Consider the following 121,896-nt stretch of genomic DNA (forward strand, 5'->3'; position numbering starts at 1 on the left):
CAAGCCAGAGAGCCAAGTATCACACACCAGTGCTGAATAGGTCCTCCACTAATTACTGAATTCATTTTGCGCGGATTTGTGTGTGGATGTGCATGCGGGTCTGTTTCTACGCACACTTGTGCGAATGTGTTGGAGGCAAGTGAAGTGTATTGATTATTTTAATCTGCCTATTTGTGAGTCTGTGATCTTCGTGGCTCTGCATTCGACAGGGGAATCACTAATGGGCCTCAGCACAGGCCGCCTCAGACCTCTCCCCGTCCAATTAACTTTCAACTGGAATCTGGCAGGAGAGCGCGAGGAGGCTGGCCACGGACATGCTGAGATCCCCCACATATTCCCACAGGCTACAGACTCACCAAAGCCTTAAGGCCGGAATGTCATTACCTCTCCCTTTTAATTAAAGGTTTTTCCCCTCGTTTTAGCCCTGACATGCCCAGGTAGAATCCAAGCATCGTTCATGTCGTTGTTCTTGTTTAGCTTGTTTCTCTTTTTCCTTTTTTCCCCTCCAAATGACTGAATTTCCATTCTCTGGTAAACATGTCTATGATTCAGACTTTTATTTTCTCCAGATGTTTATAGTAGAGAACTATTTTGCACGACAGAAATATGTTTGCCATATTTGTATAAAACATTATCTTAGAATTCACTTAACATAGTCATTAAGAATAGTCAGTTGCACAAATGTTACATAAAAATGAGGCAGAGATATTTGTATATGATTTATTATAGAATTGTTTGTGAATAGGGAATGTTTTTGACGTTTTGACATTTTATCTGTATATTTGTATCAGTGTATTTGCACATGGCTTGACTATCAACAACTACTTCATGCTGCATTTCTTACAAAGATTAAGTAATACAAGCTATAGAGCTGCTAAAATTTCAACAAAATGTTGTTGCATTTAAATAGTTTGAGGACACATCATTGTCAGAATTATCTTTCAAACATTTCAAACTTTTGGCCTCGTTTCTCATAATATAGCAACCGGCATGATTATCACAGAAAAATATATAGATATAAGCTTGATTTATAAATGTATAACTTCTATAAAACATATTATAAAACAATACATACAAACTTAGTGATCACTGTGAAAGTGTATTGACCTCTTAAATGCAATGCAGTAGCTACATCAAAAAATGAAATCATTTCTTAGACTTTTTATAGTACTCAAAAAATCTATAATCTCTATATAAATAATTCTATAACATAATGCTGATAAGATATAAAAGAATAATTCATTGTCAAGAATGGAATATTTAGTTTTACATTGTATTATATTTTATTAGACTTACACAGATGAGTACAACATCATCCCCTTTAAAATGTATTAAATAATCATATTAATTTACATGATTAAAACATATTGTACTCGCACATATTGGTTTAAATTTGAATATTGAAGAGTCTAATGTCTAAATCGATATATTAATATTAGAGCGAGTGAAAATCCATACTGTTATGAGCCATATTTCCAATTCAGACAGCCAAAACAGTCAAATGAATTGAACAAGAGGACTTAGATTAATCACTAGCCCTGCTCTGTGTGTGTACGCATATATACGTGCCTGTAATGAGCTACGGCTGCATCTATTGAGTGAAACGTATATACGCACTGATTTTGTTTCAAGTCTAGCCATGTGTAAATGCAGCTCAGCTCAACATAAAGCATGTCGACTATAGAGAGTGACTTTGAATCTCAAGGTTTTGATTGACACACAAAATGGAGACAAGTACACCAACAAGTACACACATTAAAATATGAGTGTGTCACTGTCAAGGATAGATATAAACATATATTTATGCATTTTAATTTACGTTTGGGAGTAGTGTATAATGTAAGTTATAATTTACACACATACAAGCAGCATGTTGGAAATCTGCTTTATGTAAGGAATTGGTTGCCATCATCTGTGAGGCCCTTCGACTCAGTATAAACCATGTCCATTTCTTTCAAGCCTGTTCAGTGTGTGAAGGTAACTGTATGAGTGAGTGTGTGTGTGTTTGTACACAGTATATCTGAGTGTGTTGAGCAGCATCACGAGCAGGTCAGTCAGCATAGATGAGGAAGCCAGAGAAAGTGCTGTATTTGTTGGTGTTTCCTCCGTGGACTTTCCCTCCGTCCAGCTGCACACAGACCTCATCTCCCACGTCTAAATGCAGGATCACACTGTTGGAGGCGTAGTCATAATTCTGATCAGCATCCTGGGCGATAGCGCTGGCCCTCACCTGTCACGCACAGGACAAATGAAGCCACGGTTAGAGGAAGGACACGGAGCAGATCGCAACAATTTACAGATTAGATTCCCAAGTATACTTGAATGCTACTGAGATGTAGATGAACCACTAAAAGTATCTATGATAATTTAGTGATATTCATTAGACCAAACCACAAAACATGTTTAAAGCACAACAACATGAAGTTTGACATTTGAAGCTTTTAAAATGATTTTAAACAGGTGGGATTGGGACCTTCCATTGCAATTCAATACGTCACAAACACATCAACTACCTATTGTGCTTCAGACACTCAGAAAAATTGTCACTTAAAAACAGAGATACATATTCAACAAGTGAGATCTGAGCATTGAATTATTGTTAAAATGAACACGGTAAAACAGTGTTTTTGATATATGTAACAAATTCAGATAGTGAAATAAGCAGACTGAATTCAGTGGCGTTTTCATTATCATATATGAAAGAAGAAAATAATAAGTCCGATTTTTTATATAAATGCTAAGCGTGGAAAGATTTTGATTTGTTAAACCTATAGAATTTTTTTAATAAAAAATAATATTTTAACATGAATAATTTAAAAAGATTGTACAGATTAAAAAATAATAATAATAAAAATAAAAATAATGCTAAAAAATTTATCAATAGACAAAAATGCTGAATTGATTTCCTTTTGTAGGGAAAGAAAAATTGTTTGTAATATGTGCGAGTTTTGTACATTTTATAAACAATTATTATATTAAACTAAATAATTAATATGAATGATATATTATTCATATTAAAGAAACGCTGTATAATGCGATTTAAAACACATGTGGATGAAGCGGTGCTGATGAGGCTGTGGAGGTACATAAGACAAAAAAAAATGTACAAAATATGGCAGATATCTCTACATATAGATGCTCTCTTGACACGAAAGAGGCCTTGTTTTATCATCTCTATGGCAATGGAATGGAGTGATTATTAAATGATACTCTAAAAAGGGCTGGTCGGGTTAAATGGATTGAGCTGCAGATAACCTGCTGACCTCTACCTCAATTGAGAAAGCAGTCATACTCTCTCCTATTTATTTACTGTAGGATCATCTAGCTATACCTAGTTGGATGCTAAAACTGTACCATATCCCTTCCTCGTATTGACCTGTTGAATTTAATCGCAAGCGCACGCATCGCGATGAGACTGTTTACTGGAGACATGGACTCATTTAAATTCTGCTTGAGGGATCAGCCGTATTGACTCCCAGCAGTGGATCTGAAACTTGTTTGTTAACATTTTAAATTGAGATTAGTCATGTGTTCAGAAAGATGCACATTCCTGCAGATGCAATAAAAGGGGCCACGTATTTTAATAGAAAAAAAATTCATACCCTTGCAATATGACTTAGACATTTCTCCCTTTTTTTATATTTATCGTCGTTTTTTTACTATCTGATCTATGCTCAAGTATTCTAAATGGAGAAGATGCGTAAGCTCCTAGCAGACAGGTGTCAGGTGACAGACAGTGATTGTCAGGCATTTTGCTCAGCCGTGTTATAGCCACTCAATCTTTGTCAGGTTTCCTAAACATACAGATCGAGTCTATCCTAGGGAAAAAAAATGACAAAGATATGCACGGTGTCAGTAAACATCCTCATACAACATGCCATCACTCACTCAAATGCCTCTTGTTTTATTGGCCGTGTTATTCCCTTGAGAAACACCCACAACCGCAGGCCACATAAAACACACTGACCCCAGACAAAGATAAACTCCCTCCCATATCCATAATCTAATAACCCCACTTCATTACCATCAAGATACTGTCAACATCCGCACAACGTCCTGAGTGGAGACTTCCGCCATTTAGACTGAAATGCCAATCTGTATAATGATGTTAGGGATTTTACAATGCAGCACTGCAGGACAAATACATCAGCTTTAAATTGATTTTGGATAGCAGTGATAGATAGTTGTCATTTGTAATTTGAAAAATACCCTTCCAAGTATCAAACAATATTGCATTTACATCCGTTATTTTAAGTGTTCAATAATTGATAGGCAGAACTGATTTTTAAAGGTCCCATGACATGGGGTTATTTTATTATTTTATAATGTTTCCTGGGTTGCCCTTATAATGTTAGTATGTTTTTTAGATCAAAAATAGTCATAATTTAGAAATAAAAGCCATTTTTCCTAGCCTGCTTGAAGGGGCGTGTCTGCTGTGGGATTCAGTGGAACCGGCCATTGCTGTGATTGGCTGACATGTATGCATATGAAATAGCTACGTATTACATGTGAAACTCTCTCGAATACTTTTACTACAGCTATTATAAGTTTTTACTATTACAGCTATCGAGATTCAACGAATCGTGGAAGTTTTTAAAGTATTTAGACCTATTCCCATCACATACAATGTTGCCGTGATGAGCACTGAGCAAGCAGGTGACAGTCTGTTGATCGCGAGAATGAACATCTCATCATTGCAATGCAGTTTATGCACTCTCTCTAATGCTTTCCCCAATGCAAACACAGTAAGAGCTTCGTTTAACGTGCGTCATTGATTTCATAACGAGATGTCCAGATAAACTTGCACTGTGTGGAAAGATTGTTCTTTGGTCGTTTTTTGTATAATTTGTTCACAATTTAAATAAGACTATCTTCATCCTACTAAAAGAAACGATGTGAAGTTGATATTTTAGTCACTGGCTTGACTTACTGATGCATAAACAGTAATGAACGATTTTGAGAGAAAGATTACCTGTCTGAACTTTAACAATTAGGCTACACATCAGAAATTGTTGCTTGGTAAAGGTCAAGGCCAGCTCTGTATTGGCCCAAGTTGAGGAAACAGTCGTCGGTGAAATGTTTGGACCATACAAAACTTTGGGAAGTTGTGTCGGCGCATTTCCCTTTCTTTTACGGTCTATGGCATTTCCAGAGAAAATAAAATTAACCCATTGTTTCTTCAGAGGCTCGGATGAAGGAACTAAAAAATACTATTGTGTTCATTTGTACACTGATCAACTGCCATGCTTCGGTCATTTGCAAGCCATGATATCTCTCTCGAGAGAAAATCTCAAATCGCGCTTGCGCGTTCGTACCATAGACAGTAGGGTTCGTACTAGTCTCGCGTAGCCAGACCTTCAGACTGACGGCTGAAGGTCTGGAATTCATAGCAGCTTTCTTTGGGCAAGGCCCGCCCATAAGGCCGTTTGACCGACATGTCAAACAACCAATTACAGTTCGTTTCGTTCAGCGTCACGTTTCGGGGCGTGGAAATGTCCCCACAACAACAGACCGGCGTGCAACCGCGTGCAACAAGTCAGTCAGCATAGAAAATCAAAGAAGGAGAAGAAAACTTCAAGAGTCTATGCCGTGAACCTCGCATACTTTTGAGAATCCTACGTTTAGCTGATCTTGATAAATGCTCGTTGTCACTCATGTAAACACAACAGTTTTTCTTCCGCAATCACACGTCTGCGCTTTGTTTCCCGGCGGACCGAAAATAAACCCGACACTCGCGCCCCCCGGAAATCCGATAAAATTCAACCAATCAGATGACGACTTCGACATTCCTGAAGTGTTTCCAGTAGGCTTTATGCACAGCTTCACTACTTCCTGAACTTCAGCCAGCCCTTTGTTTCCTGTCTGTCATTATTGGACAAACTGATTAGTCCAGGTGTGCCTGATTATTGTTACTGAGGCCAGGCACACCTGAATTAATCAGTTTGTCCAATAATGACAGACAGGAAACAAAGGGCTGGCTGAAGTTCAGGAAGTAGTGAAGCTGTGCATAAAGCCAGTTAAGTGTACCATATGCATCAGACGTTTAGCCAACGTTCCGTGGGCGTGACGTCTGAGGCTGAGACTAGGTTCGTACTAGCTCATTTTCACATGGGCGAGCCAAATTCTCTGGGCGGGCAAAGCAGAGAAAGGGGAGGTTACCTTTACTCCGTATGACGTCATACGGAGGAGATTCAAGATCAGCTCGTCTGAGCTTTCATTTTCTCAAAGGCAGAGAAAGATAGCCAAAGCTCGGTTTACACCGATTGAAATTTCTAGCCACTGGGGGACCATATACAGGCTAGTGGAGCTCATATTAATGTTAAAAAACCTCCGAAAGTGAAAATTTCATGTCAGGGGGCCTTTAATTGTTTTATTTTGCCTTACAACAATGCAAAGCATTCCATTCACTATGAATATTTAATAATAATAATAATGAATATTCAATTAATTATATTAAAATATTCATAATGGCTATGTTCTAATAATAATAGTAATTCTTATTAATGTAGATTTTATTGTAATTAAGTCTATTAATTAATGATTGTTAAAATAATAAAAAAAATTATAAACTTTTTGCTAATTAAATGGTCACAAATATATTTTCTTTTTTAATAGTAATTTTTTTTTTTTTTTACATAAATTACCCAACCTCTGAGTACTGTTGTTGGGTGTCAACACATGGTGCCAATTATCTGTACATAATATAGATTGGTAACACTTTACAATACGTTTTTATTTCTTAACATTAGTTAATATTAACTAACATGAACTAACCAAGCAATACTGTATTTGTAAATCTTTGTTAACGTTAGTTTATAAAAATACAGCTATTCATTGTTTGTTCATGTTAGTCCACAGTGCATTTACTAATGTTAACAAATACAACCTTTGATTTTAATAATGTATTAGTAAATGTTGAAAATAACATTAAGAAAGATTAATAAATGCTGTAGAAGTGCAGTTCATTATTAGTTCATGTTAACTAATGTTAACTAATGAAACCTTATTGTAAACTGTTACCGACTGTAAACTCTAATGTTGTCTTTACTTAAACAATCAAGTGTACTTGACTAAAAATTACTTTAAATTGAGCATTTTGGCCCTGTCACTCAAAAATATAAGTTCAAATAACTTATTTACCTTCAAAATACATAAACTTTAGATTTCAAGTGCTGTGAGCTCAAAATCATGATTAATCCTTACGAAAGGTCATTTTCACAAATGTTGTTTTCTTGACTGTGAAATTAATACATTCATACATGCTTTCTTCAAGTGCAAGGTGTCATTCTTATTTTACCAGAAAACAAATGGCTTTCATTATATTACAATTATTGATCGTAATGGAAATAAACTGTTTTTTTTTTTTAAACCTGATACTTTAAACTTGATAAATAAACTTTAATACCCGTATACAAGTGTTTTCAACACTAAGTTAAGTGAACTTTATTGTTTAAGTACATTAAATAATCGTCAAGTTTGGTGAACTAAACAATTTAAGTCAAGTCTACATAAGCACCAAGTTAAGTAAACTTAAATATGCACGGTTTGGGAGACCCCATTACTCAATTAAATTGAGGGAACGAGTTTACTCAAATCAATTGAGTTCAATCAACTTATTAGGGTTTTCAGTGTAGTTATACTAAACATCCAAAAGCAAGTTTAAAAAAGTGTTAATATCATTAACTATATACACTCACCTAAAGGATTATTAGGAACACCATACTAATACTGTGTTTGACCCCCTTTCACCTTCAGACCTGCCTTAATTCTACGTGGCATTGATTCAACAAGGTGCTGAAAGCATTCTTTAGAAATGTTGACCCATATTGATAGGATAGCATCTTGCAGTTGATGGAGATTTTTGGGATGCACATCCAGGGCACGAAGCTCCCGTTCCACCACATTCCAAATATGCTCTATTGGGTTGAGATCTGGTGACTGTGGGGGCCATTTTAGTACAGTGAAGTCATTGTCATGTTCAAGAAACCAATTTGAAATGATTCGAGCTTTGTGACATGGTGCATTATCCTGCTGGAAGTAGCCATCAGAGGATGGGTACATGGTGGCAATAAAGGGATGGACATGGTCAGAAACAATGCTCAGGTAGGCCGTGGCATTTAAACGATGCCCAATTGGCACTAAGGGGCCTAAAGTGTGCCAAGAAAACATCCCGCACACCATTACACCACCACCACCAGCCTGCACAGTGGTAACAAGGCATGATGGATCCATGTTCTCATTCTGTTTACGCCAAATTCTGACTCTACCATCTGAATGTCTCAACAGAAATCGAGACTCATCAGACCAGGCAACATTTTTCCAGTCTTCAACTGTCCAATTTTGGTGAGCTCTTGCAAATTGTAGCCTCTTTTTCCTATTTGTAGTGGAGATGAGTGGTACCCGGTGGGGTCTTCTGCTGTTGTAGCCCATCCGCCTCAAGGTTGTGGCTTCACAAATGCTTTGCTGCATACCTCGGTTGTAACGAGTGGTTATTTCAGTCAAAGTTGCTCTTCTATCAGCTTGAATCAGTCGGCCCATTCTCCTCTGACCTCTAGCATCAACAAGGCATTTTCGCCCACAGGACTGCCGCATACTGGATGTTTTTCCCTTTTCACACCATTCTTTGTAAACCCTAGAAATGGTTGTGCGTGAAAATCCCAGTAACTGAGCAGATTGTGAAATACTCAGACCGGCCCGTCTGGCACCAACAACCATGCCACGCTCAAAATTGCTTAAATCACCTTTCTTTCCCATTCTGACATTCAGTTTGGAGTTCAGGAGATTGTCTTGACCAGGTCCACACCCCTAAATGCATTGAAGCAACTGCCATGTGATTGGTTGATTAGATAATTGCATTAATGAGAAATTGAACAGGTGTTCCTAATAATCCTTTAGGTGAGTGTATATCAGTCATGACAAACTTTAATATGACAATGTTTAGATGTGTAAAAATCTGAATTATTTCCCCAGAAGATATTAGTTGTGTTGAGGTGCGATGTGAGAAGCCTTTTAGCTCGTCCATGCAGCCTGAATCACAGTTATGTTGGGTTGCCAGTCCCTTGAGAAAACCCTTTTTCAACTATATCTCACATAAAAACTGACTCCTGAAACAGCTACACAATCTTTCACATCCAGATCTAACAGCCACACTCTATGATACAGTCATCTGCACATTGGGCTAGTCAATAACCTACTGTATATATTGAATGCTGTAATTGGTACGTGTTACTGAATTCAAATCAGTGCAACAGTGATGTTTTCTTTACATGGGTTAGGGTATGACCAAAAATATATCAAATCTGAATTATCTTCACTGCAATGACACAATGCCTTATAAAAATCTCATCGAGATCAAAAAAGGCCATAATATTGACGTGGTCAATTTGGCATGTGCATCATTCCACATCTGACAGTGACGACCCGGCCTCCTCTCCCTATCGACGCAGAGCGTATGCCATTCTCCTCATTATTTTGGCGAAGTGGGCAAAGGGGCAGTCTCTCCCTCCGGCATTCCCCCATGTTCAATACGACACCGCAAGCGGTCACTTTAATTATCAGACATCCGGCGAAGACCATTTAAGACATTTCTTCGCTTCCATTGATTCACATCTTGTATTTTTGGGATCAGTTACACCGTATCTGAGCACCCGGGGTTTAGATATCTGCCGCAAAGTGCGCTTGTTAGATGCTTCCTGGCATTTATCAAATATAAGTGATATGAAAGCCTGTCTTGGAGGGAGAGGGAGAGAGGCATTTTAGGATTACCGTTGACTGCACTGGAGATGGATATTGACATGGGAGCCGACTATACTTGTGAAACGCCACGCTGACTTGATCTCAGCGCCGGCTGCGAGCAGGGACCCTCGGGCCTGCTGGGGGCTTGTTCTGCCAGGCCTTTTCATTACAAGGAGGGAAAGGCATTTTATACATAAGCAGAGGCGAGCGCTAGCAGAGAGACAAGGTTTGAAGGAGAAAACAGGAGGCGGGGAGGAGGGGGTGGGGGGGTGGGGGTAGGATAACAGTCTGATCAAGCAAGGCTATTTTGTTAGAGCAGCGAGATGCAAGGGTATATGAAGTCTTGTTTTTTTATCAGTGGTGCCGTGCTCCAGCGGTAATAAAACTGACAGGATTCATTCTCGGTGATATACAGACCTCTTAGAGCGGAGACAATGGAAAACTAGCTCTTAAACTTACCTAAGGGACCGAGCACATGGGAGGGGAGGGAAAGACTAAAGCAAAAAAATGTGAACATTTATTGAATGTTTTGCCTCAAAGGGAGAGTAAAATTTGTTTCGCTTCTTCCAAGAGGTAGGCTATGCTTAATTGGCGTACTGTACGAGTGTGGCATAGCATATTAATGGTTCAAGTGCACACTTTAACACCCGTTACAAGCTCTATGACCATGGGTTCAATCACTGTATGAATATAGTCAACTGATTAAAGGGTTAGTTCTCCTAAAATGTCAAATCTGTCATCATTTACTCATCCTCACCTCATTCCAAACCAGTATAACCCAAGAGAAGATATGTTAATACTTTAGTTAAGGTCCCATTAGTTAATGCATTAATAACATTTACTAAAAAATTAGCAATACATTAGTTACAGTATTTATTCATCATTGTAAACGTTAGTTACAACCGTTAGTGTTAGTCATGTTAGCATAGGTCCATTAAATAATATTAACATATACAACTTTTAATTTTAATAAATGTTGAAATGAACATTAAATAAGCATAATAAATGTTTTAGAAGTATTGAAATAATGAACTAATGTTAATGAATGGAACCTTATTGGAAAGTGTTATCAAAGCTATTTTTGAAGAAAGCTGGGGTTCAAAACAAAATTGGACCCCATTGATGGGATAAACAAAAATAAAATATCTTCTGTGTTTTGGAAGAAAGCAGCTCAGATTTGTAAATAAATGTAAATTAATTATTTATACATTTTGCTGTGAACTATGCTTTAACAAGTGACCCAAGGTGGGATTTAATGAGTATGTCACATATGCAGTCTACTACAAATTTTGAATCAGTTAAAAAGATTTCCCTTGAAACTATTTGGCAATTAGAAGCCCTGCAATTAGGGATTACTACAATTAGAGACTACCAAAGACACTCATTATATTTCTACCGGACTATGTACATGTCACTGCACCGGGAGACATTTATTAGAGCAAGTACTGGTCATTAACAGACAGGCGATGGCATTTTTAACACTAGCGTGTGAAAGAGCTCGACCTTTCAGAGGTCTATTAAAAGAGCGTGTGACAGGTGAAAAAGGGGGAAAAAGAATGGTGGAACGATTAAGCAACAGAGAGGACGGAGTGTAGATTAGTCCACTTTGAACAGAGGTTCAGTCTAAGGTTTCGGGAATGTACATCGAAGCTGAGGGACTATAAATTAAAAGATTAACAGCATGTTAATGATGAGGAAGAAGACATGTAGCTGCTAAATCAGAGATGACGTACGACCCTGGTGGCATATTTTGACTCACATTAGCATTAAGGCAAACAACCCATTATTCAACAAGCACAATAAAAGCGCCACCAATAACGCTAGCAGCATCACATCCTTTTAACAAATCTCTTCATGTTTACAGGCCTTTATGCAGGTATTCCATCAGAAAGCAGACTTATACAGCATAATAATTAGAAGTTATTATTAAATGATGTGCAATTGTTGACCCTAACGACCCCGGGACTTTTGAGGGTGGGATCTGACAGGTCACATTTTTCCCCCTCGTATGAATTCCCTTCGGTTGTAGCAGGTGCTGTGATACAATGACTTAATGCACAGTGACGAAATTTCAGCGTGAATCTCCTTCAGTGGGCAATATACCAAATGAATTACAAGACAAATGAAAATGACCTCATTAAATATTGAAGAGGGCACTATTACGATCACATCACTAATCCTTTCCATCTGTTACTGACCAAATGAAATATTGTAACATTCCTCAAAATTCCATCGTCATACACTGGTGCCCTATTCAAATACAAATAAACAAAAAATGTACTGATCCTACACTAAAAGACAAATTGAAATATGGATGACTGTTTAAATGCACATTTAAAAAAAAAAAAAACTACATCCATGTTAAATATTTATCACATATTTTAGAATAAACAACCACTAAAACTTCAGCTTGGATTAACGGTGTGGGAAAAAATCCTGCTGACCAGTGACTTTTCCATGATTATCCACCCACATCATTTCCATTTCAGGCAGTTCTAAAGTGCAGGCAGTCCGACAATGAGAAGACCATCACAACTGCACCAGCCGGTATCAAGAGACCAGCTTTCACTAGCTGTCAAAACCACCACACAGACAACGATCAGCCAGATGGTCACACGGGCCTGCAACCAGGTACGGCAACATGCATGCCACTCTCTAGAGCATACCTGAGATACTGTTTTTCTCTTAATTAGCACCCGAACATTCACAGACAGTCATTATTAGCAAACAAATGCTTATGTCAGGATCTGATCTTTTTATCATCAAGACAGCTTGTTAAACTGTCAAGCCATGACATGTTTGGCACTTCTCCATCTGTCTATGGCTCTGTATTCATTTTGGTCCATGCGTATAAGCCTCCCAGAAGTCTCGTCTTTCTGCCCACTGTCTGCAGCTTTGTATTAAGTCATCTATCTTCCTTTCCTCCCCTGATCTTTCTGTCAACCAGCCTGGGTGATTCTGCCATACTCTTAACTGTCATGGCTACCCTTGCGTCCTTCTCTAGTCTGTCTCACAATTCACTTGTGCACTTGAGCTTGTGGGCCGCCCACTGGGGTGCCATATTGAACATGGCCTCCACAATGAAGATGCGAGATGACTGTGTCAAAACTTATTTTCAAGATGAAGGATAAAAACAATGATATTTTTCACTGCTTATTATTTTGGTTTTGTTCCTTTACAGTTTTTCTCCTGTAAAAGTACATATTTGTGAGTGTTTCTTCAACTATAGTCACTTTTAATGCTGTTGTAATGCTACTTTTTAAAAAAAATTAAAATCATTTTAGGATGGATTTAAAACATCTGGATCTGGACCAAGAGTAAAGTAATAAAATATATACATAATGGCATTTAATAAAAGCTTTTTTTTTTTTTGTTGTTGCATTTAAAAAATGTATATTTCAGTGATTTCTGATTTGCAAAACCTGAACATTTGGCTTTTGTAATTTACTGCTGGTTCTGACAACATTTTATTAGCTTGGCTCTATTTAAAAGAACACAACAAACAAAACGTAATAAACAAGAAGTGTATGTGAATCAAAATATGCAAATAGCCTATAAATTAAGTTTTCCGTTTACACCCTTTTTGAGATAGTATGCCAGACCATTGAAACATTAATAATGGAACTTTTTATGCAAGAGCTTTTAAATAGGCCTGCAAATATTTATTCATTTGAATGAATTAACTTTCAAACTCAATCCTCAAGAAAGTTACTTGTTTTGTTTCTGAATGAACCAGCAATTTTGAACAAATCTGTTCAAATGAGTGATTCAATGAGTCACTCATTATGACAGTCACCATGATGTACAATGATGTTGAAAAGACAACGTCTGTGTTGAAAGATAACCTAAGTTGTTTCATATACACACAACAACTCTCTGGGTCGGCAGCAGCGTGAACGCAGATTTGATTAGTTCATCAGTGTGATCTCATTTGTCAAAGGGTTATAGACAGCTGAATTTTGAGTGGAATTTTGAATTTAAATTGTGATCTTTTAACGGTTAATCGTGCAGCTCTACTACATACATATAAAAAAAAGAAAAAAGTTTTAATAAAAATCAGCCTCTGGTTGGAGTACCTTTAGTTGAATAAACAACCTTATATGTTTGTATAGAGTAGCATACATCTAGTTTTGAGTAAAATAACACAATGGTGATTCTCCACTTCAAAACCTTTTAATTGAACTCTGTGTTTGGGGAAACTGGCCTATAATATTCAATAGACATGGCTGTTTGAACATCATTTTGTCAGCATTCAAAAGTAACCTTTTACAAATTAACATAAACCTCATAATCCCGACGGACCATTGTCTGCTTTCAGATGACACTTCAGAGAATTCCAGTCTCTCAGCATCTGTCAAAATATCTAGCATCCTTTTTTACTTTTACATGCTGTGTACTTTCCATTATAGCTGCGCAAATCCTCATCCTATGAGCTCTTTAAAATCTTATAGGCTACAGCAATCGTGATTTGTGTCGCAAATGGACTGTTGACTGTATTTCAGGTGCTTGGGGAAGTATCTGATGATTCCATCTGCGGTTTATTTGGTGTAGTGAGCAGTTAACCCACACATTTCTCTATTACATTTTAGGCCCTACAGAAGAGTGAAGCAGGGCCACCTGATGTGCTCGAAATGGACGTAATTGAGTGGACTGAAAAGATAATTAATGAGCAATCAATGAACATGCAATAGAAGGGGGGCACGTACAGCGTGCAGAGGATTCAATCTAAGAGTTATGAATGATTTAACAGAGGAAGCAGACTTGCATGACAATACAAAACTGTACAGGTCAGACCAATTTAATCTACTATCACTAATCACTTTTACAGGGGGTCCACTGTATTAAGCCAGACGTTGTTGTTGTTGTTGTTGTTGTTTTTTTTACAACAAAACACTTGGCTTTCATTGCACAGTGTAATACAAATAAACATTTTATAGTGTGCTTGGGTAAAACTGTTCATAAAAGAATATGTTACGATTGCCTGTCAAATAAAAAGCTGCAAGAGTGGGTCTTGATCCACAAAGGTCATACAATCACTTAAAACCACTACAGATAAACCTTTTCTTGTCCTGCTCATTTCCTGCCCTCAGTTTTTAATTAATGTCTAGGGAATGAATGACTGAGTGTGGAAACTGTCAAATTTTCATGCATTCATTATTTATCTGATGTGCAAACTGGCACTAGACCACACCACGACAGCTCTGGCATGCTGAGTCGTATGACACATTTTTAGGTGATGAGTGAAATGTAAATATATGATGTTTATTTTAGTTATTAAATTTCAAAACATATGGAAATGCAGCTGAGATTGTCTGGACACACACATTTTTATGTCACGGTTTTCCCTTTCAGTAGCCTTTTCTGTCAGCCTTGAAAAACAGTACAACAGCGTCCAATTTGCACCCATGTTGTTTAGTGGGATGGTAATCAATTGTATAATAGGAATTTTAATAGGAAAAAGCTCATAATCTTAACTATTCTGACTCCTCTAGATGAAAATGACCTTAGTGGTGAAACCCAATATGATGAATTGAGACTAAGAGAAACTACTTTCTACATTTGACTGCACACATAATGTCCATAATAAAGGAAAAAGATAGTTGAAGAAATTATTCACCAATTTCTTTTTTTAAATTGTGTCATCCTTCACACATCCTCATGTCGTTCCAAACCATCCATGTTTTGCTTGACAAAGAAGATGTTTTGAAAAATATCTCAGTTTTTTTTGTCTTGTTCAGTGCTGTTTTGGACCCCACTGACTACCATTGTATGGACAAATACAGTAAAAATAATTCTTCAAAATAACTTCATTTTGTGTTTGCAGAGGAAGGAAAGTCATACAGGCTTGGAAGGACATGAAGGTGAGTAAATAATGAAAGCATTTATAATTTTTGGGTGCACTATATTTTAAAGCAATTGAGCTGAAGATTTCATTTCCACCACAAACAATTTTTATAAATAGGGATAAATTCTTACCTGTCCGTTCTTCTTGAGGTCTGCCCACATACTGGTCCCATCTCCTCCTCTCATCAGGACATGGTAAGTGAAGAAGTAGATACCAGGCAGAGGGCATGTGAACTTTCCAGTGCTGGGCTCATAGTAGTTGCCAACATTGGTCACCACATCATCAAATTTCAGCACATCAGTGCCTTCATGTTGCTTGCGCAGGCCTGCGTAAAATGCAATCTTAGGGCTGTAGAACGACGGCACATAACCGCCAGGCCCAGGACCCGGGGGCCCTTGCGGACCTGGCTTTCCAGGTTCTCCAGGTGGACCAGGCGGTCCCGGGATCCCCGGAGGTCCCCGATAGCCAGATTTCCCTCTCCGGTTTGGAAAATCAGCAGGTGCGGGTGATACAGCCGTTAGCTCCTGGCCATGAGGAGTGGTGTAGGGGTCACAAACCATCCGACAACTTCCTAGCATTTCATAATGACTTCCCGCACTGCCAGCTCCTCCTCCTTTAGTGTTGTGGACCAGTAAAGGAATGGTGACCAGGAGAATCAGAACCATGGCCACACCCACGGCCGCTCCTATGACACGCTTGCGGCGGCTGAGCCGGGAGGCAGCAAGCGTTAGAAAGTCCTCCTCTCCTTTAGATGGAATGGTGCCCGCCAGCGTGAACAGTGGAGTTTGAGAAAAACTCACTAACAAAGAAAAACAGCCACCCCAAAGATATCAATAGAGGAATGAGGCCAATGGGGAGAAGGATAGCAGATGAATTTATGGATGAGACAAGAAGACCAAGAAGAGAGTGGAGCATACAGAAATGAGAGGGTGCAATGGGACAAGAGGTAGGACAGAGTGGAGACCGAAAGGAAGATCTGGAAGAACGAAATGGAACAGTGCAACAGAAAGGTGTGGCACGGCAAAGAATAAAAGATGATTACAGGACAACAAGGTGGCTCTTGGCGAGCTAATATACGGGGACACTCGCAATACAATGCAATACTGTATTTTTAAAGTGTTGTAATTTCGTGGCTAATAACAATACACATCTTTACATTCATCCCCTTGCTTGTTAACATTAGATCTACAGTTAATTGTCCAATACACAGAAAACTCTTTGAGGTTTCTCTTTTGCATAAGTGAATGCAGCAACAACCTGTTTTGGGGTTTTTCAGTTCAAGTTCCTGTCCAAGTGCAATTGAGCAATTGCAAAATTCAGTTTGTAAAGGGCTAAATTAAATCACAAAGTAAGCTGCTTGTGCAACAAAATTCTAATTAAGTCCAACCAAAGACCTGAAAGATGTGCCAAAAGAAACTGATACACTAAAATGCTCCTGCTCAATGAAAATTGTCCAACGCCCTGCACCAAAACCCGATGAGCCACAATGTATTGATCCTTCAGAAAATTATTATTATTTATTTTTTAGGAACATATGGAAGACCCCTGTAGTTGCTCTGGCGGGACTGGGAAAATTCCACAGAAATAGAACTAGAGGAGGAAAAAAACATGAAAAGACAATAAAGAAAATCTGTTAAGGCTATATTTAATATCACATTATATATATATATATATATATATATATATATATATATATATATATATATATATATATATATTATCCTAAATTGAACATGCTGAAAGTTGTCTTGCATTATTCTTTTGCAATATCCAGTAAGCATAATATGTCATTATATTTGATCATTTTATATCAAAATGACCCCTGAATAGCCAACTGGCATTACGTTTTTGTTGCAAAAGGTTTGGCCTAAACAGGAGAAATATTCACAAATAAAAACAACACATGAATAAATTAGGCTGATATCATAAAAAAAAAAAACTACAGGATAATTTTTCTATGCAGTAAGTGAAGCACGCAAAATAACACCTGTGAAAGTAAGACACAATTGAGCAACTTTAAGTAGGCTACACTAAAAGGTATTAAATAGACACTTACCCTGACTTCGGTGTTAATGGGAAATCTTTAGGATTAAAAATCTTCCTCTGATGTCTGTCCTTAAATTTGCCGAATTCCGGAGCAAATTAAAGGCGAATGTAATTCATGTGCAAATGAAGACACCTCTCTTTACTCCAACAACAGAGTGAATCGCAGAAATATCGATTTTAAATGTTTTAACCAGTCAAATTGGGTAAGATGACTTCATTAAGTTCACTTCTGACCTTATTTATTCCGCGAACTGTTAATGACTTCGCGCGTGAGTGACACTTCCGCTTTTGCCGTTCGTTTTGTCCAAAGACATAATAATACAGCAACGTACAGCGCTGGACTTCTGACTCCGACACCTGTGAGATTTTCACACTCCACACACACACACGCACTCACACTGCCCCCTCATTCTTCCATCCGGTCGACTCCTCCCTCCCTCCATCCCATCTCATCTCATCCTCGCCCCTCTCACTGGCTCTGTCTCAACGCCACAGACTCAGAGGCAGAGCTGCCTAGAGCGCGCCTGCGACGCACAAATACGCTGTCTGGTCCGGAGGGCACTTGGTTTTGAGTTTGTGTTTTTCCAACTTAATCATAATTAAATGCGGGAAAGTGTTGTAGCTAAATGTTAATCGTTTATCACGTCAGCAGCCTATTTGGGTTTTAAAAATAAGCCATTTTTTAACAAAAAACTCTTGTGGATGGCTTAGAAAAAAGCATCTCTATCTGTTTGGGTTAAGAATGGAGCACTGTGACTTCTCGAGGTCATTGTGTGTGTGGCTCAGTTTCTCTAGCTTTGAGAGCTCATTAGTGAAGGACACTGAGACCATTGTGCTCCCCCTCTCTCTCTTTCTCAATTTCTATCTATCTATCTATCTATCTATCTATCTATCTATCTATCTATCTATCTATCTATCTATCTATCTATCTATCTATCTATCTATCTATCTATCTATCTATCTATCTATCTATCTAATCTATCTAGCAATGGAATATCATTTCTACAGATTATATTATAGCTATAGATGTAGAATAGTTTGAATAGGTAAGTTGATGCCTTTTTTTAAATTTCAATAGATTTCTAAAACTGACCGTAAAATAGGCCAAATGATCGCATTTATGCAGATTTTGCATTGCATCCTCTTGCAGTCTGTTTGAAGGCTAATGCTACCGGTGTTTAAATACTGGGTCTAGTAGCAGATCCATTGAGAATTCAGTGCAACTCATCCCATCTTGCTCCCTGTCAGGCGTATTCACACATCTGAATTTTTAAAGTTTGATGAGGTTGTAGAGGGGGTGTAAGAAAAATGGTTAGATCAGTCGATGAAGTGCCACACACATTTTGGACCGTCTTTGCTTGTTTGCAATGCATGGGTAAATATAAAACTGGTTATTTGAATACAGCATTTTCTTTACTCAAGAAACACACACACACACTCACACAAACAAACACACATTTAAAGGCTATAGCCAATACTGTCTTAAATAGCTTGTGCGTAGTACGCCATTTTATATGACATGAGATTTTGGCCAAACGACAGTAAAAACTGAGCACATACAAAGCTACAATAAACTTTCTAACCTGTAAGTTGATAAAAGCGTAATGTGCTGCGCTTATCTGGCCATAAAGCCACAATATCAACTTTGACAACACCGTCTTGAATTATTTATTTTTTTAAATACAGTGTTTTCCTGAAAAGTAGCAGTTTTGGACATTGGATTTTGACATTTTCTCTCCACACCCCTTTCCCCGATATGACCAGTGTCAGGGGAGAGAAGAACAGTAGAAGTGGACAGTGACTGGAGAGAAATGTGAGAAAGATGCTCCCAGAGTAAGAAGTGTGTTACAGTGTTGAGTTAAACACTATGTCACTCCCACTTTGTGTGTCAGTCAGTCCCTTCCATTAGAAATACACACACACACACGCACACTGCGCGGGTTTAACCACAATGGGTGTTATAATCATCGCTAGGAGACATAGGCAATATAGCGAGAATTGGATTTTTAGTGGCTGTTAAAATATTACTGAGATGATTAATATTGAAAAATGCACATGTCTCTGAGCTGTCTGTCTCTCATTCCATCTTCTTTTCAGTTCTCATTTCACCATACTGTCTTTCTCTATTATTTTTCTTCGATCATGAAGGGGAGAATAGGGTAAGTCGTGTCAATGCATTTGGAAAAGACGCTTTTAAAATGGCAAGCCAGGGCCGTCTTTAGCTAACCTTTTTTTGTCATACACTAAGATAGGCTTGAGTATTGTTGCATCTGACTAATTTTTAGCCTTCAATGTAAAGGTGATATTCTTTTTTCTGTCACAGATGATGACTCAAGCAAACTGTCGATGGTTGTTTCATATCATGCGTATAGACCTCTGTTTGTTTGTTGCTTGACAACTGTCGAGAGTTGGATTAAATGACATTGGTGAGCCAAAATCTGGACAGTTTTCTTGGAACTAAATATTAGTTGCCTCACTGTCAGGGTTTATCTGTGTTCTTTGGTTTTGGGTGTGGGTTTTGTCCATGTTTTGGTTAAGTTTCCAGTAACGCTTCCTTTTACAGTCCTGTTACCAATGTACTTACTATGTACTTATTATAGTAATTATAGTTACTGGGTAATAACTACTAACCCTGAACCTACCCCTAAACCTACCCCTAACCCATGTACTTACCTTATATTAGCCAGTACTTTCTAGGTAAGTACACTGTAAGTACACGTAAGTATACTGTACTGTAAAAGGAAGCGTTACCAAGTTTCCTTGGTTTTAGTCTGTTTCTATGGTATTGTTTGGTTAGTGTTTTCAACTTTTGTTGAAAATCAATTACTAGTTCAATCAAATAATACATCAAAACGAGATGCTAAAAATAAATATTGAAGCCTGTTTCCACCTCAACAAAACAAATAGAAAAGGTAATTCTGCGATTAAAATAAAAAAACAAAGTTACATTGTGTGACAAAGTCACAATTGTTTTAAAAAAACATTTTAAAAGGTGTACAATTTACAATTGTAGAAGGTATAAAGAATATCTGCACAATATTGACCTAGCAAGAGCAATCTGTTAGTATGCTTTTTAAAAGAAATCTCTCCATGATGTGTAGTTTCTGTATAGGCTACATCTATACTAGGCCTCCATCACTAAATTGATGGAAAATAACAAGAAAAACACAACACATGAACACATACAGACTCACTAATCATTACCAGAGACAAGATCCCATGAGAGTAGCCGTGACACTTATTGAGACATGGATTGTGCACATAGATCCACCCGTGTCACCAAGTAGGTGTGAAGAATGATTTTTATGCTGTTATTTATGTAAAATTTTGGATAATGAGATTACCACTGGGCAGTAAAAAGTAATTAGGACATGAATTAACACTCAGTTAAACAGAGAATATTGATGGAGTCTCCCAATTGGCCAAAGGAGCGGTGACCTGACCTCTCCCCTGGAGGAAAAGAACGGATCTTGATCTGAAATATAACAGCCTATAGATCAGTGCCTTTGAGGGTTATGGTGGTGGAAAAAGATTAATAAAACATCACCAAGTGCTGAAACAAAAGCCTTTTGGACTTTCACTCTGTTTCTGGAATAAGGTATAATGGAGGAATGGGATTCATTGTGGCATGTGCATGAAAGGATGTAATTAGATGCTGGCTTATGGAGAGTTCACTTTTGTGTATGCAAAAACAGATGAAAAATAAAAGTAAGATTTATATCTGTGTGTCTCCTGAGTGTGTGAGAGAAAAATGGTGTGAGAAGTTAAAGGTCAGGGACGGTGTCTGTATTTGTTTATGTGCACTGCAAAAAAAAAAAAAATTAATTATCTAAATTGAATTATTTAATTATCTAAATTAATTATCTAATTAAAAAATCATAAGATCAAAGAAAAAAAGATTCAAGAAAAATAAATAGGATCTCAAAATAAATGATCTTAATAAAAAATGATTATAAAATAAAGTACGATTAAAGATATATTCTCTAAAAATATTCTCAATATTTGATGCATTTTTGCTTCTAAAAACTCTTAAAATCTAGTCTTTGTGTCTGGATATTTTACTGTGAAATAATATATTTATATATAAATATAATATATATATATATATAAAAGGTATATTTGTGGACTTATAGCGAAAGGGGGATGTTGTAGATGAGCTTGTGTGTGTGTGTGTTTCTGTGTTTCTGTTGTGCTGTTTCATTAGACTCTGATCATGGTGCCTGATGCAGAGTGACAGTGTGTAGATTGAGTTGCACAGCCACTCTAATTCTCTCCATTAATAAGCATCGTTCCACACTGCCGTCCCGGACCACATTTATTAATCACAATTTGTCATCTGCCTTGCACTCCACCCCTTCTGTGTCTTTCTAACCCCCTTCTCTCCCTCTCTCTCCTTCCCTTTTGTACCTCCCTCTCTCTGTCCACTTATCCCTTGCTTTCCCTCTCTCAAACAGAGAGACATGGTCAAGCATGCTGAAAGTCTGCAGCGGCACGACTTGCTCTCGTTAAGTCCACATTCATCTTAGAGAACTCAAGAGACTAATCCAAAGCATTTTGCTCAAATGTTAGCACCGCTTGTTATTTATTTGCAAAAGTCATCATCTCCGATCTAAAGAAGATGAGAGTGATAAAGGCCATGATTAAAAAATGTCTTTATCTTAAACAAGTAGGCCTATATAGCATAAGTGGCATCCCTCAGCTGCAGTATACAGCAGCTGAAACACAAATAACAGCCTCTTACTTACATTTCACCCTGTACAAACTGCCTATCGGTTTTATTGGCTCAGAGGATTAACTAATTGGACTTGGTCTCATTACCCTGACACTCTGAATTCGAAGACTTGTCTCAAAGGTAATCAATCCATATACATGGGCAAATATCTGTCAGGCTGCATAAACCCAAACCTGAAGGAGGAGTAAAGTATCAGCTCTACAACACTAAAACTCAACATAAAAACAGCTGTGAATTATTAGAGGATTTAGGGGGTAGGACCTCTCAAATCAAATCTTTAACCCCCCAAAGGATGTCAAGACAAACTGTTGGAGGATCTTACTATTAAATAGGTTTGATGCTACATATTACAGGAATATTTCAATAAGACTTCATATAATAATGATTTTTTTATTCTGCCAAACTGACCTTTGCAAACAGAGGTAACCATAGTAACAGTATATGCCGCTACAGAACTTTCCGTTAGGGTCAGTATTACAGTACATTAGTAAAATATAAATCATTACTTTACTTACTAGAAATGCACTTTATACCAATATCGGCTGATTATCTGTCAATATTTTTAAATAATAATAATAATAAAAAGATATATATATATATATAATATATATATATACACATAGGCCTACATACACTACCATTCAAACGTTTTTTTAGGATCAAAAATTCAGTAAAAATGCTGTAAATCTAAATTTTCAGCATCATTACTGCAGTCTTCAGTGTCACATCTTTCAGAAATCATTTTAATATGCTGATTTGCTGCTTATGAAACATTTTTCATTATTATCAATATTGAAAACAGTTATATTTTGTGGGAATCGTGATACATTTTGTTCAGGATTCTTTGATGAATATAAAGTTCCAAAGAACAGCATTTTTTTTAAAAATCATTTTGTAACATTATTAATTCCTTTAACATCTCTTTTGATCAATTTAATAGGCTACGTCCTTGCTGAATAAAAGTATTAATTTCTTTAACAAAAATCTTGACCCCAAACTTTTGAACAGTCGTGTATAAACATCAGCTTATCAGGCCTACAAAGATCAAAGAAGGCAGATATCATCCACCAGCTGAGCATCACCATTGAAATGAAAGGGAATTCTAACAAAGAGCTTTTGCCCAGTATTGACTTCCTTGGGCTTCTGGGTTGAGGACTTACAGCAACACTTTTAAGTCTTTTACTATCAGAAGGACTTCTAGATGTGGTCATATGCATGTGTGTGTCTTCATGCTCAAGTGCAAGAAGACACAAAAAAGGAATCAATTCTAATCTGAATCACGCCTCTATGTGCGTTTCGCCTTTTTGTGTCTTTCGCCTCTTTAAAATGGTTTTAAATTGCTTGAATGTGTGAATTGGCAAGACAAAACAAGTGCAAATGATAAACTTTCACTTTAAGATGGTTAAACTTAATCTGCAAATCACATGCGTGCTGAACAGTGGGGCCTGGTCCGTACGGATCGCGGATCGACTGATCTGTTCTAGCACTTTGCATGTTTAATAACTGCTCGGCCTAAGCTGTCAAATCCATATGAAAGATGCCTTTAAATGATTTTTGCCACTTATCTCACAAGGCCGTTCTCATTGGCAGGCCTCGCGCGGTGCGTTAGTCAGATGGGGTGCTTTCATTTCAGTACCTTGCCCTCCGTCTCCCCGCAGAGGCCTTGTGCTGTTTTTCATAAGCAGCACCAGTGTTCGGAGTGGGAAAACCAAGCCGATTTTCATGTGCAAATGTCAGTCAGTCAGCTTCCAGCAATCACAGCCTCGACTCCTCCCGAGGCCCCGCGCGAGACGACGGCTGAATAATTTAGCAGCTCGGTGTCACTGCGCTCTGGGGTCACAACCTTCTAAAGTGATGACAGAGAGTGCTCCCCAAGTCCCTCCCATTCACTTCCATTACCACTTATTTACCGCCCCCGAATCCAGGCAGACAAAGCTCAAAGCCTCACGGGGGATGGAAATCAGCCGCACAGTCCAAACAGTGTCATAACACATAAAAAAATAAATACACAACAACATTTTCACAAAGAATCCCTCAAGAGGCCGGTACGCATCTGTCCGTGTTTCACACACACACACACACACACACACACACACACACTGATACACAATAGCTAGATTGAGACCCAGACTCACCTCCTCACAGAAAAAAAGTAGAATTTTTGACAATGAAATGAACTTTGCCTTAATTGCAGTAAAAACGATAAAAAAGAGCAGATTAAAAAAAAGAGTTGACATAGTCATGGTGGGGAGGGTTCAGCTTTGAGGGAGGAGGGAGGGAGAGGGCAGACGAAGGGAAGGATTGATTTCTCCAGTGCTGCAGACACATTCTACCTTTCTATCAGTCACATTGAGACATTGTGTCATTCTGCGTGAGGACTCATCTTTCTTCTCAGCTCCAGATGTGACAGGAACATGACAGGGGTGCGTGGTCTGTGGGTGAGGCAACCACACACACACAAACACACGTTCACAAAGTTCTTCTGAGGAAATTCTGAGACCTGACAAACCCTCTTTACAATAATATTATATTTCTTATTAGTAGGAGAAGAAATATAACGCACAGACCGCAGCGCCCGCGCCCTCAGATCACTTGGACGTGGCTGTGGTTACAAGAGGTAAAAACGATATAAATACTGTTCGTTTTCTCACACAAACCGCTCGTTTCGTGTCTTAGGCCATCAATGTGTACTTACATTTACGAGTCATTAAATCATGTTTAATTTGGACTTCTCTGTGCATGCTCTTTGAGGTGGTGACCATAGACCTGCATTATATGACTGAAGGACAAGAACGGTTTGACCTAAAAATATCAAAATTTAAACTACTGCGGAAACAAAGACACCTACATCTTGGATGCCCTTGAGGTAAGCTAAAACATATCAAAAATTAATTTCAAAGTGAACTATCCCTTTAAGGGATCTAAACTGGCCGGCCCAAAAGTTATGAAAGACATCGTTAAAATAGTCCGAGTGACTACAGTGGCTCAATCTTAAGTGTATCAAGCGACGAGAATACTTTTTGTGCACAAAAAACAAACAAAAATAACGACTTTATTCAACTATTCATTTCCTCCTCCGTGGGCCTCGAGATTTCACATAGTGAAACTACGCAAAGCTTCTAGTATGTCACACGCATCACACACATGACCAGCGTCAGCCAATAGTGAGCCTACGTGTGACGTGCAACACAGAAGCTTTGCGCAGTTTCACTACGTGAAATCTCGAGGCCCACGGAGGAGGAAATGAATAGTTGAATATTAGTAGGTGTTTTTTTTTGGGTTTTTTTCCACAAAAGGTATTCTCGTCGCTTGATAAACTTAAGATTGAGCCACTGTAGTCACTCGGACTATTTTAACGATGTATTTCATAACTTTTGGGCCGGCCAGTTTAGATCCCTTAAGAAGACTATGGAGGAGTGATCCAGCTCTCAGATTTAATCAAAAATATCTTAATTTGTGTTCCGAAGATGAACGAAAGTCTTACAGGGTTGGAACAACATGAGGGTGAGTAATTACTGACAGAATTATCATTTTTGGGTGAACTAACAAATGTCACAATAGAGTGTGGTTTGTAAGCTGTGCCCTGGGATGTTCCCATGGAGATATCAATACCGTGAGCCCTCATTAGAACTCTTCCCTGTAAATGCATGAGCATCATGTTTCAGACTGTGAAATCCTTTCCTCAGTTTCACACCAATAGCCTCAATTCTTCAGCTTCTGTCACCCTGCACTCTTTACACCTGGTTGTACAGTGTGAATTTCTCTAAACACTAAAATAAGCACACAACATGCATGAAAGGACTTTTAAATATATAACATCACCTAAACACCTAACTGCAGAGATTTTTTTTTTTACTTTTACAATCCACTTCCCTTCGCTGATTTGTTGCCCGGATGTCTATTCAATGTTCAACATTGAAGATATAATTGAAGATGTACGTTTGCTCATCTACAATATTACTCTAAAAAGCAATTTTGCAATGCTTTACTGTATAGATTTATATGGATTAGCTACGTCTATGTTCAAACAAGCATGGACTAAGGTTCATTAGAAATGCATTAAGGTATATTTTAGTTTACCATAAATACTTGTCAGTACATTCAGCAGTAACTTTAACCATATTTCAAAGAACAAAAGGAACAAAATGGACTAAGCTCTGAGTTTATGAATGAACCGTGTTTTGACTTCTGTACGCTGATATCTGAGCTAGATAAAGAGAACAAGGCAAAGGAAGGTGAAGGAGACATGAGTGATCTTTTTAAATTACCGAGAGCGATTATTTGGTGACTTATGGTTGCTTGCTGTCAGGGATTTCAGGATAAATTGAGGCAAACAAGAATTACACTTTCTCCCTTACCCTTCATCCATCTACCCCCCTTCTCTCTCTCTCTCTGCTCTTGCAAAGTTACATGATTCAGCTTGTGATTTACTTTTTAATTCATGACCACTTTTCAAGTCACAGTGCCATAAATATCTGTGTGTATTTGTCTGTTGATTTGTTTGAGTTTGCTTGTCTGTAGTGACCTCTGATTTGTTTTTTTAAATATATTGTGAGGAAATTCAACTTATTATATAAAAATGTACTGTTTATTTATCGTAGGAAAGATTATTTTAAACATTTGAGTGGCCATGTTTTTTATCCTGAAAACTGATTTTTTTTGTGTGTGTGTGTGTGTGCACAGCACAGCAGAGCCAAAAACATTTGTTGAATGATACAACGCAGCCTATTAGTTCATCTTTCTTCTTTTTAACTCAGGCAGGCTGGATTGCTCCAGTCTAATTAACATTCTTTGTTGCATAATATTTCTAATTCAGTAATCTGGCATCAGGATGGTGCTTGGTTTTGTGTAAATGGTGTCTGAATTATTCATCTTGTGCCGTCAGTATGAGAATGGTTTAGAGATGGGATGGCCAGGCCTCAGGCCATGAATTATTGATCATATCTGATTAAAGTTTGCCATTGATTAGTCCTTACCTCCGAGTTGATAAAAAGACACACCTGTGTTTGCTTTGCTTTAGCAGTTTCTGTTCTGCCTTTCCATCACCTCTAAGTATTGTCAGTTTTGATTATGACAGTCTTTTTTAAACAGAGATTGTTAAAGAAAGAATTTACCAAAACTGAAAATTACCCACTTCCTTTAAAACAGATTTTCAATCTTTGAGCAGGACTTTTTCATACATCAACACTACAGGTGACTACATAGTCAGTTCTTTTAGTTCTACTTGTGAACTAGATCCAACTGTTCATTAAAACAGAACCAGCTCAAATGAACAATTCAATTGCTGATTCAAATCCCCAGTGAGGCCTACATTTACATGCAACCAAATAAACGGTTAGTAATCTGATTGATGTCTCAATCTAATGGAAAAGCCATTGTGTTAACACCTCAATCAAGCCGATTGAGCTCGATCTGAAAGTAATTTGGAATTTGAAACTATTTTCTTAACTGCATTCAGAAATATCGCACATGCCCAGTTTTTTATGTTTACATATTATTTTATTAATTATTGTAATGGTAGCCAGTGACATTATCACAGTGCTTTCTACAGTTCTGAACGCAGTGGCTAAGCACTACACATGCACTGAAGTTTTGCACATGCGCATTGCGCATGCAAAAAAAAAAAAAAAAAAGTGAACCGGATTGCAATATTTAATTTTCAGAACTTTCAGAATAAATTCAGATTGGATTCATTCCGACTGACAAATATGAGTGCATGGAAAACATAGTCAGTCCTATTTGTAAACTGAATCAAGCTCAAAAGTTTCAGTGATTCTAGTTAAAAACTCCTTGGAGGGAAAGATTCTTTCAAATTTGATAAAAAAATAGGATGAGTAAATTTTTTAGGTAAACTATCCCTCTAAGCTGGCTACATGAGGCCACGTTCACACTGTCAGTCCAAATCCGATTATTTGTGTATCTGATTGAAATCTGATCTAAACTTATTGACGTCCACATTGGCTACGTTCAGACCGTCTATGGTTCAGACTGTCAGTCCAAATCCGATTTTTGTGCATATCCGATTGAAATCCGATCAGATTTAGGAAGTTTAAATTGCAAAAAATCAAATGAAAAGCTTTTTTTTTCTCAAATCCGTTTCAAGCTACATCCATATGTGGTTTAAAATCGCATTTCTGGAAATCTGTTTCAGTCTGACCTCTCTGATCGGATTTTGCTTGGTTATGTGACTTTCTCACGCCATGTAAAACGTAAACGTCAGACACTGTTATAGGAAACATGCTGAAAGTCGCTGCAGAAATGTTGGTTTGTGAGGTGTGTTGGTAAGTATGTGTTGTTGCAAAGTGCCGGACGAGCAGACAATTACAAAATAATGGAGACATGTTTTGAAACCGGTGGAGAAGACAGCTCGGGATAAAGCAGTGCATACCAGCCTCCTACGTTTCTCCCACTGCCTCAGTAGCCCAGAGTGGTTACATTGTCATGTTGTAAATAAGAAAACATCTGTATTGCAAACCCCTCCATGTTGCGGTTGTTGTTGTTGGTATACCAAACAACGCAACATCATTGTCATAGAAACCAATGCAGATATTCCGGAAAACGAAAGAGCGGAACACACAAATCATATTGGAACAGTTGCGACACACAATGTGGACAGTCAATCATTTTAGATCAGATTCCAATTGGATATAGAACAAATTACCAGATTTAGACTGACAGTGGGAACGTAGCCTAAGGGCTTTGTAAAGCATCTCACACTCTTCACATTTACTTCATGAGACCTGATCAGTACAAAATGTGTATTACAGCTGATCACAATTAGTTTCCAAACTAAGGACAACATGATTTCTTGCATTACTAATGCTTGTTATAGAGATTTAAAAGGACAGGTACATCTCTCCCACTGGCTAACTCCAGCTGGTTCTCCTACTGTCAGTAACCTGCCAGCTCACCCTAAATAGATGTCCTGGATGCAAATAGGAGCCTAATGCTATAAGTGGCAGACTGATGGATATCCACGCTAATTCTGAGCCACCGAATGACTGTCACTTACACCAGAACATTTAGCCACCTCCTGTTCCATTTAATGTTTCCCTGTCTCTCATTCAACTCTGCTGTGAGATCACCCCTATCCGCTTGTAACCTTCAAAGCACAACTAAGGATGGCACTTTGATCTGTCTTCCAGAGCTTAGGAATGAAATGCATGACAGAGAGGTGGTCGAGGAGCGAGAGAACGAGGGAGGGAGTGAGAGTGACAGGTAATGACAGTGGCTACATGCGCTGACCTTTAGAGCGATCACAGAAGCATGACGGCAAGGCTCAAGGTGACAGAGAGAAGAGGGAATTTGGGGGTGGCCGGAAATTTGGGGATGAGATGTGGGACTGCATGCCTGGAATCAGTGCATTGTGGGTTGTTAAAGTGGGTAAGAACTGTGTTTTGCACCAGTGTAGAACATAAAAACATTTGGTCTGTTGCAAAACATTGTGAGCTGCCGATCTAGACAGCATTTTCAGTGTTCCAAACGTATGCTGACTACTAAGACTGCGTTTCCTAAACTCTTTGTACTATATACACCACCACAGGCATATACCCTTTCATCAACACCAAACCAAATGGATTTATCTGAATCACTGTGATGTCATAGACATTAATTCAGCAATGATACTTAAGTTTCACTAACCTGAAATTTGCTTAATTCGGAAGTCTGGACAAATATTACTGAAAAAAAAAAATGATATCCTGCACTATAAGTTATTCGGTGTTAATTCGAAAATTCAGAGAAGAATTCAGTGCATTCACTCGCAAATACTGCGTTTTGAATCGGTCTGAAGAATACTTAAAACACACACACACACAACGTCTCTAAGTATATTGTGCATCTATGCAGGCAATTATTAATCAGCTGCAGTGATTGGTTAATTAACAGAGGCCATGTACATATCAATAAACAGCTAATTAAAGAGTGACAAACCAGAAAAAGAATTGTAAACAATACTCATACTTCAGCAGATCCACAATGCAACATGATGATCCATTTAAACCTATTGCAAGGGATCCGCCAGTAGTGGTCACTTGTGCAAATTGTACAAATTTTGGGCACCCCACAAAACAAAAACAAAAAAAAAAAAAATTAGACATTGTGATGTCAAATTTGATATTGTGGCTTTATGTGATCACTTGCATGTCATTATATTAACACTTCGCCAAAATCAAGCTCAAATAAAGTTAGGATGTTTTTGTCCAGTGAATGCCATGTTTTTAATGTTTGTGAAGATTATAACTGTAGCTACTGTATGTGGGTGCTTACAGTAGCCCCCCCTTTCTGTCATTTGGCCAAAATCTCACATTATAATGAATCGCTATCGCACAGGCTTTTTTGGCTGTGACTCGACAACAAATGCAAGACGCTCTTTTTCCGCCTGTGCAAAATATTTTAAATCGCTTATGAAGTTCTACTTAATTTAGGATGCTGCCTTAAAAAGTGACTGCTCATACAGATGATGATGATGATGATGAGCAATGCAGCTAACTGAGGTTTGGAAGACTTGACTAAAGGCTGGAATGCGCTACACGCCTTTTAAAATTTGAACAGATTTTAAAACACTTAACATCACACCAAGTAAGTTACTCTAAAAAAGTAATTAATTAGCTACTAATTACATCTTCAACAGTGTAATTAGATTACTGTAGGCCTACTAATAATACTCTCTAAAAAGTATTGCATTACTAGGCCTAATTAGGCTACTTTCTAAATACAAGGATAGACATGAAACTGCACTTTTAATTCTTTCAAATAAATATTTAAAAATTGTGTAAACTATTTTTGAACTGATCATTTAAAGGGAGGTTACATTAAAATCAAACATTTTAACCCTTTGATGCACAACATGGGTCTAAATAGACCCGACTGAGTTTTCATTTTCTATATCTTTGCAAGAAATTAATTTCATCATTCAGTATTCCAGGTATTCCTCAATTAACTTGTTTTAGATCATTACAAATCCTTATTTAAATTTTTCCTTTCTTACTTTTCGAAAAAAAAATCGTTTTTGTTTCACTACCCTTCTAATGCGCAACATGGGTCTAAAAAGACCCGTATTCATGTTTCTTTGCTGAATATTTGAAATAAATATATTTTATCATTTATTAATCCAGGTATTCATTAAATATCTTGTTTTTGATTTCCACAAATCATTATTTTTATTTTCCCTTTCTTACTTTATAAACAAACACGGTTTTTGTATTTCTACATCAATTTTACACACATGGGTCAAAAATGACCCATATAGGAACCTTTGATATTTATAAATAGTATAAATATATTTACTGCAGAAAACTATTCACCTGCCACACATTTCAAAATTCAACACGGCTGCTTTTGTATATTTCATGCATGTAAGTTTTATTTAATACATTTTTTGTCACAGAAAATATTTGATATTTTGTGAAAGACATCTAGATATAGCCTAAAATTTGAACGTTTAGGCTAAGGTTACCTTGACCTTGAAATCCATTACTAGTGCAAAAGAGAAACATGTCCAATACTATTAGCTAGCTTGCGGTCGACATATTTTATTTTATCTAATGTTAGCTAGGTCAACAAAATAAAAGTTGCGATAGAAAGTTATATATACAAGTATTATATTGGTGCTGTTGGGCAGAAACCTTACCTGGGCAGTACCTCCATATTAATTTTTATTTGTGGTCATATCAATGCTATCGGTCACATAAGCTGTCATGTGGTGGCGTTCTGGTGCACTATGGCTGATGTCGCATCATCCGGGTGGATGCTGCACATTGGTGGCGGGGAGATCCCCCCTACAGTTGCACTACACTACAGTTCAATTTCAGTGTTATCGGTTATATGTGTGTTATGCGTGACAAAGTGGCCAATAAACATATTTTAAGTGTTACAGTAAATGTGTTGATCTAAACAACTGTGACAATGGTTATTTTAACAAAAAGTTTTCTTTGTTCTTTTGTTTTATCACGTTTGCATAGATGGGTCATTTTAGACCCATGTGTGTAAACTTGATGTATTTACACAAAACCTAGGAAATATTAAAATATGAATTTGTGATAATTGAAAACAAGATATTTTGAATATTCATAAATCATGAAATTTATAGATCATGAAATAGAAAATGCTCAAATAAAGTGATTTCAAAAGGTGAAACAAAAAAATGCCGAGCCATGCATGAAATAACATAGGAAATGAATACGGGTCTTTTTAGACCCATGTTGTGCATTAGAGGGGGTATCCATAGCTTGCGCATCAAAGGGTTAAACATCAGACGTTAAATTTTGATGTTAAATCCACTATTGTTTTATATAGGCAAGAATTGTTAGAAGTAGGCTAACTCAGGAAAAAGTACAAAAGCTGTCACTGGGGTAGGCTATCAAAAGGCATTGTTCCTTTACATCGTGTCCTAACCAGACACGACGCGACGCCCGATAAAAGGTAGGCCTATATTTTCCATGTTAATCAGGGGTGCGTTTCCCGAAAGCATCGTTATCCAACTATGATCTCAATTTCCATTGAACTCTATTGGTATGGTAACGACGGAACTTGCGACCATTGGCTTTGGGAAACGCACCCCAGAGTGTTTGTCCTATCCAGCCACGCGATGATTCTATTTTGGAAACGGTTTATATTTCTGCTACGTTGCAGCTGGAAAAACAACAGAAAGTAGGCTGATAATATCAGGTAGGCTAGGCTACTGTTTATTTTTAATTTAATGATAAAAGCGTCTACTGTGAGTTTGAAATATCATTTTGTGTGTCTTTTATAGCCGTATTGAAAGCAATAATAGACAATTCACCTCAGATCTTCAAAATGAATAAAAGTAGCCTAACGTTCAAACTGTCAAATGTTAACAGACTAGTGTATTCTATGACAAAGATTGTACAGTAACTCGGTATGTATTTTTAATAATGTTAAAATGGTATAATATTCATGAATTTGATTATGTAGTGTAGGCTATCCATTTTGCGAATGCATGGAGCTTGCCGCGAGCCCGCCCACGCGCATTTCTGATTGGCTGTGTGCCTGTAACAAGGTAGGCTACTTTTCTTTTCGAAGTGAAAAGTAGGCCTAATTAAATTACAGTAATTAATTACTTAGTGATGCATTACACCCAACACTGCATCACACTTTTGGTGACTTAAATGGTTAAAACTGGGTAGCCTATTGCATCATCATTCATAGCCTACACTGAAGGACTGAGAATCGAAAACTGCAGACTCCGTAGAATCCGTACTTGACTCACACAGAAACAGACACAAGGCTATGTGTTCTCTTTCATAGGTTCACTCAACGCTGCGTAGCTTAGGACGCAGTGGGAACGCCCTCTGGGTGTGCCGATTGTTTGAAGCCCTTATAGAATCACGCCAATTCATTGGCTGATGGCGCGGGCGCCGCCCCGACGCTCTTGCGTCGTCACATTATATTAGTGCGCGCGCGCCATCTGCTCCTCAGATTTCTCTGCCTTCACGAAGCGGCCATCTTAGCCCTTCGGTCTCGGTTTTTCTGGCCCAAATAATTCGGATTTATCATCAGCATTCTTCATCTGCACTTCAGCGACTGCGAATAGTGGAACTCAGTTCTCCTTGCGGTGAAGTGCCATGGAGTTTCGTCGTTGCCCGCCGCCATGCGTTCGCTTTATTGCGAACGACGACCCTCACAGTAAGTGTGTTAAATGTATGGGTTTTTCGCATGCGCGCGATGCTGTTTTAGGCTTGTCTAAATGCAAGTTTTGTGACAACCTGCTTCTCAAAACCCTCCGCTCTCGGCTCGCGGTTTTTGAGAAGGAGTCATTCGTTCCCCCCCCGTCGCGCTCCCGAGGCTGCCGAGGCCTCGTTGGAATCCGCGACCTGGGGTTCGGATGTAGAGCTCGAGGATATAGAGTACGAGCAGACGGGCCAGGCCCTTTCTCTTCCTCCCTCTCCCGAGCACGCACGCGGTGTTCGGCCAGTCGAGTTTTCGCATGATTATTTATGCCCCAGCCCGAGAGCGCGCGAGACGGTTTCTTTCGGCCTGGAAGATATTATTTACACTACAGCGTCCGACTCTGAGGATTTCGGGCCTGTTTTAGCTACTGACGGTCTCCCGCCTAGCGGCCAGGAGGCGCGGCCTACTGCGGCCTACACGGAGCTTATCGACGTGCTTTCGCGCGCTACGGAGAAGCTCTCTATCGACTGGCCCGACGAGCCCCGCGAGTCACAATCGTCTAAACTCGACGAGAGATTTTTAAGTGGCCCTAATTCTAGGCCTGAGCGGAGAAAGCTGCCCTTCTTCAGTGATCTGCATCACGAGATCTCCAGATCCTGGAAGCAGCCTTTTTCCGCGCGTCTAACAAACGCGGCAGCCGCTGACTTCACCAACCTCGTTGGTTCTGTGGAGCAGGGCTATTCCGCCATTCCAGCGGTTGAGGACACGTTGGCTACTCACCTTTCTCCGTCGTCTGCTCCGTCGTGGAAATCTCGCCCCCTCCTTCCCTCTAAACCGTGCAGGACTACTTCCGCCCTTATCGGAAAGTCCTACATGGCAGCTGGTCAGGCAGGCATGGCCCTACATACTATGGCCATCCTCCAAGCCTACCAGGCGGATGTCTTGAAGGAGATGGACGAGGGAACAGGAATTACGCCAGAAGCTGTCAAAGAGCTTCGTAAGGCCACGGATCTGGCCTTAAGAGCCACCAAACACACCGCACGCGCTATAGGTCGTTCTATGGCAGGGGCGATTGCTGCAGAGCGCCACCTATGGCTTAATCTCACGGAGATCCGTGACAAAGAGAAGGTTTTCCTCTTGGACGCCCCAGTTTCTCAATCTGGACTGTTTGGGGAGGCGGTCAACACTGTGGTTGACAAGTTTCGGGCCGCAAAATCCCAGTCAGCTGCCCTCAGGCAGTTTATGCCCAGGAGGGCTAGGGAATCCTCTAACCCCTCCCCGGCTCAACCCAGAGAACGTTCGTCTCATAGGCCGGATTTTGCTGCTAGGAGAAGTGACTCGGTTCATCCCCCACTTGCTACGGTTTGGGGAGCCCGCGGTCGCCCGTTCCCCCGCCAGCGACCTCATAAGCGTCTGGAGCTGAAGCGGTCTAACAAACCCGTCGCTCCAGCCTCCTCGAATCGTTCCTGACCCGCAGGTCAGAAAGAGGAGAGCTTCCCCCGATTTACGAGGTTGGGACAGACCGCGAAAGCGTTTCTGCCCACCTCTAACTCGCTCTCCTTCTCTAAACCTGTCACTTTCCCCACCCGGCGTGTTTCGAAGTGCAGTTACTACTCGACCTCGTTCAAACCGTCCGGCGCAGGAGGACGGAGACGCGTTCAGCTTTCTCCCCTTGCCTCCGACGCGTTTGATACCTGCTGCTCGCGTCCTTGGAGACACTTTCGGTTTTCCTCAGGAGCAGGCAGACCCTATGATCTTGATCAAACAGGCAGTGGTACCTCCCGCTACGTTTTAGGACGTCAAGTGCCCTCCTTCACGTTGGACCACGCCACCCCACAGGAGTCAGCGCGTCACCCTAACTCAGGTATGTCCGCCACATTGCAACACTCCTCTTCCTCTCTCTCATTTCTTTCAAGAATGGAGGCGTCTGCCAGGGGTATCGCCTTGGATCCTCCGCACGGTTCGGCTCGGCTACACACTTTAGTTCTGTCGCCCGCCCCCTTGCTTCAACAGAGTCTTTCCAACTGTAGTCAACAGCGCCTCAGAGGCTTCTGTACTACAGCAGGAGATTTCGTCCCTTTTTCTCAAGGGAGCAATAGAAGAGGTTCCTCCGAAGGAAGTCGAGCAAGGCTTCTTCAGCCGTTACTTCTTGGTCCCGAAAAAGGGCGGAGGTCTGTGACCAATACTGGACCTGCGCCGGCTAAATTTCTCCCTTTACAAAGGGAAATTCAAGATGTTGACGCTGAAAGCTATCATATCTCAAATTCGAGCAGGGGACTGGTTCGTGACAGTAGACTTGAAGGATGCATATTTTCATATTCAGGTCGTACGGCGACACAGGAGGTTCCTCAGGTTTGCCTTTGGAGAGAGGGCGTACCAGTACAGGGTCCTTCCCTTTGGTCTCGCTCTAGCGCAGAGAACGTTCACAAAGTGTATGGATGCTGCTCTGGCCCCGTTGCGGCTCCAGGGCATCCGTATACTCAACTACCTGGACGATTGGCTCCTTTTAGCCCAATCCAGGGAATTAGTGACTCACCACAGGGACATTGTCCTCCGTCACATTCAGTCTCTCAGCTTGAGGTTGAACACGGAGAAGAGTGTTCTTACCCCAACTCAAAGCACAGTTTTCTTAGGGGTGCGCCTGGATTCCGTTCTGATGCAGGCCCGTTTGGCTCCTGCCCGGATTTCCAGTCTTTTGACATGTTTGGCTCGCTTCACGCTCGGCCATCGTGTTTCTGTGGGCACTTGCCGCAGGCTTCTGGGTCTCATGGCCGCAGCATCCCCTGTGCTTCCCCTAGGGTTGCTCCACATGAGACCGTTTCTGTGGTGGATGAAACTCTCAGGTGCCCGGTCCACAGGACCGGCTCTTCGCCTGTTGAAGGTGTCGCGCAGTTGCTTCCGCGCCCTTTCAATTTGGCGGGACCCTCTCTTCCTTCGGAAAGGGGTCGACATGGGTGCAGTTTTCCGTCGCCAAATGGTTACGACGGACGCCTCTCTGACCGGCTGGGGTGCGGTTTTCGAGGGCAGGCCAGCATGTGGGGTCTGGACTGGAGAGACTCTCTCTTGGCACATAAACAGCTTGGAGCTGAGAGCTGTTTCCCTGGCCCTTCTTCACTTTCTCCCCTTTCTCGAAGGACACCATGTCATTGTCAGAACAGACAATATGGCGGTAGTGCCTCATGTAAACCGACAGGGGGGTTCACGGTCGCGCACCCTGGACAGGCATGCGCGCCACCTTCTCCTGTGGTCTCAGGGCCACAAGTTCCTTTCACTGAGGGCAGTCCATGTTCCTGGGATCCTGAACCTCGCAGCAGATTTTCTGTCGAGGAAGAAGCTCAGGTCGGGGGAATGGATGTTGAACCGCCGAACAGTTGCCCTGATTTGGGAAGTGTTCGGAAAAGCAGAGGTGGACCTCTTTGCATCACAGGAGTCGTCCCAATGCCCACTTTGGTTCTCCCTGAGCCCCCCAGCACCATTGGGGATAGATGCGTTCGCCCACCCGTGGCCAATGCAGAAACTTTATGCATTCCCGCCTGTCAAGTTGATCCAGGCAGTTCTGTCCATAGTGAGGGAGAGCGGAGCCCGTCTCCTACTTATAGCCCCATTCTGGCCCTCTCAGCCGTGGTTCTCGGAGCTGGTTCCTCTTCTGCAACTTCCCCCTTGGGAGATTCCGGTCAGGGAGGATCTGCTGTCCCAGCTTCAGGGCAGGATATGGTATCCTCGCCCCGAAATTTGGAAGTTATGCGTATGGCCCATCAGAGGCCGCTAGCTTTGAGCTTTGGTCTTCCCGCTGACGTCCAGGAGACCATTGCGAGTGCAAGAGCCCCTTCCACGAGAAGGTTATATTCCTCCAAGTGGAGGGTTTTTGAGTCGTGGTGTTCGACACACGCTACGGACCCAGTCAGCTGCCCAGTCGGTTCAGTGCTGGAATTCCTACAGGAGAAGTTTGCTTCTGGAGCGGCCGCTACTACTCTGAGAGTATATGTTGCTGCTATTGCCGCTCATAGGGAGTCGGATGAGATCCCCCTAGGTAAATTGAGGTTAGTCTCAGCATTTATGCGTGGGGTTAGGCGCCTGAAACCAGTACGCTCCCCTGGAATTCCCTCTTGGGACCTGTCAGTCGTCCTGGAGGGCTTAACGGAAGCTCCCTTTGAGCCCTTAGAGTCAGCTCCAGAGCGGATTCTGACTCTCAAGGTTACTCTTTTGTTAGCCTTGGCTTCTTTGAAGCGGGTGGGGGATTTACAAGCTCTTTCTGTTAGCAAGACTTGTATAGACTTCGCTCCTGGTCTTGTCAGGGTGACTTTGAGACCGAAACCGGGTTATGTGCCCAAAGTATTGTCAACAGCATTCCGGTCTCAGGTTATTAACCTTCACTCTTTCCATCCTCCTCCTTTTGTCTTTGAGGAGGACAAGAAGCTTAATTTGCTCTGCCCTGTCCGAGCATTGAAGTTTTACGTGGATCGCTCTGGCGGTTGGAGAAAATCCAACCAGCTCTTGGTATGTTTTGGTGCTGGCTGCCGCGGGCTTGCCGCATCAAAGCAGAGAATTTCCCACTGGGTTACAGAGGCTATTTCACTGGCATATGAGGTGCGCGGTCTGCCTTCACCTCTTAGCATCAGGGCACATTCCACCAGAGGCGTGGCTTCCTCTCAAGCACTTTTTAGAGGTGCCCTCCTGGAAGACATTTGTGTAGCGGCAGGCTGGTCCTCTCCGCACACTTTTGTCAGATTCTATAGTTTGGATCTTGACATGACTCCAGGTTCCCAAGTTTTATCTGCTTGAACCAGTCGTGTGAGTTATCTGGTCTTTGTACTAGTTACGGCAGCGCTTAGCTTGGCGAGTTTGGTATTTCGTTCCCACTGCGTCCTAAGCTACGCAGCGTTGAGTGAACCTATGAAAGAGAACGTCTCTGGTTACTGGTGTAACCTATGTTCTCTGAATAGGGAACGAGACGCTGCGTTCGCTGCCAAGCTCCTTGCGCTGCCGACAAGCTCCTTTTTCGGCAGAGAAATCTGAGGAGCAGATGGCGCGCGCGCACTAATATAATGTGACGACGCAAGAGGGGCGGCGCCCGCGCCATCAGCCAATGAATTGGCGTGATTCTATAAGGGCTTCAGACAATCGGCACACCCAGAGGGCGTTCCCACTGCGTCCTAAGCTACGCAGCGTCTCGTTCCCTATTCAGAGAACATAGGTTACACCAGTAACCAGAGACGTTTTCTTGCGATTATTTCACCGTACACAGCCTTTTTCGGACTGCATTTGAGCATTGTCATAAATCCAGTAAAAAATGGCAGAGTTCATTTACATGACAGACTCGCGAAGAAACAGGAACCTCGTTGCTATTGTGACAAATAAAAACAATATTTGTTCAAAATATATATATATTTCCTCCAACTTCCTAAACGAATCTATTGAGAGTGAGGAGTCACGTGCCGATTTGGGCGGGGTCTGAGCCGGTCGTCCATGATGGTAGGAGACGCTATCGGTTGCCAGGGGCAACACCTTCAGAACTTCACTGAGGCGCGACTAAATATTCATCCAGAAATAGCGAAAGAGAGACAGCGCAGCTTAGTATTTGTTTACATTTTACATTTTACGATACGCCGCCGTTTCTTTGGAAGATATGGAGAAGGAAGAGAAATGAAAGGGGTTCTATCGGGAGAGACTAAATAACAATGCAGCCAGCTTAGAGAAACTGCTTGTCAATAAACTGACAGCAGCAACAGTGAGCAAAGCCTGCTTTCAAAAGCAACACATTTCAGCACAGTTCGCCTTTTATTTAACACAAACGAACGAAATTAATACTCTGTTATTCAACTAGAGTTGTTTCATTTGTTATAGATATATCTGTACCGCGAAATGTTTTAAAAATACACTTTTTTTAATGACGTACGATTCGCATTGACAGGGGAATGTCCGGTCAGATTTATTTCCACATATGAATTAGGCCTGAATGAAACATCAAGTATGACTGAACTCTCGCAGTTTAACGTTACAGGTTTGGGGGTTTAAGTCTTGCACCCGCAGCCGCAACAGACTTGTTCAGCTTCTAATCCTCTTGCATTGTGTAGGCAGTAACGTTAGTCACTGATACCATAAACAAACCAGGTAATTAACTTTGTCAGCGTATGTAAAAGGTGGTAGTGCTTTGGTCTTTCGTCCATTCTGTAGCAGGTCGTACGGGTCCATGTTGATGTCAAGTAGTTTCTCTAAATAACACTGCTTTGTGTTGTTATTTAGTCTCTCCCGATAGAGCCCCTTTCCTTTTGCTTCCCCCTTCTTCATTTATTCCCAAGAAACTGTGCCTTATCGCAAAAATGCAAACAAATATCAAGCTGCTCTCTCTCTCTGTCGCTATTTCTCTCGGTCTCACGGTCGAAGTAACCATGACAACGGATAGCGTATCCTACCAAGATGGCGAATCCTTCCCACAATGCAACACGGAGTGATACGCGTGACGTCACCTTCTCATTCTCAATAAAAAGCACCAAAAAAAGTCTGTGCTCATCTATGCATTTTTTTTTCTGAAATCAGTCAACTCTGACTGCCTAGAATTTGCAACTTTCTAACGTTAGATCGACTTGAAATGGGAAAATCTGGGCAAAAGTTGCCTGTATTGATTGCAGCGTTAAAGGGGTGGTATAATGCCCCTTTTTACAATATCTAAAATAAGTCTTTGTTGTCCCCAGAGTGTGTATGTGAAGTTTTAGCTCAAAACACCCCACAGATAATTTTGTACAGCATGTTAAAGTTGTCCCTTTTTAAGGGTCATAAAAACGCGTCTTTCCGTGTGTCCCTTTAAATGCAAATGAGCTGCTGCTCCCGGCACAGAGGGCGGAGCTTCAACAGCTCCTGTGTGTGTGTGTCTGTGTGTGGCTGTGTGTGTGTGTGTGTGTGTGTGTGTGTGTGTGTGTGTGTGTGTGTGTGTGTGTGTGTGTGTGTGTGTGTGTGTGTGTGTGTGTGTGTGTGTGCTAGCAGCTCTGATTACCTCACGCAGACAAGCACTAAAATGTCAGAAACTGTTCTGCCTTTTATGTTTAAACCAGAGTTGATGATGGAGAGACTCAAGAAGAAGTGACAACATGTAGAATGCAACAGGACGTTTCTGAATGATTAGTTGATGAATTTATGTTGCTGATGTGGAGTTAAGTCATTGATTAGCATATTCTGTCATGATAATCTATAAAATCGCTCGTGTGGGAACTGTTGTAAGATGCCTACAGAGTGACATGATATTGCATTTGTGTTACGTACTGTATTGCATGTGAAAAGACGGATGCAACAGCTTGAGCAGACTCACAAATGGGCTTTACTACAACAACTCTTCCTCTTCTCAACATGGACTGCATGTCCCCTGGGGTGGGGTTTATGTAAATTCTAGGGTTAGTGATGTCACTAACCCGGAAGGAAGCTTGTGTATTTCCTACCAGCCGTTTGTTTTAAAACGATTTAAAACCTTAAAAAACGATTTCTTTAAAAGCAAAATCTCTTCCTTTGCTTTGAACTTTGAGCGCTGTAACTTTGCAGATGTTGTTTATGCTCAAACAGCAACATTACACACTAACTAAAGTTAGAAAAGTGAAATCATAATCAACCACCCCTTTAAGATGCACAAAATAAATTTGAAGAAAATAAATGAACTAAGAACATGATCAGTGATTGCAAGAAGACGACCACAGAGTGTGATAGTCTGGGACAAGACTCGGATTCACAGGTAAAAGCGCGAGAAAACGATGATTCAGAAGAAAAAGGAGTGCCAAAGAGGAGAGGAGACAGGGCTTGTCCAGCTGAAGTCCCTGGTGAGGTTTTAAGTCGCTTGGCCTCCTGTCACTTCTGGCAGCCTCGAGCAAACACTCCCCTCCCCTCCCCTCTCCCCTCCAAAAAGCCCACCACCCCGCTGCTCTCCCGTTCGGCCCAGGCCTCAACAGCAGCCCAGTTGTCTGACCGAGCCTATAGAGGTTTCAAAGGAAAACCCCCTCTCTCTCTCTCTCTCTCTCTCTCTCTCTCTCTCTCTCTCTCTCTCTCTCTCTCTCTCTCTCTGCTTTAATCTGCCTTCACTCTTATACGGTTAGCGGAGGAAACAGCCTGTTGATAAAAGCAGTAACGAAAAGGGAGTGAGAGACAATGCTTTGTGAGACGTGCTGGAAGTTAAAGGTTCCTTAACTGAGTGAGCGGGTCCGCTGCGTTTTTGTGCAATATAGAAAGAGAAACTGGTGCAACTAATTGCACCAAAGAGACGTTCCTAATAAGACAGACAAAGGGTGTGTAGAATTCCAATGAGATGGCTGATAGAGAGCATGTGAGTAAGGGGAGGAGGAAGTAACCTCTGATAAATGCACAGTATTAGAATTTTGCTTGAAAGAAAAAAAACCTTCTTTTTTTTTTAGAACTAAGAATCTTTTATTGATATAAGAGGTATGCATCCGATTTTTGGGCTAAAACGAGAGATCTTTCTCTAAAAACTTAAAATTAACATGAAACAGCATTCTCAACCCATTTTCTTTAATAATGTGACGTTTTTCTCAGTGAAACAGGATATTTAATGAGAAAAAGGGATTGATTGAATTGTGAAAAGGTGATGTCCGACGAAAAGGAAAGGCACTTCAGATGCAGAGCGAGTTATTCGATTTTAGTGAAAATTGGTGAAGAAAAATTGCTAAGGAAAATATTTCTTTCATTAGAATAACATGCTATGAATCCTTCAAAATAAGATCATGAGTATTATGAATAAAACCAAATGTAGTAGGAAAGTAAACGGGGTCGATTTTGTTTTGATGTTGACTTTAAGGTGTTAATTTTATATCTTATGAGGCTGCATAATGACATTGTCCACTGTCACATGCTCATTCTCTTGTCTTCTTCCCTGATCCTTCTTTATTTCAGGTTCTTCATGGTTTCCTGCACCTGTAGCATCTCTCTACGTCCCCTCCCTCTCGTGCCCTGAAGTGAGCGTAAATGTGAATACCAATGTGTACATACACACGCGTAGTGAATTATGGATCCTCACGGCTCTAAGACTCTGAGGTAATGCTTCAATGCCACTCCTCATTTATCTCTAATCAATGTAATACATGCTCAGAATCAACTGAAATCAAACCCTGTGTTTTATTTTGAGCATTCAGAAGTTTAAACATTTACCGCCCACTGTCTTAAAAGTAAATGTTTAGTCTGATATTAGAAAGCCTGAGTGTTCATCCAAAATGAGTTGAAATCAGACTGTATAAATGAACTGTATTCCAAATGTTTCAGCCCAATATAAAGTTTAAAAAAAAAAAATATATATATATATATATATATATAAATGCAGAGATAACACTATATAGACCCCTTTTCAGTTAGTAAACATGGTGACGGTTTTTGTGGGCGGAGCTTAGGTGGAGGCAGAACGATCCCTCTGGCCGCTTCACTAACGTTAATTTGTTTTGTTAGCTTGTTTTTTTTAACAATGGCTGGAGAAAATCCGATTTTATCTTAATGTGCAAGGTCACTCAGTGTCCAGGCCCGCGATTGTTATTTGCAAAAGTTCATTTTAACGGAAGGAACCAGATTGGCTGACCCGTAGGCCTACACGCTCACTCAATGCATGGACGATCTGACAGGATTAACGTTAACGCTACCTCCGGTTGAGTGGCCTGACTTCTACACCTATCCGATAGAGAAACCGAGCGTAAAGAGAAACTGAGGGCATATAAATCTATAACTATGTGCTGAATGGTCATGTACAAGACTTGTGTGGTACGATCCGCAGTTCTGCCGAGCCAGCGCCAAGAAGACGACAATGTAAAGAGTGACATTACGGTGCAATTTTAATTAAAGTGAATATTTTCTAGAAATAAAAATTCCAGATACAGCATATTCATTTTTCATTGATTCTTGCACCCAACAACACAACAAGATGATATTTAATAATAATATTAATTTAAGCTCCTTATTATGTAGCCAAATCTGTGCTGGTTTGTATTAGCCGGCTCCAGTTGTCCGTTTGTTTTGCCTCCAGCTAGCGCTGTGACGTAATTGTGACGTCGGCGCAAAAGGGGTCTATTTATTAGTTATCTCTGCATATATGTATGTTTTTGTATACAGTATACTTGATTCAAGTAAGTAGTAGTACAGATTTTTATTGTAGGCCTACTTTTTACATGGTACTTGTACATATGACAATAAATGACTTTGACTTGACATTATAGAAGGGGCTCCATGAAAAGGTGATCATGATGTTTAGGGGTCCTTGGCTTTGAGAAGATTGAAAATCCTTTGATTAAGCAATTGTTGTTCCTATGTGCTGCTCCACATGTAAATCTCTTCACAAACAGTCTTTCTCGAGTTAGAAAATTTGACAGTTTGTGAAGATGTTTGCTACATTATTATGAAGGCAACAAGGGAACAGTCATTCGTATAAAGAAACCTTAGCTGCACGATCGAGGGCCGACCTTAGACATGAATTTCAAAATGGGGCCATTGGAATTCTGTCATGGTTTGATAATCCACAGAACCGCCTGACTTGACCCTGGTCCTCGAGGGCAGGAGTGCCTTAAGATTTTTCCTCCGGCAAATCTGCACACCACTGAGATCAATCAATAGCAATTTGGATACAACTCATCTAGCTGAATCTTTTTTACACACAGTATTGCCGGCTTGGAGCTGTGATACAGCGGCGTGGGGGGGTTTATCCAAGAGTGCGAATGGAAGTGGAAGACCTAGAGCCTGTGCTCCTCGTTGACTTTAAGATCACATATACTTTGATCTTCATTACACTTTGCGTTTAAAAGATTCATATTCAAATCTGCTCTTGTGGGCTCTCTCTCCTCATCAGTCTCAGTGTTTCTCTGACAGGTTCTTCCGAAATCCCAGGCACATGCTGCCAACCTCCACCTTGCTTCCACTCGCCTTCTCCAACCCAGCACCCCTCACGTCGATGTCGATCTCTCTCTGTCTCTCTCTCTCTCTCTCCCCTCCACACTCTCAGAAGCTGCGGGGCTGTGTCCAGCCGCCCACTGCTTGCCCCACGCGCGTGTGTGGGGGGGATTAGAGGGGAGAGTGGGCCTCGATCGATTTCTGGAGCTGTTATATGACAAGTCAGGTCTCAGCTCTGCCTGTTTACAGCACATTCGCAGCAAGCCTTCCCACTTTGAGCAATATCAGACAAATTGTTTGTTGTGAGTGCACGTACATGCCATAGTGTGTGCTTTTGCTCGGAGGCATCTGAGTGCGTTTTCTCATTTAAAATCAGTTCTCTAAGGTTTAGGAATATTACAGTATGCTTCAGATTGGTTATTTTACCTCTAATTGTGGCCGGTAAATGCCTTCTGTGTGGTACCCGTGAGAATACCCTAGAGTTTGAATCATGGTTATTTGCCCATTCGTATTGTGGGGGGAGTTTATGTGTGCGCGAGCATGCTGACAGATTGGATTGGTACGCTTTCTGAGGGTTATTTTATCAAATGCAGTGCATCTGTAGGGAGGCGTCCCCCAACTGTAGCAGGTGGATCGGTGACGACGTGAGGAGGGGGGATGGGGGGGGGGTAGGATGTCGCGCCACACTTGCGACCTGCTTCCATACAAAGACCCTCCCTCCAACATTAACCCCCCAAAACAAACACACACCCCATTGTTTGAAGTGCCACAGCACCGAGACGTCACCCGGACCGTTTGGTGAAGATTAGAACTGACAATGTTGCTTCCCCCTCTGCCTTGATCAATCAGCCAGTCACCAGATCAGATCTAATTCGAACTGAACGCTGTTGGCTGGAGTGAGTTGTTTGCACCCTTCATCGTGGCAAAGGGACTTTGTTGTAAAAAGAATGTCTTTGCATATACTATTTTATGCAACATTTAATCATTTAAAGGGATAGTACACTCAAAAAGTAAATACAAATGTTGGTTCAAACCTGTATGATCACAAAGCAAGATATTTCGAAGAATATTGGGTTCCAAACAACATTGGACCTCATTGACTTTCATTGTAAAAAAAACAAAAAAAAAAAAAAAAAAACATGGAGACATTTTTTTTTTAACCGAATAAAAAAATGCAGGTTTGGAGCAACATGAGGGTGAGTAAATAATGACATTTTGGGGTAGGCCTCTCTTTAAGGGGTACAGTATCTCTTTTGCTTTGTTTTATAGTCCCTCTTTTCCATTATTCATGGTGCCTCGGTAAACGTAATTAAAATGCGGTGACAGATTAAAGGGAACCTTCGCAAGAAGACCTTTTGGCATATATTCATCAGCTCATAGCTAATTTGTGTCTGAAAATTAGCTGGACCACAGAATAAAAAGATCAGCCTTTTATTTCTACTATAAAATGTTCTCAGCCCCTCAGGCAGTGTATTTAGTTCTCCTCACACATTTTCGCGGCTCCTCCCTGGAGCTTACATGTGAAGTGCATTTGATTGTGAGGTGCTCTGATTACCTTTATCAAAGACGCAATCATTATTGCAAACTTGCTGCTGAATAGTCGTATAGCGCAGTTGTGACCACCTTTGTTTGCGGAGTGTTTTTTTCCATTCATTTTCTCCACAAGGAATTAAAAAAAAACTTAAATAAATAGTTCAAGCCTTAAACCAAATCATGAATAAATCTGAAACCATTAGTCACATAATTAGAACCTTTTATTTAAACCAATGAAATTCGTGAAGGACATTATACAGTGGTGGAGATTTTTCAGTACTCTTTTTGCGGGTTACATAATGTTTTTATGAGGAAGTCACTGAATCATTTACTCAAACGATTCGTCCAAAAACGCTGATTCATTCAACACTGATGCTGTGGTTTTGTTGGAACTATTGTCATTGGCTGAAAATTCAGATATAAAAATATATATATATATATATATATATATATCATGAAGTAATAAAATAACATGACATTGTTTAAATAACATGGCATATGAACGTACTCCAGTTCTTATCCTTAGGAGATCATAATAGTTTATACTTGAAAGGTTTATACATTTAAAAAAAAAATCTATTTCTCTATGAAGAAAATGGAAGCTTTAGCGTTAAGTTCTGCCAGGAAGACTCAATTGCTACGTCACTTATTACCTTCTCATCTATCCAATCGTGTCTAATACTTGCGGTATAAAAGACCAGTACTTACACATGTTTGAGTTCGCAGAGGCTGACGCTTTCATTCACCTCCATCCTCCCCACCACCACCAGGATGGTCCCTTCCCCTCCATCCTCCTCACCACCACCAGGATGGTCCCTTCCCCTCCATCCTCCCCACCACCACCAGGATGGTCCCTTCCTATACCTCACAGGGGGTCGGCTGCGCCCCTGCCTTCGTCTTCAGGCAGGAAATGCAGAGTCCGGACCCTCGGATTGCGAGCTATGGACGGGGCCTATGCCAAAGAACTTTATTGCTTGCTGGGCTATCAATAAATGTATTTATTGTTACAGTATTTATTCTCCCGAGTCTTTCTGGTAGAAATGTATTACTTTGTTTTGTTCTGTACTTTGTTGTGTACAGTGTTGCATCCATTACTTTGTTGCGTCTCAAACTCAGACAGGAGAATATCACTGAACACTGTTCTGCGGCTCCAACATCACTGGAGCTTATGGAATGGCTTCTGTCCTTTGCTTTAAAAATCCTCCAGCACAGGTTCAGAATAGTTAATGCATTTGGGCGGAGTGAAAAAAAACAAGCTCTCTCTGCCTCTTAGTGTCCATCATGTGTCATGGCCGCTCCTGGGTTTTGTGTTCTGTCTGGCTGAATCTCCTGCTCCAGCGGTTGCTGACTGTTGCCTCTCTGTCCCTCAGAGGCAGAAATGCTCCACAGCCTTCTCTCTCAGTCCAGTTGAGTCCTGTTTTTCTCCTGAAACCTAACACACCTCTGTTTTGTTGTCTCTCCTCACTCTCACGCCGGGCTCAGGTGTGTTTGAATGGCATCTGTCCAGATCAGATGCATCCTCAGGCGTTTGGACAAGAGACAGGCACCTCACCTGAGGAGTCCTTATCCTTTGTTTAATGTTGAATATAGTTTGTTTTTGGCTAAAATGCCCCTCTGTTTGTCTGGAAATCAATACTATTATTTATTGAGATAATGATATTAGCTTTTCCACACCGGCGTACAAATAACATTCTGTTTATTAAAGCGCTGCATGTTGTTCACCACTTTAAATGCTTGAGCACATTAAAGCCAAGTGGTTTCTAATTGGCTGTTAATGTCTTTTCATTCTGAAATTGATTCCAATATTGTCGTTCCTTTGTGTCGTTATCATTATAGTTGTAACTTTACTATTTTCATAGAGTTACACTAAACAAGTTTTACATAAAACAAAGATTATTGGAGTATGTTTTACAAGAAAATACTTTTTCAGCTTTTCCACTTAAAATTTCACATTTAATTGAATGTGTACTTGTAAATTTCACAAACAATTACAAAGAAATGGCAAGCAATTTCTGAGTGAAAGAATGAGTGGCAAAACTTTATAGTTACAGTTATCATTATAGTAATAATTCTTGGTGTGGGCTAGGCCTGTGTGTACGAGCTATAAGGCAGAGTGGGTTTCATACGGTTCTTTAAACCCGAAATGTTTGATTTAGGGCTAGTTGTGACGTTATATTTTTGTATTGTTTTGTATTATATGTTTGGTTATCTTTTCCAATTTTTCTGTATCATGAAATGCGATAAATGGCACTTTAACATTTTAAATAGACTTTTTTTAATGTTAGATAATATTTAAAAAAAAATTAATGTATTCTTCTCAAATTAGTGTTAATAAATAGCAAATTCTCAAGTGTGAAATTGTCAAAAAGTGTGTTCAGTAGATTGTTGTATTCACCTTTTTTAACACATTGTAACTTGAATGTGTCGAGACTCCCTGTCCAGTTATTTTAGCTGTACAAAAATAGGTTACTTCTACATTGAAAAATTAGGTGGAAATGTCTAGACAGAAACTGACAACATAAAAAAAAAAATCCTTTTACAAACCCAGGGTATGCTTGCTTATTAATACTGTTTGGCGATGCACTTGCTGCAGAGTTTGTCCGGTCTCATGAAACATTTCCCATTCAGCCTTAAATTCACAGCTTAATCCAGTAGCCTACACTCTGGGCTCCATAATAAAACATACAGTCAGCTTCCAGGCTTGCCCTTAATGTTATGCCATGGCTGACATTAAAATGGACACATTTGATATCTCTAGCTTGTTTGATTACCATGGGAACCAGCAAATTCAGACTAGCCCCAAAACAACCACAGGCTGATGAAGACAAATGTGCAAACCCAGGTTGGCAGAATTGCTTTCTCAGTGAGTGTGATCGGCCACGCTCGAGAAGGCGGAACCAAGAGTTGTGATTTATCGTTTCGTGTTGTCCCTAGACCACCACTGTCTGCTGCCTCTCCATGCCTTAATTACCCCAACCGTGTTTATTAGAATAGTCACACTACCTATAATACATCATCGGCGCTGAGGGGAGCGGGACAGGAGATAGCACTTCTCTGTGTGGTCTTCATATGCAAGCAGAGCAGCTATTTTGCTAGCGTAACTAAAGTAGCTACATGAAGTATCAGGCAGTAAAGGTAACGCGTATGTTGTGTAACTTAACTGGTAGAGCGTAGAACTAGCAAGGGCATGAGTTCACTTCAAGGAACACATACAGACAAAACTGAACTGTAAGTTGAAAAAAATGTATTGGTCTATTGATGATAATTAGACCCCCCCCCCCCCCCCCCCCCCCCAACAAATTTCAGAAAAAATATATATATATTTTATCCATTATAGGAAGGCATAAATCTCTCTCTCTCTCTCTCTCTCTCTCTCTCTCTCTCTCTCTCTCTCTCTCTCTCTCTCTCTCTCTCTCTCTCTCTCTCTATATATATATATATATATATATATATATATATATATATATATATATATATATATATGAGGTGACACAAATGTTACTCTGTATAAACGGAAACTAATAGTCATTTTAGTGAGAAAGTTTTTTTAAAAATTTTTTTTTACCTTTTTGATGTTAAATATCCTCAGTAATAAGAATGAACCATAAAGTAGACCTTAGTTAAACATTTAACAGTCCAAAGGAGGGGGTGAGATACTGGCAATTAAACCGTGTGAATTTTAACAGCATTATTTTAACATTATGGATTTTACATTTTAGCACGCTGTAACAATAGCCATATGTCACTGACAGGATAATCCATATGTCAATCCATAAATCAACGCTATCTCATCTACTCAAATTGCCACAAATTATCTGCTTAATGTCACTAATGATGGAGGTGAACTTTTATATGCAAGTATCAAAATCTGAACTGCAGCTTATGTAGTTTTTAAAAGAAATGATTTGTCACATATTTTGTAGTCAACAGATGTCTCACATAAAGCTAGTTAACATTTAAAAAGTAGGGTTCAAATAGACAGATCTCTCCTTGCCATATAAATGCTAATTAGTGCTACGAATGCTAAGAAGCCATACCATTAACATACATACTAGCGCCCTCTACTGTTCATGTTTTGGTAGTGACATAAAAACAGCTTTACTGGTTGAATAAACCAGAAAGACAAGCCTCTTGACTAAGCATGGTAAATCTCTTAAAACCTATTTTACATCCTGCTATTTCTAATAGCTTGCTGTAGTTTTGCTGTAAAATCCCCCACAAAACGGCAATTAATTACCATCACAGTGTTTCTTTGAAGCTGTTGAATTACAAAGCATCTCTATTTTCTTTTCCCTTATGCAAGGAGTGTGATACCAATACACTATAAAAGTATGGGTAAAGTATAGCAAAAGGTCCCGTCACCGGAAATGGCGTTTTTTGTCAAGATGCACCTTCCATTTAGTTTTAATTATCTAGCCAGAGGTCACTGATGTTGTTGGTGTCTAGTTGACACTAATTGGCCTAGGGTGAAGAGAGCTTTCATTATGCGACAGACAGCAAAGGGGTCAGGCGATGAGGTGGGTCGTGGCAAACGGAGACAAGGACGAAAATAACGATGGGGAGCAAACCGTGCTGATAATATGTGTGGAGACAGTGGCATGAGCTGCCGAGTAAATAGGGCTGTGTACACACAGAGAGTGGAGCTCATTAAAGACAGGCCGATGCAGCGTCTTGGCTGAAGTTGCCTTATTGATTGCTATGGTTTATTTAAGTTAGGACGAGTGGTTGGATTATTTAGAGGATATGAAGGAAGTTTCTTGGAAATGGAGGTATTGATTTTGTCCAAGGAAATCAGGGTACATGAATAGGTGCCACCAGAGCAGAAAGGAAGAGCTGGGGTTTCTTTTAAAGACAGAGAGACGGTTCTCAGCTCTTTTTGATTGCAAGTCCTTCCATTTCAAGTATGTCAACAAACATATTTTCAGTAACCAATTACTTCCATCAATTTTAATTTATTGGAGTGTCTGAATTTAATTTTAAATAAAGGGTCCTTTAGTAATATTATTTTTTCAATAAAAATGTTTTTTTTTTTTTTAAATACATTTAGAATTGGTTATTAAAATGATTTTCAAAAAGGCCTATATAATGACACTTATATATATATATATATATATATATATATATATATATATATATATATAATAGATTCAAGTTGCTGGAAACATTCCTCAGAGATTTTGGTCCATTTGAACATAAGAGCATCACACAGTTGCTGATTTGTCGGCTGCGGATTCATGAATCTACTGCTCCACCACATCCCTAAAGTGCTCTATTGGACTGAGATCTGGAGACTGTGAAGGCCATTTGAGTGTAGTGAACTCACTGTCATGTTCAAGAAAACCAGTTTGAGATGATTTGAGCTTTATGACATGCCGCGTTATCCTGCTGGAAGAAGCCATCAGAAGATGACTACACTGTGGTCATAAGGGGATGGATATGGTCAGCGACAATACTCAGGTTGTGGCGTATAAACGATGCTCAGTTGGTAAACCCTAGAGATGGTTGTGTGTGAAGATCAGCGGCTTCTGAAATACGTCTGGTACCAAAAACCATGCTATGTTAAAAAGTCAAATCCACTTAAATCACCTTTCTTCCCCATTCTGATGCTCAGTTTGAACTTCAGCAGATCGTCTTGACCATGTCCGAGTTGCTGCCATGTGATTGGCTGATAAGATATTTGCGTCAATGGGTGGACTTAATAAAGTGGCCGGTGAGTATACTGTATATAAATAAATATTCTTTATATAAGAAATAACACACATTTTATATATATATATATATATATATATATATATGTGTGTGTGTGTGTGTGTGTGTGTGTGAGATAATAAAAATATCTTAGTCTAAGATCTTAATCCTTTTTTTTTTTTTTTCAGTAAAACAAATAATATAAAACAATTTCCCAGTTTATAAATGGCTGGATAACTGCAATGCTGTACCGTAGCAATGAGCATTGAGCTAAAACTAAAGAGTTTGAGATTTCTTTGGATAGTGTGAATATCTTGTGTCATTCTAGTCACGGATTATTTGTGTGTTTTCATCCATCTTAATGAAATGTGTGCAGTCCAGCTGAAGTCAGCTATGCTCAGTTCACCACGTACCTCGCAGGCTCACAGACTCATCATTCCTGTGAAGGACTAACTTCTCTTGGCAGTCCTACAGCATATCAACAAACACCTTGATATTTGCTAAGAACAAACATTTTAAGCTTATGGAATACATCGTGTAGTTATTTGGATTCACATTAAGTTCTCTGTGTTGGACTTTTCTTTTCTTACTGCTGTTTTTTTTTTTAATCATAGGTTTTAACTTTTAAAAAGGATTATTTTAAACTCAAATAACTTGTGCAGCAAGTAGAGTATACAGACTGGCAATTATGCTTCAAATAATTAATTTTTCCTAAGTTTTCTCCAGAAACATATTTTATCCATTATAAGGCATATAGAAATCTCACATAAATATGTTGTCAATATATAGATATCTTATCAATATCGATATATAAATATCTTGAAATTGCCTTTATGTCCCTTGAATGACAGTTTTGCTCCATCTGTTATTGAAGTAAGTGGTAAATAAAAATGGTAACTTGTTAAAGTTACAGTGTACATGTATCTTGTTAGTTGGTTAATTCTCACTTGATCTCCAGGAGTTGCACGCCTTCACTTCCAGCTGCAATGTTAACATATCATGATTTCAGCATCACATTCAGCGTTCACTCACAAGAAGAAAATAAGGTTATACAGGTCATACAGGTTTAGAATAACATGAGGTTGAGTAATGATGACAGAATTAGAAAAAAATGTATGAACCTAAGCATCTATGCATTTGGCCAATGCACTTAGTACACTGTAAATTATATAAGTATAATTCATAGTTCATCTTGTGCCAATTTTGAACAGGTTTTATGTGTAAACATATTGTGTAATCTACTGAAAAATGTGAAGCATAAACAGACCTAGTTAGTCATCAGTTGTATCAAAATATTTTTTTTATTAATTCATTACAATGAGTACAAAATATTATATATAAAAATGTAAGTACTTTTTTTAGAAACACTAGGCCTAGTTTATTGTGCCAGTGAATGTTATTCTGAATTCAGGTGATTCTGGTACTTCAGTGATGGAAGGACAATATCCGACTCTCAGAGATCCTCAAAGAGGCTTCCTCTTAAAACCAAACACTACAACAAAGAGGATCATCTCATATAGTGCAGGAATCACACTAAAACATAGAGAGGAACATGATTACAAAATGTTTTCAAAGAAAATTCATTAATAAGTCACAGTTATGCATTGTCAGTTAATTATTTACCGACTGACCTACAGAAGCCAAAGATCCACCAGTAGATGGTGCAGGTCCATTGCTCAAACAAGAAGAAGGCCAAAGCCACAGACCCACTGGCGTGACATCCAATAGCTGCAAAGTGATAGTTAAGTGAAATTCTGTACCAGTATGAGAGCAATATCATTTACAACTAAAAATGATTAATTGGTATCATTGCAAATGTCATTTTACCAGTGGCATAATCAAACACGAACATCTCATTGTTTTGAAATGTACTGTCTGCATTAGTTTTTGGACTGCTCTAGGATAATAAAAGTAAAGCTATCCATCTCAAGAGGACAACTAAACCTGCTTTGCTGTGTCATAACATCTACGTGTAGAGCCTGCTGATGATGTGCTACTGGTAAGGATACACAGAAGGGCTTGATTATTGTTGAACATAGAGACTCCACAGAGGAACCCAACCAGCTCGATGGCAAACAGGCCCAGGGTTACGGATAATGCCACCACAAGCCTGCTCTCCAAAATAAATGATTAGGAAGATCAATGAGCATTTTTACTACAGTACATATTATGAAGTAAATAACATGACGATCATTTTTTGTTCAGAGATAACTTAATATATATATATATATATATATATATATATATATATATATTACAGTTCAAAGGTTGGGGAAATTATTTTAAGAATTTAAGAAATTAAAATGTTTATTCAGCAAGGCTGCATTAAATTGATCAAAGTGACAGTAAAATAGTTTTATATTGTTACAAAAGAAAAACTATTTCAATACTGATCTTTTGAAGTTTCTATTTTTTAAAAAAGTATCACGGTTTCCACAAAAAATTCAGCAGCACAATTATTTTCAATATTGATAATAATAAGAAATGTTTCCTGAGCATCAAATCAGTATATTAGAATGATCTCTGAAGGATCATGGGACTGAAGACTGGAGTAATGATGCTGAAAATTCAGCTTTGCTTCACAGGAGTAAATTTAATTACAAAAAATATATTACAGCAGAAAACAGCTAAATTGTTTCAATTGTAATAATATTTCACAATATTACTGTATTTTGATCAAATAAATGCAACCTTGGTGATCATAAGAAACTGTGTGAATGTCTAACTAAAAAACTGAAATTATTGAAAAAAAGAAATGTCTGCATGGCACAATTCATTATATCTTTTTTTTTTTTTTAAAGGATAGAGCAATTAAAAAAAGGGTTCAACTAGATTTGTACTTTTTATCATCATATTCATTTAATTTGTCATTGGCCCACACACTTTGATGAAGCAATACTGTACATAACCGAGACAGTTGTCCTTACCGTGTGTCCTCTAACCTGTATTCTTCATTAGTGTAGTCTAGTGGGAGGCAAGCTCTGACACTGTTCTCCTGTGGAATAGTTCAACTCTTTATCACAGGCCTGATTGCAATGATATACTCTGATCAAATAATGATTAAACACACGAGAAGTTCTTAACGTTACCCGCGACCAGAATATGATGATGACTATTACAAGGTGCGCGATGAGAGTCAGGAAACGGGCTGGAACCAGACTGCTTAACACCGACATTGAACTAACGTTAGACAGAAGAATACGACATCATGTGAGATTAAACTAAAAATGAACACTTAAAGGCTTATTCGTCTTGTAAACTAGCGATTTACAGAAAACGTGTGACTTCTAACCGCGGATATACGCACCTGTTTCTAAGGTGTTAACACTAGCTAAGATAGTTCAGTTGGTGAGCAAAAAGTAAACGGTCGACAAAGTAGAACCTGAATATAACGCTTCTAGGCATCTATTATACTGAATTACAAAAGCTGTGGACGGTTCTCTTTCGCACAAGCTTCAGGTTGCTACGACAACACTCTTGTTCTTGTTTATTAGCGGGTTGGCAAACCAGCTTTTTGGGTGCATTACCGCCACCAACTGAACCGGAGTGTGGTACAGCAATGCGGAAGAACTACCCTGACAAAAAAAATAATAAAAAATAAAAATATATAAATGAAATAATTACTTATTCGATTACTTATTTCTATTCTCTTATATGATCTTGTTGCGTTTATATATTGTAACCTCATCTTTCATCTTACATTTTATTGCCTTTAATGACGTCTAGCTTTTTTCTGCAAAACTCGTCTTTCATTTTCATACTCTGTACAATATAATATAACATGTTCAACTGCCTCTTCTACATTACAATAACTGCACAAACCATTATGATGCTTTTTTATAAATGTCTTCCCACATTTCCTTCCATATATTATTTGTAGCGTTTCTTGGTTTCAGATTTGCTGGATTTTCTCATGAGAACTGTGATTTCAACATTATTGCATTTTAATTAGTTTTTTGTTTATCCACTACCTCATGTGCAGGAATCCAAAACACTCTTCTTCTATTTGGCTAATACCGGTATGTACTTCAGAGCCCTCTCTGGTGTACTTATGTACTGAAATAAAAAAATCTAACAGAATTATGCTGCCACCTATTGGCAGGATTCGCTCTCTGACTGTGGTTTTCAACGGGGTCCTTAGTAAACTTTCAAAGGGGACAAAAATGTCTTAAAATGATTTAAAATAAATTACATTTAGATAAAAAAAAAATCATATCAAATTTTGAATATGCATAATTTTTTAAGCTTGAGAAAATTCTGGCATAGTACATGCACTGCTGAGATCTTTTTCACGGCAACATAAAATTCTGGCAAAGAAAACTATTTAAATGTGTTCCCCCAACAACCATCAGTGAACAGGTGGCATTGGAAAATTCTTAAAATGAATCATGATTTGGTAGGCTTTATTTACAGACCTATTTTCTGGAAGGCGTAATAAAAACATCTGTTTGAATTCTGTCAGAATTTTTGCCAGAAATACAAGATAGAATGCATTCACTGCTATATCTGTTGGGATCCAAAAATCAACTTTGACAATGGAGACAATGGGGAGTTATAAAAATGTAGATATATATGCTAGCTCTAATGCAAATGCAAGATATTTAGATTATGGTGGGAAATACTTTTGCCATTTGGGCTTCAGGTTATATAAATTACAAGAATAGGCAAACACACCTTATTGCCAATTTAATTACTTGCATTATTGTATCTTCGTTGTTGCATCCGTTTTCCTTCTTGGACAGTGCTTTTTTGGGTACCTGAAGTGTCAAGAGGAGCACAAAGTGAGCCGTGTACGACCAAAAATGTTTTATTATACAGACATATTTATTATACTGAATACTGATCATATTTTGTATCGTTCTGTCTAGGAGCAGATCACTGAAGGGGCTGGTCTGTGTGTCTACAACAGGCTACTATTGGAGCAGAGGAAGCCAACTGAAATATCGCGAGATTAACATCCCCACTCGCTGCTGTAAGATGGAGAAGTTATGTTGAGGCGCAATCGAGGTAAGAGCTTAAATAAGTCTTTGTCTGTTTGGTGGAGACGTCTGTGGCTGACTCTACATGACCGTTAAGAGTAACCGACGGATTTGCTTGCGAGCTGTACGTGTATACTGTCATTAAAATGAGTGTTTTTGATGCAAAGACCGGACACTTTGCTAATATAAACCGCCATTTTTAATTTGCGGTCGGACTAGCATTGTGGTGTGTTGAATGCTCGCGCGATGTGCGCGCGCATAGATAGACTGAAAACTGTTTACACTCAGTAGGAAGAATCGCTCAAATTAAATTTGATACTTGTGCGTGAGTGTAAATGATGTGAAATTGGCGAGTAATGTCATATATGAGTCTATCAGTGGATCACGACGAAAAGAGCATGCGTATGTGATAGCGTGTGCTTATGTGATAAATGAGATGTACAATTTAAAATTGTAACGTTAGTAGGATTTCTGTATTTCAATCTTAAAGGCCTCAAAATTAGGCTTCAAAACATCCTGTTCTCTGTATATGGATGTTCATACCCAATTATTTGTCGAGTCGTCAAGTGCAGCAACAGTCTTGACACCTAAATTCCTCTGGTATGGCCTTTAGGGGGTTACATTTCGCAATTTTGGGTTTAAGTTATGTGGGCCCATTATAATACACATTTCCTTCAGAAGAATTCACTGTTTATATCCCCCAGACATCTGTTTTATATGACCTACTATAGAGTTTACAGCTGATGGATAACATGGGTCAGTATAACCAAACTGAACCTGACTGATGTTGTAAAGTGACTCCACTCCCCTAACAGTAACCCCCCCTTATTGGTTTTGTTTTGTTTTATTTTTTTATTATTATCTAAAATGATGCTGATGACTGGAATGAAGAAATGAAACATGCCAAACTACAGTAAACAGAGTATGGCATCTGTGTCCAGTGAATGAGAAAATTATTTAAATCGAATTCTAATCATACTATAAGTGTAATGTATTTCTTTTCCAGCTAGTTAAGTTAATCAATATTAGAATCAATAAAATCCATATTTGGGAAATCTATATTTTATATAATATATTGACATATCTCTTAATGTAGTGCATGAACAAAAATATTTCCAGACTGCTTGAATGATTGCAAAATACATTAACTTTTCTTTTAGGCTGATAAATGCATTCCAATTATATCTGAGCTTAAACCTTCCATATCTATAGCTCCTATGTATTATTTCAGATACATGTATTTTTAACCTAATAAAGTAGACTTCAACATCATGTGTGACACGCTACGTTCGCCACAAATGCAGCTACGCACAAGTGCAGCAGTAAAAAGTGAGAAATTGAGCCGTCCACTGGAAGTCAGTGTTATGGTAGGCCCGAGTGGGAATGATTCAGCGAGATATTCTGCGTTTCTCAGCTAACCAACCACACCAGCGCATGCACGAGCATCTCATCCGCCGCCACCACCGCGCGCGCTTCACCGGCCACAGTTCATCGAGACGAAGCGCTTGCTGAAAATGTCTGACAATATACGCTATGGTACGGCTGTGGAAGCGCTGTGACAGACGCTGTTTTTGTGAGCTGGATATTTGAGGGGAGTGAGCGGGTTTGCCGGAGCAGGCCAGGCTGAGCCAGGCTCTAGATTAGACCAGAGCATGTGTGCAGCCCGGAGGAAAAATATTGACCTGTGTAGCTTCGCTCCTGACGTATTCCGCTACACTCGAGCCCTATATTAAATGTTTGGCGAATGTTTGTAGGAAAAAAATGGCTATGGTAAAGATTTAAAGAGTGAGTTGAAGATTGCGGGTTTGTGTTGACATGTTGAGGGGAAATATGTGCTGCTTAGAGCTCTGTAGCTCGCGAGGTCGAAATCAAAGATGTCGCGCGAGCGGCTAACGGTCAAATTTCCTTTCAGTTCGCGTCCGGTAATTTTGTTACCGTTTATTCAAAAACCGGCGATGATCATGTTTTATCTGCGCCATTAAATAAGAATGACGTGACCACGTTTATCCGCAAAACTTAGCTTGCTGACTGAGGTAGCTTGTTAGCAAGGAAAAACTAGATAGCATGTTAGCTGCTGCCCTTTTCCTCAAATTGATCTCCGTTTGCTGGCTTGTTTTCGTTAGAAATAGCCTAGTTAGTGAAATAATATGTCGGGTTATTGTTTTATTTCCACAGTGGCTGTGTTACTTTCACTTGTTCATACAATTTGTTTGTTTACGGTGTTGTACTTTCGTTTATGGGCTCCGGTTAGTAATGTCATTGTAATTTGATGTATTCGGTAACTAGCTGCTGAGTTGCTCGCTCCCACGTCTACAACACCATTTGGTTCTCTGACAAGAACTTAATTATTGTGTTTCTATAGTAATTACATTTACGGTTAAATAGCATAGCTAGGTAACGTTAAAGTTTTGTGTAATGTGTTGGGTTATTTTTCCATGTCAGGTTTCTTGATCACAGGCCAGTGCTTCTCTTTGGCCGGGTTCAAGGTCCTAAATCAGTTTTGTTTCTCAGAAGGAGTGCACAAGTTACTAAAAAACGCTACATTAACATCCTTTTGTTTCAGGAGCAAATCGAATATTTGAATTCATTAAGGGCATGTTTGTAAGATGCTAGAGATTGTCTGTGCCCAGAATATATGCCCTATATCTGAACCAATGTGGGTTGCTTTTCCCATGGCTTGTTCTCAGACTTTTGTTAACTTTCTGCCAGCCCTAATTTAGTTTTTATTCTACAGCTAATTAGTATAGGATAGTTTTTGACCATGTAGAATAATTATTTTTGATATACTTTAAATTACCTCTTAAGCTGTAGTGTAGAGGTTTTGTGCCTTTATTGTGCTTTTGGCAGCAAGATCACAAACATTCTTATGTTCATCCTAATGACTGTTTCACTTTCATCTTTTTTTTTTTTTTTTACTATAGGTTTTTGCACATGAAAAATGCCGTTAAGTTGGAATTGCCAAATCATATACCGTAAGTTCTTTTACATTTTCTGAGTATGAAGGGTTATCTCCATAAATATAATTTGGATGAATGTTTACATTGATACTTTGGCACTTAATCCTACATTTGGATCTGATTATTTATGAATATGTAATTGTTCTTGTATGACTCAAAAATACACCTCATAAGGGCTTTTCATACTGCACTTAACCCTGGGTTGTTGTCATTATAAACCACTTTTTAAGCCCCAGGTAAAGAAACATTTCACACTTAACACGGTTTTGGGGTGTCAACCCCACATTACATTGCTAAACTTGTACAGTGTGAAACGATGTGGTGTTAGAATGTTACAGCTAGAAGCTAGGCAACAGACACTTAGTTGTGTGCCTCGTATTCACATGCTTTAGACAGTTACAGAAACACTGAGTGTTGTAGGAATAGTAGTTTGGCGGAAAAAGTTTGACGGAAAATACGTAAAGAAGAGCTATTTTTACATTTATAGTTTGAAAAGTCTATTCAGGAAAAACTTGATTGTGTAGTCGGCAATATATAATACAAAGACTTTAGAAATGCAAAGACAGTGAGTGTACTCATTTTACTTATTAATGGGAGAAAGTACAACACACAATATGGCGGAATAGTCTTGCCTCTATATATAAAAAAATTTACCACTGATTGGTAAAGTTAATGCAGCTGCCATTAGAAGCTTCAGATGCTATTGAAACAGTCAGTGTTCTGAGACGCGCACGTAGGACTGAATATGCGCTGCGCATTGGCTGGTCTAGCCTGAAAGATAAGCTTTTTTTGACGCTATTTGCACATAAGAAAGAACATTTATGAGACTGTTGTTGTCAGATTTCATTCGTAAGCTTAGTGAACAGCTTTGGAGAATTTAATGTTTCCCCATTCAAAGAGATGGATGTAGGCTACTTGCATGACTGAAACAGCTGCCCATGAGGCTTTTAAAAGATGGCCGCAAAGTGAAATAACTTGCCTTACAGGGACTTTGGTATAATATGAGGATGCACAATGCTAGAGGCTTTATGTACACAGGACATGTGCTGCTTTCATCCAATCTGCATTGACACTGAAGATAAGGATTAAGGACATTAATCCAGGGTTTAGGAATGTACAGTGTGAAACTTCAATTTATGAATACCCAGTATTCATTTTTAACCTTGGGTTAAGGTTAAGTGTGAAACCTGAAGCAAGATAACCCAAGATTCCGTTTATCCAGGGTTTAGAATGACCTAGGGTTAACTAGTTCAAGTGGGAAAAGCCCTATAGTCTTTTTTTTTTCATACTTTGGCAGTGCTATTATTGAATGCCATGCAGATTATTATTGAGTAGCATGTAGATAAGCATTATTCACTTAACAATTTGATTGAGCTTTTTTTTATTATTCTCCCTCATGATTTGATGTGCTTTTTTGTAGGAACCGAGTGTAGAAATTAGTGACCATGAAGGTTGACAGAAGTAAATTGAAGAAAACCCCCACTGAAGCGGTAAGTATGCAGGATTTCTGTGCATTTGGAGTATTTGAGGTTGTGTGTGTGCATTTCCTCATTGTTGACATGTTCTCGCGTTCCTCCTCCAGCCTGCCGACTGCAGGACTCTCATAGAGAAGCTGAAAGGATGCAGCGATGAACAGCTGTTGCTGGAACTGCAGCAAATCAAGACCTGGAACATTGGCAAGGTATACACTAGCACATGTACCATCATAGTGTTTAATATGCATGTTCAGATTTCTAATGACGACCTGTTTCTCTTCACAGTGTGAGTTGTATCATTGGGTGGACCTGCTGGACCGTTTCGATGGCATCCTCTGTGATGCAGGGCAGACAGTGGAGACCATGGCGTGGTTGTTGGTGTGCGACCGGCCAGAGAATGGGCAACTAAAAGCCTTATTGCTGGCAGTGCTCAACTTCACTGCGTTGTTAATCGAATACAGTTTTTCAAGACACCTGTACAGCTCTATAGAGGTACCACAACCCCTGACCAAAAAAACCTGCTTCTTTTAGCCTTAACTTGTTCATCACAAGTCGATTTTGAGTGTTTTTTCTTTTTCTTTTTGTGTCTGTAGCACTTGACCACCCTTCTAGCATCATGTGACATGCAGGTGGTTCTGTCTGTGCTGAATCTCCTGTATGTGTTCAGCAAACGTTCCAACTACATCACCAGACTTGGCTCAGACAAGAGGAGCCCACTGCTTGCCCGTCTGCAACATCTGGCTGAGGTATGAAAGCTCTACTTTTAGTCATTATCATTCTTTTCTCAGTTTTGATTCCTGAAGTCAAGAAGATTGAAATGCAGTGTCAGGAAGCAGCTGCAAATCAACGGCCTTTGAAATTTGCAGCAGTAGCATGCAGTGTTTTAAAAACACTTGTCATTTTTAAAAGTTTATTCCATGAATTGTGTCTGATGCTAGTGTGAAATTTTGAATCCTTGTTGAAATGAGTTTTGTATTGGTTCTAACTAAAGCAACATGCTGACTTGGTTCTGTACAGACAGATTCTTTCATGGTTTGTTCACTGACATTTGAAGGTTGATGCGTGTTTTCTTTCATCCTACACATTTTCCTGACTCTTTTATTTCCCCTGTTGTAGAGCTGGGGTGGTAAGGAGAATGGCTTTGGTCTTGCAGAGTGTTGCAGAGATCTGGCGTTGTTGGTATGCTATTGTGCTCTATTACATATTATAATATGTAGTTTGTGCGCACCATTGATATAAAGTTATGGCTAAATAATAAGGATAGCCCAGTAACCCAGGGCTAGGATGAGAATGTTTAGGGGCAGTTGATGAAACCTTTACCAGTGTAGTGTTGTTACTAAATCCTACTTCCACTAATGATGTACATTTTTATGCCCTGCAAACTTAACTAACTTAAGGCCCATTCACACCAAGGAGGATAACGGGAAATGTGTAGTTCTAAAAATCATTCTAAATATAAAAGAATCCTCACCACAACAATAATGATAATGGCACAGATAAACAATCACTTTCAGAACGATTTTTTTCAAGCTGATTAACTATAAAAACATTGACAGCCAATCAGAATCCATCCTTAAGCATTTAAAGTGGCAGACAACATAACTGCAGTGCGTGCCTACAATAAACAGAACGATATAGTCCGCTAATATAGTTAATCAACAAATATAGTTAGTGTAGTAGTGATCTTTGTAGTTCTTGTTCTTGGTGTGAACGGGCCTTTAGGCATGCAATTTCCAAGTGTTTGTTTTTTTCTGATGTGTGTATATTTGCTTTATGCAGAAATATCCACCGAGTGCCACCACATTGCACTTTGAGTTTTATGCAGAACCCAGCTCTGAGGTCAAAGTGGAGAAAAAGGTATGCATGGAGTCATGATTCCCTTTATTATGCCATTCTCATTCAACACTGTTTTTTTTGTTTCTTTTTTGTTAGGGAAAACAGTTCATTTCTTTTTGTCCTGTTTTGTTTGTAGAACCTTTTAACCTTTGTTTTCCTTTTCCCCTCTTAACAGTCGAGCAGTAATACGCTACACTACATTCATATTGAACAACTTGATAAGGTGAGTTCCCATAGTTGTTTTCATTTGCCATCCTTATGGAACAGTTAATGGAAGTGCATAGACCTTTAATAGCTATTGATTGCACTTGAATTTAATTTCTGCTTTTCCCCGGTGCGCCCTCAGATTTCCGAGAGCCCCTCAGAGATCATGGAGTCTCTGACGGCTATGTACAACATCCCAAAAGACAAACAAATATTGCTTTTCACACACATTCGCCTGGCTCACGGCTTCTCCAACCACAAGAGAAGACTGCAGGCCGTGCAAGCCAGGCTGCATGCCATCTCTATACTCGGTAAGTGACCCCTCTGGTACTGACCAAAATAAGTACAGGTATTTATATTCATGAAACGGCACTAGGCTCTTGCTTTCTGTCTGGTGAGGTTGATCATATGTAAATGTTTTTTTTTTTTTTGTGCAGTGTACTCCAACGCCCTCCAGGAGTCAGCCAATAGCATACTCTACAACGGGCTTATAGAGGAGCTAGTGGATGTACTTCAGATCACAGACAAACAGCTGGTGGTGGGTAGCAATTATTAATGTTCGTTATATGGTATAAATACTTGTTGCACTGTTTAGAGTGATTGCCAAGAGTTTTATTTTATTGATGAACCCTCAAAAAAGTTATTGTTGCAGGACATTAAGGCCGCCTCTTTGCGCACGTTGACATCCATAGTCCACCTGGAGCGCACCCCCAAACTCTCCAACATTATCGACTGCACAGGAACAGCCTCCTACCATGGATTTCTGCCTGTGCTTGTCCGCAACTGCATACAGGCTATGATCGGTGAGGAGATTTTAGCTGATTTCTTTACTTCAGCTTTTTCTTGGTTTGGTGACATACTGTTCTTATTTTTGCTGGGGGTTTCAGACCCGCTGATGGAGCCATACCCCCACCAATTTGCCACAGCCCTCTTCTCCTTTCTCTACCACCTGGCTAGTTATGATGCAGGCGGAGAGGCCTTAGTATCTTGTGGTATGATGGAGGCGTTGCTAAAGGTTGGTGCTTTGCTGCTTCCTCTCCAGCTTCCTAAATTTTGTAGCATTTAATAAGGTGTTATGTGAGGGTGTATTGTGATCCATGCCATTTCTACATCAGGTGATCAAGTTCCTTGGGGACGAGCAGGACCAGATTACCTTTGTGACGCGGGCAGTGAGAGTTGTGGATCTCATCACCAATCTGGACATGGCTGCTTTTCAGTCTCATGGTGGCCTTTCAATCTTTATCTGCAGATTGGAGGTATTGAAAGCTGCCCCTTGTTCCTGCGTAAACTTTTCAGCTTTTTGCCCTCTGCCCTTTTGTTGACAGAATGTGACCCCATTGTTTCTCTGTGCAGCATGAGGTTGACCTCTCCAGGAAAGAGTGCCCTTTTGTAATCAAACCAAAGATCCAGAGGCCCAGCACAGCTACTGAGACAGAGGACATGGACACAGATATGGACAGTTAGTACTATCACTGTTTACTATATAGCAGTGGCACTATATTTAGTTTATCCTCATTCAAATCTGTGTATAGTATGCAAAAACTCTTATCTCCACACTGGGGTTTTGTAATGACTAATAAGAAATAAAATATTTCACTTTTTCTCACTATTATGTAATTTTAAACTTGTATGACTGATTTTCTTCTGTAGAACCCAGAATACATTACCAGATATCCAAGCTTTTTTTCCTCCTTACAATAAAAGTACATAGTAATCACAGGCTGTCTAGCTCCAAAAAGGATGTAAAGGCACAATATGACACATGCACCATATTATAAGTCTTCTAAAGCCAAATGATAGATGTAGGGGTTTGGAATGATGTCCATTTTTTTCTTTTGTGTGAAATACTCCTAGAACATTTGAAGTTTATATATTTTATATTTCATTTTTCCAAAATCAGTAAAAATGCTTTTGTCAATGTAGTGTCAGAGGTTGCCATGGAGAGCAGTCCTGGCCCATCCACTTCTTCTGGTTCCAGAGCAGAGACAGATTTGCGAACACAGAGCAATGCAGCCAGCACCCCCAGAGCAGGTACACTATGTACATTAATTTGCAAGTCAATGGGTTTCCTTTATAGTGGTACTAGTTAAACAATGGAAATTTGATTATGCACTTTTTTTCTTTCCTAACAGGAGTGCAGTGCATCCCTCAGCGGGCCGCTCTGTTGAAATCTATGTTAAACTTCTTGAAAAAAGCCATTCAGGACCCTGCATTCTCTGACGGCATTCGTCATGGTATAAAACTCATTGGATTTAATGATGCTATTGTTTTTACATTGTGGTTAAGTGTTTTAATTTGCCAAAAGTGATGTTCACTGCCTTTGCACTCTTTATAGTAATGGATGGGTCCCTCCCTACCTCTCTGAAACACATCATCAGTAATGCAGAGTATTATGGACCCTCACTGTTTCTTCTGGGTAAGCACATGGAGAACAGAACTTCTAGTGCTGTTGAAATATTAGCCGAACTCTTTATGCACAACTTTGTGCGGATCTGGCTTCAAGGTCTTCTCTGTATACAGGAGTAGAAAGTTGCAAGTGCAGTATGGTTAAAAGAACACTCTCAGCCCTTTGAATATTGTGAAATTAATTAGTTTGAATCTTGTCTATTTATTTGCCTGCCCTAAAGCCCATATAGCTTTCTCACTCTATTTCTCTCACTCTCTGTTTCAGCAACGGAGGTCGTGACAGTGTTTGTGTTCCAGGAGCCCTCTCTACTGTCATCTCTGCAGGACAATGGTCTCACTGATGTCATGCTTCATGCACTGCTCATCAAAGACGTGAGTCTGCCATAACATAAACTTCTTTTTTTTATTTTTTACTTTTTATCTTATGCCCGCATATTCTGTCCATTCAAAACTCCTGTTGTCTGTTTCAAGGTCTTTGACCACCCCAAATTCAATCATGCTAGACACTCCATATCCCTTTTCCTCCTAAATCCCTCAATATTTCTCCATTTGCTGTATTCCTCCTTGCATATTCCAGCAGCTCATCACACACCTTTTAGACCTTTTATTTGTTTGTAAAGGTCCCTGCCACCAGAGAAGTGCTGGGTTCCCTGCCTAACGTCTTCAGCGCCCTGTGCCTGAATGCCCGTGGTCTGCACTCATTTGTGCAGTGCCAGCCCTTCGAGCGGCTGTTCAAGGTGCTGCTCTCACCAGACTACCTGCCTGCCATGCGCCGCAGACGCAGCTCTGATCCACTAGGTGAGTGTCCCCTATAGGTGTATCTGTTTCTCCGCAGAGTCAGTGACTTGTTTTTGGAGATAATGGGAATGTGTTTCTAACAGTCAGTATAATTTTATGAAACAGGTGACACCGCCTCTAACTTGGGCAGTGCTGTCGACGAGCTAATGCGGCACCAGCCCACGCTTAAAACAGACGCTACAACAGCCATCATCAAGGTAAAAGCAGCTTGTGCAACTTTGACACATTACTTTTAGAAATTCCCTTTTATTGCAGTGTAATTTGCATATTTAAACTCACATTCATTCTGAGACCTGGAATTTTGATTACTGTCTTGACCTTTAACAGTTGCTAGAGGAGATCTGCAACTTGGGCCGATCGCCAGAGTACATCTGCCAGAAACCCTCCATACAGAAAGCAGACGGGACCGTCACTGTGCCTCCAGCTCGATCAAACCATGCTGCAGAGGAGGCATCCAGTGAGGATGAGGAGGAGGAAGAGGCTCTACATACCTTTAGCCAACAGCAGGGGGAGCCAGAAAGCAACAGGCAGTTAGTGCATCAAAATAGCTTCTAGTATATGGGCAGACGAGGAAATTTAGTATTCCTTGTGTTCAGTGCCATATGTGAGAAATCAATGTTGATAAATGGGGTGTTTTTAACAAATGAATGTTATTTACAGAGTGGTGGGAACAGAAGAGCGAATCCCCATTCCTCTCATGGATTACATCCTGAATGTGGTACGTGCTGATTTAGACACTTTGTATCTCATTTTATTTAATCTTTTATCTCATTATTCTTCTTCAGACTATATTCTGATTCAGTCTTATCACATAAGCTCAGTTCATTGGCTGTTTATCAAAACTCAAGTCTGTTTTTAGACAATAAAACTTAGGACTGGAACTAAAAAATGTGCTTGTTTGCTTTTAGATGAAATTTGTGGAGTCCATTCTGAGTAACAACACAACAGATGACCACTGTCAGGAATTTGTCAACCAGAAAGGACTTCTACCATTGGTGTCAATTCTTGGGCTGCCCAACCTGCCCATTGACTTCCCCACCTCTGCTGCCTGCCAAGCTGTGGCAGGAGTCTGCAAATCTATACTAGTAAGTGACACCTACCTAAAGGATATCCAGCAGTTTTCCTGTTTCAGGAATTTTCCTATAGATGCAGTGATATTTACTGTTTAATTTGATTCTTTTAACCCTTCTCTTTGTCTCACTGTGTCTTAGACTTTGTCCCATGAGCCGAAAGTTCTCCAGGAGGGTCTATGTCAGTTGGACAGCATACTGTCTGCTCTGGAGCCTCTTCACCGGCCCATCGAGGTTCCTGGTGGCTCTGTTCTGCTCAGGGAACTGGCCAACGCAGGCCATGTCACAGATGCCACATTGTCGGCACGTGCCACCCCACTGCTGCATGCCCTAACAGCGGCACATGCGTACATCCTCATGTTCGTTCATACCTGCAGAGTCGGACAGGTATGCATATAGGCAGCTTTTTGTAAACTTTTTCAATAATTAATTTAAGTTGATAATCAATTAATCTGTTGATTTATTTCTTTGTTTTCAGAGTGAGATCCGTGCGATCTCAGTGAATCAATGGGGATCTCAACTGGGTCTTAGTGTTCTGAACAAACTGAGTCAGCTCTACTGCTCTCTAGTGTGGGAGAGCACTGTGCTGCTGTCTCTCTGTACACCAAACAGGTTAGTACTGCTCTCATCTTGCCCATGGTGAACACATGGTGGACCTTTTATTAATCCACTCCAAAGGCATTTTTAAATCTCCATGATGTTTAAAGTCCGCATAAAATGAAAATGAACCCTATCTGTTTTGTAAATGGATAATTTTATTGTGAAGGGTTCATCCATGTAAACCACCTCTCTGGTTACATATGCCAGACTTCTTCAATTATGTAATCTGCTTAAACTCCTTCCCTCCACAATAAACTGCAGGCTAGCGTTAATTTATGAGTGTAATCCCCACATCTCAAAATCCAATCAACAACTGATGAATAGAACCAAGTCCCTACCCTACATATTTTTTTCTTTTTCAATAATCTATTACGCTCACATGTACGTCACAATGGACCCTTTTTACATTTCAGGGGTTCTCAGAAGCGGAAGTAGTCATAGGGGGGTAAACTTCTGTAGTGATGAATGGGAGATGACTGCAAATATAATTGTTGTATTCCCATTTGCTCTAATAGCAAAAGAAAAAAATTCCATGATAGCATTTCAATGATTTTCCAAAATAGAGAAAAAATAAAGAGAGATTGATTATGGCAGCTAGAAGAGAGAATGATGTGAAATTTGCCATCACTTCCTCTGCCATTGTATTAGAAACACCATCGCAGCAGTGTTAATTTGTGTTATATTACCTTGGCTGTAAATAAAAATAAAAAACAAAGTATTGCATTATAAATGTATATTCTGTATTTTAAAAATGAAAATAGGAAAAACTTTACTAGATTTGCGATGTTAATAACTGTGGAAATGCGTCATCACAGCCTGTGAAATGTTTCCGGTGTTTCCGCTACATTCATTCTGCCGTGGCGGACCGCCACACCTAAAATCATTCCGCCACGGCTGCAGCTTCTGCGTGAGGTCCGATATTGTGCATACTATTGTTATTTTTAAGCCCCACTAAAGGCATACAAAACATTGTAAAGCACAAAGTTTTCGCACTATATTCCATGACTAAAGTCATTCAATAGCATAATGTGAGGTAAAAATGAATATTTAAGTCGTTAAGATAAAGTTAATGGAAACTCATCTCTCCTCAGTCATTCTCCATTCAGCATTCAAACAGCGCGTCACGTTCGGTTATGACAGTAACACGACGACATTTTCTTCAAGATCAATGTTCCCATTATTATACTTTATTTGTAGATAAAGGTTTATAGTTTGCATAAAATGACTTTATCTTGCTGGAGTTTATAGCACTTTCTAAATCATATTCCTTTCTCCCGGGTGTCTGTTAGATTACAGCACTGGAGTAGAGAGCACTATGAATTGTTCTTCATGCGCACTGTAATTTAAAACTGTTAAAAGAAAATTCTCAATAAACTGTTGCATAAATATAATGCATTAAAGGGATACTCCACCCAAATATGAAAATTGTCATCATTTACTCACCCTCATGTTGCAAACCTGTATGAGTTTCTTTCTTCTGCTGAACAAAAAAGGAAGATATTTTGAAGAACGATTGGAACCAAACAGTTCTTTGGCACCATTGACTTCCATAGTAGAAAAAAAAGCCCCACAACTGTTTGGTTCCAATCATTCTTCAAAATATCTTCCTTTGTGTTCAGCAGAAGAAAGAAAATCATACAGGTTTGCAACAATTTGAGGGTGAGTAAATGATGACAGAATTTTCATTTTTGGGTGGAGTATTCCTTTAAGCATAAATAGATATAATGTCTTCGCTTTGTGCTAGTGTTGCACGGTGCACCGATACTTCAAAAGTATCGCGATTCTCGGAAATTAAAAACGTCACGATTCCTAAATTTATTAGTATCGATACTTTTATGAATGACCGCGTTCCAGATTTGTAAGAGACGTACTTCATGTTGGTGTGTGCAACACACGCTTCCAGTGCCTCCCTATAGACGTCTGTGTTTCTCACGCACGCAGCAAAGAAGCTGCTGCTGTCATGAGACAAACACTACAGCGAGATGGGTGCATGTGCGAGCACAAGTGATACTGTGGCCGCCGGTCAGTAGCGGAATGGCAATCGGAAGAGTCGGGACTTTTCCCGGTGGGCCGGTAGTGTTTCGAGGCTGCGAGGGCCGGTCTGATAATTATACATTGCAAGTTCTTAGCAACACCATCCGGCGGCCTGGTGTGCGGCCGCTGCCCGCTGGTCAAACTGTGCAGAATAGAGAGCAGAGAGTCTCCGCAACGGCGGAAGCGCGCGTCCGAGTGAAGACGGTGCACGAGCCGCAAAAGACACTGTATCCATGCAACTGATAGCAGTGAAAAAGAGCGCTCAGCTTGATTTAAAAAACAACAGATTTTAGCGCTAGATCTCTTATTTAATAGCAAACTAAATTAATGCTCTGCTAGTTAACTGGAGATGTTTTATTTATATTAGGTGTACAACCTCCCCCCCAACTTTCAACGCTAATAATTTGAAATCTGCTAAAATAAAGCATACAAAACATCAGCTAAAATTATCTATAGGCTATATGATTATAATCAGAGCATGTGCATGTTTGTCAGTGATTTATTTATATTAGGTTATTACAGCATTTAAAGAGTACAGACCTACGCAAAGGAGATGTATTTGTGAAACGCCTTGTAAGAAATACTTTTCCTTTTCAGGAAAAGTATCGAAAAAGTATCGCAATTCTTGACTTGGTATCGAAACAATAATTTTGGTATCGTGACAACACTACTTTGTGCTTTGAACTTTTCAACTTTTCAAATTGATGTACAATACTGTACAGTATTAGGGGTGGAACGGTACACAGAAGTCACGGTTCGGTTCATACCTCGGTTCAGACATCACGGTTCGGTACGATTTCGGTACAATGGAGGGAAAAGCTAAACAAAAAATGCAGAAGGCATTGTATTTTTTAAATAAGTTTTATTATTAAAGGCATAGAACCAGTTTATTTGTAGTGCACTGACAATAGTTTTATATAATTAGTTTATTAATTAAATTAATAAAAAGACAAAAAGACCTTGCGATATGTTTGGTAATTGTACCTGAATTAATTTAAAATTAATTTGCTATATTTCAGATCAATATATTTGTTTTCCTTAATTTTAATTAACATTATTAATTAACAATGTAACATGATTCTCATCTGAATTATAAATAATTGATTTCTGTATAAAATAATACTACCATTAAAAACACATTCGATTTTCTTTTTTAATCAATGTAGAATGTGTAAGATTAGTGCTCCGAGGACAAGAAATGAAAACCAAATGCAATATGATGAATGTCCAAAAGATGGGACCCACAGACTGTTTTGAAATGGAGATGGATAAATATGTATTGCTTTTAAAACAGTGTGTGTGATTTTGGTTGGGTGACACAGTTGTAGGTTACAGTTTGACAAGAGTTTACAGTGTGACAAAAGCACAATGTTGTGTTTTATTGCGAGTGTACACAAATATAAGTAAACACTTTGCAGGTTTAATGATCTGAACAAAATGACGGAGTATGTTTTTTATGTTGTTCGATCGCGCCCGCGCCCTCTCTCTCTCTCTCTCTCTCTCTCTCTCTCTCTCTCTCTCTCTCTCTCTCTCTCTCTCTCTCTCTCTCTCTCTCTCTCTCTCTCTCTCTCTCTCTCAAATTCAAATAAGCTTTATTGGCATGACTTATACAGTATTGCAATGAACAAATAATCAATAAATTAATAATGTAAACAAATGCATGAATACATTACATTTATATCATAATGAATCAAAATGAAATATATCAAAATGAAAATAAACACACAGAAAAAACAAAACAAAAAAAAAAACAACAGTTTTGAACCAATATTCAGACTTTAGTTTTGGTTTTGTCCACTGGCTGACTCTCGTAGTTTGTGGCAGGCTATTACATAATTTGCTGCTATTGTGATTGAGCAAGAGTTTTCTCCCAAAATATGAATTAATTTTTCTGAATTTGGCAATGCCATAAAATTTGGTTCTAGCTGTTGGAATCTAGTGAAATAGTCTGATCTAATGCTGTGATAGTGATCGCAGTGTATGAGGAAGTGTTCTTCTGTCTCCACCTCTCTCTCTCTCTCTCTCTCACACACACAGTTCGATCGCGCCCACGCATCTCTCTCTCTCGCGCACACACACACTCCAGCATTGCAATCTTGACATCGCAGCCCATTATGCGGTCACACCAAACGTGAATAGAGCGTCTAGTTCGACGCTAGTCCAAAGCGAATAGGACGCGCGTAAAGCCAACGTTTGAAGTGAACGCGCGTTCAGAGCTAAGCTGATGGTACAGATTATGTGTCCCTAAAGAAACCGCGTATCTAACAGTAGTTACCCAATAAATTAATTAATTTGCACGTGAGTTTTATTTATTTTTATACCGTGTATTCTCTGTGTAAATTCGTGCACCGAACCGTGACGCCCGTACCGTTTCGGTTCAAAACGAATACATGGACCGTTCCACCCCTATACAGTATAGAATAGGGCTGTCACTAATGATTATTTTGGTAATCGAGTAATTGGTCAATTATTTGGATGATTGAGTATTGTATTATACCAAATGCCTGCAGAGGCCGCCAATGGCCTGGTGTTACATTTTACAGCAGATCAAATCCTTGATTTAATATTGACCAAACGACATTTAATTAAAATGTTTACTCAATCTTAATATTTGACCACTTCTTTACGATAGAAATGCTTCAGCCAGTGTAAATTCTTGATCAAGAATATGTGGACAATGGACATGAAAAACATGCAACCTCTGAGCGTGGATAAAGACTTTTATCTTGAAATCGCGATGAACAGTTTGCATTATTTAGAAACACATTGATGTGTTGGTGTAGGTTTATAAATGATTTACCTTACACATCTGAATGAAATGGCACACATTGCGTTCCCAGATGAACGTTAAAAGCAACCCAAATTCATCGCATATGCAGAAATGGAGTTTGAGACATGCTCCATGCATGTAAATGATAACAGTTCATGTGGAGCAGCATTTACTGTGAATGGAGCCGCTCTGAGACGCACATAACCTACACGCATGCTAATAATTAAAGCTCATATAATAAACCTGCAGGGCATATTTTTATTTATTTAATTGAATTGGAATCGCAGCCTTTGTTAATTCACAATAGCACTATGCTATAGTATGGTTTTTAAATGCTTTTACATTGTGCAGCCTAGAAAACTGTCTAATAATTAGTGGTCGTCCGATATTGTTTTTTTATTTTTTATTATAGCCTATTGTTTGCCTTTGTTACTATTAATATAAAAGCAAATGCTATACTTATTAGATTGAATTGTTAAACAAAGAAAGTAAATGTATGCGAATAACGTATTAGATATGGCTGTTAAACCGAGACCGTAAACTAATAGAGAAAGAGAATGTGAGAGATGTGAGCTCAGGTGCTGCCGTTCTCAGCGCCGCCAGTCAAAATATAAGTCTGGAGTTGTAACACAAATATGGAGTTCTAACACATCGGCCAATCAGAAAAACTTTTCGGCCAGTGCCGATATTTAAAAAATGCCAAATATCGGTCGACCACTACTAAGTGCGATTCATGGATTCTCGTCCGTGGAATGCGCCACTTCCGGTATTTTGCAGATTACTCAACACGTGTAAATTGCAATCAAGGATTTTTTTTAATCGAGCACTCAAATTTAATCGAGGAATCTTAACAGCCCTAGTATAGAAACATAGCTGCAAGCAGCAATTATCGGGGCCAAGTGCAAAGAAGACAATAAGATATGCCAACATGGCTGGGAGGGTCAGACCAACTACAACAATGAGAAATTAAAGACATTTAAAGATGATTTTAGGCAAAATGGCTGAAAAATCATATATACAGTAACTAAAAATATGATTTAATGTATTAAGACACCTATCGAGTTTTGTAACAGTACACCAATGCATTCGTAAAGTGTATTTAATATCATGATATTATATTGTAATTAATGGCTATGTCCTTGTTGTTCTATTATAGCGCCAGCCACCAAGTGGCGCAGTTCCACTTCTTTTTTTGTGTGTCCTCAGAGTGAGCCCATACATGTCAAATTTGGTGAAAATATCTCATTTTGTTTTGGAGGTATAGACATTTATATGTATGAGAGCATAAAAAATTACCCATGGGTGACTTTGATTGGATTTTTTTTGCCACTTACTATCAAAATTTTGGCATTAGCATTTAACCAACGAACAGTGGTTTCGTCTCGATCGGTCTAATGGTTTCGAAGATATTGGCAAATGTTTAAGCGCTAATTTACAACATTGCGCTAACCATAAGGCAAAACCTAGAATGTTTGATATCGTTAGACTCGGCAAGGATTCGGGAATGTAAGGAGATGACTCCTGTGAAAATAAGTCAACCAAATCCAAAGTTGTAAGCATGTAAATAATTTGTTCCACCACTAGGTGGCGCTGGTCCGAAACTTCTCAGTCTCTTTCAGAGCATCGTGCCAATGACCCATACCAAGTTGTAACGATGCGTTCATAAAATACAACATTTTAGTACAAAATTACAAAATGGCCGATATGGAGAAATTGGATATCAGTATGACTCGGCATGACGCCCTGAATCTAACTAGACCACTTTTATGATTTTTGGACAAACCGTTCAGAAGTTATAACCAAAAATAAAAAAATCATAACTCTGGACCAGTAGGTGGCGCTGCGCCGAAACGCAGCATGTAGCCTCAAGTCATGCTTGTGATGAAGTACCAAGTTTGGTCTGAATATGATCTGGTTACTTTTTTGTGAAAATCGGAGCAACCATCTAGGATGAGTTCGAAAAGTAGGTTTTTAAAAAAAATTCAAAATGACCAAAAGATTTACATGACGGAAACTGACGTCATATGATGCAATCAAATCGTCTTGAGCCAAGGAATCAGTGGGGAATTTTGTTTATAGCCCTTATGGTTCAAAAGTTATTAGTATAAACATGAGTGAAACTTTGGAAAGTTAGTGGTGCTAGAGGGATTGAGTTAGACTCCTTATCAGTGTGCCAATTTTCATAACTTTCCCGCAAGCGGTTCCATCTATGGGCTGCCATAGACTTCCATACGGAAGAAGAAGAAATGGAATAATAATAATAAGAACACTAACGATTTCAAGAGGTGCCTAGCCTACGCACTTTCAGTGCTTGGCTCCTAATTAGGCCATATCGAAGAAGGCGGTTGTCTACTAGCTGAAATGTTGTTGTTGTTTTTTGCAGTTTGCCTCCTGGATGTGAGTTTGGTCAGGCCGACATGCAGAAACTTGTGCCTAAGGAGGATAAACCCTCCAGCAGCACAGCAGCTGCAGGCCGGAGAAATGGTAAAATACTGCAATATTGCATTGTGGCAATTCTGCATATAAAGTCTTTATAAAGCTCACTACCTTTCTCTGCCTCATTTGATATGATTTATGTTTAAAAAAAAATTGGGGTTATTTTAGCCACCAGTTTCACTATTTTATTTCCTTCTTTCTTTTTGCATCTTAGTTCCTTTTATTTGCATTTCATGCCTTTCTTTTGCTGGTTTGCATTTTGCTTTTTTTTCTAAAGCCATTCTCTCTCCACCAGCTGAGACTGAGACCCTGTCTGTGGGGGTGGATCCCTCTGCTCAGGGTTTGCTGGAAGGAATGGGCCTGGATGGAGACTCTCTCGCTCCCATGGAGACGGATGAGCCCACAGCCACTGACCCAAAGACCAAGTCCAAACTCACCCCTGCCATGGCAACACGTATAAAACAAATTAAGCCTCTGCTCTCAGGTCAGCTGTCTTAGCAACTTTATTTACTGCCTTTTCCTAAGTAAAATGAGAAATCGTGAATAAAACTGTGCCTTGTTTTTGACTTATATATATCTTTATCTCCCCAGCCTCTTCTCGTTTGGGCAGGGCTCTGGCTGAGCTGTTTGGACTGCTGGTGAAGCTTTGTGTGGGCTCACCTGTCCGTCAGCGACGGTCTCACCATACCACTAGCACAGGCACGGCCCCAACACCAGCTGCTCGGGCCACAGCGTCATCTCTTACTAAACTCCTCACCAAGGGCTTGAGCTGGCAGCCTCCTCCTTACACGCCCACACCACGTTTCAGGTAAACACCAGCAAATTTGTAGCAAAGTTTACTCTATAATTCTGTTTTGAACATAGCATTTATATCTTCAATGATAGTTTAGTAAAAGGAGCTGCTGTTAGTCCAGTGTAAACAGACTGCCTTGTGCCTGAGCCTTGTGTGGTGTATAAAACTAATATTTATTAATGTGCTTCTCTGCCCTAATCAGGCTGACTTTCTTTATCTGCTCTGTGGGCTTTACCTCACCCATGCTGTTTGATGAGAGGAAATATCCATACCATCTGATGCTGCAGAAGTTCTTCTGTTCTGGTGGCCATGATGCTTTGTTTGAGTGAGTAGAAAAGTTTTATTTATTTTCTTTTTGCTTTTTACTAGCTCATAGGCTGAGGTTCCCACGGTCATGGAAATTCTAAATCTTAGACCTGGGTGATTTGATCTTTGATCTGATATGGTCTGTAGTGAATGGGTTGTTGACATTAACTACTTTTGTTAAGTTAATAACTAGGGATGGCCCGATACCGATACTGGCATCGGGGATCGGGCCGATACTGTCCTAATATACTCGTACTCGTACTCATAAAAATTCGCCGATACCACGCACCGATACCACGTACATTTTGCAAAACGAAACTGGCCGCCGCGAGTGCTTTGTCGAGGTGAACTGAGGCATAGGAAAGTATAATGTCGGCGGTTTGGGCTCATTTCAAGATAAGGGATGATGACAACAGCAAGGCAGACTATGAGTTATGTTCAGCTAAGGTGTCGAGAGGAGGGAAAGAAAGTACATCGTTTAACACCAGCAATCTAATTAAACATCTGAAGACGCATCATAGATCTGATGGCCGAGCGCGCGCGCGGGCGGTAATGCACTCACTCTGTGTGTGCGGGTTACGGGAGAATAAAACGATTCGCGGGACTCCCGCAAACTAGAAATATCTATGAATAAAACATAAAAACTAAAAGATTTTTATTCATCTCTTGCAGAAAAGCAACAAGAACAACTACAACAAAATAGAAACGATTTACAGGACAGAGTTTCTATTCATAACATGGTTACAGCGTTGAGCGATGTAGCCAATCACAGACATATGTGTTGATTTCTGGAACGCAATGGCCAATCAGAAGCATTTAAGATAGACTCCCCTCACCGCTCAAAACGGACTTTTTTGTTCAGTGCTGAATTCTGTATGCTGGCAAATCCTCTAATTATAACAAACAAAGTGTGGATATTATGAAAGATTGATTGTGCAGTCAGCTTCATTGATAATAACAGAGATGTGTGAGATCGCGATGAACTGTCAGCTTTTAGGATTTATTAAGGGAGCGCACTTTGCGCGCATTCAGTCATGCCAGACCATGCACGCAGTAGCCTGCTTGCTTTTATGTTAAATTAACAGTGGTTTGTGTGTTAATACATTTATTATTTTACTAATTTTTATTTATTTTTAGACTTGTTAAAACAAGCAGAGAAGAAAATAAAAACAGTCTTCTAACCTGTGTTCTAAAATAGTCGTCTTCTTTTCTGGGAGCCTATGCGGTAGAAATATCGGTATCGGTACTCGGTATCGGCAAGTACACAAATGTAAAAACTCGTACTTGTATCGGTTTGAAAAAAAATGGTATCGGGCCATCCCTATTAATAACCAAAACATTTTAACAGCATTTATGTTATTTTATAATTAATTATACATGCTGCAATTTATAATTAATTATACTGTTTTTATAATTTCATTAGGGCTGCAACTAACGATTATTTTGATAATCGATTAATCGGACGATTATTTTTTCTATTAATCGGACAAAAGATTCAATTCGATTTTTTGTTTATTATGACTAAATAAAACCCGGTTACACTTTATTTTAAGGTGTCCTTGTTACAGTGTAATTATATATTTAAGTACAGAGTAATATTAAGTAACTACATGTACTTACTATAGGAATAGGGTAGGATTAGGTTGAGGGTTAGTTGCATGTAATTATGCAAAATTTACTGTTATTACTACAGTAAGTACATGTAACATATGTAACAAAGACACCGTAAAATAAAGTGTTACCTAAAACCCTCAATTAGGATATTTATGTGTAAAAGTGTACTTTTAAAAAGTGCAAAAGCCACACATTGAGTTTTACAAATATCAATATTTGCATTGTTTTTAATGATAATTGCTGATGGCAAGTTGACAACCATGATTAATGTAAAAAAAAAAAACATTTATATCCAACATATTGTTTTAACACAATTTTTGTTAAAACAAATTTACAGACATGTTGTTCAGATGTGAAGATATAAACTAAAAACATCTCAAATATATAATTCATTTAATTTTTATTTAAAATTAATTGAATTATAAGGATAACTTGTAAAAAATAAATATAGAAAGACTGAAAACAAGCGTGTGAACATAGAGCCGCAGTAGATCGCGTTTGAAAAACAATTAAAACTTAATAGTAGACAAATGCTATATAAAGAGAGCGGAGTGGAGGTACGCAGCAAGCTAACAGGCTTGATTAAAAAGACAGGAAAAATGATGCATTAGTGCACAAACATTCGCTGAAAACCACTGAGTACAGTGACTAAAAAACAATAATTTACTGCTGGTGTTATTAACTGCCTTTATATTTAGTGCTTCGCTTTGTAAAGACCGTTTTAATTTAATATTTCTGCGGTAGCACTATTTTAATCCATCACTTATGTTGCGAGCGAACTGATTGCGCAACCTGATGCTCGAGACGCAAAATACAGACATCCCAAGTCTCCCGGAAGTTCTGGAAGTCACCCGCATATTGATAGCGGCTCGCAAATTAGTTCAAACTCCCGGGATTTGAGCGCGCATGCGAGACAGAAGAGACTGTGCTCCAAACCGTGTAGCGCGAGCGCGCGGCAGAGCAACGGAGGGAGAGAGACCTTGCGTGTGTGCCTCATGAAGCGCGTGTAAGACAGAGAGCATCCTGATTGGCCTGTTTCAACCAATCACCAGTAAACGCTCCCCGTGACGTAAGCAGACCAACTAATCGATAATGACATTCGTTGACAACGATTTTCATAATCGATTATTATCGATTTCATCGATTAGTTGTTGCAGCCCTAAATTTCATATTCAGAGACTACATGGAATATAATATTTGTAAATTTAAAATAAATGTTTAATACTGCAAGACCATTTAAAATGACTATTAAAGAGTATATTATTCATCAGCTATCCAAATATATATTTTCTATTTTTTCAGCTATGAAATTAATCTAACTTTCATTGTGCCATGAATAGTTAATTCATGGCACAATGTTTCTTCCTGGTTTCCACGTCAGCGCTGTTTGATCCGTTAATAACGGAGAAATGTGAATGTTTCTCACTAGATCTCGCAGCGATGTTATTACTTCAGTGGCGAATTCAAATTTTTTCTTTACTGGATTTCGATGTGTACCGGTAGTAACAGTGCTGCTTGATTAAGATCGGCTTGCGCTGCATTGGTCCAAACTGATAAACGGTCCGTCAACCACACAATAACGAGTAGCTCAGTTTCATTCCACTTGCATTACATTTGCCATTTGATGTTGGGCAATGTTGTCACGCCAGCATCTCTTACATTATGAGCGCGCTTGCCACGTGCAACGCGCCTACATTTGAGATAATGAAATTTTGGTCAGCAGGAAAAATGGTCCAAAGAACCGTTCGGTTTAAAAATGCGTACTGAAAACCGAACGGTTCAATACGAATGCGTGTATTGTTACTAGGGATGTGCACGAATATTCTAATTTTCGAATATTCGATCTGTAATTATTATTCGAAAAATAAAATACTATTCGAATTTTACTACATTGCTTTGCTGGCCGTAAATGCAGTGAATGCATGATAAATCCCAAGCACTAACTCGCAGTTATAATTAAATGCACTGGGTGGCGCTGTGGAGTGTGTTAACAAGCTGTGTGTATTAGATCACATAATGTTGTCGTCTGCCTCGCGAAGTTTGGAATTACTTGAAAACGATCTTACTAAATGGAATTACTTTTGATCGAATTAATTAATTAATCTGAGTTATAATATCATCAACACAATGAGAAATCACAATGAAATCCAAAAAGTCGAATGAGGAAAGATAGCTGTCCATCACTGCATTCACGACTGCAGGTAAGCGCAGCTGGACCCCGCGTGATCCGAAATGATAACTTAACTTATAGCAAAATGATTTTGAGACATATACTTCCTTTAAGTTTTGTTGAGGGGGACATGTTTAGTGCTGTTAGAAACTTAAAACACCGTTATCTTTGTGTCTCTGAAGCATCTGTCAGCGAAGCGCCTTTTCTCACTCGAGCATAAATTGCTGGCGGCGCCCCTGCATGTGGATATTGTTTTTCTCAATAAAAACGTGAAACAATATAAACACGATAATCATATGCTGACTCGTGTGTGTGTGTACGTTCTGTACGATATCGGGCGCAATCTGCTTTATTAGGCGTTTTTTTCCCCCGTTCGCGCTGCTTAAGCATGCTTTTATTAATGCTTTTGTTTTTTATATTTTTTGTTTACACATAGGCCTACTAGGGATGGTAAGATTCACCGATTCGCATCGGTGTATCGGCATAAAAGCTAACGATGCGATGCATCGATTTAAATAAGTGTGCATCGGATACAAGTTGGTATTTGTATCGCGATGCATCGTTTCTAACATCTGCATCGGTAAAAAAAACCCGATTTATTTATATATAATTATTAGTAGATGCGCTATACTTTTACTATTTAGAAAGTGACGAATCATTTGTGACCAATATTTTATTATGTAACTGCTGCGTTCACACCGAACGCAAATTGAGCGTCTGTAGCGAGTGATTTCCATGTTGAGTCAATGTAAAGATGCATTGACGCGGGTCTGGAGGTTCTGCGGCGCGAGATGTGTTTAGCGCGGTGCGATGGACACGATTTCGCCTCATTCGCGCGTCCCGGTCGACTAGATTGATTTCTCCTTTCTGAACTGTTGCTCAATCGCGTTCTCTCATCAAGACCATCACCACTGCTGCAGCTGCTACATGAATATGATGTATCACAACACTACGGAGTGTGAGGCGTGTCCTGAGAGTCACCTTTAAACCTTAAAGTAGGACATTTGAGTTAATCTGGTTTACAGCAGCCTGTGAGTGCCAATAATAGTTTTTCATTTTTTTTTATTTTTTTTTTTTTTTATTTGAATACAGTTATGAAAGACCTGTTTGTGAAATGTTTTTTTTATTTTTGTAATTGTTTGTTAAAACATCACCTGCTTTTGGTTTTGTGAAAAAAGATGAAAGAACCATGCGTTAAAAGTCAGATGGCACTTAAGCTACTTTATGATTTGTTGTATGTCTGAATAAAAGAAATAAGTTAACTATCTATACCATATTGAATTGCATTATATTTTTCTCCATTGCATCATATTACATTGAATCGCATCGCATCGCGTTGAATCGAATCGAAATCGGATCGCACCGCATCGTAATAGTAGTGAATCGTATTGCATCGCATCGGTAGCTGCTTATATGTATCTTTAATGTATCGTATCGTTGGCTATGCATCGAGATGCGTATCGCTTCGGCCTCAGCTATGAGATGCACATCCCTAAGGCCTACTGTTTAATGTTTTCAACTAAAAGAAAACTTTAACATATATTGTAAGCTTGTTGTGTATATTGCCTAATTGTAAGCTTGTTCAGAAATGGTGACAAAAACGTGAAAAAAAATTGTAACTTAAAAAATAACGTCTTTTTCGTTAAACGTCATTTAAATAAACGAATATTCGATTTTTATGAGCCTGAATATTCGAATGCTATATTTTTGAAAAATGCCCATCCCTAATTGTTACACCCCTAATATCTATCCATTTCATTTTTTTTAGGCATCACAGTTATTGGTGTACTGGTGTATTGCCACACCCCTAATATCAGTATAATATAAACTGAATTTAAAAATCCTTCTTCAGTAATTATGCTGTATTGGCTTTTAGTTAGGGCTGGGCGATATGGTCCAAAAAAATTATCACGATATTTTTTTTATATCAGTCGATATCGATAATTATCACGATAAATGTCAAATCTTTATTTCTTTCAAGTTTAAAGGCAGATTTTTGCTCCTAAGTGAAGGTTGTATAAACCAGAGCGTTAATTGTGGTTTTAACTCTTTATTGTCAGAACATATCATGACAAACACTTGCCAAACAGGTGAACTTTTCACAAATCTGAGGTAGAACATTCAAACATTTGTCATTTTTCCTTAACAAAATTAATATCTGAATAGAAAAATATTTCTTCAGCACAGTTTGCAGTGCATGCTGCAATATTCAAATTACATGTTTTGTCTCGAAATGCATATTTGACAGTGAGTTTGACAGTAAATCTGCATCCTAACTCAAGCTAATACTACTCTGTTAAATGTATTAACAAAAACAGTAACATCTGTTTAAAAAAATTATAATAATTTGACGACCACATTTTTATTTGGTAAAATGTAGCCTAATATTCTGACTGTTTGAGTTTTATTAAAATTAACCATTAGTCATCCAGTATCATGCATTTAGATCATGATAACCACAGATAAAACCAGGCATAGCCTATAACTTAGCACCTCACTATCATGGCAAAATGTAACTTTATGGTTTCTATGGTATTTTTATGAAAAACAGTAGCCTAACAGTTAAATACATTATTAAATACTATAATTATATTCCATTAGTCATTTAATACATTGTCTACATTAATAATATTATACAATTCAATATGTATCCCACACTTCATGGTGCAGTTAATATTACTAGGCTAACCTTACAGTAAATCCAAGGTAGGCTAAATGGATTCAGTATCAATTCAGATTCTGCGCGCAGTGTTTCTCCTGTTTGTCAGCGCTGTTTCATCTGCCTTTAAACATTTGTGTTCTTCGCTGAACTCAAGCGCTTCTCTCATTGAATCTCGTGACCGAGGCCGATCAGAGTAAACGCGTCTGCTCTACTCTAGTGCCGTTTGGACTTTGAGCCGAGCGGATAAACAGTCCGTGAGCGCGCGCGGTTCAAATGAGTTTCGTTCCGCTTTTGGCGCATAAACATTATCGAACATTTATCGACCTCTTGATATCGTTTTATCGAGAAAAATTATATCGCGATAATTATCGTTATCGTTTTATCGCCCAGCCCTACTTTTAGTATTATAATTATTTCTACAAGTAAGTAAAAATGCTTCATGTTCATCAGGACATTTAATTGGGCCCTGTCCATGGGTGGTAAAGTACCCGTGTCGGAGGGCTTGGAACACTCTGAGCTGCCTGATGGGACGGGAGAGTTTCTAGATGCCTGGTTGATGCTAGTAGAGAAGATGGTGAACCCCAGCACAGTTCTGGACTCCCCACACTCTCTGCCCGCTAAAGTGCCTGGAGCAACACTCAATGCCCCACAGTTCAGCGCCTTGCGCTTTCTCATCGTCACCCAGAAGGTAGGAATGCCATTATTGTCAGTGTAAATTATATAAATACACTTGCATTGTCATAATGAACTAATTGTAATTTTTCATCTCTTGTTGTAGGCTGCATTCAGCTGTATACGTAACCTATGGAACCGTAAGCCCTTGAAGGTCTACGGTGGACGCATGGCTGAGTCCATGCTGGCCATTCTGTGCCACATCCTACGAGGAGAACCTATCATCCAGGAGCGGCTCTCCAAAGAAAGGGAGGGTACAGTTCGGCCTGAGGAGGAGAGCAGCTCCACAAGTGCTGGGGGAACAAGTGGCCCTACAGCAGCAGGGGGAGTAGTTGGAGAAGGAGTGCCTGGAAGTGCCAATGGAAGCTCTACTGCAGGCTCTACAGAGGAGGGGAGCAACTCAACAACTCGCAGAGAGCCACAGGTCAACCAAGCTCAGCTCACTCAGGTACAGTGGTGGAAAGAGTACTGAAAAAACATACTCAAGTAATTTTTTGGAATGTAATGGTACTTTTACTTGAGTAAGAGTAAAAAAATTTCTTATATAAAAGTACTCATGAGTAGTGAGTACTGAGCTGCGGATTCTACCCCCTTATAATAAACACTGCACTACAATTAATACATTTTAAAAAATTACATGTACTGTAATTAGCATTTATCTTTTGTATTTTGTCATTAAGATTGAAGAATAGCTATCATCCATCTTTTTAAATCAATTACCTCACCTAATGTACTGAAAAAGGCTAAGATAGTGAGCTAACACTAGCTACACTGTAATTCCATGACATTAAATATGTTGCAATTTAAACGTAAATGCACATTGTTCTAGAAGTTGGGGCAACATCCCTTACATTTTACACGGCTACATTTACTCGCATTGTAATGCTGATAATATAACTTGTTGTAAGGAAAATTGTGCATTAAATATAGGGAACTTATATCCGGGGAAACTTACAAAAGAACCAAACACACAAACAAATGCATGTCTCTTTGTAGTCTCAGCGAAGCTGTTTTATCAGCAGCATCCACAAAAAAAACTTCAAAAATGTTTTTGCGCAAGTGCACTTGCTAAATGAAGGTGGATTGTATAAAACCAAGAACCACGGCAGTGCACATATCGCTATATGCGTCTCTCTATTATGTGAAGTAAATGGGAGCGGGAATTCACCGCATTATTAATTTACCTTAGCATATTAGAAGACGCTGATATCTCAATTGAGCGGTTAAAGTTTTCTATGCAGAATTTGATTTGATGAGTCACGAGACCAATTACTTGATCCAATCACGTTATTGGATAAAAATAAAATCAAAACAAGCATGTAACGAGTAACGACCAAAAACGGAATGAAAATAGCGGAGTAAAAGTACCGATACATCACATAAAATGTACTCAAGTAAAAGTAAAATTACACAATTTTTAAACTACTCAAAAAAGTACAATTTCTGATAAAAATGACTTAATTACAGTAACGTGAGTATTTGTAATTTTTTACTTCACACCCCTGCTCAGGTAACGTTAGTTCCTGTTGTAGGTCTCTATGAAATCTGTTAAATTTTTCCAAATTCATCCAAGTGTTGGCAAATTCAGTGATATTCTGGGGTATACAGTAAATTCCGTTTTTATGAGTGGATTCTGTGATTCTGTCTGTGTTTTCCTGTATCACAGAAATCATAGGGCCCGATTGTTTTTAGTTGATAATGAGGTCTTTGTGCTGTAATTAGAAATCTGTAATACCTGAAAAAAGCTATTAGCCAGTGCTAACCAGCCAAATCTGTCCTTCACAGCTAATGGACATGGGCTTCTCCAGAGAGCATGCAATGGAGTCTCTGCTGAACACCAGCACTATGGAACAGGCCACCGAGTACCTGCTTACGCACCCTCCACCACTGCTCAGCGCAGCTGTCAGAGTAAGACCCTAACACGACAAAACCCTCTCTCTTTCTCTCATACACGCACACACAGACAGGATGCACACACGAGGTATAAGCTAGTGTAGTCACTGTGAGCTTTGTTTCTGTAGGAGTTCACCATGTCTGAAGAAGACCAGATGATGCGGGCCATTGCCATGTCTCTAGGTCAAGAAGTTAGCATGGAGCAGCGCTCAGACTCACCTGAGGTGGGCACCCACACACTCATTATTACATCACTAAAATAGGAATTAATGAGTAGTGCAGCATAGGTCATCTCACCTGCCTACTTCACATTTTCTTCAGCAAGCATTCTCTGCCTTTGAACAGACACACGAGTCACACCCTGTTACTTCTTGTTCGTAGGAAGCTGCTCGCCGGCGTGAGGAGGATGAGAGGAGAGCAAGGGAGCGGGTAGAAGAGGAAGAAGCACGCTGTCTGGAGCGCTTCCTGGAAGCTGAGCCTCTAGACACTACAGAGCTACATTCCTTCACAGACTCAATGCTCCCTGGCTGCTTCCACCTGCTCGACGAGCTGCCGGACACAGTATACCGCCTCTGTGATCTGCTCATGACTGCTGTTAAAAGGAATGGCCCTGAATATAGAGACCTCATCCTCAGACAGGTGGTCAATCAGGTCAGTATGCTTGTATATGCTCACAGCATACTGTTGTTATAGGAATTTGTACAGTGTACAATTTTCAAGCATTAATGTGGCTTTTTTCATCAGTTTAATTTGCTGTGCAAAGAAAATTTGCAATATTTGCTGGAAATTATATAGTTATTAGAATTATTCAGTCTAGTAAAAAGGCATGATTAACAAATAAAAGATATAATGCTGCACCTAATGCTTTCTGGGTAGGCTGCATACTCTGTAACAAGTTACAACCATGGTGTGCTTTAGACCCTATCCTCAACCATATTTTTGTGTATATTTACAAAGGTGTGGGAGGCCGCTGACGTGTTGATAAAGGCTGCGGTGCCGCTAACCACCAGCGACACCAAGACTGTGTCTGAGTGGACGAGACAGATGGCGACTCTCCCCCAGGCCTCCAACCTGGCCACCCGCATCCTGCTGCTCACGCTGCTTTTCGAGGTACACGGCCTTCTGCACACATCATCACTGTTTATTTATACACTGTCCTCAAAAAAGTACTGGAGGATCTGCATTGAAGTAAATGCACCCGCTGCACTGCTCTGATGGAAGTGCGTCTTGCTCTGTTCCGCAGGAGCTGAAACTCTCATGTGCTCGGGTGGTCGAGAGCAGTGGTGTCTTGACTGTGCTGATTAAGCTTTTGGAGGTGGTGCAGCCCTGTCTGCAAGCTGCCAAAGAGCAGAAGGATATTCAAACACCTAAGTGAGTCGCTGTCCTTCCCCTGTCTGCATGAATGATCAGTTTATGCTCAGACATCAGCATTCCTAGAAATCTCTGCTGATCCAAGCATGTTAGAAATTGAGTTGCAGAATAAGGGGAATAATCATTTGTTTGAGGCCTTATTCAGTACTTTACAGTGTTTTGATTTATAAAATGTTTTCCATGTCCTTTTTAACATAAGCCTATGTTTTTATCTCTAGATGGATCACCCCTGTGCTCCTGCTTATTGACTTCTATGAGAAAATGGCTGTTTCATCCAAACGAAGAGCTCAGATGAATAAGGTTGGTGCCAAATGAAGTATAAAGGATGTAAGTTATAATCATAAACAGTGAATATGGCAGCAGTGAACATAGAAGTGTTTTTAATTTTTATTCTTAATCATCTTAGTACCTGCAGCCCAATGGGAATAACTGGCGTTGGTTTGACGACCGTTCAGGTCGCTGGTGCAGCTACAGTGCAAGTAACAACAGCACCATCGACTCTGCCTGGAGGGCAGGAGAGACCAGCGTCCGCTTCACTGCTGGCCGCAGGAGATACACTGTCCAGTTCAACACCATGGTGCAGGTAACGACTACAACCTGTACATGGAAATTTGATAGATTTTTGCCATTCCCCATACAGCATGAGTAATACATTTTACTTCAATATATATATATATATTTTCTTCAGGTAAATGAGGAGACTGGGAACAGACGACCAGTTATGTTGACGGTACAGCGGGTGCCACGGATTCCCAAGACCACAAAATCTGGAAGTGTTACTGATACAGAGAGAGAAGAGGGTGAACAGAGAGCAAAAACTGAGGAGACACAGACTGATACAGGTGGAGAATTAGCAAACTTGTTCACTTAAAAAAAAAAAATCTAAACTTTTAATAATGCATTTTGTAGTGTTTTGAGTTTGACTTAGGATGAAATAATTGGATGAAATAATTTAGGATGAAATAATTTAATTTTAGAATAATCTAATTTAATAATTTACAATTTTCCTTATGGCTTTTTCAGATTCCAGCTCAGTGGCTGTGGAAATGGCGCCTCCTAAAGAAGAGCCGGAGCAGAAGGATTCAAGCACGGCAGCTCCCTCCGTCCTTCAGGACCCCTCTGGTTCCAGTGCTATTGTTGTACAGGGGCTGACGGAGGACATGATCACTATTTTGATCCGCGCCTGTGTCAGTATGATCAGTGTCCCTGTGGACCCGGACACTTTGCACGCCACCTTGCGGCTCTGTCTGCGTCTCACACGTACACACCATTATGCCATGATGTTTGCAGAGCTCAAGAGCACCCGCATGATCCTGAACCTCACACAGAGCTCAGGTTTCAATGGCTTCACCCCACTGGTCACTCTGCTCTTCCGCCACATCATAGAGGACCCAGCCACACTGCGGCACACTATGGAAAAGGTGCATATTCACCTGAAAGCTACATTTATCCTATCTTAGGTGTATTATCTGAAATAGTTTATTCTTATCTTACTGTTCCTTGCTCATCGTCTTTTCTCAGGTGGTACGGTCTGCCGTCACCAGTGGTGCAGGAAGCACTACTTCAGGTGTGGTGTCAGGTAGTCTTGGCTCCAGGGAAATCAACTACATCCTGCGTGTCCTCGGGCCAGCGGCCTGCCGCAACCCGGAGTGCTTTACGGAAACTGCCAAGAGTTGCATCCGAATTGCTCTCCCTGCCCCAAGAGGTGCTGGCACTGGTATGGTGGAAAATCTCACAGAGATCCTCCCTAAAAGTCATATATCAGCATATATTGTTGTTCTTAAGCCAATTGCCTGATCTCAGTCTCTCTCCATTAATTAGCCTCAGATGATGAGTTTGAGAACTTTAGAATTAAGGGTCCAAATGCTGTCCAGCTAGTGAAGACCACACCTCTCAAGCTGTCCCCACTGCCCTCCATACCAGAGACGATTAAAGAGGTCATCTATGACATGCTGAATGCCCTAGCAGCATATCACGCTCCAGAAGAGGGTAAGAAAAATCATCAGACAGAAAAATTAGAGCATGCTTATATTTAGTTCATGGTCTAGATCTACCAAGCTGTCATCTCTCATCAACATCCTCTTCTCTTAATGCTCGGGGTCCACTTGGGGTTGTTTGTGTAGCAGAGAGAGGAGAGGAGCGAGCAGCCGCAGTACCAGGGAGTCAAGACCTTTGTCAGATCCTGCAGGATGTCGGTGATGATGTCTACCAGCAGTACAGACTCACCAGACAAGGCAGTGATTTCGACTCACAGTCTGCCTTCCACATTAATGTAAGAGTCAACATGGTTTTATATATATTGTGTAAGGTCTATCAGATTTTTGTGTATTGCATCAGTTATAATAGAATTCCATAATTACCATCACTAAGGCTAATATTTATTCTTCTTCCCAAAACTTAAGTTAAATTTTCCCTGCACTGTGTATGCTACATTAATGATAATCAAACTTTGTGGCTTATTGCAGAGAGATGTGTTTTTACTTTAAAGGCACACTATGCAAGATTTGTACCATAATATAACAACAGCTTCAAAGTCATTTCGATGGTAAACCAACTCATAGTAGGGCGAATCATCCCGATAGCAAAGCAGGGGGGATGCTGCTGGCAAAACCAGCAATGCAGGTTTGAGAGGTGGCGCCCCGCCAAATCTCGCGAGAATCACGACTTGGTATGATAGCAGGCTGTTTAATTTAAAGCTGCAGTCCGGCATTTTTCCTCTTTGTCGCCATCTCTGTTCGAAATCTGCAATTGCAGTCATTCGCGGAATTATCAACTTTACGTGGGTTGTAGTTCAACACCCTCGACACGGCACAGCGCGGATGAACACAGTGTTTGAGGAGAGTGTGCAGCTGTCAGTCACCGCGCCGATGTGGATATTGTCATTCAGAATCACAGATTATTCTTTTTGGAAGTATGACCAACAAAAGAATTTTCACCGGGAAATGTCATCTGAACTAGTAAGAAACATTCACTTTTGTTCTGGTTCTGACATTGCAGTAAATCGCGCTGATTAAATCTAACAATTGCTTATAAGTTATCATTTCACGCAAAACCGTGCAAAGTAGCTATACTATGTTCTCTAATTGTTAATGTTAACAACGTCAGCAAGCATTGCGTGACTACATCATGTAATGTCCTTCTGATATTATCCTTGTTTTCGCATGGGTCCGGTTGCAGTCTCTTTTTTTCTGTAGCCACTCCGAAGTCCGAACGAAGTCTTTTGCATGTTACAGCGGGTGAGTCTCTAGTTGTCACTGATGATGATCGTCGCTTGAACCTTTCTGGATCCGCCATCAAATTGATAAGTTTAATTATATCAAGTGCTGTGAGAAAAGGCTATAAATCTCCACCTCCAACATCCTCACACGCAATATAGCTTATACTAGCCGAGACTCCTTCTTTATGTGTACAGATGTGACGTAATGACCCAAAGACATGCTCGAATCTCCCGCGGAAATCCACCAGTACCACTAAAATTAAAAACATTATTACAAGCTTACCGTTTTGCATCGAGCTAAGGCAAGCAGATAGTTTTGAACACTGGCTGGTTATGTATTTTATCAAATATGTATTTTGGATAATTTTTAACCCAAAAAAAGCTACGGACAGCAGCTTTAACAATAACACAGGCTGTTTAATTTAACAATAGAAATAACACAAGTATAAAAATTACTGCAATTATATTCAATATAACATTTATTAAAATAATTGGGAATAAATTATTTGAAAATGTATCAACTTTATAAAACAATCTGCAAAATAAACTGATTTATAATTTAAATAGCAGCAACTTGATTCTGTAATCAAAAATGAAGAATTTGTTTAAAACATGGACAAATAGGAAGTAAACATTGTAATCAACTGTGCACTTGGTAATCTGTTAAGTCTTTGCGCCCTTGGTCACAGACAGACCGCCAAGCACAGAGTGCATGTGTTTTTTTTAATACAGGATACAATGTGCTCTTCAGCTGATACACAGACGTTTTTGATTTGTGCTCTTTTTTTTAATTTTCTTTTTTTAAGACCGAACTAATGAAGATAGAATGGGCATTTCTGTGCGTTTGCACTCAGATGTTGGGTTCTTTGTGCTGTTAAAATTAAAGTCCCACTCACAACCATTAATGGTTGACCTTGCTGATATTTTTTATAGTTTTCCTGCTCTAGTGCCATGGCTTTAGCTGTTCTGTTCTAGTTCAACTTTAGCTGTTCTATGAGAAACACGAGTATCCCAAGTGTATGTGTAGTGTACTATAATGAGCTCAGAAATGTGGGATTTGCATTAACAGTGGGTGTTAATTATACTCTATCAGACTCAGGTGTTTGCTGCAGATGGTGCCGTTGCAGAATCCTCCCAGTCTGGAACACCACAGGGAGAAGGTGAACACACACAGCTCAAAACCTTTCTTTATACAGTAACCATATTTTTCTCATTTTTGCTTGTTCTTTGAATTGCCCTTGTAAATGTTTCCCGTCATTATTATTTTCTATGTCCCTAGCCTCTACGCCTGAGGAAATGCGTGAAGAGAAAAAGGAGCAGGAGGGAGAGAAAGGAGCTACTTCAGAGGAGAGCCGAGCTGCTAAGGCTAAGGCCAGCAAACCTCTGATGCCTACCTCCACCATCCTGAGGCTTCTGGCAGAGTTGGTGCGCTCATATGTTGGCATTGCCACGCTCATCACCTCTTACAACTACACAGCTGGCCAGTCAGAGCTTATTAAGGAGGTGAGCCATATTGGAGTTGAGATAGCAACAAAGTTTTTCTGGTCAAATGTTTTACCTTCAACCTCTTTGTCATATTGTTTTTCGAGAACTGAGCCTCTTTATGCAATTTATGCTTGAGATTCCTGATTGCTTTGAACACTTCTCCTGGACTATCAAAGACATTATTTCAGTGCATTTGTAAAGTCCAGTTTTTTTTTTTTTTTATCTCAGCAAACCTCATTTGTCATGTAACATTTGTGACCCAATATATGTACAGGATTGCAGTGTGCTGGCATTTGTTTTGGACCACTTGCTCCCACACACCCAGAACTCTGAGGACAAGGACACCCCTGCCCTTGCGCGTCTTTTCCTGGCTAGCCTTGCTGCAGCTGGCACAGGCACCGATGCCCAAGCGGCCCTGGTCAACGAGGTCAAGGCCGCTCTGAGTCGAGCATTGGGCATGGCAGAGGGCACAGAGAAACACGCCCGGTCAGTCTAGCTGCCTAGTCGATAGATTAAACTGACTTTTAAACAATTGACATCTACTCAATTAAATCTGTAAAACTTAACTAAACTTTGACTTTTCTCTCTTTGCAGCTTGCAAGCAGTTATGTGTATCATCAGCACCATTATGGAGTCGTGTCCCTCCACCTCGAGCTTCTACAGCACAGCCACAGCTAAGACCCAGCACAACGGCATGAACAATATCATCCGACTCTTCCTGAAGAAAGGCCTTGTTAATGACCTCGCCCGTGTGCCTCACAGCCTCGATCTATCCAGGTAACGCATGATAGTACTAATAAATATTTAAACCTATTATTATATTTTATTTAGGGCATATATTTTTTTGGTGTGTTTTTTAAAAGATATTTTGTGTATTTTTTAGTGCTGGGCAAGTTAATGCGTTATCGCGTTAACGCATTTATTAATTAATGTCGACAATTTTTTTATCGCGCGTTAACGCAGAGTTTTTTTTATTATTATTTTGAAAGTCCGTTGCTCACTGGCTCTGAATACACATAGGCCTACAGTCAAACCATGATTACTGGAGGGGTGGGATGTTGGTCAGCCAGCAAATAACCCACCCAAACAAGCAGTGGAGAGGCTTTGGCAGGTTCTCTCAGGTGAACAGAAAGGGAGACAGCGCTCCGCGAGTGAATGACAGGCGCTCTATGGATAGTAACCATGGCAACGGCTTCTGTGCGCTATGCAACTGTAGCCTTTTTAACTTAAATTAAAATTATACATAACTTTACCTGATACGCCTGCGTTTAGTTTAGCGGGGATGCTCTGCCATGTGAATTCCCTCCTGTTGATGTCCTGATAACTATTTAGATTCTGGAAACTCACAAACAGCGAGCCGAGGATCAGTCTCTCTTCCAATGATTTGTGCTGCGCGTCGTGTACAAAAAAGTTAGACAATTCAACTTCGGCAACGCGCGGGCGCGTGCGTGAGGCGAGCATGACTGCAACAGTTTCACAGGAACGCACCCGCTTGTCGCTGCACCTGTGCTCGACCACTTCACCTCACTCTAGGCTGATTTATACTTCTGTGTCGGACTTACGCCGGAGCCACTACGCTATAGACTACGCGTTGGTTTTCATTTATATATCTGCGTCGTTGCCCGCGTTGACGCGCAATTACTCATGCTGAGGGAGAGTGTGAAACCCGGGGAGCGGTTCTAGCAATCACAGCGCTTGCGGTATGCGTAGAATTGACGTTACATTTTTGGAGAGATGCACGTCAGGGTACGCGCGCTACACAGCTACACAGTTCGACGCAGAAGTATAAATTGGGCTTTACCTCTGTTTAATGTAATCTTACGTGGGAAACCATGGCATGCCATGACCAAACCTAAGCTGCTATCAGAGAAGTAACGTTGGTCGACTTATATCTGTAGTAGTGATCATGATCCTTTGACTACATAGACTGTTTCTGCTGCTCCCTGATACAAGATACCTGTTCAGAAAAAAACACACAAGAAAACAGGACTCGTTTTAACAAGCTAGATAAAAGGTAATGCCCTGGCAGTGGCAAATAGCTTTGTTTAAATATTTGATTTGATTACATTAATGATTTGATTACATTAATGTTTAAGTTGAGATTTACAAGAAATATTTTATTGATACTGTGTAAAGGGAATACTGCTAGTATAAAAGCACCTTATTTGGTTAAAGTTTTTGCAAACCACATGTTATTGCACTTTTGTAGCATCAAAAGTACGCAATACACTACTTTAGAATTCATTATTCAATTTTGCGCGTAACAATGCGATTAATCGCGATTAATCGCAAGAAGATCATGCGATTAATCGCGATTACATTTTTTAATCGTTGCCCAGCACTAGTATTTTTTCCCCCATCTATCCCAACCTTGGTTGTTTGCCCAAAAAAAAAAAACTGGAATGTTTTTTTTTCCCTTCTCATTGTTCTTTGTTTCTTACAGTCCCAACATGGCAAACACAGTAAATGCTGCTTTGAAACCTTTGGAAACGCTGTCACGAATCGTGAACCAGCCCAGCAGCCTGTTTGGGGGTAAAGGTGCATCCAGCAAGAACAAGACAGAGCATGATGCTGTTGGCACAGTCAGGGACAGCAACAGCAACACCCAAGATCCAGGTAAGGCTAAAATTATCAATGTATTGATCATTTTAACTCGCATCATAGTATGGATACAGTGGCGTGTGTGTGTAATGGCTGGTATTCTCTATAGGAGAGGCCGGCGAGGCAGAGCCAGTAGAGAATCGTGACCGGGGTCAAGCCACAGATGCTGACCTGATGGATGGAGAAACCGAGGGAGACACCGTGGTCATTGCTGGACAGCCAGAGGTGCTGAGCACTCAGGCCATGCAGGTTAGAGAAACAGCTGTTTGTGGAACTGTTATCTCAGTTGATGCATATGAAAATCGTCCTCCAGCTGAACAATGTTTGTTATTCATAAATGCTTGTAGGTGGAGAATGAGTTGGTGGATTTGATCGATGAACTTTTAGAGAGAGATGCAGGAACTGTTAATAGCACCATCATTGGTAAGTGATTTATTTGATTCCTGGCCAGAGATAGAAGCGATACAGAGTTGGTTGTGCGTTTTTAATTTGGTTTTACTGTTAATTAGTGGGTCGCTCTGGAGAGGACGAGTCTCAAGAGGACGTACTGATGGATGAGGCTCCTTCCAATATGAGTCAGGCCTCCACTCTCCAAGCCAACAGAGAGGGTAGGATGTGAATCTCTTATGTATTCACTCTTGGAGCTAATGATGATAATGACCCATAAATGGTGCAGTCAACTCATTGGGCCTGGTAGAGAGGTGGTGCAACAGGGTCTCTATTTGAAACTTAAACACCATTTATCTAAGTTTTTCTTTTCTATTAGTATAATGTATGTTTTTAATACCTAAGATTTATTTAATAAACTACTTGAAATATGAGTGCATAAAGAAAACTAACACCTGACTATTTAGGTTAGCTTGAAGATCATTCACAATTGTGAATTTATTTTTATTTTTTTCCCACACTTTTTGTGAAGTTTCTTCATTCTTCTTAAATCTGTCTTGGGGTGAATCCTACAGTCATTTTGTTCTCTTTGCTGATTTAGACTCTATGAACATTCTTGAGCCCGAAGATGAGGAGCACACACAGGAGGAAGACTCCAGCGGTAGCAATGAGGACGAGGATAGTCAGGATGAGGAGGAAGAGGAGGAGGAAGAAGAGGAGGAAGATCAGGTAATATTTATTTAAAAGGTCATAAAGCACACTAAAGAGGGTGATCTCCACATTTTTCATTGTTTTGTGTGTTCTCTACTTACCTGCCCTGCTCGTTCTCCTCAGGATGATGAAGAGGGAGATGAAGATGACGATGATGAAGGCTCAGAGATGGAACTGGATGAAGATTTTCCTGACATCAATGCCGCCCCACACATTCGTTTTGAGAGATTCGACCGAGATGATGACCTCATTATTGAGTTTGATAACATGTTCTCCACATCTGGTAAGTCATTTGTATTTTAAGAAACATCTTTCAGCTACTATACATTTATTCTCTTTCCCCTTTTTTTTTTTCTTTTTTTTTTTTAACAGCCATAAGATTTTTTTTCTTTTGACTGAATGTGTCACTTGTACTCTTTCTGTCTTTGTTCACTTTAGCTGACATCCCTCCCTCACCAGGAAATATCCCTAGCTCCCACCCTCTGATGGTGCGTCACGCTGACCACGGCTCACTGACGCTGGGGGGTTCAGGCACCAGCAGCAGATTGGCCCAAGGCATGGGACGCAGTCAACGCTCTCTCCGCCAGCTCACGGCCAACACAGGTCACACTATCCATGTACATTACCCTGGCAACCGTCAGCCCAACCCTCCACTCATCTTGCAAAGGTGATTCCTTTAATAAACTTGTTTGCTTTTCAGTTTTCTGAAGATATGAAAATTACTTTACGGTAGTGCAGAAATTTGCATAACTCCATCTTTAAAGTTGATTGTTTTTTTCCCCTTAAAAATCATAGCTTTCATTTCTTTTCTTGTTTTTCTGTTGTTCCAACATAGCAAACATCATAAATTAGATTCAAATTGCAATTCTGTTTGCTTCCATTTATGGCGTAAACACAAGACTCTTCAACTCCTTTTTTGTGCTTGTGTCTCAGATTATTGGGCCCCAGTGCTGCAGCTGATATCTTGCAGCTGTCAAGCTCTTTGCCTCTGCAGTCTCGTGGTCGTGCCCGCCTCCTGGTTGGTAACGAGGATGTGCACATTATTGCCCGTTCAGATGATGAGCTGTTGGATGACTTCTTCCATGAGCAGAGCAGCACTGGAGGACAAGCTGGTGAGTCTCCCACAGATGCGCTGCTTTACGTTAATAGTAGGGATGGGCATTTTTCAAAAATATTGCATTCGAATATTCGGGCTCATAAAAATCGAATATTCGTTTATTTAAATGACGTTTAATGAAAAAGACGTTATTTTTTAAGTTCAATTTTTTTTCACGTTTTTGTCTCATTTCTGAACAAGCTCACAATTAGGCAATATACACAACAAGCTTACAATATATGTTAAAGTTTTCTTTTAGTTGAAAACATTAAACAGTAGGCCTATGTGTAAACAAAAAATATAAAAAAACAAAAGCATTAATAAAAGCATGCTTAAGCAGCGCGAACGGGAAAAAAACGCCTAATAAAGCAGATTGCGCCAGATATCGTACAGAACGTACACACACACACGAGTCAGCATATGATTGTCGTTGTTTATATTGTTTCACGTTTTTATTGAGAAAAACAATATCCACATGCAGGGGCGCCGCCAGCAATTTGAGGAGAAAAGGCGCTTTGCTGACAGATGCTTCAGAGACTCAAAGATAACGGTGTTCTAAGTTTCTAACAGCACTTTGCGTTTTATGTTCTTAAACCTGTCTCCCTCAACGAAACCTAAAGGAAGTATATGTCTCAAAATCATTTTGCTATAAGATAAGTTATCATTTCGGATCACGCGGGGTCCAGCTGCGCTTACCTGCAGTCGTGAATGCAGTGATGGACAGCTATCTTTCCTCATTCGACTGTTTGGATTTCATGTGATTTCTCATTGAGTTGATGATATTATAACTCAGATTAATTAATTAATTCGATCAAAAGTAATTCCATTTAGTAAGATCATTTTCAAGTAATTCCAAACTTCGCGAGGCAGACGACAACATTATGTGATCTAATACACACAACTTGTTAACACACTCCACAGCGCCACCCAGTGCATTTAATTATAACTGCGAGTTAGTGCTTGGGATTTATCATGGATTCACTGCATTTACGGCCAGCAAAGCAATGTAGTAAAATTCGAATAGTATTTTATTTTTCGAATAATAATTACAGATCGAATATTCGAAAATTTGAATATTCATGCACATCCCTAGTTAATAGGTACAGATGCACCTACTAAACCCTTGTGTTCTTTAGGCACCCTTTCAAGTATACCGACTGCCTTAACCAGATGGACTGATGAGTGTAAAGTCCTGGATGCCGAGAGCATGCATGACTGTGTGGCAGGTGAGACTGTCTCAAAATGAATATATCCTAGCATCTGTAGTTTAGCATGCCCTGCAGGAAGAAATAACTGAGCGTATGTCAAATGTCAAGTCTTGTGCTTGGTCTCTCAGTGGTGAAGGTACCCATACTGCAGCACCTGGAGAGCTTGCGTGATGAGGAGCTGGAGGAACGCAGGGAAAAAAGGAGGAGACAGTTGGCAGAGGAAGAGGAGACTGCCAAGCAGAATGAGAGTTCTGCAGCTGGAGAGGAGACCCGGGAACAGAGCCTACAGGTAAAAGAGCTAAATGTGAACAAGTAAAAAAAAAGAAAACAGTGTGTAGCATAAAGGCTGTGACACCAAGCCGACGTCAAAGAAATAGCGGTGACAAAAGACGACTGTGTTGACGCCTCGCCTCGGCTGCGTCTGGGCAAAGAAACTGCGCTTGAACACCCCAAAAGGACTACAAGCGACTGTTAGGTTGTGTGCTCTCTGCTCTGTGCCTGTGTATAAGGAAATAAATGTTTATATCAACAGGTATTCTAAGTCGATATTCGTTATTTCAAAAAGTAAAACGACATTAGGACTGCAGATATACAAACCGTAAACAAAGCAGCGCTTGCATGGCATTTGAATATCAAACATTCTGATCACTTTCTTCATTCAATGCGGTTCATGTAATGAAACTATTTGCGTATTGGAATGCTCAGGTAAGATAACGTAAAATTAGAACAGCCTTCTTTCTGTGCCATCTTGACGACTTTGCTCGCTTTCATCACTTCTGCTTTTATTCTTGTGCACAGACTCGTTCGCTAAACTGAATAGTTAATAAGGGCGTTTGTTTGCAATGACATTCCCGACGCTGTTTCAACATGCTGAATTCTGCAACTGCCGACGACGTGGAACACCGCAAAAACTAGACCCACAGACACTCACCAACGGCGGACTGTTGGTTTGGTGTGTAACGGCCTTAACTGATTGTAGTCTGCAGACTTCTTGCAGACAGGTGCTCCACACTTTGTTGATATATAATGGAAGCAATTGAGTTTCACCATGCTGCTTGTCTCGTCTGGTGTAGTGTAACGATAGGTCGTTTTATGGTCATTAATATAGAACGGGTTGTCAACTCTGGTACTCGAGATCCACTTTCCTGTTTAGCTCCAACCTTAAGCTCCACCTGCCTGTAACTTCCTAGTAATTGTGAAGCGATTGATTGTGGAAACTGTAATACATTATTATTTTTTTTGAAAGTAAAAAAAAAACAGCATTTGGTAACAATTTATAAATCATTAGTGTTGTTGTTTTTTAACAATTTAATCAATTGCTGAATCTTACTGACTCCAAACGGTTGTCGATTGATAATGTGATACTGAGTATTTTTTTGTATTTAATGTGAAGCTGTTATTGTGGTGATGCCACTCTTAATATTCATTTATGAATGCTCTTTTGATTTACTATAATGTGGGGGGAAAAATAGATTTCTTACATTTTTTGATTTATATACATGATATAAGATTTCTGTCATACCATCCATTACTAATTGAATACAATCAGTATTGATTTATGGCATGGCCATGGGTGTCAGCCAGGGCGCAGGTTACATCCCCATTTAATATAAATTTCACCGTAAGGGTGGATTAATTGTTTTTTTGTTTTTTTCGCAGGGCTCTGGGATTGGAACAGTCAATGGAGCTGGAGAGAATGCTGCAGGTAAAAACATTGCATGGTTGCAGTTTTTATATATATATAATAGTTCTTTTGTGCATTTGCGGTTTCTTTGAGCACATAAATGGAAGTCAAACTTTTTTGTTTCTTGAATGTGAAAATGTGAAGATCCAGGATTCTGGATGAGTTCTTATGTGGGCTGTGGGTTGAGGTAGTAGTTTGTATAGTTTTAGGATCACACCAGATCTGGGAGATAACTATACAGTCTACTGTCTTTCCCACGGTAACCACTTCGACAACTGGATGATCTTCCTGCCTACCTTCATCGCTGTGGCAACTGCTGCTAGGCAACAATCAATTGCTCAATCAAACACAATTGTTTCTAGGCAACTGCTCAATTATTTATAGGTTTGCATCATGAACACATCTTTGAACACATTATTTGTTCATTCTTTGCCTGTGGCTGTAATATGTTTAAATGCAGTTATCTCTATTTGTATGTGACCACAGTGGCTGTGTTGTGGTGAGGTAGTAAGTTGTGTTGTTGTTGGGGATCAGTATAGTGTGGCCCTCGAAGGAGATAACTATACAATTTACTGCCTTCCTCACTGCAGACCCTCAATTACATGTCCGGGCTTCGCATTAACTTCTACGACTGAGCTACAATGTCATTTATCATGTTTATTTAATTTAATTGATTCTCATTTTGTTTCTTCATTCTATCATCTGGTCAGAAGGAGAACAGGCCCAGAGTGGGGTGTCCTCCTGTCTGGACCCTCCACGCACCTCTGAGGGTTTCCTCACAGCGCCCCCATCAGGAGAAGTCACCCCAACCACCCCTGCCCCCCACGAGCAAGCCCTCGTGTCTCTGGAAACAGCAATCAGTCAGCAGGTGCACCAGCCAATCACAGAGCTGCTGCTAGCTGACTCCAATCCTGACTCTCATGGAGCCTTGGTGGGGGCTGGGCTTCCTCAGCTCTCTGCACCTGATAGGGCGAATTGTGAGGCAGAAGCATCTCAGATGGAAATGTCGCCTGCACCCACTATTGGTGAGAGAGGAGGAGGAGGAGCATTGGATGCAGTCAGGGAAGGTAGATTAACTTTGAATCCTGTAAAATTAGATTTTACTCACTGTGGTTCATTGGAGTAAAAAAATGCAGCAACAAAATTATTTTTAAAGAGGCCGAGCCAAAATTGTTGTATAATCCCACTGCATTCTACTGCATGTACAGTTCCCCATTTGTACATTGCATTTGTTGAATTGTCTACCAGATGCAAACATGAGGTTTATTTTCCCTGCTGTCTTTCTCAGCTTCTCTCAGTCCAGATATAGCTGAAAGTTCAGAGCCTGTGCCAGTGGGTGTGTCTCAGCTTGAGGGTTCACCCATGGATACGAGCAGTCCCGCCTCAGGAACGCAGGAAGAGCCGGCTGCCAGCTCCGCTCCACCCAATCACATGTCTCAGGAACTATCAGGAAGTGGTGACAGTGGCCTCACAGACAGGCAAACAGATGCAGAAACAGGGTAAGTATTTGAACCAAAGTACTTCATAGATAATAAAAATAAAGGCTGTAATAAAAGCTGAACACTACTCCTTAGATAAACAGATGGAGTAGTGTTCAGCTTTTATTATAGCCTTTATTTTTTTTATCTAAGGAGTAGTGTTCAGCTTTTATTACAGCCTTTATTTTTATTAAGTCTATTTGTTATCTTTATTACTCATGATATATATTATATATTTATAAAAATCAATAATTATATAACCGTAATAATATATTTATTACTATGTTATTGTTATTTTCATAAAAATTTTAATCTGTAACTGAGTAGCTGGTATAATGGGGTTTTTTTTCGGTGGCAAATAAGTTTACACAAAATTTGGTCAATTCACTAAAAATATTTGCAAACTGTACACATCTGTTGGCAAGATTTTAGACATTGGAGCTTACATAATTGTCAGATCTTTTATCAGACTTTTAGGCCTTGACTTGTCAAGCCAAGTCTGTTATTGGCCTATGATGATGGTCTCAAATGGTTAAATATTGGTTAAAGTATAGGCCAGTCACTTGTTAGGAGCTAGCTTCCATTCTTTTATCTATTTTTTTCTTTAATTTACATGATTTTTTAATACACTAGTAAAAGAAATATTACTGTTGAATTCTTACCATTTTATTATCTTTATTTCAGCTCAACTTCTGTTTCGTCTCCTGGTGAGACCATGCCTCGAAGTGACAGTGCTGATAGCCAATCACAAGCCATCCAGGAGGAGCCCCTCCCATCCACCAGCAATGAGGAGGATGACCCTCTGGCAGGTCGGTGTTTCAGCACAGATTGATGATGGATATAGAGCCATACCTCAACTTTGTATCATACATATTTTTTTTGTCACTACATTGCAGGCATCAGTCTGCCAGAAGGAGTGGACCCGTCTTTCTTGGCTGCACTGCCTGAAGACATCCGTCGAGAGGTGCTGCAGAACCAACTGGGAATCAGACCTCCTTCTCGGCCTCCTGTCACTTCCACGCTGACACCCTCAGCTAGCACTGTGTTGAGTGGAGGGCCAGGGTTGACAGAGGTCAGCCCAGAATTCCTAGCAGCTCTCCCACCTGCAATTCAGGAAGAGGTATTAGTGAACAATTGTGAAAATACTTTAAATAACTTGTCTGAACAAAAAAAGTTATCCTAACATGTGATGTGTGACGAACGTCTTTTTGAAAAAAAAAAACAATTATCAGGTCTTGGCTCAGCAACGGGCGGAACAGCAGCGTCGAGAGTTATCCCAGCAACCCCCACAAGGCGATCAACCTTTGGACCCTGTCACATTCATCCAGACCCTTCCCTCTGAGTTGCGGCGATCCGTTCTGGAGGACATGGAGGACAGCGTGCTGGCAGTAATGCCCCCAGATATTGCAGCAGAAGCTGCAGCACTGCGCAGGGAACAAGAGGCCAGGCAGAGACAACTGATGCATGAGCGGTTGTTCGGTCACAGTTCCTCCTCAGCGCTGTCTGCCATCCTACGCTCACCCGCTTTCACAAGCCGTCTCGGTGGCAACCGTGGAGTACAATACACCCGGCTGGCTGTGCAAAGAGGAGGGACATTTCAAATGGGAGGGAGTGCCAACCACAGCCGGTGAGTGTGATGATGGACAGGGCCTGATGCTTACTTCCCCCCCCCCAAGGAGTATATGTCCTACTAAGTTGAAAAAATTAGGGACGATCTGGAAATGCAAGCAGATTGATTTACTGTTAGAATACAAAAAGTAGGTTTTTAAACATTTCTGCTTCAAACTGTATTTAATTATGTACTTTGATAATTTAAACTGTGATACACAGATTATGATTGTGATACTAGAATACAAAAAGTAGGTTTTTAAACATTTCTGCTTCAAACTGTATTTAATTATGTACTTTGATAATTTAATCTGTGATACACAGATTATGATTGTGATACTAGAGAAATCTATATATTAAGTAATATATGTTAATTAAAGGTGCTCTAAGCGATGTCATGCGTTTTTTAGGCCGAAACATTTTGTCTCATACAGCAAACATCTCCTCACTATCCGCTAGCTGCCTGTCCCCTGAACTTACTGTAAAAAAACACGGTCTCTGTAGACACCCCAGGCTCCACAAATGGCAACAAAAACAAACTGGTCCAACCTGGACCACGAAACATAACAAACAGCGTTCCAGCCAATAACAACAAGAATGATTTGGGGGTGGGGGTTGGGGGGTTAGTGCGTGTGCAACGGAAGGGAGGGTGAGGGGACGGGATGAGGAGGAGGGAGGGTTGAGCTAGCCTCCGTTTTGTTTGACCCATGCCTGTTTCCCATCACAGATTTAAGAGATTTTTTTATAACCTTAAATTTCATAAGTCGTTTTTTTTTTATACTGAACCTGGGGGGTCTTTTTATTTGCACACTTGCTCCTAAATACATTTTACAGTTTGCACACATCTATTTTTTATTCACAAATGCGAAAGAGCCCTGATGGAAGCAGTATTTGTTTGTGGACAGTTACATTTAATATCTCTAATTCATCTTTTGTTTATTTTAAAATTTAGGCCCTCTAGTTCTAACGTCGATTCTCTCCTGCGCCTGCGGGGGCGTCTCTTGTTGGACCACGAGGCTTTGTCCTGCCTTTTAGTGCTGCTGTTTGTGGATGAGCCCAAGCTTAATACCAGCCGCCTCCACCGAGTGCTGCGTAACTTGTGCTACCATTCTCAGACACGTGGCTGGGTCATCCGCAGCCTTCTGTCTATCTTGCAGCGCAGCAGCGAGAGCGAGCTGTGCTTGGAGAGCACACGTCTGGAGGAGTCCCGTGGCAAGCGCTCACTAGGCCAGGGCTCTTCCAGCGGAGGAAAGGGTTCCTCTTCATCCTCGCAGACTGCTGTAGCCTCTTCGTCATCGTCCTGCTCATCATCTTCCTCTTTGGAGCTGTTGAACAGAGTGGAGTCGCGTAGTTCTAGTCAGCTCTCCTGGCTCTCTGTGTCAATGGATGCAGCTCTGGGATGCAGGACCAATATATTTCAGATCCAGCGGGTGTCAGGCAGGAAACACACGGAGAGGCATTCAACAGGAGGGGGCATGAGCTCGGGAGGGCTCGGAGGTGGAGTGGCAGGAACGGGAGTAGCATGTGCAAGTGGAGGAGGTGGATCAACTGTTCACATTCACCCACAGGCTGCTCCGGTTGTCTGTCGACATGTACTGGATACCCTCATCCAACTAGCCAAGGTAAGAGAGAACCTTTAGCTACAGGGTGTTTTGCTCTTTAGTGAAATCCTTTGTCACTGTGTTACAGGTCTTGACACTTAGCTTTTTTCCCCAAGGAGCACATGTGTTCCTCTGTTAAGGAGCACATTAAAAATATCAAATAATGTGATTTTCCTTATTAAAGGGATACAAGAAAACAACTGTATAAAAAAGATTATTGTGCTGATAAAAGTAATATCTATATAATTGAATGTGTTAATTAATGTTCTTAGTCTTTCCTTCCTGTGATGGGAAGAATATATGTTGAATCGAATGCCAGATACCGTTTGTGTAACCAAAATAACACAAAATACAAAACAGGAAAAAAATATTTATTCATAATGTTTAATTATAAACAAGCTAAAATACACTGATACTCTTATTTTAAAATGTTTATGCTTTACTATTGCTGCCTGCTCGCTCAAAAAGATATGCATATTTATATTATATACAATATGCATTCTTTAAACCATCTACAACATATTAAAATGTAAACATTGTCATCAACAGTAGATTATAAGCAATCTATTGGCATAAATGCACTATTCATTGTTGGGATCTGCTCTGAAACTACAAGCTTGTAGAACGTGCAACAGTGCCACTATTCGCAGCACTCATATTTAACTAAATAACTTAAAATCAAGTTTAATAATCGCACTTTTTGACACGCATGCTCCTGAATACATTTTACAGTTAGTAAACATCTATTGCATAATGCAAGTGAAACGCTTGCACTGTCAAGCCCTGCTTTATTTTTTAAGTCTTTGTATCTCTCTTATATTTTTTGTAGGTATTTCCCAGTCACTTCACTCAGCAACGCTGTAAAGATCCCTTGTCCGCCTCTTCATCTGAGTTGGACACTCGTCTTTGTGCTGGCTTAACACCGACCGCGAGTGCAAGCTGCCGGTCGGGTGGCACCAGTCAGAGTAACTCCTCAGCTATTCCAAGCAATCCCACTTCTACCCACAATTCCCTGAGCGCCTGCTCGGTTACACCACAGTCCCTGGGCATCTCCACTGACTTCTGGGATCTCCTGGTCAAGCTGGACAACATGAATGTGAGCCGAAAGGGCAAGGCCTCCATGAAGACTGTGCCTCTAGGGGGTGCTGGTGAGACAGAGGGTGCATTGTTCAGCCTTGAGGCGTCTCCGCTGGGCCAGCTGATGAACATGCTGTCCCACCCAGTGATCCGCCGCAGTTCTCTCCTCACTGAGAAACTCCTCCGCCTGCTCTCTCTGATCTCCATCGCTCTACCTGACAACAAGGCCACAGAGGTTCCAGCCAGCCACCCAGTGCCTCAGGCCCCAACTGCCACACCATCTGCACCTCCCACTCAAACCACAACAGGGACCATCTCAGCGGTGGCAGGTGTGGGCACCACGCAGAGTTCAATAGGGCTGTTGCCCTCTCAACCAGCAACTATGGTATCTGTTGTTGCAGGCAGCACCTCAACCTCTGGCAATATTGCTGGTGAGTCTGACTGAGCGTTTGAAACATAATAGATTAAAAACATGGATTAATACCAGCTGTTTTGTGTTATTCTTAATTACAGTCTCCACTAAGTTGAAATTATTATTACAAAACGGATAGTTCCGCACCTTGATTATGATTGTCTGAGCCACGTTCAAAGCCGTTGTAAAATACTATATAAACACACACTTGTGACCTCATTACAACAGTATTAATGCACCACTGCCATTCTGGTTAACATTTGTTCAATATTAGCAATAACTAAAAAAGACCACAAATTTATATGGAAGATATCCATGTATACACTTCTATACATTTTAAAGGTCATTCTGAAAGCAAGTAATTTTGTATAGGCCTAATGCTGCTATTGACCAGTCAATTGTTCGGGCCTCTGGCAGTACAGTATTTCACCTTATCTCACTATTTTAGCTGGAAAACAGAAGGTGGCAGTGAGCAGCACGGACATTGAAACCAAACTTGCCTCTACTGGACTAACGGAGAAACAACTGCAGCTCTCTGTGGAGGTATTTAATGATAGTGCATGCACATATGTCGCCTCGTGTCTGGTTCTCCTAACCCTTGGCTCTTTTGACCCAGCTCAGCAGTCTGATTAGTTACCCCCTGTGGTTTGTGTCCAGGTGCTGACATCCCACTCGTGTTCAGAGGAAGGTCTAGAGGATGCGGCCAACATCCTGCTGCAGCTGTCAAGAGGGGATGGACTAACCAGAGACACTGTACTCAAACTTCTGCTCAGTGGGGCACGTCACCTCGGATACACTCTCTGCAAACAAATCGGTCTGTACCTCATCAGGATTTTGTTGCCCTTTTTCGGTACTATACATCCAAGATTTCTGTATGGTCAGAAATCTTGGGAGGGCTGGTTAAGATGCTCGTTAGGGCTGGTTAAGATGCTGAATATTGAATATGCATTTCTATTTAAATGTAGCTGTCCAGGCATGCGCTATTGTGCTCATGATTTTCATCATCACCACCATGAATAGGCTGTTTTGCAGCTTAGTTTTCATTAGGGATGCACGATGATATCGGGACAACATCGGTATCGGCCGATAAAAGCTTAAAATGACCATCATCGGCATCGGCCGATATGAATATTTCTGCCGATGAGTCTTGCCGATAGGGTGGCGTGTTTCCTATGCGCACGTGACGACCGTGAACGAAGCATGAGCGCCAGCAACTTAAACTTCCGACTAGGGGTGTGCTGTGCGTCTCACGGTTTTTGATCGTGGACGATTAAAATGTCTCCACTATCTGCTTTTGAAGAAAAATCATAGTATCGTGCATTCTATCAGTTCAATTCTGGCGCCTTCATCTCAACATACTGTACAACGCGACGTACATTCACATCACATCACATGTAAACGCAGAGGTAGAGTTACACTCACGGGACACCGCAATTCACAAAAGTTCATTGTTTGCATGTGCGTCAAAGTCTTGCTAGGTAAACATGTCATTCACGTGCTGATGCGCTGTTCTAACATCCGCTTTTCTGAGCGCGTTACACCCGACGCTCACAGGAACTAAAAGCCTGTCACAGCGCCTGCATACTGGACTAATCTTTCGAGTCTTATTGCGCTGATACTGTCAAATACACACAAGGTTTACATAAACAAAGTTGGTTATGTCTAAAGTGAAAGCAAACAGAGAAAATCTGCTTGTCAAATGCGTGTATATTAGACGCGTCGCGTTACTCGCGTGCAGTTCTTAAAGAGACAGTAATAATATTCTGCCGCTTGTCTTTAAAGAGATACTGCACCCAGAAATAAAAATTCTGTCTATCTAATGTTGTTTCAAACCTGGATTCATTTCTTTCTTGTGCTTAAATATACTATGGAAGTCACTGGAGTACAGCAACTGTTTGGTTAGCCACATTCTTCCAAATAACTTTTATAATTTCAACAGAAGAAAGAAACTTGAGAGAGTAAATGATGACAATTTAAATTTTTGGGAGAACTATCCCGTTAATTTTAATAAAACAACAAAACACAGAGGAAATCACTCACTGCTCTTGACTGAGAACATTAATAGAAGCTTTAATAAGCTTTTTTTGCACTTAAAAAAAATACAAATATATCGGTATCGGTATCGGCATCGGGCAAAATTAGTTTGAAAATATCGGCATATCGAATATCGGCCAAAATCCTATATCGTGCATCCCTAGTTTTCATAATTTGCAAAACTGAATCGCTGTGTGGTCTTTTTTTTTCAGGCACTTTACTGGCAGAGTTGAGGGAGTATAACCTGGAGCAGCAGAGAAGAGCTCGTGCTGATGCTCAGTCTCCTGAAGCTTCTCATGATGACCCATCCATCACCACACGCCTCAAGGGCAAGATGACCAGCAGGTGACGTTAATGTTTCTACCTACACTACCATTCAAATGTTTGAGGTCGGTTAGATTTCTTTTGAAAAAGGTCTCTTATGCTCACCAAGGCTCCATTGATTTGATTAAAAATACAGTAAAACAAACATTTTGACGTTTAATCAAGTAATCTGATAAAAAAATAAAATAATTGTGGGAATAATAATAGACCTAAGTGAATAATAGCCTTTAAAGTTGGCATGAAATCGAAAATGATATATATATCGTTACCGCGGTAGAAAATGTCAACTGTAACAGATTTTTTTATTCCGTGTATACCGCGACATGTAAATAAGTGGGCGTTAACTCCCGTGCAGCTTGCGTTAGACTGAGACACTGAGATTTGTCAAAGAAACATGGAGAAAGGAGATCAAGAGGATCCACAAAAGAATTGCATTTTCTAAAGGGTTGTTGTTAACGTGATATTTTCGGGGGGAAAGGCGCAGCCGTCAACTAGAGCAGTGCTGCACCCGTAGACTACAGTTTAGAGGAGTGCACGTTCGCAACGGGGAAAGCATGAAGTTGATGACAACATTTCTTATATCAAGGTCGTAACGAATAGAAATAACCTTAAAGACCCACTCCGATGAAAATAATGTTTTTCTAGGTGTTAACATGTTCTTGTGGCATTTTTCTTATGTTAGAGGACATATCTTTAGAAAAATAAGCTCAAAGTTGTATTTCTGAGTATTTCTACATTCAAATGGCTGTGAATCAGTAGCAGACGCAAAAATGCCGTTTGAAATAGACTGGAGTTGTGACGTAGTAACTCCACTGGGCGGGGCCACAAGCTCATACTCCCCGCCACGCCCGCTCAGGTTCTGAGGAGTAGAGAAGACGATGGCGGATCAACACCTATGTGCGGTAGCGGGTTGCAATGCTAAGAGGAGAAATAGTGGTATTAGCTTTCATGCTTTACCAAAACATGTTGCTGTGAGAGATAGATGGATTACGTTCCTTGGTCACGGCAATGTTAAAAACCACACATCGGTTTGCGTTCAGCACTTTACAGAAGACTGTTTCACCAACTGGCAGGAGAAGAAAATGGGCTTCGTCAATAAATTGTTTTTGAAGCCGGATGCAGTGCCTTCCATCAAGACACTATCAACTTCAAAAAGGTTAATCTGACTAAATGTTTGGAGCATGTCCACAAACATATTTATTTACTAACATGTTATTAGGAGTTATTGGCCTGAAATAGTCAATTCAAGAGATTACAAAAACAATACCATTCTGATACATCCACTTGTAGACGACGACTAGATCTATGTACGTCCTCTTGTTCCTCGTCCGAGCTGGCATCTGGCTCAAAACTGTACGGCTGGATAGCTCCAATATTGTTCTCCATTTTTGTTCCACCGGTATTGACAGTTTGGGGATTTAAGCTAGCGGGAGAGACAGAGCTCTCAGCAACGGGGAGGGGGAGGGTCGTCTCCGTGCCAACGGCTCCGCCCACAACGCAGAGGCGAATTTCTAATGAGCTACTGCCGCTCTGCTGAAGCAAAGTCCCAGAAAACGGCACAGGTTTTGTGATTTTGGCTAAAAATGGCATAATCATAATTTAAAGACCACTGGGAATGTTTAAAAATAGCTCAAAAATATGATCGGAGTGGGACTTTAAGTAATGTATAGTTATCTGCATCTTTCCGTCTCTTGTGTATAGTTACTTTTTAAAAACGAAAATTGCATTCAGCATGACACGCAAGTGGTTGCTGTGGTAATAAACAGTAGGCCTGTTATAATCCTGTATCTGAGGCAAAATGACTAAATATGCAGCGCGAGTTATATATTTCTAACTCCAAACAATTGGCCACTGAACCAGCTAATAAAATCTTCCTTTGATTCGATCCGTGATTACAACTTGACACTCAAATTAACCACTGTGTCAGTGTTCACTGGGCTATGGTAAAAAAATGACGCAGTTACAAGGTGTGTATAATTTAAACTACTTCAACACTAACAGTAGCTGCTGTTCGGTTTTCATACTGCTGCTCTCCTTCTAGTCACTTCTGAACTTGATGAACTTGACACTTCTGAACTTCTCTTGATTAAAGCTCCAGGTGACAGGTTGCCAGATATAACAAAAAGAGCAAAACAAGCCCCTTAAAAACGCATTATAATAAGCAGACATGGCAAAAATGTACCGGGGAACACATTTAAACATAACTAGTATTACTAATATCCTACAAAATTAAAAGGAAGTAACTAATTAATTATGAATAGAATAGTTCAATATAAAATATTCAGATATTATAAACTGATTGATAAAGTAAAGCAATGCATGAGATTGAAAAATTATTTAGCAACACTTTATTTAAAGTTTAAATAAAGTGAGTTGTATTTAATATCAATCAGTTATTAGTCTGGGTTTCCCCATGCTGCCTTCCCGCAGCGCGATTTTATTCACACTGAAAGGCAGTATGGATACCATGGACCAGATTTTCGCCTCCTTTAGGGAACCAATCACAGAACGGGGAGGGAGCAGCAAGACGATGACGACCTCTATGCGACACACCGAAGCAGTTTGTTTATACTTATGGATCCAACATGGCAGCAGACGCTGAGTTACCTTTCGATGCAGCCTGGTCGTTTCACACATAGGTTTCATATCGCAAGCGTGAGCGGCACTTGAGCAGCGCGTCAGCGTAACTAGTACATCGTCACTGCAGCTGCGCGAGAGTATTCACACTGGAAGCGTTTGTACAGTGTCACAGCAGCGGCTCCAAGGCTACATAATATAAGCTAGCAATTCTTTACAAAGACAACGTTTGTTTTTAGAAGCTGGTCATTTTATAACATTGATAGTCTTGAAAGTTTGTAATGTTGTGGTGTACAACATTCGCATATAAGTTAAATGTTAAACAACAAAACAACCCAGAAAATGGCTCCAAACTATTAGTTTCACTCATACTTTCGATATGTTTACAAGACTGCAACTCCGCGGATAAAAAACAAAACACACAAATAAACCACACACTCGGGTTTGATTTGGGTTGTGCTAGCTTGTAGCTGTCTGTGTGTTACATAAACTAAAAGAACGCTTATATATAATATTTTCTGGCTAGTTTACTTTAGTTTATATATATATATATAATAGGCCTACACAACTTTCACCCAAACTGAATAATTAAAAACAAGTTTTTACCGGGTAGCCTAAATCTTCTATAAATATTTTAGAGTCTTTATTTTCTTTTATTTGCCTACTCAAGTTCTTGTTAAAACTCACTAGACATGCTTATTCTGTGCATTTTGGCCACTTTTTGTGTGAAATCATATTTATTTTTGTCCATCAAAAGTGTGCTTTCACTTTAATTGAGCGTGGAGAAGTGCAGCAGAAACAGATTCGACACCGAAACCCGCGCTTCACCGCTGCTCACGCAACGCTCCTGCTCGACGCTCACACGCTCCTCCTCCTGCTCCCGGTGTGAATGCACTCATTGATTAACATATTCACGGATGCGGTGTGAAACGGCCGTTAGATACACACCATCGTGTACACATAAATCTCTGACCCATCGGCCATCGTCTTCTTCCTCGTCTAATTTCTGTCGCTCTGCATACGTCATCTGGTATAATTGAAACGATTGGCTATGAGCTACATACAGGCGCATTTGATAGACATTCTTAGCACCCAATAAACGGCGCCGGACATTCGTAAACCACGCCTCAAATACGAGAAAATGTACATGTGGTTCCCAGACCCAAGTCTCAACGAGAATTGGGTCTGGCGTTAGCCAGGCTAATCAGTTATGGGAAGTTTATCTAAAAGTTGATGAGTGTGTTTTGTTTACTATATTTAGCTATCAAAATAGTTTACCAAAGAAATAATTTACCAAAGAAAAATCGAGCAAGGTGAAGTTCTTTTCATTTCTAAAGTATTTGGGTTATCTATTATACAAAACCCCTTTTGTCGATTTTTCGAGAATAACTACATATATAAATAACTATATCGTGAAACACAATTTTGGTCATACCGCCCACCCCTACTTGTTTGGAGAGTTTTTTGTACTTTTGAATAAAAGGCCACCATGTTTCCAAATACCCTAACTATTGTTTGCTTTGAGATATCATCACAAAATTGACATGATTTTGAACAAGCCCAAACTTTAATTTTTACTTGATTTCTTTTTAAAAACGCAGTACTTGAATTTAATTAAGGAATCATAATCAGAAATCATTCTAATGTTGTTTGGGTGCTCAAGAAACGCTTCTTATTTTTGTGGAAACCATGGTACTTTTTTTTTCAGGATTCTTTGATTTAATAGAATATTCAAAAGATTATTATTTTTTTTTAATAAATGTATACATTTTCTATCACTTTTGATCGAATGAATGCATCCGTGCTGAATCAAAGTATTAATTTCTTTCAAAATCTTACTGACCCCAAACTTTTGAATGGTAATGTACCTCTGGATCTAAGCTGGTTGTAGAAAACTTGGAGGGTCCAATCACATTTTAAATAATTTAAAGAAACTCCCTAGATAAAAGATTCTTCTGAATGGGGTAACATTGAACAATAACCATACTTGTCCTTTTCCTTGGGTCTGAATGGATTACAGGTTTGATGGGTCAGAGAGTGTGGTGATTGTGGCTGCTCAGAAGCGCACGTTAGGTGGCCGTGAGCTGCAGCTGCCCTGCATGAGCTCGCTCACTTCCAAGACCTCCACGCAGAAGTTTTTCCTGCGTGTTCTGCAGGTCATTATTCAGCTTAGAGAAGACACACGGCGTGCTAACAAGAAAGCTAAGCAGACAGGAGGAAGACTGAGTAAGTCACTCTCTTTTAACACAGAGGCATCCTCTAATCCTTTAAGAACATTTCCACGCTTCACATTGAAGCTTTCAATTGAGTCTCATCTCCCATTGAGCTCTATAGACAGCTTATTTTATGTACACGGGTCTATCTAGATTCATTCTCCATTTGTTTCCAGGTTCCACCAGTCTGGGCTCGGCCAGCAGTATCCAGGCTGCGGTCCGTCAGCTAGAGGCTGAAGCGGACGCCATCATTCAGATGGTGAGAGAGGGGCAGAGGGCCCGCCGTCTACAGCAGGCCCCCCCACCCTCTTCATCCGCATCCTCTTCTGCTGCTGTTGCTGCTGCTGCTGCTGCTGCATCCGCTGCTGTGGCTGTGGCTGGATCGTCTGCCCCCAGTACCTCTGCAACCAACAACCCCCCCGCTGGCACGGCCAGCGCAGCCACGGTTAGCATGGGCCGCACTGACAGCAGGCAGACTGCTACTGACTGTACTCACCATCACACACACCCATGATGTTCATAATACCCTGTGTATTTCGTAGTGATGATATCTCACAGTAGACACCACTGACATTATTTTTATTATTATTATTTTCTATTTATTTAGATGTAATACTGCATTATACACAGGGTACAGCGATATAGCTACAAATCTCGATTTTTCTCACCCATTTAACTATTCAATGTGTGTCTTTTTTTTACTGAATTCATTACATCTGAGATAAAGTAGTAAAATAGTGTTTTTTACTAAATGAACAAAAATAATAATATATTATATAATTGAATAATTATTAATTATATTTAAATGCACCAATTTAACAAATGATATATAGACAGCAATATTTACTTTTTTTAACACATTCTTTGAAATGGAAAGTTCAAAAGTATGTATTTAGAAATTCATGCAGATTATTCAGACTTCTCATTTCTATGTAAACCTGAGAGCCTATTAAAATCGTTTCATAAAGTTTTCATACTCAAAAAAGGCCAATTAAAATTACTGTAATGCTTCGAATGCTTCATTTTATATCCCCAACATAATCACAAATATGAGCTATATCGCCAAGCCCTCATTACTCGTTAAATATAATGAATCTAGTAAACCTTTTGCTTCCAGTTCAAATGAAAACTATACATCCAACTATACACTTCAATGCTCTGTTTATCAAATACCTAGACACCATTTTAAAAGTTACAAAACTTCCGCTGTGCCCACAATTGTTTTCCAGTGTCAAACCAAGTAAATCTGTCATAAGACCTACCAGTGACTCTTTTCTAAACCTCAGCTCTCTTTCTCACCTCTCTACTCCTCTGCCTTCCACTGCATTGTGCTGCATTTAACACACAAAGCATGTATGTTGCATCATTTCAGATATTTGAATGTTGCATCCAGCTTTTTGATTCTCTCCCGTCTGTAGCTTTGTCTTTTTGTGTGGTTTGATTTTTGGCTGGTTGTCAGTGCTGCTTTGCTAAAGCTCCATCCCAACCCCCTTTTGCCTGCCAATGTCTGAATGTTTTGATGCATGATACTCCGTCTCTATCACTGCTTCTAGTTTCGGTCTGTGCCTACCCCCATTTTATCTTTTTTCCTACATTATACACACACTATTTGTCTCTTCTCCTCTGTCGGGGGAATTGTATTGAATCTCATCCTATTCCTTGGTTCCCCTGGTTCAGTCGGAGGTGCACTCTGTTGCCGAGCCCCCAGCAGCTCAAAGAGATGATTCACCCATGGATGTGGACCAGCCTTCACCCCTAGAACAGGACCAGGCAACCTTAGGTAAGGCCCTGTAAAACAATAGCTGTGAAATGACCACAATAGAAACATCAGTGCATGGAATTATTGCATATGAATCACTGAACTACTAAGTTCTCATGTGAGACTGCTATAATTTATAGTGTCTATAATGGTAATAAAATGGTCCATTTTAGAACCGGTTCCTATTTTCCGAGAAACTTGGAGTCAATAAGACGCACGCATTTCGATTCCACTCATCGATTCTTGTGGTCACCTCTTATAATGTGCGAATACTGAATTGAGTTCTCTTTTGCATCATCTTGGGTTTGAACAGACACCAAATTGTCAAAATATCCTCATTAACAGTCAGTTTTGTCTTAAGAAAACAAACTGTAGAAAAAGAAAACGCATGTGTATCAGTATATTATATCTATGCATTAGCTTTTAAAGTGACAGCAACCTAATATTCCTGTTGCTTTGTCAAACAACAAAAGAAAAGAAAATCACTCGCTGAATAAGGATTAATCTGTTATTTATAAAAAGAAAACCATGCAGTTATTTTACAATTGATTGCATTTGATTTCAATTTCTGTACCTGAACTTTGTTCAGTTGTTTTTTTGTGCTATTGCTAATTTGTTTTTTTGTTCTTATTTTATTACTGACTGTTTACTTGCCATTAATGTTTGACATTTATATTAGTTAGGCTTGTACAAACTTTTGCCTACTTTAAAAAAAATACACCAAAAACAACAAGTGTTCTTTGGGCTGCTGATTATGATGCATCGTATCGAGCTGCAACAATGTAACTGTTTGATATCTAAATGTTTGATTTTGAACTTGTACCTCATTGGAATTGAAACTGGGAATCAATAAGTGGAATCGAAATTGCTCCAATTCAAAGATGATCAACCGTAGCAAGGGTTAGGAAGTAAGAGTCTACCCAAGTATTGGGATATGGATAATTGTTTTAAACAAAATATTATAATAAAATAACATTTCTAACATTTCTGTTCAAAAGTTTAAGGTCAATATTTGTGTTGCTGGTGTGCATTGGTTAGCATAAGAGACTTCTTTTAAAAATCATTTTTTTTAAATCTGACGATCCCAATCTTTTGAACTGCAGTGTACTGTAATTTCAGTCAAATCTTAATATGGAAAAGCCAATAGGATATTTAGCTTTAAGTAAACTTCAAAAGTAAAATAATTGATGTACCGTCATATACTTGTATGATGATGCTTTGCAATGTAAGCATCATAAAGTAGGTGAATGCATTAATATAGTATTAGATTACTCTTTTAGGCCAGACTTGGAATGCATAATTATTCTACAAAACAATAATATCTACAAACACATTATCTAGGGCTTATATGCCTGGTGCTGCATTGATGCAACTTGAGAAAAATCAGTGTCTGAAATAACTGGTTTATATAGAATGCATGTTACATTATGGTTTATGTGTGCGAGTAGGTGAAGAGAGCAGCAACCAGCAGGAACAGGAGGAACGTTTGCCTGACCTGCCGTTGTTGAGTGAGCAGCTGTTGTTAGACGAGCTATGGGACATGCTGGGGGAGTGCCTGAAAGAACTTGAAGAGTCTCATGACCAACATGCAGTTTTAGGTATTTTATTAATTAATTTTTTTTAAATAATTTTTTAGAAAAGAAATTATTTAATTTAACAAATCTCTTTGTACCTCCGTAGTGCTGCAGCCTGCAGTGGAGGCCTTTTTCCTGGTGCATGCCACTGAGCGGGAAAGCAAACCTCCGGTTCGAGACACTCGGGAGAGCCAGCTTTCACACATCAAGGACGAGCCACCCCCACTGTCCCCTGCCCCTCTCACCCCCGCCACCCCCTCCTCTCTAGACCCCTTCTTTTCCAGGGAGCCCTCCTCTATGCACATCTCCTCCAACCTGCCTCCAGACACACAGAAGTTCCTGCGTTTTGCAGGTTAGTCAATCAAACACAAGCTGTCGCGTGGTCCCTAATGGAAGTTCACACAGTGTAGAGGAGTACATGATGCATGCTGATGAAAGCTGTCCTCGATATGAACTCTCTCTGCCGTTAACAGAGACCCACCGCACAGTGCTGAATCAGATCCTGCGTCAGTCCACCACTCACCTGGCGGATGGGCCGTTCGCCGTTTTGGTTGACTACATCCGCATCTTGGACTTTGATGTCAAGCGGAAGTAAGATACTTTTTCTGCCTTTTATACTTTTTTACATTAAGAAATGCTGACATTATTTTCATGACAATTAAGAACATTTTCCTAGGTCATATTTTACACTAAAATAAAAAACAATGCAAAAAAGAAATTAGATTTTTTTTTTTTTTTTTTTTTTGCCTGATATGTGCTTGATAAAGACCTGACGGTTGAAACATTGAGCTTTTAATAGTTGTTTTGGAGCTGTTCAGCGAGTGGACATCACGGTTCTTTTTGGCATTTTTTTTATTTATTTAACATTATTGTTAATATTTAATATAATAATAATTGTATTGACATTATGACAAAAAATAAAATGAAAAAATGCAAAGGCCCCTCTTACTGTAATATTAAAAAAACTCGTTCTTATTAATAAAATGCAAAAAAAATACATAATTGTGATAGCATTACCGTAAAAATCAAGGTAATATGAAAGTTATAATAAATTAGTTTGAAAAAGTCTGTTAAAAATCGATATGGAGAATTAATCCAGATGTTTTACTTGAGTTTTTTTTAATAACTGTGTAATAATGAGAACTTGAAAATGCGCTTTACTGTTAAATTGTCAGTACAGACTAATAATAATATAATTTCTACGTTTTATTGATTTTTAGAAATTCTTTTTTTTTTGTTCTTTTCCCTTCTCCACTGGCCTTTTAGTCTAAAGCTGAGATCTATGGATATTTTTCTGTTTGCAGTCTTTATCTAATAAGTGTGTCTCTCAGGTATTTCCGCCAGGAGCTGGAGCGTCTGGATGAGGGGCTGAGGAAAGAGGATATGGCCGTCCATGTGAGAAGAGACCACGTCTTTGAAGATTCTTACAGAGAGCTGCACCGCAAGAGCCCAGAGGACATGAAGAACAGACTGTAAATCTCTCATGCTTTCTCACTTTGACACTCTCTCACCGATGTGCACAGGGTTTTTTTTACAGATAGCTGCAAGAGCAGGGCAGTTGTTTGTTCTCTTTCTTTTTTATTCCCATGGTCTCTTTCTCTACAGGTATATAGTGTTTGAAGGTGAGGAGGGTCAGGATGCAGGTGGGCTGTTAAGGGAGTGGTACATGATCATCTCCAGAGAGATGTTCAACCCCATGTATGCCCTGTTCCGCACCTCGCCCGGTGACCGTGTCACCTACACCATCAATCCTTCCTCCCACTGCAACCCCAACCATCTCAGCTACTTTAAGTTTGTGGGACGTGTGGTGGCCAAAGCAGTCTATGACAACAGACTATTAGAGTGTTACTTCACACGCAGCTTCTACAAGCACATCCTGGGCAAGAGCGTCAGGTACCAGAAAGGATTATCCTCATCCATTGTGATTTAGATTGTATTATCTCTACAATGTATATAGAATAAGCTGGATTTTTTTTGTGTCATAGGTATACAGACATGGAAAGCGAAGACTATCCCTTCTTCCAGGGTCTGGTCTACTTGTTGGAGAATGATGTGTCCACTCTGGGCTACGAGCTGACATTCAGCACAGAGGTATGGGCTGCATTTTGCACTTAAATATTTTATTTAGTTAAGATAGTTGTGTTAGGGTTAGGCATGATAATCACTTCCTCATATGTTCACAGGTCCAAGAGTTTGGTGTGTGTGAAGTGAGAGATTTGAAGGCCAATGGTGGCAACATCATTGTCACAGAAGAGAATAAGAAGGAATATGTGCATCTGGTCTGCCAGATGAAGATGACAGGTGTGCATACACTTCAATAAATGTCATTGCTTGTGAAGAAGAGGGAGGTCTTTCAGGAAGCTAAAACATCTTTGTTTCTTAGGTGCGATCCGTAAACAGCTGGCCGCCTTCTTGGAGGGCTTCTATGAGATCATCCCCAAGAGACTGATCTCCATCTTCACTGAGCAAGAGCTGGAGCTGCTCATCTCCGGCCTGCCCACCATCGACATTGACGACCTCAAAGCCAATACAGAATACCACAAATATCAGTCCAGTTCTATTCAGGTATGTACACCTCATAGGACATGAAATAATATTTTTATTGTTTTGTACTGTCTTCAACACTGCATATCTTTCTGAAGTTTTTCATGATCTATGATAAAGTGTCATTATTTTCACCACCTCCTGATGCAGTTTTTCGGCTGCCACACAAGCAAGAAAAAAGGTTGTGGCCAAAAGAGTGCGGCAGGGATGACACATTTTTGTAGGCCAACCCGGAACTTGGCATCATGGTGGTTCTCAAAAAAAAGGAATAAGATCTGTGACCAACATAAGTTTATGATTCTTACACATTTTATTCATCAAGAAAATCTTCAGAAACAAACAACTTATGAATTTGGAAGTTTAAATACAAACAAGTTAGGCTATATACTAACTACACCACACTGGCATCACCACCATTAAGCTTCTCTTTTAGTCTTTATGTACAAGCGAACTAATGAGTAGAGGAGTTTTCCTTTTTGGCGTGATGGTGTTTAATGTCCATGACAACTGTCGTAGTCCCATTTAGCTATTTGTTAACAACCACATTTTTCAATACATGTAAGGATACATACTAATATTTTATGTAAAAATAAAACATGCAAATATCTTGTCATAAATATTTGTTTATATATCATAAAATTCTAAATCCAACGGCCAACTTGTTTGTTGGCGTTTGTCTGTTAATTGGGCTTAAGACATCTTGCTGTTCTTTACCTGGTTTTAATTTTCTGTTCTCCTTTCTCTACACAGATCCAGTGGTTCTGGCGTGCATTACGATCCTTTGATCAGGCTGACCGGGCCAAATTCCTGCAGTTTGTTACGGGCACATCCAAAGTGCCACTGCAGGGCTTTGCTGCACTGGAGGGAATGAATGGCATCCAGAAATTCCAGATCCACCGAGATGACCGCTCCACTGACCGCCTGCCCTCTGCACACACTTGGTAAATGAACATTGTTGCCTCAAAACACAATTCAAATGTATTCATGTAACACATTCTGAAATTCCATAATGCATGTAATTAAGCACCTCTAAAACCTGATTGGATGAGATATGCTGCTACATTGCATGGAAGTTGCACAATCAAAAGTGGCTTATTAGTTTTTTTTTGTTTCTTATTGCTTTATTTCACCTCTGTTTCTCTCTCCTTCCAGCTTTAACCAGTTGGACCTCCCGGCGTATGAGAGCTACGAGAAGTTAAGACACATGTTGCTGCTGGCCATTCAGGAATGTTCTGAAGGCTTTGGACTGGCCTAAAGACTCCTAAACCTGCATACACACACACAGATGTAGACTTACATGTTGTTAACTTAAGACACACATGCATATTCACATCACTATCATACATACGGCCAAGACCTTCTTCTAATCCACATAAAACAAACAGATGGACGGCTAAACGAGTGATAGAGATGTATTGACATTGCCCACTACACACAGAGCCTCGCATTGACACACCGAACTGTATTTGGTATACGTGTGTGTCTCACTTCCCTATTAAAATTACAGAGCCTGGGAGAGGATCACAGAGGATATCTGCGGACTAATGTAAAAGACATTTTCTCCATTTAGTTTGGTTTCTCTGTACAAAAGGTTTGGGAGTTTATTGTTTAATCTTTTTTGTTCTTCTCTGGCTGTTAAAATAAGGAGAGGGCTGTTTTGTGTGTGTAAAGAGGATGGTTGTAACCCTCTGGCGGGGGGAAAAAAGTTGATTGTCCTCTGTTGCTAATGTGTGACCTCACTAGCTTTGCAAATGGGAACTTTAATTTGGGGGAAGGGGCAGTCATGAATACTGGAGGGAGGGCGAGAACATGAAATGAGGTTTTGGTGAAATTGCAGACGTGCAGGGATTTTCAGAACGGGGACATTTTTAGGCAACTTTTGTGGTATTTTTGGAGAGGAACACAGATTTAAGAAGTGAAGGACTGAGACGTTGAACCGCGTGTGCTCAGACACGTGCGGTTATTACCCAACTGCTGATGCAGCCTCTCAGCAGCTAATCAGAACGTAAATTGCTACATAAATAAATGCATAAAATGAGCCCACTGTGTCCTCTAGAGTTGTTTCAATGTATGCCTTACACATTTGCACTAACAGGAGCAAATATCATTTATATGTTAAGAAATATACTGATGGAGGAGGTCCATGAAAACTAACTTGACACATGCTGTGGGGTCCAAGTATTAAAAGCTCTATTCTTCATCCTGAGTTATGTATGAGGAATTCTGTCCAGTTATTGATCACCTGCATGAATCTCACATTTATTGCTTTGGGTGTTTCTTTACTGGCCCTTTAGGACAGGCTTTTTAGCCTTTGTTCTTGCCCTCTTCAACTCTTTTTGCATGGGAGCTGGTGTGAAGTGTAATGTGTCTCAGACCATCTGGAGCTTCCAGTAATGTCCATGCTGTTAGGATACAGTTCATCACGCCTGCTTTCTCCTCCTCACCCCACACAGCAGGAGTCCACTTGTCTAGACTGACACCTCTCAACATAAAGTGCGATATCAAAGGTGAGAGAGGATGTTGGAGCCGTGATCATTGCCTGTCTTTCAGATGTATCCTTTTGTTTATTCCATTTAAACCATCAGAATGTCCGTACAGCTCACGGTTATGCCGCCTCCAAAGATGAAAGTTTATTTTATTTTTTTAGTTTTTCGTCTCACACCTAGGTCTAATTTCCAGCACTAACAGTGATGGAAATAATGCACCTGCAAGTAACTGCCTTTTGCATCATGTACATGCTTTAATTCTCATTAAAGCTGTATGCAATGTGATTTGCTGTAAAAAAGAGGGGTAACACTGTTTTAGTTTCCTTGTTACATGTACTTACTGTAGCGATAATGGTAAATTATGCATAATTACATGTCTAACCCTAAACTCTATAATATACCATATTCCTAACAATTCCAACTATTAATATTAGTCAGTACTCAAATGTATATTTACACTATAACAAAGACACCTTAAAATAGTGTAACCAGAAGGATTTTCCAGGTTGGACAAAATAATTATGCTACCTTCACGTTTCTCGTCCAGAGAAATGTCTTATGATATTTGACCCATCAGTTATGACTTTATATTCTGCTTTTCAGGTTGGCCAGCAGAGGGGGTACAGTGATCTCGTTAATACATGTATACAGTATATTCATCTCTAATAATTCCATACATGTTCTTTCAGGTAAAAATTAATCCATTA

The 121,896-nt window shown here is 39.8% G+C and overlaps 3 protein-coding genes across 14 annotated transcripts; 1 reads left to right on the top strand and 2 right to left on the bottom strand.

Moving 5' to 3' along the window:
* Positions 1-1,210: 1,210 nt before the first annotated feature.
* Positions 1,211-16,993, bottom strand: c1ql4a (complement component 1, q subcomponent-like 4). The gene is made up of 2 exons (XM_056239260.1): positions 15,712-16,993; positions 1,211-2,230 (listed from the first exon to the last, which is right to left on the bottom strand). Exons 1-2 carry the CDS (start codon positions 16,243-16,245, stop codon positions 2,051-2,053), a joined length of 714 nt encoding a protein of 237 aa, XP_056095235.1. The 5' UTR covers positions 16,246-16,993; the 3' UTR covers positions 1,211-2,050.
* Positions 16,994-53,446: 36,453 nt separating this feature from the next.
* tmem107l (transmembrane protein 107 like) lies at positions 53,447-55,518 on the bottom strand. 2 transcript variants are annotated; one of them, XM_056239365.1, is made up of 6 exons: positions 55,375-55,518; positions 55,157-55,247; positions 54,995-55,062; positions 54,077-54,177; positions 53,699-53,795; positions 53,447-53,600 (listed from the first exon to the last, which is right to left on the bottom strand). In XM_056239365.1, exons 2-6 carry the CDS (start codon positions 55,241-55,243, stop codon positions 53,531-53,533), a joined length of 423 nt encoding a protein of 140 aa, XP_056095340.1. In that variant the 5' UTR covers positions 55,244-55,247; positions 55,375-55,518; the 3' UTR covers positions 53,447-53,530. The 2 variants fall into 2 exon arrangements, with proteins under 2 accessions (XP_056095340.1, XP_056095329.1); XM_056239354.1 differs by having other exon boundaries at positions 54,077-54,180.
* A 1,476-nt stretch (positions 55,519-56,994) lies between these two features.
* huwe1 (HECT, UBA and WWE domain containing E3 ubiquitin protein ligase 1) lies at positions 56,995-120,909 on the top strand. 11 transcript variants are annotated; one of them, XM_056239272.1, is made up of 82 exons: positions 56,995-57,074; positions 59,968-60,018; positions 61,424-61,493; positions 61,586-61,684; positions 61,764-61,970; positions 62,072-62,224; positions 62,595-62,657; positions 63,258-63,335; positions 63,490-63,537; positions 63,661-63,829; positions 63,956-64,056; positions 64,159-64,321; positions 64,406-64,533; positions 64,634-64,774; positions 64,872-64,977; positions 65,442-65,549; positions 65,651-65,752; positions 65,854-65,934; positions 66,190-66,296; positions 66,524-66,722; positions 66,828-66,919; positions 67,050-67,252; positions 67,383-67,440; positions 67,631-67,807; positions 67,934-68,179; positions 68,271-68,404; positions 75,580-75,680; positions 75,928-76,116; positions 76,224-76,440; positions 76,628-76,750; positions 83,628-83,865; positions 83,956-84,297; positions 85,635-85,757; positions 85,871-85,966; positions 86,124-86,393; positions 86,700-86,852; positions 86,986-87,113; positions 87,332-87,413; positions 87,520-87,696; positions 87,802-87,955; positions 88,137-88,534; positions 88,635-88,830; positions 88,935-89,102; positions 89,237-89,385; positions 91,424-91,490; positions 91,610-91,833; positions 92,090-92,301; positions 92,410-92,592; positions 94,259-94,431; positions 94,526-94,665; positions 94,764-94,839; positions 94,926-95,024; positions 95,405-95,532; positions 95,638-95,797; positions 95,953-96,181; positions 96,448-96,626; positions 97,747-97,836; positions 97,947-98,107; positions 99,478-99,523; positions 100,213-100,569; positions 100,791-101,001; positions 101,665-101,789; positions 101,877-102,100; positions 102,213-102,607; positions 103,541-104,210; positions 105,019-105,697; positions 106,127-106,221; positions 106,336-106,492; positions 107,925-108,057; positions 112,634-112,839; positions 113,003-113,271; positions 114,504-114,606; positions 116,034-116,183; positions 116,266-116,511; positions 116,633-116,750; positions 117,491-117,631; positions 117,765-118,052; positions 118,145-118,250; positions 118,343-118,460; positions 118,543-118,724; positions 119,454-119,644; positions 119,856-120,909. In XM_056239272.1, the coding sequence occupies exons 3-82, from the start codon at positions 61,449-61,451 to the stop codon at positions 119,956-119,958; spliced, it is 13,746 nt and encodes a 4,581-aa protein (XP_056095247.1). In that variant the 5' UTR covers positions 56,995-57,074; positions 59,968-60,018; positions 61,424-61,448; the 3' UTR covers positions 119,959-120,909. The 11 variants fall into 11 exon arrangements, with proteins under 11 accessions (XP_056095247.1, XP_056095313.1, XP_056095297.1 ...); XM_056239338.1 differs by having other exon boundaries at positions 113,003-113,085; XM_056239322.1 differs by having other exon boundaries at positions 100,213-100,527.
* The last annotated feature ends 987 nt before the right edge of the window (positions 120,910-121,896 follow it).

Source organism: Rhinichthys klamathensis, unplaced genomic scaffold (assembly GCF_029890125.1).
Source record: "Rhinichthys klamathensis goyatoka isolate OS25496 unplaced genomic scaffold, OSU_Roscu_1.1 h1tg000020l_1, whole genome shotgun sequence".
In the NCBI taxonomy this organism is placed as follows: domain Eukaryota; kingdom Metazoa; phylum Chordata; class Actinopteri; order Cypriniformes; family Leuciscidae; genus Rhinichthys; species Rhinichthys klamathensis.

Coding starts and splice junctions, on each gene's coding strand:
- c1ql4a (XM_056239260.1), bottom strand. CDS start 16,245: ATGGTTCTGATTCTCCTGGTCACCATTCCTTTACTGGTCCACAACACT. Junction 2,231..15,711: donor ACCTCAAGAAGAACGGACAG/GTAAGAATTTAT, acceptor TGTGCGTGACAG/GTGAGGGCCAGCGCTATCGC.
- tmem107l (XM_056239354.1), bottom strand. CDS start 55,243: ATGTCGGTGTTAAGCAGTCTGGTTCCAGCCCGTTTCCTGACTCTCATC. Junction 55,063..55,156: donor TCATCATATTCTGGTCGCGG/GTAACGTTAAGA, acceptor ACTATTCCACAG/GAGAACAGTGTCAGAGCTTG. Junction 53,796..54,076: donor CAATAATCAAGCCCTTCTGT/GTATCCTTACCA, acceptor ATCACTTTGCAG/CTATTGGATGTCACGCCAGT.
- huwe1 (XM_056239272.1), top strand. CDS start 61,449: ATGAAGGTTGACAGAAGTAAATTGAAGAAAACCCCCACTGAAGCG. Junction 85,758..85,870: donor TGCTCAGCGCAGCTGTCAGA/GTAAGACCCTAA, acceptor TTGTTTCTGTAG/GAGTTCACCATGTCTGAAGA. Junction 105,698..106,126: donor AACCTCTGGCAATATTGCTG/GTGAGTCTGACT, acceptor TCACTATTTTAG/CTGGAAAACAGAAGGTGGCA.